Source organism: Lonchura striata, chromosome 9 (assembly GCF_046129695.1).
Source record: "Lonchura striata isolate bLonStr1 chromosome 9, bLonStr1.mat, whole genome shotgun sequence".
In the NCBI taxonomy this organism is placed as follows: Eukaryota; Metazoa; Chordata; class Aves; order Passeriformes; family Estrildidae; genus Lonchura; species Lonchura striata.
The window spans coordinates 1475947-1592080 of NC_134611.1; the positions used below are offsets into that span (position 1 = coordinate 1475947).

Below are 116134 nucleotides of genomic sequence, written 5' to 3' on the forward strand. Positions count from 1 at the left end.
AGTCTTTAGCTGCCTGGGCAGCAGATTGGGGTGCACTTCATCCTGCATCCCTGGACCGCCTCCAGCCTACGCAGTGGGGGTTGCATTTCTCCTTCCCTCTCTTCTCCACAAACACTTCATGCAAATCCAATCTCTCTGGGCTGGCTCCCGCTGCTGTGCTGCAGAGGGCTGGGGAAGGGGAGGAGAGGGGAAGGGCTGGGGAGGAGGGGGAAGAGGATGGAGCCTTGCTCGCTATCAGCTGCTCAGAGGAGCAGAGCAGAGACAAGATTGATGATGCTCTCTGGATATAAGATCTCCTCCTTGTGAAAGGCTGCTTATGAGGCCTGATAGACTTGTCATCTCTTAATAAACATCGCTGATATGTCGGTGAGGAGAAAGCGGAGGCGAGGGGAGGACACACAAGAAGGCTGCTGACAATTGACTCAGAACGCTGCTCCCCTCTCGCCTCGGCCTCCACGGGCAATTCCTCTTCCCGGGGGGAACATTCCCAGGCCGGCCTCACCAGCCCCTGCCATCCCAGCAGAGCCCAGGAGCAGGCTGGACCCAGCACCTGAGTCAAACAAGCCCTTTTGGGCACACACCTGGTCCTAAACCACAAAGGCATTTCAAACAAGTTCCAGAGCAGTGCCAGGAGCAGATCCCAGCGGGACGGAGTGCAAGGGAGGCATTTCATCAGCGCCCTGCAGAGTCCAAAGCTGTTTCACTGCTCTTGTGCCTCTTCCCCAAACTGCTCTCCCTAATGTTAAGTGGCTCTGCTCTTGCCCACACGGCTGTAAATCAGAGGGACTTGCTCAGGAAACACATCCCTTGCTTTTATTTAACTTGTGTAAAGCAGCAAGGAAAATTTTAGTGCCTCGAGTGGGCATTTGTCCTACCCTGTTCCCATCCCAGGCAGAAAGTGTGGTGTCATCACCAGGAGCCTGTTTGGATACAAAAACCCACACAAGGCACAGGGGGTTTTCGTGTCACTACAGCCACATTTCCCCTGCATATCTGCCTCCGTTGGTATTTAATCATGGTTAAAAATCCTCCAGAGCATTAGCAGGTGCTTAGTGGTGCTGTGCAAGTGCAGAGCTAAGGAATAACGTGCTGTAAGCACAGCTAACATAAGTGTTTATGGCTCCCTGTGGGGCTGAGGATGGCTGCAGACCAGTTATCCACCTCAGGCTTGCAGATGCCCAGAGAGGCTCCTACAGCCAGGCAGGGAATGCCTTTGGTGCCTCTGAGGTTTTTGCTCCTCCCTGTTCTCCCCAGAGCCTGCCCCAGCACACTGATGCTCCACAGAGTGCTTCAGCCCACTCTGTTTCTGTGTAAAGCAGCACCATGCAGCGATTTTTCCCCTCTCACACAAACTCAGCCATCACTTTATTAACATGGAATAGTTTGGGTTGGAAGGGACCTGCAAAAGGCCACCCAGTCCAACCTCCCTGCAATGAACAGGGACAGCCTTGAACTCTTTCAGGATCCACCACCTCTCTGTGCCAGGGTTTTATCACCCTCATTGTAAAGAAAAAAGTCTTCTGAAACAACTTCATGAACAAATTCTGAGACAAACTCATTGAGCTATGAGGAGTTGCCATATCTGCAGCACCAGTACTAATATTGTTAACAAAGTAAGTCCTTTCAGGGCTCGGATTAATTTTTGTTCAGAACTCAGCATATTTTTCACCATGGCACCTGTGCTTGAAGAAACCCCAAACTGGTTGCATCTCTTTCCAAAAAACTTAATATAGAAGCAGATTTTCCAGGGTTGGATTCATCACCTGTAAATAAACACCCGTGCCAAATGAGCACAGGAGTGAGTACCTGCCAGAGGAAATAAATCTATTTCTCCCTGTTTTGCACATGACCTTTCTACCACACCCCCAGGAGAGAGCTGTCAGGCCTCCCTCCTCCCCAGAATTAGTGCCCCACGAGGAATGAGTTTCTCAGGGCTGGAGCACAAAGCTCAGAGTAGACCAGGGCAGCCTCAAGTTGATTAAGAAGGAAAACAACCTCCACTGGAAAAGGTGAAAGTGCAGCCCTGGCATTTCCTGCCCTCAGCAGCCCATAACAAACCAATGTCCCCAGTGTCACCTTCTCAGTCAAAAGGGCACTTCAGCACTTGAAAACCTCCTCTGCCCCCCCCCAAAAAAAGCCCAGAGGGGTTATTTGCAGCATCCAGCTCCCAGGTCAGCATTCAGGCATTGGGGTGGGGTCACCCTCACAAGCTGGAGTGTCCCTGCCTGCCTGCAGAGCATCAAGTCTTGCTCAGTTCTTGGACAGCCAGCACATCATTCCCACCTCTGACATACCCTGTGACCCTCCAGCTCATATTTTTAGTAAAAAAACAGCTGGTTTTGCAGCTACTCTATGCACACCAACATCTTTTACTGGCCAGATCGGTGAAATAGCACCTTCAAACAGATAAAAATTCAGGTGCCTAATACAATATTCCTAACTTCTCATTATTTCATTGCCTTAAATTATTTCAGGAGATTTTTTTTTTTTACCCAGCTTCAGCTGCTGGTGGCAGGTGGACACATGAGAATCATCATAGATGTGCTAAAGGATAGTTATAAGTTTCTAACCTCTGTGGCTGCAAAGTCCTGGAAATCAGCAACAAATTAAAAGTCTCCAGCTGAATTTTCCCAAAATTTCACTCCCCCACGTAGCCCCCAGTGGCCCTTCTCCTCAGCTTAGGACTCAGCTCAGCTGGAGTTTCAGATCCATTTACACATTATTGCTTCATCAGGATTTTTCATTGCACTAGAAAAGCAATTTTTAATTCTAAATCCCTGCAAAATCACATGCACTTTGTAGTCTTTTAGTCTTTTCTGCTATTTCCTCTCAAAAAAAAAAAAAAAAAAAAAAAAAAAAGCCAAGAAAAACACCAAAAATAGAGGGTAAGAGGTTTTCACAAACACTAAAGGAAAAAAAAAAAAAGCTTTGCTGAGGCTATAGACAATAAAGAACCAATTAACTACCTCATCCAAGAAACTGAATTGCTGGCCATTAAAAAAAGATAGCACCAATCTAAACTCTGCCACAGTGATTAGAAACTTAAGGTACAGTATATACATTTTCTGCTCAGCACTTAACCTAATGGTTATAATGAGGATATCAAAGTGACTGAGGATATTATTGGTCAGAGGGTCACCACAGAGCCAGGCAGATAAAGCATAACTAGAAAATATGGGGGTATTTTCACACCATGTTGTCTTCCAATACAAATAGAGGCACAGAAGAAAAAAAAAATTGCTATACCATTTAGAAATTCTTCATGTTAATATACATTTAAATAAACAACAAAAATACAGTGGTAAAATACAGGATTCATGAGTGATGAGGAGTGGGAGTATAAAACTTGGTATTTGGGAAGACTACTTGAAAAGAGAAGAAAAAGTATATCTGAATGTGAGCTAGAAAAAGAACCCCCAAGGGGAGGAGGAATTATTCACACTGAGGCACTGTGTGCAATCTTCCATCTCTGCACTTGCAGTTTGGTGCCTGGAGGACACTCAGACCTTTGCTGCTGGGACATCACTGTGGATTCCAGGGGAGGGAGGGAGGCAGGAAGGCAGGAGAGAGAGAAAGAGAAAAAAAGAGAGAGAAAAAGAGAAAGAGAAAAAAAGAGAGAGAAAAAGAGAAAGGGAAAAAAAGAGAGGGAGAAAGAGAAAGGGGGAAAAAGATAAAGTGAGAGAGAAAAAGAGAGAGAAAAAGAGTGAGAAAAAGAGTGAGAAAAAGAGAGAAAAAGAGAGAGAAGGAGAAAGAGAAAGCAAGAGAGATAAAGAGTGAGAGAAAGAAAAAAGAGAGGAAAGAAAGGAGGAGAGAGAGTGAGAAAGAAAAAAGAGAGAGAAAGAGAGAAGAAAGAGGAGAGAGAAAAAAAGTGAGAAAATGAGAAAGAAAGAGAAAAAGAGAGAAAAGAGAGAAAAAGTGAGAGAAAGAGAGAAAAGAGAGAAAAGAGAGAAAGAAAGAGAGAGAGAAAGAGAAAGAGAGAAAAGAAAGAAAGAGAGAGAGAAAGAAAGAGAAAGAGAGAAAGAAAGAGAGAAAGAGAAAGAAAGAAATATAAGAAAGAGGAAGGAAGGAAGGAAGGAAGGAAGGAAGGAAGGAAGGAAGGAAGGAAGGAAGGAAGGAAGGAAGGAAGGAAGGAAGGAAGGAAGGAAGGAAGGAAGGAAGGAAGGAAGGAAGGAAGGAAGGAAGGAAGGAAGGAAGATTGAAGAAAAGGAGGTCTAAGGACAACTGGGGGGATGTATTTCTCCAGCAAACCCTCCTTGAACAGCAAAACTCTCAGAAATGCAGGATTGGAGCCCTTTGAAAGCTGCCTCCAGCTCGCAGCAGCAAAGATTAAAACCCCAGCAGTTCCCATCCATAACTCTCCCTGTTTGGCAGGGGCATCACAGCACTGCAAACACGGAGACAAACAGGAGGTGTCAGCTCAGTAATTTCCCAGCCCTGCAGTGAGCAGCATGGAAAATACGTGAACCTCTATTTCATCCTCCACATCACAGCCAAACTCGGATCCCCAGCAAGAGAGAATTCCAGTGTTCTCCCCTGGGAGGGTGGGCAGGCCCTGGCACAGGTGCCCAGGGAAGCTGTGGCTGCCCCTGGAAGTGTCCAAGGCCAGGCTGGATGGGGCTTGGAGCAGCTGGGATAGTGGAAGGTGGCCCTGCCCGTGGCAGAGGAGTGGAACAAGGTGATATTTAAGTTCCAGCCCAAACCATTCTATGATTCTATGAACTAAGCTGTTCCAGTTTTTGAAAGACAGGGATAGGAATGTAATGCAAGGAGTGTTTTAGAATATATATTAAAACACCAAGTGGAGGGTGGAACAAAGCTAATGAACTCAAAAGAAGACATCTGAACAAGTAGTTCATTACCCAGATTCCTGCATGCTCAGAAATCATAGATCATTTGCTTTCACCTAAATGTCCATTATCTCTGGTTTGTTTGGGTTGATTTTTGACGTAGAAAGACATTATCCCTGCTAAGATCTCCTGACAAAGATTTAATGCTGCCATTTGTCGTGGTTTAACTCAGCCCCACACAGCCTCTCCCTCACTCCCCCCGCCGTGGGGTGGGCGAGAGAACTGAAAGGATAAAAGTGAGAAAACTTGTGCATTGAGATAAAAACAATTTAATAAGGAAAGCAAAACCACACACGCAAAACAAGGAGTCCATCCTCCACTCCCCAGGGGCAGGCAGGTGTTCAGCCATCCCCAGGAAGGCAGGGTTTCATCACATGTGGTCACCAAAACTGATGCCTTAAGGAGCTGGAACAGAGGCTAGATGAAGTTAAGAGTAATAAAGTGGATATTTATTAAAATGCCTTCACTTTATATCTCTATATATAAATATTTATTAAAACATTTATCTATTTCTATATAAATACATTTATTATATAGGATATATTATATATATATATATTTAATATTTTATTTATTTATTTATTTATTTATATGTAGAGCCTTCAAAGGCCACACCTTGTCAGTACTGGAGCCACAGTCGTGGCTCTGCCTGGGTGGCTCCAAGATGGAAGCAAAAGAGAGCTTGCTCACGAGATCTCACATTTTTATAAGTTTTAGTCCATTTGCATACAGGAGTTAACTGTCCAGTTAATAGCTTCCAGTTACGAAGTTTCATCCTCCTTGCTTGCTTGCCCTTCATCTTCTTTTAACGTTGTTTATGCTTTGGGCCTGAAGTTTGAGGTGATTGTCCTTCAGCCTCCAGCTAGAATAGGATTGATTTGTCTTCACCACCCTGTGAAAAGATCCCAGTAACACTTAAGCTAAAAGCTGCACACCAAAGCAGAACAGAAAAACCTAAAACCTCAGGTATCGGGCAGACAAACAACTTCACTTTGAATGCCCCCCTCCTTCTTCTTCCCACAGCTTTATATCATCAAATATAGGGTATGGAACATCCCTGGGGTCACTTGGGTCAGCTGTGTCCCCTGCCAGCTCCCTGTGCACTCCTCACTGGTGGGGCAGTGCAAGGAGCAGCAAAGGCCTTGGATCTGCGTGAGCTCTGCTCAGCAGCAACAAAAACATCCCAGTGTCATCAAAACATCCAAAACACAGCCCCACACCAGCCACTGGGAAGAAAATTAACTCCATCTCAGCCAAAACCAGCACACCATTTTGTAGCCTTTCACAGATAAGGAAATATCTCCTTCATCTTCTTAGCAAAAATCTCTACCCCCCTCCCCTGCTGACAGAGTGTAATTCTCCAAATCTGCAGTTTCGAGTGAAAGCAAATCTGATTTTGACTCAGGCTCCAGATGGGTCGAGCTGTAAAGATATTGTCATGTGAAAGATTAGGCGCTAGCTTAGACAAAGAGGTGTTCAGCTGCAAGCTTAATAGCCTCTGAAACAGCAACTGCCACCAAAGAGCTTCCAGGTACTGATATTGCTATCCATAATAACCACGGGATTGCAACAGATGATGGAAAGGCTGGAAACTCCCCTTGGGATTCAGGACTCTGCACAGAAAGCTGCTAAGCCCAGCCAGAGCTCAGAGTCCTCGCAGGGTGCCTTTATCCACGAGTGACAGCCACAGTGGAGTTGCCAGAGGGGTGGGTGGCTGTGCAGGGACCCCCGTGCAGCCGACCTGCAGCTCCTCAGGGCTGGGGACCTGGGACTAAAGGCATGGAAAATGCAGGGGCAAGGTCAATCCCACCCATCCAAGCTACTGAGCACCCACTGCTCTCCTCACAACGCTGAGTCTCGCACAAGGCTCAGCACTTACCTGGCCAAAGCAAAATTAAGTGAAGGAGAGATGGAAAATCAGCAATTGCAGCACCAGGCCTGGGTTGGAATTGTCACCTCCTGCCCAGAAATCCCAGTTTGAGAGCTGGGAAGAATCCTACTGTGCACACTGAATTGGCCTCCTGGTCCCTGCAGCTCAGAGTTGTAGGTCTCAGACTCAAAGATTAAACGGAAAATTTCTAAGCAGGCAGAAGCCTGAGAAAGTACTGAGAAAGAATGTAAATAAGTTCTTTATCTTTCTTGTTGTTCACATTGTTTATAGTTAAATTCTACCACTGTGCATTGTCGCTGTCAAGGCAGGACAGGAATGAGGAGAACTCTGATTCAGAAGGCTGTGAGAGTAAAACTCTGATTTATTCAAAATACACTGCTCTTTTATACAGAGTTTTGTGAGGACCAGCTCCATTGGTCCTGAAGTGAAAACAACCCAACCCATTGGTGCACAGTGCTTGACACACAGTGATAGAACTTAACTATAAACAAGAGAGATAAAGAATTATTTACATTCTTCAGCTCTTTCCCAGGCTTCTGCCTGGCTAGAAACTCTCAGTTTCTTTCTTTGACTGAATCTGAGACCCACAGTGCATCATGCACTGTACACCAGTAGAGTGGGATGTTTTCACTTCAGGACCAATAGAGTTGGTCTGCACGAAGCTCTGTATAAAAGAGCGCTGCATTTTGAAATAAATCACAGTTCTATTCTCTCACCTTCTGACTCAGAGTTTCTTCATTCTCATCCTGCCTCAACAGCATCACAGAGTCATCACACGGCACATCCCTCCTGCAAACCCTCTTCATCCCGAGTTTGGGGAGGCCAGTTCCACCCCAGCCACTGCCCAGAGATCCCAACTCTGCCTCCACCTCAGCCAAAATTGAGGCAGCTTGGCCAGGGTGCAGCAGAGGAGCCACAGTGCCCACGTGCCCTGGACATGATGGTCACAGCTCTGAGAGCCACTCCCGGCTCCCACTCGGTGGTGACACAAACCCAAACCTTTTGCAGCACTGGTGAAGTGACCAAGTGGGTGCACCTGGGCAGTGCACCCACCACTAGTGTTTGTTAGTATAGGAAGTTTTAAATTTTTAGTAATTAGGGTTTTCATATTTTCCCCTCCTGTTTGAATTATGAGTATTTCTTTGATTGCTTTGTTAAACCTTTGTTGGCTATATTGAAGTAGATAAGGTATAAATATCATTATAGTTATGTTGATATATATATTTTTTTTTTAATTTAAATTATTTTTTATATTGGTGTGAGGCCTAGCTAATTAAATAGATAATTTAATTATGATTTTTTTTTAGTTTGATTATATTTTTTGTGATTGTTGTACCCAGCAGCTGGTGCAGCAAGCCAAGCTGAGCCCCCCTTCCAAAAATCCGAAACTACCACCATGACACCAATAGTTCTGTGTTAAAAAAAAAAAACAACTTCCTCCTAAAGAAATATTGCAAAAGGAGAAACTTCTCTGCTACTTGGCAGAGGTCCTGGAGAATGAGCATTCTCAGGGATGAAACGGGGGCTGTGGACAGCAGGAAAATCTCTGTGCACCTGTAAAATGCCATGAAAGAGAATCCAGTGGAACTACAGGTGAACAGAGACAGATCAAACTGGGAGATGCCTCAACATCCCTTCCACTGCATCCTAGAAAATCCTGCTGGCTGAAAAATCCTGCATCCCTGAATAGATGCCAAGCTGGGAGCAAAGAGCTGGGCTTCCAGGGTGTGGGAGTCCAGGGCTTCCCTCTGGCTGCCCTGGGACCCTGGCAGGGGTCAGGAACCCCCCTGGACAGAGCCCCCAGAGACACTGGCTGTGATCTCTGGCCATGGAAAAGAGTTTTCAATCTTACAGGATCAATTACCAGCTCTGAGTGTTTGATATAAGTAATAATTAAGTGTGGCACGGGTGCAAAAGTAAAGCTTTGGGATTCCAGATTAGGGGTCCAAAGGGGACAAGATGGAGGAAATTGGGTGTGCCTTGTCCTTTTTCTCCTTCTTCACACCCTCCATGTTTCACTGTGGTGTTGGCATTTTTCTGTTGGTTCAGGCTGGGGACACACTGTCCAACGTAGGTGACAGATATTGGCACGTTCTTGTAAATGCAGCCCAGGGAGTTTCTGGTATTTAATGTTTGTAACATCCCACTGAGGGCAGAGCCCCACACGCTGCCCTGCAGGACAGAGCTGGGCAGGGCAGCAGAACATGGTAGAGATCAACAGAATAAACAACCTTGGAACCAGCACAGACCAATTATGGCTTCTGCTTTGGCAGTGGGGCAGAAAGACAGAGACTTTCTACAATCTCGGGATCATCAATAGCTCAGACTCCAACACCAGAGCATCCCATCCATCGCTGGGGAGACACAATCCTTCAGGGCACAGTGGGGCACAGAGGTGACCTGTGAATCCCACATCACCATCACCCACCAACACCCCCTGCCCAGCCCATGTCCCCACTGAAGTGTCACTGCCCAGCCCCATGGAAAACAAATGTCCAGAGGGAGGGGGATGTTATTTTTTTTACCTCGGGTTAATGAATCTGTTCTGCTGGGTAAGGAGTCACGCGTTACACGTGGAATTGTGGAGTTCAGCAGTATTCCCTGGCACAGCCATGCAGGTAGAGCTGGGAATCACTAAATTAACCCTGGCAAAGCAAACACCATAGCTTTGGGAAACGACAACAATAAAAAGGCAATATTTATAGGAAATGCTGCAGCACAGCCAAAACATACAGAGCTTAAAATGAGGACTGCTTTCCCTGTTATCCAGCTTGCCTCATGTCCAAGAAGCCAAAAATGATCAGGCTAAAGGTACACTCCTATTTTTTTCCTGATGGATCATGCAAATATGTTGCTACTGGCCACGAAATGAGTACACAGAAGCATGGTGGTGAGTTCAAAAGGGAAAAAGACTAAATTTGATTTCTGACCTCGCAATATATAGAACTTTATAAGTGACAGTGGATTGGAGGATGAAACTGCCACCTCTCCAACCACACTGGTCAAACCAACAGTCCCTCAATTATCTCCTACAAATAAGAATGTAAAACAATCATTGTTTACATGAACAGTGCATAAGAACTTTAGTAGAAATATGTAAACATCATATAGAAAACGTTTAAAAGAACTTTAAAATGTTCAAAATAACTATAAAAGAAAACTTAACACTTTTAAAAATCAGGTCAACACAGATACAACAGTACTATGGGCTTACACCACACTGACAAGTACACAAGTGTAGTTGAGGGGTTTTTACAGACAGCAGGAAGAAAGTTTAGCTTCCCTAAGTTCACTTTAGGAAACCAGATCACAGATCTGATGAAGTGTGGGATAAACTTTCATGTGCAACTCTTTGTTGCAGTCGGTGATGAATAGATAATGGCGTTTAAGGGCTCTGAAAAGGTCACCTGCACCATCTCCTCGCCCTAAAACAGGAGCCATAAACCATCTCTGTGCCTCCCCCTGTGCACACTTTCATATTTGTGGAGCATCCAGCACAAAAGAGCTCCTTGCTGATGGACACTTTGATGATTTAAGTGTTAAATAACAGATAGGTGCTATTTATGTGGAAATTATGTGTGTTGGGACAGAGACAAGAAAGCAGCATTTTCTCCAGTGCCTCTGCCTGCCTCACCTGCACTCTCACTGCTCATCCATCTCCCAGGATTGCCTGGAACATTGCTCATGTAGGAGCATTTTCAAACAGCTCACATTTTCTTTAGAAAGTCAACCTGTTCAGTAATGGCTCATTCTGCTCCTCCCACCCCCTGCTGCAATACTCTCCTGGGACCAAGAGGGGAGAAGATTCAGCCTGCACTGGAAAACAGCTTTATGTACATTAAAATATCACCACTTGCAAGGCTGATGCCACTGCAACCTGTAAAGCCAGAAATAGCAGCTTTTTCCCCGGGGAACAGAGAAGGACAAATTTCCAGCCTCCCAGAAGGGCTCAAGGAATGCAGGTGCACTTGGTCCTGCAGTGCCACAATCTGCAACAGCAAAAATGTTACCAGAAGGATGGAAAAACATTGGCTGAGGTCATTCTATTTTATGTAATGTCCTTGTACACCTGTACAGTGGATCAGCAGCTCAAAGATTAAAATGAAGCATTTTACAGAGATCAAAGTGATAATCCCACGTCGATAATTTTCCAAAACACTGAAAGAACTCAGTGATGAAGCATTTGGTGTTGTCAGGGACCTCTACAGGGTGCTTGGGTAGGAAACAAAGAAATCACAGAATTATTTGGGTTGGAAGACACCTTGAAACTCATCTCATTCCAACCCAGGGACACATTCCCCTAGGACCTCGTTGCACAGAGCCTCATCCAAACTGGCTTTAAACACTTCCAGGCATGGGCAATACAGCCATCACCTCAAAATTACAAATAAAGACCTCAAAAATCTTTACACTACCTCCTTTCCCATGATAATCAAATCCCGTATTTCCTTTTTAAAACAAAACCAGTTTTTCCCAGCCACAGAGGTGCAGGATTCCTGGCTCTGCCACAACCATCTCTTAAAACTCACTTAAATCATTCCAGCCTGCATATGCAGAGGCTTAGACACTTCCAAAGTTATGCAAAGAATTGGGACAACCAGGCAAGCAGACATGTCCAAGAACACTCTGGTGTCTTGTAGGGTTAGAAGATGATGGCAGGAGTGCAGCCCATCCCTCCCAGAGGTTAGAGGGGACAGGGAGTTGTCACAAACTGGCTGTTGGCAGTGGGAAGGGTGATGAAAAAAACAAGGATGAGTCTTGCACAGGCTTTTCCTCCCCACACTGAAGGAATTGCATGGGGAACATGGGTGTGGATCCTCCTGTGCTTACAGAATCCTACCCCAAAAAGCTGGAGTGCAGCAAGGAGAGCCACAGCACCCAGGACACGGGGAGCAGCTGATTCTCTTCCCTCAGGGGCCAAAAAGGCAGCAAAAATTGCCTGTTCCTTAGGAGGAAGGACACTTCAGGAGGTCTCTGAGACACAAATGGAGGGCAAATCAAAGCCAGCCCTCAATTCACCCCTTCCCCTGTTGCTTTCCAGCTCTTGTGGCCCCCCAGGAAAGCACTGGCAGAGCAGCAGCTCTCTCCAGGAGACAGATCAGGACTGCCAAGGACTAACACCCAGCACAATTCTTCATGCACCAAGCTTTGGAGATTTTTTTGGAGATCCACATGGCAATAGGAGCAGCAGCCAGGCCCACAGAGGGATGTGCCATGTGACTGTATCACCTTTGGGGAAGAATTTACTGTTCTCTGCCCCAGGAAACCTGGAGGGGACAGGGCTCCTTCAACACCCCAGCAACTGAGCTCAAGCAAGCAGCCAGATTTTTAGGCAGGAAGCAGCCAAAAGAGCCCCAGGAGTTAAAACCAAGAGTGACTGACTCCAGCTATCATCTGCCTCTCAGTGCCATCACCGCAGCACAAGGTTTTGCCTTTTTGCTGGCAAGATGAGAGCCTCAGAGAAGCCAAGCAGAGATAAAAGTATTTCACCGAGCAGAAACCACTCTTGGGTGACTTTCAGTGACCTCCCCAGTCCTCCCAGAGACACTCAGGAGTGCACACACCCCCCCCACCCATCACTCTGCCACGGCTGGGGCTGGCGCCCTTTTGGCAGCCCCTAGATCCAAGCTGATGGAAAATGCACTGGATGCAAGAGCAGAGCACAGTGGCACTGCTGCAGAGCACGAGCTGGATGCAGCAGTGGCAGCAGCAGCAGCAGCAGGAAGCACCAAATTCCCATTTAAATAAAATGCCAAAAGGCAGTCAGCGAAAGTGACATTTATGGTGTTACTACAAATGCATTCAGTGGGAAGCTGAGTAGCAGAAGCAGGTTGGGGGGAAAAACAAGCTGTAGTGAAAACTGCCATCTGTATATTGTGCCCCATTTTTAATATTCTGTATTCTCATAAAAAGTGTTGTTTCTGTCACTATTCAATCTCCCAAACTCACATGGAACACTGTTAAAAGTCAGCAGTGTGTGAAATGGTATTTTAAAATAAATGAAACCCGCTCGCAAAGCTGCGGAGGAATATTGCAATGCCAGGGTGCTGACAGACAGGCATTGAAAAGTAACAACCGTTATCATCTTAAAGCAAAGCGGATTAAATAAAAACCCACAGCTAGTGGTGCATTACCAAGTCTGATATTGACACAGCTGCCGTGGTGGTTATTTTTCATTGTCTCATCAAGACAAAGCATCACGGGATATCAATCTTCCCTCTGTCAGGCCATGCCTGCTGTAAAGTTTTTCGTTTACATTTTCATTATATCCCTTTTATCTCAGCTGCCAGCAAAAAAATATATATATGTATTTTATATATATACACATGCATCTACACATATATATATGTGTGTGTGTGTGTGTGTGTGTGTGTGCATCTGTAAGTGTGCACGTGTGGATGTACTTTTGGGAATGCTGAGATTGGTTCACCTTCCACATTGCCAAGACAGTCTCCAGCCAGGAGGATGTTCCCAAGACACAGCAAACCCCAACTTGGTGAGTTGCAAGGACTGGGATACATCCCCTCCAGCTGGGGGTGGGGCAGAGGGGAGCTGGTAAAAATTTGACATTTTCAAGAGTGTGATCCCCTGTGTGCTTTCGAGCCAAGAAATCCAACCCACACAGCTGCCAGTGCTGGTGAAAACATCCCTTCCTGTAACCATGTTTTGCTGGGTGGACCAGCCACATCTGGTCTGCTACCAAGCTCAGTTTGGGGCATGGAGAAGAAGAAAAAAATGAAGCAGAAATTGTAATTCTCCTTGGAGGGCCCTGGCTGTCTCATCAATATTAGGAGCTGTTACATTTCTCCCTATCTGTGCAGGTTGGTCTCTATCTGATCATTCCATGCACTTCTATCCATGTTTAACTTTCCCAGCCTTGCAGCACCACCCAAGTGTTTCCAGGAGAGCCTTGCCAGGGCAGAGAACTCCCCCTGAGCATCCCAGAGCTCACCCGTCCTTTCACTCCCACTAACAACCCTGCTCTTTCAAGGGTTGCATGGGACAGAGCCAGCTGTTTGCAGCTGGCCACAGCATTCCTCAGAGCAACAGGGATTGCAGGGAAAAAAAAAAAAAAAAAAAAAAGTGTTTTCCCTTATTCATAAGAGAGCTCAATCTTCCAAACCTATCCCAAATAGCTGATGTGGCTGCTCCCTGCGCTTATGATTTAATTAAGTGCAGCCTACGACATTTCTGTTCCTCCTCAGAGGCGGCTCAGCGCGGCCCGGCACAGCCCTTCAGGAATAGGAACTCTGGGAAGCGTAGTTCGGACAGGGAGCACGGGGCTAAAGCAGCCGCAGGATGCTCCAGTGCCCTGGGAGAGCTACCAAACGGGCAGAAAAACCAGCCGAGCTCCTTGGGAAGGGGCTGCAAACAGGCAAGTGTGGAAGTGACCGCCAGCAAACCCCCCCCACACCTCGCTCCTGTGTGCAGAACAAGCCCCTGTTCCTTTCCTCAGCTCCCACATCCTCTGCAATGCTGGGCACACAGCTTTGCAGCAGCCCGCGGGTGTTCTCGCTCTGGTTACTGCTCCCTGTGCCGGGCAGCAGGAGGGGGAGGTCCATTCCACCGGCCTCAAGCCAGGAAGGGGCTCCCTGCACTGGCCTGGGTGGGTTTTCCCCATCAGAGATCCTCCAGAAGCTCATCAGCATCACTGGCACTTGGCCCGAGGTCAAGCCTTCACTGCTGGGGAGCACAGTGCAAGGCAAAGCAATCACAGAATTCACAGAGTCACTGGCTTGGAAGTGATCATCACCTTGAAGATCGAGTCCAACCCAGCCCCACCACCTCAACTCAGCCCTGGCACCCAGAGCCACATCCAGGCTTTGTTAAACACACCAGGGATGGTGACTCCACCACCTCCCTGGGCAGCCATTCCAGAACTTTATCACCCTTTGTGTAAAATCTTCTTCCTAACATCCAGCCTGTGTTTCCCTTGGTGCAGCTTGAGGCTGTGTGCTCTGGTTCTGTCAGCGCTGCCTGGAGACAGAGCCCAGCCCCAGCTGAGCACAGCCACCTTCCAGGAGCTGCAGAGAGTGACAAGGTCACCCCTGAGTCTCCTTTTCTCCAGGCTGAGCACCCCCAGCTCCCTCAGTCGTTCAATTCCTCCTCCCACCTTCCCTGCCTCAGTTTCCCCAGCGCTGAGCAGAGCATCCCTGGGCACTCCACAATCCCACTCTTCCCATTTCCCTGCTGAAAAGCCCCTGGCAGAAAGGCCCATCCCACCCAAGAGCTCCACAACCCTGGGATGTGTGTCCTTGATCCTGCTGCCAGGAGCATTCCCTCTCCATCCCCCCGAATTTTTCCTTCTTCCAAACAACAACCAGCCTTCCCAGGGTGTTTCCATTTCAAGAGAGGATCATTAACCCCTACAAAAGGAAAACTTCTGGCGGTCCAGCCATGCTCCAGCCCTCACCACCGCATCCCTCCGGGGTCAGATGTGTTCCTGTCCGCTCCCAGCCCAAATTGGAGCCCAGGTCCCGCCCCTGCAGCCCGGGGCCGCAGAGCAGCAGCATCTCCCCCTTCTGCCCAGCAAAGGGTTACACCCGCTCTTCCAGCAGCGTTCCCTCTCCCTCTCTCCCTCTCTGCGAGCAGCAGCAATTGCCATTCTGCATCCTTAATAGCAGCGTAATCAAAAGTTATGATGCATTTTTCAGTAATCACAAGAAATGATCCCCACTTAGCGTTAAGTAAAGCAAATTTGCCACTGGAAGGATGAAAAAAAAAAAAAAAAAAAAAAAGAAGAAAAAGGAGAAGTCAAAAGCATTTCAATTTTCATTTGAAACGAATGAGTCAGAGTCAATTTGGTAAAGCAGTTAACAGCAGCTGTGCTCCCCTTCCCAGCCCCTTAACAGGTACAATTTGCTTTTAACAAACAACCTCGCAGAGGTCTCTGGCACCATGTTAACACAGTGGCATTCAACCCCTCTTGCTGTTGTGTATTTAAATTGGGTAATAGAGTCAGGCAGAGGAGATCCACCATGAATCTTAAGAAGTGCAATTTGACAGCATCTTAAAACAACAACAAAAAAAAAAAGTGGGGGGAGCCTTTATAAAAAAAAAATAATAAATGAGTTTGAGAGCAGCTTTTGTTGGGTTATTGCAAAGCAGCATATTAAAAACAACAGAAGTCCCAGAAAGCCCCAGCACGGCAAGAAGATCCCAGCAAGTTTTGTCCCAAACCTGGGGTTCTGAGCACTCAGGGCACCTCCACGAAGAGCTCTGCAAAGCAGGGAAGGACATTTGGCAGCCAAAGCATCCCCAGCCTGGGTGTACTTGGGGTACTTTGCCCTATACCAAGCGATTCGGTGAAGGCTGTGTGTCAGAAGAGAAGAAAATCAACAAAACCAAAACACAACAGAGCTGCACAACCCATGCTAAGGTTGCCCCAACCCCTCAGGGCATGCCACAATCTCATGATCTGAGCACTTGCTTGCAGAGAGGGGAATCCCTGGGCTGGAAGGAAAAGCAGAGATATGTGATGAGCCTTCAGCACCCCCTGTTATCCCTCCTGACCCCAGAGCAGCCCTGTCCTTCCCTCACCTCAGAGTCAGGCCCTTGACAATGCCCTCATCTCACTTTTGGTCCAGACACTCATCATCTCTCATTCATTTGTTCTTTGAAGAAATCTCATTTCATTACTTTCCAGGCTCCTGAGCTTTGTGGGGTATTACAGGAGGTCAATGAAAAATTCATGTTCTCAGTCAGTAATTGGCATTTTTGTTTCCTTTTTATTTTTTTCTTTTTTTTAGAGGAAGGAAAGCAAAGAAAAGGATGTGAGTGGGGCAGACAGCAATGTGAGTGGGTATCTTCTGCTGGTTATTAAGATAAAGTCTCTCATATTGCTCCTGGCCACTGTGCTCTGGTGCTTGCTCCAAGCAAGCCCTATAATCCTGCATATTGAAATCTGAAAGCATTCCTGGTACTTTCATTAGAGGGACAAGTAATGAAAGCAGACTGGACACACACAATTATTACAGTGTAATCCTCTGGAAATGAAGTCAATGCAATCACCCAGCATTCTGCTTTCTTCTCATTTTTTCGACTTCAAGTAAGTGCTTCCCAAATTCCAGCTGAAGTTACTGTTACAATCAATAGCACAAGGGCTCTCAACATAAGACTCAATTAATATGATGCTTGCAAGTGCTCCCCTATTGATCCCAGGCTGGTCTGAAACCCCAGGCAGCACTGGCACCAACTGCAGCATTAGCAAGGAAGATAAATGCAAAACTGGGGGATGCCAGCAAACTAAAAGGAGCAGCAGACCTCTTTAAGGATGACCAAGGAAAAAGGAAACCCCTGAAAGCATGGGACACTCTCCAAAACCCAAAATCTGCCTGCCTGCAATCCACTCTGTTGGATTTGCCACCCACAGACTTGAGACCAGGATTTCACCCACCTAACCTGATGCCTTTTCAGGCTGACCTAAAAACCAAGGCAGACAAAATTAAGGGAATAAAAAGCTGTTATATTTATTGAAGGCCTTCAGGTACATTTAGGGCAGACAAAGCCCCTCCAAGGGCTACAACCAAAATGGATGATGGGTCACAAGTTTTCCCACTTTTATAAGTTTGGTCTATTTGTACACTGGGGGTAAATTTCCAATTACAGTTTAAGGTAATGAAGTCTTTACCCCAAGTTTTTTCCTCCCAAGTCACTTTTGTTCCCATCTCTCTGGCCTGAGGCAGTGAGGTGTCTTTGATTGCCAGGCCTGGAGAGGAATTATTGTGTCTGCGCAAAATGGGGAAGCAGCAGCTCACGCTGTGTGTGGAGTTTAGAGCTAAACACTAAAGAATAACAGGACTACAAACAGATGAAAAACATAAAATCCACAATGCTGAGGCATCAAACGGACAGGAAGAAGCCCAGTCCAGCCACCTCCAGGCCCTGTCCCTCTCCCCAGGCTGCCAGCAGCGAGCTCGCTGTCAGCCAGCAGACAGATTGCTGCAGGCAGCAGCAACAAGGCCTGCCATGATTGCAGCCATGATTGCAGCCATTAATGCATTAATGCAGCGCATCTGATGCACCTCAAGGCCCCGGCCTCGCTGGCAGATGGGGAAGGGCTTCCCCACCCCGCCGAGCCCCACGGGCAGCAGCAGCAGGGACAGGGACAGCAGCACCCCACAGGGACCCTGGGGATGTCCCCGGTGTGAAAAACGCCCATCGCTTGGGTTTTGAAATTTTAGAAGTTTAATAATAATAAAATGGTTATAAAAATAGTAATATAATTAGAGTAATAAAGTTTAGAGTTAGGACAGTTACAAGACAATAAAAAGCAAAGAATTACGGACGTCTGGATGCTCTCTGACACTAAGTCAAAGCATGACTTGTGAACAAAGGAGTCACCCTTAAACCAATACACTTGTTGCATATTCATACATCCTTCATGGTTATGCATACATTCTATTCTAAACAAGAAACTGTCTGTTGTATGTTTCCTTTAATCCCCCTGGCATCTTTGAGTCTGAGCAAGGCCTGAAGAAATTAGTTTCTTCTGATAAGAAGCCATAAATTCCTCTGCTTTGGAAGATTTAGCTGTTCCTCAAAGCGAGTATCTCATTCCTAAAAAAATCTCCCCCCACATACATAGTCTCTATTTTAACATTATGTTGTAACCTAAAGCTACACTTAACACAATAACTAAGAGAATTAATACAGCATAACTTTCTAACATTACACATATAATATTCATTGTAACATTTTTGAAAAGCCAATCACAAATATGCATTTATCACACCTGGCAGAGACAGAGATTGACAGCTGTCAATCACAGGGGTGGTCCCAGAGACTGCACCCCAGCAGGTTTTCTCAGTTGGGGGGTATAAATAGGTCCGTGTGTCCTGCCCTTGCTGCAATCTTCTCTCATCAGGCTTGTCTCCAGTCCCACCAGAGAGATCATTCTACTGGCCCTGCCTCTCCTGCCTGATGCCAGGTATGTCCTTGCAATTCCACGTGTTCCCATTTGCTGCTGCTTGGGATCCATGTTTCCCCAAGGCCAGAGGAGGATCTGCTCCTCCAGACTTGTCACCTCCTCCAGGATCACCTGTCCTAAACCACATCCTCGAGCAAGGACAGCCACCCACTGGCAATTCCCTGGGACACGGCTTCCCTTGAGCTTCTGTGACTCCAATCCCAGTTCCAGGTTCTCCTGGTACCACCTTTTCCTCAGGGTGGTAAGGCACTGGAGGAGGCTGCCCAGAAAAGTTGTGGATGCTCCATCCCTGGAAGTGTTCCAGGCCAGACTGGATGGGAGTTTGAACAACCTGGTCTAGTGGAACATGTCCCTGCTCATGGCAGGGAATTAGAACTGGGTGATCCTTAAGGTGCTCTCCAACCCAAACCATTCCAGCATTCCCTGGTACCACAGCCTGCTCCCTCCCTCCTGTACTTTTCTCTACTCACCATCCCTTTGTACTTCCTTCCAGCTGCCTTTTGTCCATCACCTCATGCACTAAAAACCAGAGAAATCACAATTTTAGCACCTCAGCCAAAGATACAAACCATTCCACGACAAAGCAAAACCCTCCCCATTCCCTACCCCAACCTGCTGCCTGACTTGCAGAGATCAGCCAAGCCCCACTGCAGCCTCCAGGCCTGATTTACCCGGGGTGAGGCTTTCCTGCTTGCCCTACAGAGCTCGTGGCTCCCCTGCCATACCCCTGGCAGGAGAGAAAAGCCAGACAGGCATTGCTCCAGCATCATCTGCTCCTCAGCCACAGTGACGTTTCCTTGCCAGCAGCTGCAACCCGGGCTTTGGGCAGGGGGGAGGCATTCAGGCAACCTGAAGGTGGACACTTAGCACATTTATTACCTGCTTATTAGATACCAGGCTCCCATTATGATGAATTGGCTGAGTGATGGCTCCCGCCAGCTCCTGGTGCTCAGCAAGGCTCTCTAATTCCATTTTGCACGAGCTGGGCCAAGGCGAAATCGTTTCCGAGAGGAAGGAATAAGCAGTTGTTTTTCTCCTGCATCCAAAACAATCTGACCCTCTGCACAATCTCAGCAGGACCTTTCCTGCATGCACTGTCTCTCCTCCTGGCCACGTGAGTGGTTTAGATTAGATATTAGAAAGATATTAGGTTTAGATTAGATATTAGAAGGAAATTCTTCCCTGTGAGGGTGGGGAAGCCCTGGCACAGGGTGACCAGAGAAGCTTTGCTACCCCATCCCTGGAAGGGTTCAAGGCCAGGTTGGATGGAACTTGGAGAAACCTGGGATAGTGGAAGGTGCCCTGCCCATGGCAGTTTCACCCTGAACAAAAGGACTCAAACCAAGCTCTGCAGTAAAAATACCACATCCATGAGCCTCCCAGTAGAAAAACTGCAGATGGGAACAGGTATCACGGGGTTAGAAAGTCATTAGATGGTGCAAAGGTTTTTCTGGGAATGGAGACAGCCTTGAAAGACATTCCAGAAAACTGAAACCCCAGAGAGATGATTTGCATAGCAAAATTATAAGAAGATAAGGAAATCCTTAATTGTCCCACAAAACCACTGCTCAGCTCTTTTTTGTCTTCCGGAAAACTGGAATCCAGGAAGGAGATGATTTTGCAAAGCAAAATTACAAGGAAATTCTTAATTGTTTCACAGAACCACTGCTCAGGTCTTCTAAAGGCTGTCGTGAAAGTCACAGCCCAACAGGAGGATGGCTTTGGGTGCCTCTCCCGAGGGCTGTCATTCCTCTTGAGATAATTTCTTTGTATTCCTCAGTTCTGTAGAAACCTGCCCCAATATCCTTTATCCCTCCCTCAGGCCAGATTAAAAACTACGTGCAGGGGCAGAAAGTTCAAAGAATAAGGAAGCTGCATTCTCACCCAGCCACTCCCAGACTGGGTGCTTTACACATTCTTGGGCTTTTTCTGCTAAATTTGATCAGTGAAAGCAATCCCTGCATGCCGAGTCCAGCAGAAATGCCCAAGCTTTGCTAAACAGAGATATTCCATCATCACTCAGCTGCGGTGGTGGGAAAGGCATTCCCATGCTGTGGTTTCACAAGTGGCACTGACTGAGGGCAGGCGGCAGCATCACTTGTCCTGAACGACACAGGGCAACTCCTTGGTCGAGGGACACTGGCTGTGAGGTGTGGGAATCCAGAGCTTCCCTCTGGCTGCCCTGGCAGGTCTGGGACCCTGGCAGGGGTCAGGAACCCCCCTGGACAGAGCCCCCAGAGACACTGGCTGTGATCTCTGTCCATGGAAAAGAGTTTGCAATCTTACAGGATGAATTACCAGCTCTGAGTGTTTGATATCAGTAATAATTAAGTGTGGCACGGGTGCAAAAGTAAAATTTTAGGATTCTAGATGAGGGGTCCAAAGGGGACAAGATGGAGGAAATTGGGTGTGTCTTTCCTTTTTCTCCTTCTTCATGCCCTCCATGTTTCACTGTGGTGTTGGCATTTTTCTGTTGGTTCAGGCTGGGGACACACTGTCCAACGTAGGTGACAGATATTGGCACCTTATTGTAAATCCAGCCCAGGGAGTTTCTGGTATTTAATGTTTGTAACATCCCACTGAGGGCAGAGCCCCACACGCTGCCCTGCAGGACAGAGCTGGGCAGGGCAGCAGAACATGTGAGAGATAAACAGAATAAACAACCTTGGAACCAGCACAGACCAATTATGGCTTCTTCTTTGGCAGGGGGCAGAAAGACAGAGACTTTCTACAATCTCAGAATCATCAATACCTCAGATTCTGACAGTGAGGTGGCTTGTGACCCTTGGAGGCTGGCACGTGTCAGCTGTTGGTGGCCAAGCTGCCTGCAAACCAAGCAGAGTCACTGGTGTCAACAGTCCAGAGAGAACTGCTCGGGGGCTTTTACCTCCCTCCAGCTTTACCCAAACTCTTTTCCACCAGGCCCCCACTTCAGCATTCCAAAGGAATATTCACACAGAGACAGACGGGGTGAGGAACCTGATTCCCAGAGAGCTGAGCACAGAGAGGTTGCTGTGAGAGAGATGAACACCTGCCCCCCTTAGGGATGGGCTCCGTGCTCCAAGTTTCAAGTTTCCCTCCCATCGCTGGAGGGCCCCGAGCCCCAGCCCGGGGGAGGACCACACGTTCTACATGTCCCTGCTGAGCTGTTACACATTTCTGCTGTGTTCCTCAGGCAGAGGACTCTGCTAGCAGCAAGGAGGAGAGGAGCTGCCATCTGGGACTGCATGTGCTTCCCAGACAGATGGCTGCCTATTCTGGTCGTGTTTTATTTCGAGCAATGGTTCATACAGCAACAGCGCTAGTGTGAAAATGGGATGTGACAAGATGCGTATTGCTTGCACCTTCTGGAAAGTTCAGATAAAACCAAGATGTACAGGATGTAAGAATCAATATAATTAGGTAATTAAGAGAAGCGAAAGCCCCCTGGTTTAATGCTGCATTGTGCTGGTGTGTGTTGCAGGCTGTGTATGTGTGTGTGATATGGGACATACATATGTATGGTTCCACATTTGTGCATGTCCACACTGCAAAACCAGTGAGAAATAATGAATGTATACATCCAGCCATTAAAATAAACACAGCTACCTGCTCCAGCAGGCATTTCAGACAGAAGTGCTGACAACCACACACTCTTTCACCATTTTCACAGGGCAGGAAATTCCCTCTGTCGTGCTGGAGCAGGACACAGGGCAAGGTCCTGGTTCTGCCCCCTATTCCTCAAACATTTTTTTCCTGCATCCTGCATTGCAGAACACCAATATCTAGAAATGTCAGCAGAAAGAAGAGCAGCATCACATGCACAAGCTCTTACTAGTTAAGTTGGGGTCATTGCCTTGCTCTCTACAGAGTCAGGAATTCAGCTCTGGGCAGTACAGGGACACACATCCACAGAGAGCCTGACATATTCCCAAGTACACAGAAGTGGTGAAACACAGCTATAAAACCTGTTTCCAAGTTGTTTTGCAGCTCAGGTTGCAATGAAGGTTTGAACTGAATGTGTTAAAGGCCACTGGTCACACATATGGAGCCTGCTGGAAGCTGACTTCCCTCCCCCATGGGAGCCCTGAGCAGCTCACAGCCCAACAGCTCCCATCTCCCACACACAGGAACTCACACAGACTCAGACAGGAAGAAAAAAGATGGCAAGAATAGAATTCAGGACAAAAGTACCTGTCACCTGGCTGCCCAAAAGCACAGGTTCAGGTGTAATGAGCTTCTGGAAGAGGCTGCTGCTGTGCTCAGGTACATCTGAGGCTGCACTTTCTTCACGTTCTGCTTCTTCAGCCCCAAGGGCAGCGAGGGTCCATCTCATTTTGCACCGTGTGGGACTTAGGCAGAAGAGCAAGTGAAAGAAAAGTATTAGTTGAGCCACATCTCAACATGCAAATCCCCAACAGTGAGGTCCTGTGCTCGTGGCCCCAAAACCCAGCTCCCAGGAAGCTCAAGAAAAGCAGAGATGTCCTCTAAAATAGCAATGAGGAGCTGTGTCTATAATCAAAGTTCATTAAAATGGGCTAATGCAGAGCAGCTGGTGGTGAAAGACCCAAATGGAGTGTAGCATGCTGAGGTTATCAGCATATAAAGTCTCTGCAAAGTTATTATCAGGCAGGCAAGAGAAAATTATGCAGCTCTCCTAAGATTAAAGTGCAGGACTGGGACTCAGGAAGGGGTGGGTGGCAGCCAACGCAGGATGCTGTGTCCTGTGCAGGGACACCAAATCACACCCTGAGAGAAGCTCAGGGATGCACGAGAGGGAAAATTCAGCCGAGGAGCAAGAGATGAGCCAAGCAGGTCAGAGCACCCTGCAGGCTGGGATCCAAGGGTCAGCAAGTGACAAAGCTGCCACCTCCGCGCCCCCCCAGCCAGCTCTGAGTCAGCAAATGGGGGTTTGTGCTTTCAGCTCCCAAAGCGCAGCCAAAAGGACGCTGCGTAGAAACCGGAGCGCGTTCGGGGAGTTTGGGCAACTCTGCCTTTTTATGGCTTTGCAGCTCGCCGGGTGTCACTCAGAGTTTGGAAAGCTTCGGTCCGGCTGGCGTTAGGTGTGGCTGTGATTTCACACTCTGCCGGGGCAGGGGTTTTCTGCGCTGCTGCTGCTGAATTACTGAGGCTGAACCGCAGCGCTGGCAGGGAGGTGGGGCAGGCAGAGTTGGCTGAGCAGGGCTGTAGTGGGGAGGAAAGCATCTCCACACACGTGCGGGATTCGGGAGGAATAAATTCGGAGAGGAGCCGCAATAAATCTCCCAGCTCGGCCACTGCGGTGGGAGTTGCTTTTCCCCCTCCCCGCAACAGGGAAATTCTGCTCTTTCCACGGGGGGTGGGAAGTGGCACAGGGCTGCATTGAAATGTAAATTCACTCAAATTATTAAGCACAAGAGAGCAGCTCCTGCCAGCCCTTTGTTCCGCAGTCAGAATGTGTAATCTAGAAGAATAAATATAGTCAGATATCAGCAAAACAAAGAGACCCGGGGCCATGCATATTCAGCGACCCTCTCCCCCAGGACATCCCTTCCCCCTTTATCAGTGAGGCTCTTTCTGCAGTCAACAATTGTAGATCAAAATGCCCTCATTAACCAGGGCTGAGCTGCAAAGCTCTGCTGCTCCGTCCTGAGGGTGGGTTCCTTTATTTCTCTCCAGGAGCAGAGATGTTCCCAGCCCCTGGCTACCTCCGCTGTCCCTTCTCCCTCCGGGGGACAGGGCAGGGCTGGCCCTGGAGCCCATGGGTGCTGCACTCCCATCAGAGGGATGGGGTGGCTGCGGGACAAAGTCCCGGAATCCGGCAGCTGTTGTGGCTCCAGAAACTGTCCTACACTTTGCTGCCATGTCCACCACTGTTCCAGCCAGAACCCCCCCAGGAGAGGCCAGAAATCACCGAATATACCCAATTCTGCCACTTCAGAACGTGCTGCCTGGACAGACTGATGACCTGGAGATTCACAGAGATGCTTTTTTTAAAAAACACCACTCAGAGAAACCATTTCAAATGTTTTTTTTTTTTTTTCCTCACAAGCTCCTGACTCCCTGCAGCCACCACAGCAGGTCCAGGTCCAACAGAGACCTGCACTGCAAGTTCACCCTGTGCTGTGGTGACCAGGGATGTCCTGCTGTGTCCACTCTCTGGTCACAGGCACCAAGCCAAGCTGGGAACAGTGGGAGGGACAGCCTCAGGTTCCCAGAGCCCTTCCAGCAGCACTGGGGAGCTGCAAACCAAGGATTGCCTCTGCACCAAGCACAGGGAGAGGTGGCTGGAGGGGAATAAAGCACCAGGGGAGGAAAAGAGGGTGTTCTCCCCAGCACCTAAACACAGCTCCTCATCTCCAGTGGTGTCAGTCTCACACCTGTCACTACTACTGAGCCTGCTGCAAGGTTTAAAAATGAGGTGGAGGAGGAGGGGGAAAGAAAAAAAAAAAGAAAAAAAAATCAATTTGGCTGGTTTTGAGTTATATGAATATAATAAACCCTGAGTGTCCTGCTTTTGGATGCAGTTTGTGCTTCCAATAACTCAGCAATATATTCATTAAACAAAGAGAGGTAAAAGCAGCAAGCCATTAAAAATAAAGCACCAGGAGAGGGAAGGCCATGCAGGCTGTAAATATCTTTGACTCTTTTTCAACCTCCATTTTCTTAGCCCTGCTCATTCACTAATTGACCTCTGGATCCTGCATCTCAGAACAGTTTCCATCACTGCACTTTGTCCTTCAACCACAGATGCAGCAAAGGATCTCAGGCACTCTCTAAATGCAGAATAACTCACAGACATCCAAAGCAGGAGGCAGAGTACATTTCCCTCATTGCCCTGGTGCTGTGCTGCAGCACCCCCTGTCCAAGGATACAAAACCATCAAAGATCAGGTGTCCCACGTGAAAAAATATGTCCAGTTTTAATCTGTTTATGCACTGGGCACAGCCCTTCTGTACAAACACACGAAATCCTACCTTCTGCTGTTTCAGCTTCGTTGCACAAAGTCCACCCAGAGGTATGGAGACAGACTCTTCTTTCTGATCCATATGGAGGCGTTCTGGCCATGAGGCACTGCTCCCTTTCCTGGCCCAGGCAGGGCTGAGCTCCACGTGGCAGCCACCAGAGCCTGACGTGCTGATCCAGTCTGAGGGACAGCACACGCACCCTGCCACCAAACCACCTGGAAAAGGAGGCTTTCAGCACCACCCTGCAAGTCCTGAAGAGGTTGATGCTGCCACACGTAGACCCTCCAAGCCTAATTCTAGGATCAGCAGCTTGTCAGAAGGGTGTCTCTGACCCAGCATCTGAAGTTTTTCTTGCCTTGCCCAATCTAAGGGCTTTAACTCCCCAGTTAAACACTAACTCCAGTCACATGCCACAGCAGGGATTCAGAAGACAGCACCTGGCTGGCTCAGCACCTTCCAAAAAGCCGCCCAAACAGCTGTGAGAGATCTCCCACTGGCAGGGAGGGAAGTGGTTACTCAGCAGGAGGCTCAGCTCCATCTCTGCAGCATCTGGTTCTTCTCTGGAGCTCATCACCCTCTGCATGGTCTCATTTCTTCACAAGTTCCAGCAGCATCTCAGATCATCACCCAACGTGACAGCAAAACAGCAAGTGAGGTTTCCCTCACATTTTCTGTGATTAGCAAAACTGCTTGCTGGGGAGGGCAGGATTCAGTTTGGTGAGGGCACAGGGGTTTTCCTGCCCCAAAACCCATATGAGACCTCTCTATTCCTTGCCTGCAGGCACTCAGAATCCACTTTTCCTCCTTTCTGTGGGATTTCAAAGAGCAGCCTTCTCATGTTCTCAATCCCTCCCAAAGCTCACAGCATATGTCAGTTTGGAAGGAAATTGGGTTAAGAGCATAAAAGCTCTTACAGGAGTTTTGCTAAGTACTGGCTCTGCAAGGGAAACCACGGGCAAGGGACAGCCTGGGGATGTCACAGACCCTGCTGGGCACTGGAGAGCAGAAAGCAGAGCCAGGAACTCTGTATCTTACACCTCTTTCATGAGTTCTTTGCATCCAGTCCTTACCAGCGCTGAGCAGCAGGAAAAAAATGCTCCAACAAGCTCGTGTCCCTGTGTTCTCTGAGAAAGAGCTGCAAGGAGGGACAAGGGATGGTGCTTCAGCAAGCCCTGCAGTGCTGCAGCCAGGGTGGCTGGAAAGGACCTGAGGGTGCTGCTTTTGGCAAAGCCCAGGTGGGCAAGAAGACCAATGGCACCTGGGCTGGAACAGCCACGGTGTGAGCAGCACGGCCAGGGCAGTGACTGTCCCCTGTGCTGGGGCCACACCTCAGATCCTGGCTCCAGCTCTGGGCCCCTCACTGCAAGGAGGAATTGAGGGGCTGGAGAGTGTCCAGAGAGGGGAGCAGAGCTGGGGAAGGTCTGGAGCACCAGGAGAGGCTGAGGGAGCTGGGAGGGCTCAGCCTGGAGAGAAGGAGGCTCGGGGGGACCTTCTCACTCTGTGCAACTCCCTGACTGGAGGATGGAGCCAGGTGGGGATTGGTCTCTTCTCCCAAGAACAAGTCATAGGAAGAGAGGAGATCTTAAGTCACCCAGAGGAGGTTTGGGTTGGATATTAGGAAAAGCTTTTTTACCCAAAGGTTGGTCAGGTACTGGAACTGGCTGCCCAGGGAAGTGATGGAATTGTCAGCCATGAATATATTTAAAAAACATGTGGGTGCAACACTTGTGCTCATTGTTTAGTGCTGGGTGAGATCTTAGAGGCCCCTTCCAATCATAACGATGCTCTGATGCCACAGCTCCTGGAAGTCCTTATTCTGCACATGGGAAACTGTCTGTCAGAATCTGAGCTATTGATGATTCTGGGATTGTAGAAAGTCTCTGTCTTTCTGCCCCACTGCCAAAGAAGAAGCCATAATTGGTCTGTGCTGGTTTCCAGGTTGTTTATTCTGTTTATCTCTCACATGTTCTGCTGCCCTGCCCAGCTCTGTCCTGCAGGGCAGCGTGTGGGGCTCTGCCCTCAGTGGGATGTTACAAACATTAAATACCAGAAACTCCCTGGGCTGGATGTACAAGAACGTGCCAATATCTGTCACCTACGTTGGACAGTGTGTCCCCAGCCTGAACCAACAGAAAAATGCCAACACCACAGTGAAACATGGAGGGCATGAAGAAGGAGAAAAAGGACAAGGCACACCCAATTTCCTCCACCTTGTCCCCTTTGTAGCCCTCATCTAGAATTCTAAAATTTTACTTTTGCACCCATGCCACACTTAATTATTACTTATATTAAACACTCAGAGCTGGTAATTGATCCTGTAAGATTGAAAACTCTTTTCCATGGCCAGAGATCACAGCCAGTGTCTCTGGGGGCTCTGTCCAGGGGGGTTCCTGACCCCTGCCAGGGTCCCAGACCTGCCAGGGCAGCCAGAGGGAAGCCCTGGATTCCCACACTGTCCATGCAACCTCTCCCCTCAGGCACCCCACAGCATATTGGACATCTCTGCTTGTATGGATTTTTCTCCTTCCTTGGGCTGGGCTGATTAAAGTCATCCAGGTGCCAAGGACATGCCACAGCCAGCAGCTTCCACTGAACAGCCAATGTTTTAACTACAGATCAGCTAATTTAAAGAAAAGTGCCACTGTCTTCCCCTAATAACCACAGCTTTTCTCTCACTGTGATTTTACAGTGGTTCAAGTTTAGCTGAATATAAATCAGAAGAAAAAGAGAGCAGAATCTGGCCTCAGCTATTTGTATTTTGCCTCCTAAACAAAGCCACATTTGATCAGGGATCTCCTTTTCCACCTACTCATCACAGGCACTAGAAAACATTTTCAGAACAGCACAGAACTTGGACATGAGATTTCTTACAGTGTATTTTTCAGGAGAGTCCAAAAGTTCATCAAACACTCCTTTATCCCCAGACACCCTCTGATCCATGCACAGGTGTGTGAACTCCCACACAGATCTGACATGGAACCATTAGAGAGGAAAAAAAAATAATTCAGAGTCTCTCCGTTTGACTCATCAGCGAATATTAATTTCTATTGTCATGCAGTTGCCTTGTAAATCAACTGGATCATTAACTCAGACCTTTTGTGCAGTAACATTACAAGTTATTTAGACACCACGGTGTTTCCTGCACTCCCACTGATTTGAACACAGAGTTCTGCTTCCAAGGAAAGAGAGGCTAAATGTGTCCACACAAATCCTGATAATTCTCCATGACGTTGTCCTGGCTGTCCACATTTGCCAAAATACCCACACCACGCCAAGCTTGCCAGCCAAAGAGTGCCTTCTGCTGGAATTGCAGGATTTTGGGAATGATGGCAGTCCTGTTTCTGCCAAGACAAAGGTTTCCACGTGAAGTTTACAGGTACAGGCAAAAGGCTGAAATTTTAACCAAGGATTTGTGCCCTGCAGGTTCGGGGAGTGAACAAATCGGTATCGATTTATGACATCAAAAAGCTCAGATCTTGTCTCTTTCATATCTATAAATAATAAGTATTGACTATAATAAACCAATTGAGAACACACTGCTGGAGCTCAGGCTGCTGGGAATGCTGAATTAGTGGAGTGATGTGAGGCACAGCCTGTTTACTTCCCAGGTTCTTGCTGCCACAGATGTCCCACCTTGCCAAAGGGTTCTGGTTGTCCTCATGAAGAAAGGCACAAGCATCCATAGTCTCTGCTGGAAGCTCTAATTTGCTTTTTCTCCAGGGAGAAGTTAAAAATCCAAGGTGTTTCCCCCAAAATCCAAGGTGTTTCCCCAAAATCCAAGGTGTTTCCCAGCAATAAGGAATGCTGGCAATAAGATGTGAATTCACCTGGGTAACTTGCAGCAAGTTCAGAGCTCCGGGATTTTCTGGGGCTTCCTAAAAAGGGCTGAGGATTTTTATCCAGCAGGCTGAGGAGTCACAGGGCTGGACACAGTGGAGAGGGAAGGTGGCCCTGGAGAGGCTCAGGGGCTCCATTCCCAGTTCAACAGCGACCTCTGCTCCCGGCAGCCTGCAGCACCGGAGCCACCGAGCCGCTGGGGCTGGGGACATCTTCCGACACATCACCTGGCTCTGTTTTATCTATGGGGAATCAGGACACATCCTTCACACGTGGGCAGCCACCGTGACCTTCAAATCCCATCAGATGGAGCCCAGGGCTCCGCGGCCCCGGCAGTTGTTAAAGCATCCCAGGATTTACCTTTTCCTACTTGGCTGATATTTAACCAGATGCCAAGAGAGACAAGGACACCTGGTTTCTAAATGGATTGTTTTCAGCGTGCCCCAAGAGGGAATATAGATGTATGTGCACTCTCTCACACACACGAGACTTGCATGGAATCTCTGGAACTGAGCTGTGTAACCCAGGCAAACCAACAGGCAGGTTCAGCTTCTAAACCTACCCCTAAACACCTTAGGGGCTGGGGGCATTGAGGGGCGTGGTGGGACAGCTGAAATTCCATTATATTCGCTGGGATACCACATACAACAGGTCAGTTTGAGCTCTCCAGCCTGCAGAACCACTCCAAATATAGCAAAGGTAAAAGATCTGCCTCAGCTCCTCAAAACAGAGCATCCATCCTTAGCTCTCAGCTCTCCCTCCCCTGCTGGTCTCAACTCCCACATCTCAAGATCTGGGATATCCAGGACTCTTCTAATTCTTCACAAAACATCAAGCCAGATCCCAGGTCACAGCTGTGAGAGCTCCCCACCCACAGCAGCAGAGGATCCCACAGAAAATCCCACAGAAAATCCCACCTGTGCCACGCCAGGGGTCCAGCACTGCAGATCCTGTCAGGCTGCAGAAATCAGTGGCACTCCTCACTCCAGCAATTCAATCAAAGACCCCCTGCCCGGTGTGTAGTGATCCACAGGAGCTGGGATTCAAGCAGAATGTGGTTTCCAGACCCTCTGAGGGTCAGCAGAATAAATGGATCCCTTGCCCTGGGAACTGAAGGATGCTTATGCCCATGGAGCACTTCCAGCTGTGTCTCCCCACCCCAATAACCCACACAGCAGCCTCTTCTCCACTCCTCCAAATAGCCCCAAGCACTGAAAAAATATATATTGGGCTAAACTAAGGCAGCAAAGTGAGAATCCTGCACCTTGCAGGCTGCAGAGGTATTTTATGAGCTCCCCAAAATATGAAAAACAAGCTGAATATCCTAATGCTCTAAGGTAAAGCAGCTTTTAGGACTGCATTGTCCTCTGTGGGGGAAAAGTTCCACTCTGCTCTCCCCCTTTCTCCATGCCCACTCACACTACTGCAAGCCATTGGGATACTTCTTAGAAAAAGCAGCACAGAAAATGAAGGTCAGTTTAAAATACCCTCTCAGCTGTAGATTAAAAAAAAGAAAAATCAAGCTAAAAATAGCTGTTTTGAGCAAGACAGAAAAGACAGAAGAGCTATTAAGCGACTTTAAATTGCCCAGCCAAGAGTGTCCAAAGCTTGGACAGAAGTTGGCAGAAAACAGAGAATAGATCTCTGTAGCTCCTGAGGACTTTGTGTGCTCACCCTACACATAGATATAGATATTAAAAAAACCCCAAAACATTTATAAACATCACCTTACTATAAATAAATGTCACCCCCCCCACATATATATATTATAAAACCCCCAAAATATTTATAAAAAACACCTTAACTATAAATAAATGTCACCCTATATGTATATATATGTATATATTAAAAACCCCAAAACATTTATAAACATCACCTTAACTATAAATGAATGTATTGGTGTTTGTAGGAAGTATTCACATTACTTTAACAATAATGCATAATTTTAACAAATAATTAGCACAAAGTCTGTCCCTTTTCCACAGGTTTGTGTGTCTTTACTCCTGCTCAGTACAATCCCATTTGTGCTCTCAGGACTGCACCTGCATTCACACAGAGCTCCAGAACTCAAAGGCAGGGAGCTCCAACAGATAAAGCTGCAGTTCACCCAAAAAATATTTATGCACAGACTTCTGTTTGGTTTTAGATACCTTTCTATCCAAAGATCCTACATCAGCAAAGTCCTTACAGGGGGATATATCAGTAAAAACAGATATTAACCCTTCTCTCTGGTTTTGTCCAAGAGATGGTTTGCCAGCTATTCCTAGGTCAAATATTTCTAACACAAAGAGCACTCAGCATCAGTAAATGCACAAATTTCTTCTTGGGTAAAACCTGCAAAACACAAGTGACATGGTCCTGCTGGGTGCCTGCCCTCCAAGGCAGCCTTGAACTCCAACCAAAGGCCAAAAACCAAAAATCTCAGCATCACTTCAGCCCTTCAGAGCTCCCCAGGCAAGGTAAGAATGTTCTGCTTCAGCACAAGCAGAGGTGGCCTTGCCCTTGTCCCCAGAGCCCTCCAGCTCTCTGATGGGCACAGGGATGGGTGCATCAGCATCAATTCCATTTTCAGCACTTAGAAAAAGTGCTTCATAACTCTCAACTTCATAACTCTTCCCATTTTGTCACTCTTAATATTTATAAGACATCCAGGAAATGATTGATTTTCCTTCGGACCCCTTGTCATTCACAGTTGCTTATCTCCTGCATGTAGGGGGCAATCAACAGATTTATAACAGCCCATAAAAGTTGTTACCAAAAGTACAGCTTCTTTGTGTGTGATCATTTCTAATAACTCTCAGGCACGATAGCAATTACTGACAAAAGTCAGCCTCTGTTAATAGAGTTTATCTCAGTTCATCATATATCCTTTGTCAGTGGAAGCATTTTGACAAGCCTGGGGTTAATTAAAACCAAGAAGACAATAAAATACACCTAATCAAACATTACAGGTACAGAAATCAATTAGCAGATTTATGGCACTTTGGAGCCCTCTATAACGTGCAAAATTCAAAGAAACTGTCAGTTCCATCCCCCCCAAGACAGTGTAATTGAATTTCTAATTGAAACTATTTTTCAATAGGTAACACAATCCGCAAAGTTTGATTTGCATTAAAGTGGCATCTGCAAAGGACAGAGGAATCTAAAAAAATAAAGAATTCCCAGGCTGCTCCTGTTATTACCAGCAATAATTATTATTATTATTTGCATATTTAACATTTTGCTGAAGCCCTTTAGAGTGGCCAAGTCTTTTGCCAAGACAGCTCCAGAGACGGAGATTTCTGTAGGAATTTATTTGGGTGAAAAGGGGGAAGAAGATGATTCAGGGTGGGCAGAAATGGGAAATCAGGTGGGCAGAAAACAGTTTGGGCATGGTGATCAGCAGAACAGAGCCCAAGTGATGATGGTCCCACCTGAAGGGATGGGCCTGGCACCCGTGTGTGGCACAGAGCATCCCAGCAGGGAGGGGACAGAGGGACAAGCTGTGTGCTGGAGGGTGCTGATGAGAATCTGGGGACATTCAAATACCTCCACTGGGATGTTTGGCTTTTGCCTGCGAGTGCAAATCTTCACACAGAGCAGTTATTGCCCATTTGGGGGCAGTGGCCACACCCATCTTCACAGATCAACACAGTTCAGGTGGGACTTTTCAGGAGATCACCCAGCTCCAAATTAGATCTCGACAAGAATAACAAAATAGGTTCTAAAGGCCAGAGAAACAGGGTTTTTCCCCAGAATTTCCCTCTGAAGTGCAACGAGACAGAAAGCATAGCTCTACTGCCTAATTGCAATCTATATTATCTATACTTTAAGCTGCTTCATTTCTTCTGCTGCTTGTAAGCCACAGCTAGGAGCTATCTCAGTAATTTACTGGGAAATGGGAAAGACTAGAAATGAAAAGTCAGGAGAAATGAAGATACAAGGTCAACAGAAAGCTCTCCAGCACTTGCATCTCTTTCAGTTCAGTGAACCAGATTAACCTCTGATTTCAGCACTCTGATATCCAGAATCCAATACAAACAAAAGGATGTTATTCAAAATGAAATATTTGCTGAACTTGTAGTAAAATGTTCATTAAATTTTTTATGTTACACAATGAAACAAAAGGAAAAAAATTTAAATTGGTTTTGTTGAAATATTGCAAGTCCAAACTCCATTGTGCTGGGTTCTGCTTTGCAAGACCCTCAGCAGGAATATCAGATTTTAAGAACAACACTGTGGACAAAACAAAACAGTAAAGAGAAAAGAATTAATCAACAGCAAAATGGGGCTTTCTGGTGATTTTCTTCTATTTTAATGAAACTGGGCAAATGCAGAAGGCTCTCAAAATCCAGCCAGTTTTGTTTTCCTGCTGTCTCAGCAGCATCTCCTCTGGAAGAAAAGCACCTGCAGAAAACACATGCAGAGGAGCTTCACAAGGCACCAAACCTTATCCCAGAGAGGAAGGGCATTCCCAGGCAGCTGCCTTGGCAGGATAAATCAGCAAGCAAGGCACAGGGATCTTCTCACAGGGAGAGCAGCCACCTGCAATGGTGATGGACTCTGCAGAGGAGAGATCCCCCACGTTACCAAAGGCAGCTTTACATCTGGATAGCACTCGCTGTGAAATTAAATCCTGGCACATTTGGGAAATGGTCCATGGAGAGGTGATTAATTCTATTAGAGGATGTGGAGGGAACTCATTCTTATTTCCTTTGTTAAGGAGTCCAGAATTCAGATTGTAAGAGGGCAGATCCATGAAACTGTCACTGCCAACTGCACTGCCCAGCATTTAAACTGTTCTAGAAGTGCCAGTATGCCCTTTGGAAGGGAACTGATCCCAGAGGGCAAGGAAGCATCACCTTATCATCAATTCTATGAAGGGAGACATTTTCTGGTTCCATTGGAGCTTGTTTTTTTTTTTTTTTTTCCCTGTTGTGGTTGTTTGTTGTTGGAGTTTTTTCTTATTTTAGTTTCTTTTCCCTCCTCATTTTTCATTCCCTTCCACTATGAGTACATCTTTTTGCTTACCCTGCTCCTCACACACATTGCTTGTTCCAAAAGAATTGGAGGGTTTCTGGCACTGAGAAATCAAACCTTTCTCCTGGCCATCACCAGAGACAGCTCTCAGTGCCAGCCCCCCCCGGGATTTGCTGCTAAACCAGAATGAAAAAGGTAGCAGGAGTTAAGAGTAAAAGCAGGTGGAGCTGGGGGACCAAAGGGCACATCCAGAGGGTTCCAGGTGGGCTGATAGGTGAGAATTGAAGGCTGTGGTTGAGGTTTTCCTGGTATCAGTTTAATTCTCTCCTGCTGCAAGTGAAGTTTAATTTTCTCCCTCTGTAAGGCTTGTCATTACTTATCCCCCAGATCATGATTTCCCAGTTCTTTCCCCATTCTTGGCTTTTGAAATGCAGGCTGCAAGGCTGGATACATCCTGCCAGCCTTCAGCAAGCAGCACAGAGCAGTCATATCTCTCCCCCGACCCCACAACTTGTTCCTGACACTCCTATTAATGCTTCCAGGAACAAGATTTCTGTTTAAAGGCACATCACTGACTCACTTGTCTGTGATTCACTCTGAAGCCAAGCCCTTCCCTGCAGTACTGCTTGCCTAGGCAGCTGTTTCTCATTTTTTTAATCAGATGTTTCCTCCCTAAAGGTAGCATTTGTCATGAATTTCATCTTATTGATTTCTAACCATTCCTGCTGTATAGATAATATTGAACTCAAAGCCTTCTCTGCAGACTGCTGGTAAACTCACACCTCACAGCATCTTCCCGAGGCATTGCAAAGGATTATTTCCTGTATGAGCCAAGGTATTCATGCAGGAGAGCTGAAGTCAGTGCAGGGAATTTGCAGGACTAGGGGAAATTTTTTTTTAATAATTAAAAAAAATTAAAAATCGCTTCTTGACAGTAAGCCAAGGGCAACTCTCTTTGAGAAATGTTCTTCCAATAAATAAGTGTGATCCCACTTGCTAAGCAAATTCAGTTTATGCTGATTTTACAGTGGTGTCCTCAAGGAGAGCAACTGCAGTCAATAAAGGTTTTGCACCAACTGCCCCTTCCCTCACCCACCCAGCAGCCATGCAGCCCAGAGGAAAGATCCCCTCTGGATGATCCCCAGTCCAAGGAGAGAGGCCCAAAATGCTTCCTTGTCCCACCCAAATGATAATAACTCAATCCTTCCAATCTGGAATTTCACAAGCCTTCAGAATCCCAATGGTGCAGACCTTTCCACACCCAAACCACCACATTCCAACCCAGACAAAAACTCTGGTTCTTAACTTGATCTCACAGATCACAGCCTGGTTTGGGTTGGGAGGGACCTGAAAGATCATCCATGGCAAGGACACCTTGCACTATCCCAGGCTGCTCCAAGCCCTGCCCAGCCTGGCCAGGGATGGAGCAGCCACAGCTTCCCTGGGCACCCTGTGCCAGAGCCTCCCCACCCTCACAGGGAAGAATTTCTTCCTAACATCCAATCTAAACCTCCTTTCTCTCAGTTTAAAGCCATCTGACAGCAGCACAGAGTGCCAGCACAGCAAACCCTGACCAGCTGACACATCTCCACTGATACAGGGCAGGACAGCTCAGACAGAGCCAACACGTGCTCTGCAATATGTTCACTGCTGGTTTAGAGCAGCAGATTACACCAATGCCCCATTCAGAAGATGTCAGGCTGTGTTGGCACATGGTCACAATGTGTTGTTACATGGTAATTTTCCCCTCAGCCCAAATATCCCTAGCTTGCATTCTGGCCAGCCACTGCAAGGTAATCCCAGGCAGAAAGAAAAAAAAAAAAATCCCAAATTTGCTCCCTATTGAGTCTGTGTACAACATAAATCTGTCTCGTTTTTTTCCCCTTGTAGTTCAGCTTTTTGCCTGGCTGCAAGGAGACAGAGGTATAAGAGGAATACATTAAAAAATGCTTTCTTAACACCAACTGCAAATTCACCTGTCTCCTCAGTGCTGATACAGTTTCCTTCAAAAGTTTGCATCCTTTGACATCTTTGCAGTCCCTCCATGTTCCTGCTGCTGTTCCTCAGCAATAGATAAGAAAACTTCAAAACCTTGCTCTGCAATAATGAGATGCAAAAGAAAAGATTTTTTTCTCCCAATCTTTCTACATAAAAAAGGCCTGAATCAGAGCCCAGCAGTGCACAAATATTACTCATGTCATTGACACTAAGAAAAGGGGAGCTGTGAATAAAAAATGTTAAAAATGAACACAAGGAGCATTGTTTGCATATCAGAAAAATTAATCTACATAGAGAAGTGTAAGAGCCTGCAATTCAGAAAGCAAAGAATTAGGACAGCCCAGCTGAGAATAATTTTCTAGCCAGTTAATTTAATTGCATAAATCATTCCTTTGTTAGCAATAAAGAGATATAATTAAAATGAGATTGCTTCTCATTTCTATTCTCTGGAAACTAAAAGAATTGATTTTGGGGAAAGCATTCTTCCAAATACCAGATCGGCAAATTACATTTACCTTTTTAGAAAGGCGAAATTATTTTGCAGTAATATCATGGAGGGTTTAATTAATTATAGATCTGCCATATGATCTTAAAGAAATAATTTACTCAATGCCCACAGAACAGAAGTTTGTAAGTGCGTGCATCCCTCTGATAGATGGTGTGCAGATTTTTACAAACAGGTTACAAGTTGAACAGGTGGCTGTCAGGAGAAATAAGAGGAAATATAATAAGTGTTTAAAGATAGGAGATAGCTTGTGAAGAGATAATAAAGCACTGCTTCCTATTTATTGGCACATACCTGGATTACTGGTCTTTGAACCCCTCTGAATTGGTTTTCTTTTAAATATTGTAATGATGGTTGCTTTCTATTCACAAATCTTCAGGGCTCGATAATCAGTAACACGTTAATAACAGAACAATAGTCAGAGAGAAAAAAAAAAAAAACACACCATAAAGTCCACCAATTAAACAGAATATTGCTTTTGTTGAATATTGCAGGGGTTAGTCACTGTCAGGCTCCTAACAGGGCTGTAACAAACACATGAGAAAGAAATTCTTCCCTGTGAGGTTGGGGTGGCCCTGGCACAGGGTGCCCAGAGAAGCTGTGGCTGACCCAACCCTGGCAGTGCCCAAGGCCAGGTTGGACAGGGCTTGGAGCAACCTGGGACAGTGGAAGGTGTCCCTGCTATGGCAGAGGGTTGGAACAAGATGAGTTTTTAGGTGCCTTCCAAGCTAAACCATGCCTGAGTCTATGACAATATACTCAGCAGCCTCTGGGATCCCTGCCTTCTCTTACCACCCTCTCTTTCTAACTACTTACCACACAGGGGACCCCAGAAAGTGAGAGAACTCTGCCTCTTCCATCCCATTTCCCCTCTCCAAGGGCAGCCCCTCTTGCAAAGCCTGCTCAGAAGGCAGGGAACAGAATCCATTCCCTCTCTGCTGTAGCAGGATGAGGTCTCACATCCTCTCTCTACTTCTCTCCCCAAAACAGACATTCCTTTCTGCATATTTGAGACCAGTAGCCATCTCATGAACATCTGTGGTGCTGCCCACGCTCTCGGTGGTCCTTTTTGTCAGGAAAAAGCTGCCATCCTTCCACCTTCCTCCACAAGAGGATTCCCACTGCCCACAGCTGGGGCTCTTCAGCAGGCAGAACACCAGGTACAAATTAGAGTCAGGCTGCTTTGGTGAACTTTCCAAACAGTCACAGAGAGTCTTCCACAGATCTCAGGCAGAGGCTGCCCAGGATCAGCACTCCTGGTAAGCCTCCCTACACACAAAAGGTGCCTCTGCCTCATAAGCTCTTCCTTTTCTGTGTGCTTTGGAACAGAACAGGAGCAGCCTTGGCTCAGGAATATCATTCCCCATGGAGACCACGGGGGTGGAGTGGCAGCACACCCATCAGCAGGGACTGTGCTGTGCAGGAGACGGGCAAGGCATGAAAGAGGCTCTGCATGCAAGAGTTAAACAGCAGATAGATTAGATCTCATCATCTGAGTTTTCCAGGAAAAGCATTGTGTTGCTATGGAAACTCCAACATAACCTGGGTTTTCCCTCCTTTTGTTTGTTCATTTTCTACAAACACTGGCCTCTCCCAGTCCTCCCCAGGTGGACTTGCAGCTTGCAAAAACAGTGAATTATTTTTTCCCTCTAATGCCCATTTCTCTTTGCAAGTGCATTTTTCAGTGATTGCCTTTCTCAATATTACTGTCCCAGCCTGCAGACTCTCCCTTTGCAGTAAGGATTGTTCAATGTGCTACCCATTAGAAACTCAGCTCCTGAACACCTCGCTGTCTTTTCTTCCTGGGGAAAAAGGGACAAAAGCCTCATGGTAATAAAACTTTCCAGTGAAAAATCACACGGGAACTCCTGCAACTGCAGCTTTACCTTGTCACATAGTTTCTCCACTTGCAGCATTTCAAAAAACAGCATTTCCTTCAGAAAAAGGAATTTTGCAGGCAACAAGGATTTGGATGTTCAGCTCCAAGTTTTCTTTGGTCTTATTCCCAGGTATCTCCAGCCATTTATTTTACTGTATGGTAATAAGGATTGCTTTTAACGAGCCTGATGGAAACATCAAGAGAATCTTTCAAAATGTGCCCTAGATGCAAGAGACCTCAACACACAGCTGCATTTATCTGACAGATTTCTTTGCCCTGCACCTCAAAACCTTGTGGTTTACACACACTTGAGCCTTTCACACTCCCTAATTCCCCTGCACAAATGACAGGGAATAGACTCCCAAGTGCAGGCTCCTACTTTGGCAGCATCAGGGGTCATATCCTTAGATGGAAATATATGGCAGTAAGTTTGAACTTGTAGCTTACCAGGTCCTGGCTAGTCCTAGAATATATGAGTGCTGAAAAGCTGTTATCCTGAAGCTGAAGATTCAGCAGGTTTTCCTTTGGCTTCTCAGCAGAGCTGTGGCAGCAATGGAACATGAATCCAGGGCCACTCTCCATGCCAACATCCCCACCAAGTGGCCAGCACACCAAGGGAAGGGCTTCTTCCAGCTCATTCCACTGCCCCAGCAGCTGAAAATATGAACATGCAAACCTGGCTCACCTACTCTCACCTAAAACCTACAAAATCTGACTTTGGAGAAAGCTCTGAAGATCTTTACAGCCATACTCTGGAGTTAAAGCAAGAGAGGAGTGATAGAGATTTCCTTCTATCCCTTAAAAGGTGTCCTATTAACCCATTTCCCCACCTTAGCCACTATTTTTTCTGCTTGCAGAATTTAGGAACTTGTATACAGATAATTCTTAATAACTCTACACGTTTCAAACAAAGGTGGCCAGCCCAAGCAGTATGATGCAAACTTGCTACAAGCTTTATGTTGTATATGAAATACTAAAGTACATGCAAAAAACCCAAAATTAAGCTACACATTTAAACAGTAGCTAAGGCAGAAAGATTAGGAAAAAAAAAAAGAAAAAAACAAACAAAATTTTGACTAACACTGCCCTCTTGAGGGAAAGAGAGCTGTATTGCCTCAGCAAAATCACTCTCCCTTCCCTGCTCTCCAGGCCACACTAAGCTCCCCACTCACTGCCTTGCCATATGGTTCAAGGTGGGTAGAAGTTTTTGACAAGCAGCAGTAGGAATCAATTCACACCTAGGAATCAATTATCTCTATATAAATCATTATGTTTCATTTGTAAGTATTCCAGGTACAAATAAGCAACAGTGAAAGCACAAGAACCTACTGGAAATATAAAAACCTGGAAATCAAGAGTTTTTCTTTCTTCATGAATTGCAGCCTTTTATTTTACCCAACAGCTGGTGTGGCAAAATTTCTGAGAGCAGGAACCAGACTCCAGCTTTTTCTTTGTCCTGCAAATTCCTCATCAGTGGGATACACAAGCATCATCTCTCTAGCCTAAGAATCTATACCTGCTGATTGGAATAATCCTCTGCAGCATCTATTGGAAGTTTTTGGGAATCTCTGTCCCCAGGGCTGTATCCAGGCTGTGGAGTGCAGCCTCCAACCACTCTTTATAAGGAAGGAGATGCTACTGCAATATTTCAAAGTGCACTGGTGGCATCAGGGACAGGGTTTAGTGGTGGAGGGGCAGTGCTGGGTTAATGGCTGCACTTCACCTTAGAGGGGTTTTCCAGCCTAAACAATTCTGTTACACTGTAAAAAATAAAAAGCTTAAAGAAAAATGTTAGAAGGGTTTGATGTTTCCATAAGAGCTCTAGAAGGAACAAGCACCTGCCCTTCCTAACTGACTTGCTAGCACCTCTGGCTGGTAAGAGATGAAGAATTAAAATTTTAAAGATGGCTTGAATCCTCCTCCTTTCATCATAAAAGACTGCTCATAGCACACATTCTTACAAATGTACAAAGCAACATTTTTCAACTGAAACTTTATGCCAAGTCAGTTCAGGGAGTGGAAAGACCCAAGAGAAAAAGGGTTCAATACCTTTATATCAACTAGAGTAAAAATTAACATTTTATTTTTTCCAAAAAATGAAAACCACTGTGGCTATCACAAGGTACAAAACATCAATCTATATTTAAGAGCATCCTAACGCAGACTGATGAACAGATGAGGGTTCAGTACCCCACAAAGCAGACACAATGAGTTCAAGCATTGAGAGGAAGTGTACTTTTAACTAAAATGATATTAAAGTGATACTTCTGAGTGTTTACAATTCCAAATATTTAAGATGAGAGTAACTTGGCATTTAGATAGATGCTACTGCTCTGTCAGGATTTCAGCATAATTGAATAATGGCAGTGGAGCATCACCTGTTACTGACTTATCTTGAACATTCAAGCCAGACCAAGGCACCAGGTGTTCCCTGATCAAAATCTCCAGAACAGTTTCTACAAATGCAGGGTTCTCTCTAAAACGTTGAGCAGTTTGGTGATAGCAAGAATTGCAATATTACCACTAAACACCAAGAACTGAGTGTTTTCTTATCCATATCATCAAGCTCATGACATCAGGATCAGCCTGGAAAGTTAAATGCCTTCTGACATGGATTTTGGGAAAGCTGGATTGACCTGGAATTATTATCTTTCCCATGCAAAGCAGAAGCTCTTGAGTTCAGGAATGAGCACAAACACAATGAAAGCAGAAAACAAGTCTAGACAGGCTTAAGAAGTGTCTCCAGAAGACTGAATGCTTAACAGCCCTTCCCTTATTTCATCAATTTTTTCTGCTCTTGAGGCTTCAGAAGTCTTTACTGCCTTAAGGAGAGATTCATGACACTTGTCCAATACAGCCTTCAAAATTAGTTGTATTTCCTGGAAAGAGGAAATAAAGAAGGAAAAAGAAATCCATCAGCAAAGTGAAATCTTTATCAAGCACCAATGTCAAGTGAATGGTCTGGTGGATTCAAATGATTTCAAGGGTATCTCATCCATGGCTTAAGAAGCACCATTCACAGAACACAGGGAAGGCTGCTTAGAGGATCATTGCACTGTCCACACTACAACAGGAAGGTAAAAAGATTTCTTTTGAGGGGAAGGGGTGGGCAGAAATAAAACCCTCACCTTGGCTTTGGTTGCTTTTTCTTCAGCATCATTCTTCAGCTGCTCAATTTTGTCCTTTGTTTGTTTGATTTCCTTGCGAATGGCCATAACTTTGTCATACACAGCACCCCTCTTCTCCTGGACTTCATTAAAATGTCTAAAGGTGACAGAAAAAAGTTAGTACTGAGCCTTTTGACTCATTCCAGATTAAACTGAAGCCCACCATGAGCAAACCTTGCATTTTATGAGCATAAAACCAGAAGCAATGATGTAAAGAATTTACTTTCTCAGAAGTTAATGTGACTTTTAAACTAGAACTTAGGTACAAGAAGTGAAACTCATACTTAGCAGGAGCCCATATGCACCTTCCCACCTCCAAGGAACAGTCAGGACATATTCTTTTATTCACCAGCAAAAGCTCTTTTCTTTAGCCAAGGTTACCTCCCTTCCCATCTTGCTTATCAAGGCATCTAATTTTATCACTCAAGGGAAATACCTGACACATTAAAAACAGAAATAGGCAGCAACGTTTGACAAAAAGGAACATAATATCATGTTGGTTTCATTCCTAAATTAAAAGCTACTTCTCACAGAATCATTTAAGTTGGAAAAGACCTCTGAGCTCAACCTATGAACACCCCCTTGTCACTTTGCCCATTGTACTTGGTCTTTCCTTGAGCACCTCCAGAGGAGGCAGTGACTCCACACTGCCCTGAGCAGCCCATTCCAAGGCCTAGACACCTTTCTGTCCAGAAATTCCTCCCAAAGCCCAACCCATTTTCCTCCCAAATACTCTCTTGTAGCTGGTACAATACACTAAGTGCCATTCTGCACACCACACAAACCTCAAGTATGACTAAATCTCACTTGACTCTCCCAGCCATGTGCAAGAAGCTCCCTTCCATCACAGCCAATAATGTTCCATATTCCCTTTCCTCTCTATCTGCGTAGATGAAAATTGTTTAAAAATCAATTTTCTCCCTAACAGTTCAGCACAAAGCTCACAGTGAAGCCAGGACCTTCCAGGGCTGCAGTTTGGTGCTGCCTTCAGCATATGGGAGGAAGGAAGAGGGGCTGGGAGGCTTTGATCAAATGACACTTTTCCTTTTGTTTTAGAAGCATCATGTCAGGATAATGCTCCTCTGAGATGCGAGCCCCATTTCCCCATGGGTCTTGAACATCTTTGATAATGAGCAAAAGTGGCAAGGGAAATTATGAAAAATTCATGAAAGGCAAATGGGGCTTTGTTGAAGTCTGATAAGTTGGAAAATTATCCCAATGTGACATTCTCTTTAAGAAGATAAAAGAATCAAGAATAAGCATTATAAATTAAATTAGTGCTCCAATAAAAGAATTGCTGTCAAGTCACATTGCAATTATTGATTTGAGACCCCAAATCCCTGCCTGCAGCATTGCTGGTCTTCACATAGAGCTGTCCCACACTGCTCATTTTCCCCTCACTGCTAAGCTGTGTGTTTGTAGCAGAGATGAACTTTGGCAGCACATAACAAAGACATAAAGCAGTATCAGGCAGAAACATCAACTCCTCCATACTCGAGCACAGTGCACTTGTGCTGCTCAATGTCTTCCTGCATCTTTTTAAGCTGGGCTCCAGCTGTAGCAAGCTTCTCATGTTTTGCAGTGACCACTCTCTTTAGGCACGTTTCATCTGTATTGGCCTTTTTCAGCTCTAACTGAGCATTGTCAAGTTGGTCTTCCAGATTTCTGGCCTAGAGTACAGAAGTATAGAAATAAATTAAATAGAAATAAATTAAATGGGGGTGGGAAATTATCAAGACAGCATACCCTGTAAATGTGCTAAGATTACAACCAGCTGGCTGGTTTTTGAAGATCTGATTGCCAGCTCCTTATCCCAGTTCCCTGGTCTTTTTCTGATTATAAATACATCCAAATGGACAAGACTCCATCCGTTAGGATGACTTTCAGAAGCGAATGTGACTTCTGCTATAGCTTTTTGCCAAGGGTAATTTCAACACATGCTATACAAATACCCAAAAAGACCCCACACCATTTTTCAATTGCTCCTAACAACTGCATTCTCCCAAAACCTAGTGGCAAATAGCAAGGGTCTGTATTGTGACACATTCCATCAGAGAATGTCTAGCTTAGTAATATTAATAAATTTAAAGCCATTTAAGACATGACTCCTCCTGAAGTAACAATTTTTTATTCTTAGTTTCCACTCTCAAGGCAGAAGAAACTCATTTTCACTTTTCTTTTCCCATCATTTCCTACCAACAACCCCAAGACAGCTCCAACTATTTTAGGTCAGGTTTCTATGGCAACAAAGGCTTTTGACTATTCAAAGTGGTCAATAGCTAGTGCATAGTACATTAGCTAGTGCCACCCAGCAAAGCAGCAGCAATGTTTTACTGACATTTTTAAGAAAGAATTTGGAAACTTCAAAATGTCATTCTTTACACTGAAAAGGAAAGAGAGGAACATTGCTTAGACATCAAATTCTCCCTAACAGGATATAATTTGGATAATACAAACCTCTGATGACACAATGGCCAGTCTCTCCACATTTTCTCCCTGTATTTCCATCTTCTTTTGGCATAACTGCAGTTCCATTTGGCACGATGGCAGAACCTCAACTACATCTCTATAACGTTCATACTTCGCAGTAACTTCTTGCTTTAAAGAGAGAAGACTATCAATAAACAGTTTTAGAGTTCTTTTATATGGAATTAAAGCATGTTGAGCTTTGAACCCTTCCCTCATTGTTTAAAGACACTAGAAGCAATATTTAAGAGTTAGTGAAATGAGCTCTTCACTTTGTAAAAAAATAATAAAAGAAAGGCATTCATTTGAAAGCACAGAAATAAAGGTGACATAGAAGTGTTTTACACTGAATTAATCAGTAATCAGCTTTTTCCAAGAGCTTTCAGAAAAAATAAGCTGTACAGTGAAGAAATTATACACTGGTAAAACAAGAGTTATGTAAAGCTTTGTACCTGAAATTACAGCAATCAAGTTTACACCTTTGGAACAAAAATAACCTTCAGAGGCAAAGTGCAAACTTCACTGAAGTGTGAGCGATCTCAAACCACAAAAATGAGTTTAAACAAAAATAATTTAAAAAAAACAAAACAGAAAGCTAGGAGGGAACTCAGTGTTCAGCATATTACCAAAGACATCCATTGATTCCAGAAACAGTGAAGGACAACAGAAGCGCTATGAAACACATTTTCTAAATTCAAAAATATTTGGGAGCTGACAAAATATTGTCTCCTCTGGACAGCAAACAGCCAAACAGATTCAAGAGTTCAACACATGATTTTACAAGTGACTGCAATCTTGCTTTTCAAAAGGAAAAAACAGCCCATCAAAAATAAACCACCACCTCTACCACAAACCTTCAATTTCCTCTGAGGCTGTGATTTCATTTCAGACTAACCACTGTCCTGCTGGTGTTTTAGATCATTCAAAAAGCAGTTCTAGATGATGACAGTCCAGTAAAACATGCCTTTTCTAACAGAATACCTCCTTGTGTGGACAGAAGAAAACCTCACCTTGGATCTCTTCAATTTCTCAATAGTCTCTTTCATCTGCTTGTTGTACTTTTTTCCTTCTTCTGGACTCTCCACAATTTGGGATTTCAGCTGTGCTTGTTCTTCTTTCAAAGCAGCCAAAGACACTTTACACTCATTCTAGTTAATGACACAAACACTTTCAATATTAGTGACTAGGTGAGCAAAAAGGAATTGTGCAGCAAAGTTTGACGTGATCTTATAGCTAGATAGGTTCTTTGGTGTGTAGTCATTCTCATTAGGAAGTTCTGAAAATAAATTCCTCTGAACAGCATTAACATTCCAAATCAAAGCAATTAACACCCTATTTTGCTTCCCAGATTTGCTTTCAAGGCTGCAGGAGAGCAGCAGTTAACTGGTATTTTCCACCAAGAGCCTGCCAGCTAATCCTAGAATGGTTTGGGTTGGAAAAGACCTCAAACATCATCTCGTTCCAACCCCCTGCCCTGGGCAGGGACACCTCCCACCAGACCAGGCTGCCCCATGCCCCATCCAGCCTGGCATATTGCCAGCAGAGCTCCTGACCTAGGGATACTGAGGCAGTGACTGCAGCATTCCAGAGCCAGCTCTATCAGCCTGGGAGAAGAGCAACAAGTTCAAAACCTCCTGTTTTGCCTCATTAACCCGCTCTGTGCATGCAAGGTAAACCCACAGCACCTCAGAGGTCCAGATTTCCAGTGACTTAATTCCAAGAATAATGTCATCCTAGAAAGAGAGATGATCATGATCTCTCAGTTATCTGCAGCCAGCACCCACACAGAGGTGTACTCACCAGTTTTTGTGTTCTCTCAGCAATATATGTCTTCTTTTGAGAAGTCACTTCTTGCAAAGCTGTCTGGAAAAAAAAGAAGGGCACCAAGCTTTCCACAAGCATCTCTACAGCTGCTACCTGCCTAATCCTTCTATCATAGATCTGTCCACAGGAGAAATCCCATTTATAGGCCCTATGTGTCCCACAGCAGACAAAACTGTAGTCTGTAAGATTTCAAAGACAGGAGAGGAGAACACTGTCACCAAAACCAGTGGAAGTACTAGGGATGCAGCCAGCGGTCGGTAACTAGGAATAGGGATAAGAGATTGGCCATCCCTGTTCTCACTGACCCTAGCAGTTATTATACCCTCACAGCTTTCTTTGCCAGGGGCCCTGTTCTTCAGGGAAAAATATGATTTAATATAAAGTCCCAAATAATAGAAAAACACAAGGTTAATAATGCTAATAAATAATGACTTGACAAAACAAAAGAATCCTGACCATAGATTATTAATTTCTTTCTCCCAAAGGAGCTAAAAAGGTTATCTGTGAGACCTGAGAGGCAAGTTTCCACTGCTGAAAAGTTACCCCTGCAATTAGCCCCATTCTTTTTGCCAGGCATTCCCTTGGGTGACCCTTCTTAAGCCTCATTTCTTGCCATGGCTCACCTCCAGCTCCAATTCTTTGAATTCAAATGGAAAAGAAAGAGGAACATCCCTGTGTTCCTGTTTGGAAGTGTCATGTGCATCTCCCAAGTCACTGAAGAAATGCATTTCAAAAAAAGACTCAACTATACTTTTGTATTCCCCAAGTCTGATTAAGAGCATATTTCATATTCCTTACAGTGAAACAAAGAGGGGTCCAACAGCATTTTGCTAAAATGGCCATTGTTTTAAATCAGAGAAGTCCCTTTTATCCACTGAGTTTGAGGGAAGGGACTAAAATCAAGAGAAGTGAGGAGCCCACAGCAGGTTTTCAGAGAAATACAGAACAAGATCCTACTTGTTTCCGACGATACTCCTGCCTTAGCAGCTGCTCCAGCTCCCGAATGTTCTCTGTGAGCTGCCTGATCTCTTCCTCATGTTCAACTGGGACTGTGCTGAGGGAAAAATAAAGATATTGGGCAGTTTCAGCATCATTATAGTCCAGTCAGAATACAGTAGATAAAACAATCACTGTCTCCACAGAGTTTACAGCCAGTAACTTCAGTAATCAGAGAGCAAGACAGTCTGAAATGAATATATCTTATTTTGCTTTGCTTGTAAGATTTTGAAGTTGAAGCATAATCTAAACAGCTATTTCAGTAAGAAGTGGCACAAACACAGAGGACTAAGTTTAAAGATCATGTTAAGCAAAGCATGAAAGTACAACACTCCTACCAGTTTTGGTGGTGACTTTCATTTACAAAATTTGCATATTACCTGTCATACAAACAGCTTATATTAGTGTAGACCTAGCCCAGCTAGAGAACCCCCTGTGTAGCACACACCAAGAGCTGCTGTCAGAAGAAAAAACACTTTGTTTTGAAAGCTGTCTTGGAAACCAGCCATTTCTTCATCCTATTATCCATGAGCAAAAACAAGACTTAATGGTGCAAAGACACAGGCAGCAGGGCTAAATGGCCTGAAAAACAGAGATTGTGGCAAATATGTCAAATAACTAAGGAAGACAACTTTACTCATCTATTAAGTTAAAGATGAGCTTCCTCCAGCTGTTGAAGGGATAAAGATACATCACTAAAAGCTAAATAAGAACAAAAAGTTTCGACCTAGTTCCCTACATACAAATACAGGATTCTTTCAATGCAACCATAAACTGTAAAAGTTGGGTTTTTTTTTTCTTCTGCCAGCAGAGAGTAAACCCCCCCAGCTCCTTCTGCTGCCCTTCATCAGACTTGTGCTCCAGACCCTTCCCAGCTTCATTGTCCTTTTCTGGACACACTCAATGTCCCTCTTGAAGTCAGGGGGACAAACATGGGGATGGCCAGTGCCCTGGTCCTGCTGGCCACACTTGCTGATACAGGCCAGGTGCCATTGGCCTCCCTGGCCACCTGGGCCCACTGTTGGCTCTTGTTCAGCCACTATCAACCAGCACCCCCAGGTCCTTTTCTGCTGAGCCACATTGCAGCCCCTCTTCCCCAAGCCTGTAGCACTGAACCAAGTTATTATGACCCAAGAATAGGGCTCTGCACTCAGACTTGTTGAGTCTCACACAACTGGCCCCCTGATCAGCCTGACCAGGAAAAGCAAGCAGTGCATCTCGCAGTGCTTACTCCTCACACTCACTTCAGTTTCTCCAGCTTCAGTGTTGCCTCCCGATTCACAGCCTCCAGGTGTTGAAGTTTCTCCATGGCTGATTTCTGGAAGTTAAATATTTAATTTTAAAGAAGTGTGGTTTCTCTCTGGGCTTTTATTAGAGCCTTGCTCAACGTTATTTCACATGAAATGCACCATCTCTGAACTATGAGACATTCAGAACAGAAGCTACCTACAACTGTTGCATCCAGCTTTTCTCAAAATGATACAAGGCGTCAATCCTTCACTCACCAATAAGTTATTGGGAAAAAAAACCCTTCAGTAGTATCCTAAATAATAACCAGTACCTTCCTGAATTACTTGGCTACATTTAACATCCCAATATGTTACATAAACCTGAAGTTGAACCTCAATCTTCATGCTCCTAGTTCTAGGTTAATCTCAATCATACTTTTACAAGCATCTGGAATAAAATGGCACCTAATCTTACATAGCTCATTTGTAGCTCCAAGTAGGCCTCACGCCGAAATTCCCTGAAGTTCACAAAGTTGAGGATGCCACTCAAGAAGCGAACAGTCCTTTTCGTCTCTGAAACAGGAATTGCAAGAACTCACTGAGCTGGTTTCCAAAAGCATTGCAATTGCTTAAAAAAAGTTGGGTCAAGTGTAACTCAAGGAGACAGAAATTACAAAACACAATCCAAATTCGTTCTTCCCCCACTCAGCTTGCAAAGATTTCAGACTACACAAAAACCAGCATCAAGCTGGTTACCAACACTTAGCAATTCTGTGTCATTTAACAAATTAATAATGGCACTTGGGAGAAAAGGCTGTTAACACACAGCCTTCCCATTCAAACAGAAGCCAGGGAGAAAGAGTGTCAATCTTGAACTACAGCTCTGAAGAGAGAGCCTCTCTCTGTAGCTATCAGCTGAACTGAAGGCAGCAATTTGAACTGAAGGGACTTTCCATCTTTATTCCAAGCAAACTTTCTGAAAGATGATTACAAAAGCTTTGAATGTCTTAGACAAGACAGATCTAGAAGTGAAAAATTTCTTCAGAGTAGCATTTTCCAAGTTGTCTGTGTTGTGGCAGAATCACAATTGGGTATTGAAAGGAGTGGAGCACAAGCATCAGTTTAAGAAATCCCAAAGTACTCCAGAGCTGTCAGGGTAATTTTCATCCCCATCTATTATTACACTGTTATAAGTATGTCACAGCCCACCTCCAGACCAGCAGCCCATCAGATTCATAGCATTCAAAGCTGCCCTCAGTTACTGACCTGCACCAGACCACATAAGGAATAAAACTGTCCCCTAGAACCAGCTTGTTTAAGAGTCAGAGTCAAAAGAGCAGCAGAAATTCAAGGACACTTCTCCACACTAGATGCCCATCTGGCTATGCCCAAGGAGAAAAACCACCTGGAATACCACGCAGCACCCAGCAAACACAAGGATTACAAGGCACTTGCTTACTTGGGTTCAAAACATCAGCGATTTGGAAGTCACTAATCCGGCACATGGGCAGCAAGCTTTCCCTGCAAGGAGAGCAAAGCACAACCTCAGCTGCAGTGACTGAGACTTGGGTCTGTTAACCATGGCTCAGTTCATGCCCAAAATCACATTTGCTACAAAATAGATCCCAGATTCTCATCCCAGAACATTTGCCCAGCAAAACAAAACATTTGCCCACAAGACAAGCATCTTCTACTTACATGTGAATATACAAATTACAGACAGGTAGAAAGCCTTCATAGATCTGTGGGTACATAATGTCAACGTTGAGTGGCATCTAAAGAGTAAAAAAGAGTGTCAGGAAAGAATATTTAAAACAAAAAGTATGCAGCATTTTCCACAGCATAAAATAATTCCGATAGATTAAAAACAGGGATGATAATCTTCCCATCCACATGGGACACATATTAAAGGCTAAAAGTGTCGTCAAGTTAATCAGCACACTATTTTAAGGATCAAATTTGGCTAGAAAAGACATAAAAATACAATAACTAAAGCAGCAATGTTACACACTCTGGCACTGAATCTAAACTGTTTTATTTTGTTAATAACTTGTGCAGCACATTATACAGCTACCAGCAAGAAGCTCCTTCTTGAAACACCCCAAAATTTATACACTCAACTGCTTCATGAAGAAGTCAGGAGGAGAATGAATTGGTACACTGTCCCCTTTCTCTGACATTTTAAACCTCACAGCACAGCAGCTGATGGCACTGCCTGGGAAGAACAGAGTTACCTTGTGCACATTTCCATTTATCCAGGAAAGCCATGAGACAAAACCATTTACTCTCTTTTTAAAGGATCAGTTCTTGCCTAACAGAGGCAGTGGATAAATTAACTGTTAATCAATTTAGGTATCAGTCCCTCCTCACTTTCCCCTCAGCTAATGGAGGAGTAGAGATGATCAAATATCCAAAGCAATATTCACATTCCTTCCATATTAGTCCAACCTCCTCCAGCCATGGCCAAAGGCAGGAACCCAGAATGGATTTTCAAGGCATGGTGTCCTGTCCCTCCTGGACCGTAGACATTTCTGGCACTCTTAGCATCCCAAAGAACAGGTAAGTCCAATATTCTTTTCCTTTCACTTCCCATCACCCCTGCCACAGGCAGCCCTACCATGTAGGCGTGCTCCAGTCGGATCCCACACACTTTCTGCAGGATTCTCAGGTAAATCATGTGTAAAACATCAAGCTGCAGGAAGAGAGAACATGACTCAGTATATGTTTGATTACTCCAGGCTCTCACACCAGGCCATGAAAGCATTCCGTTTTTAACATATGAAAGCTGATTTTACATGACAACAAAGTTTCGCTTTCCAGCATCTCTCAGTTCAAGCATTATTTGCTGATAATTCAGTTTCAAGAGGCAGTAGTCAGCTCGAGCAGTTACAGCCTTGGCATTGGTTTTCATTACACTGCAGCTTGCTGAGCAGTTTCCAAACCAAGCAGTGCCACAAGCCTAAAAACGGTCACAGAAATTATAATCCTGTAGCAATGAGTGCCCTTAATTAGATTATTAAAATGAAGGGGGGGAAAAAAATCACAAGCCAAACAATTTTTAATTTATAGCACTAATCTGTGATCGACTTTGCTTCTTAAAAACCATCCAAACAAGGCAGACTCTTCTCACCGCAGGCTGAAACACAAATAATAACAGCAGCAAGAACCACTCGGAGGCATCAACTCCTCTTTAAAGCCGCTCTTCTTCACTGGCTAACACTAAATGCATAGAGTGATGGAAAGAGTTTAAAAGCACTAAACGGACCCGGCAGGATGTCGGAACGAGAGGCCGTGGCCGTTTTACCGAGTCCCCACAGAGCTGGGGAAGACAGGCCGTGCTGCCGGTGACACCACCGCGCCTCCCGGCAGGCCCCGAGCCGGGCCCAGCCCCGCCGCCAGCCGGGCCGCCCCGCGCCCCCCTCACGCACCCTGGGGCTGCCGAACACGTCGCCCTTGACGAGGTTGCGGGCCTCGTTGCCCTGCAGGATGTGCGAGCGGAGGTAGCTGATGATGTCGTCGGGGCTGTAGCGGGGGAAGGTCATGGTCTCCATGGCGGCGGCGGGACACGGCGGCGGCTCCGCTGCGCGCCCGCTGTTTAAATCCGCCTTTCCCCGCCCCGCCGCCTCGCTGACCTATCAGAGATCGTATCGTCATCAGGGGGCGGGGCTTAACGCGTTCCCGCCCTCTCCTGGCCTATCCGCGGCCGCGCTGCCGCGGGTGGGCGTGGCCCGGCGGGCCGTTGGCCGTGAGGGGCGGGGCGGCGTGAGGCGGCCGCGTCCCCGCGGTGCTGCCGGGCGGGGCTGTCTCTGCACGAGTCATAAAATCCCTGGAAGGAGCATTAAAGCTCACCTAGTTTTCCTCCTGACATGAGCAGCGTCACTTTTCACAACCCCAGGTTGCCCCAAGCCCTATCCGACCTGGCCTTGGGCACTTCCAGCGATGGGGTAGCCACAGCGTCTCTGGACACCCTGTGCCTCATCACCTTCCCAGGGGAGAGTTTCTCCCTAATATCCACTGTAAAAAATGCATATTATATGGCTCTACGCAGATAGTTACTATATGTATTATGTTCTATTGATTAGTTGTGCTTTTGTAGTTAAAATTAAGATTTTAGTAGTTCAAATAAAGACTATGTATGTGGGAGGGAGGTTTTTTTTTTTTTTAGGAATGAGATACTCGCTTCGAGGAACACCTAAATCTTCCAAAGGAGAGGAATTTATGGCTTTTTATCAGAAGAAGCTAATTAATGGGCATTAATAGAAATAGTTGACTTACAACAGAGTTTCTTGTTTTGAATAGAATCAATGCATAACCATGAAGGATATATGAATATGCAGGAGTGTATTGGTTTAAGGGTGATTCCTTTGTTCATAAGAGATGCTTTTCGTGACTTAGTGTCAGAGAGCATCCTGACATCGTAATTCTTTGTTTTTTATTGTCTTGTACTTGTCCTAACTCTAGACTTTACTCTAATTGCAGTACTATTTTTATAACCATTTCATTATTATTAATCTTTTAAAATTTTAAAAACCAAGTGACTTGGCGTTTTTCACGTCCACTCTAAACCTGCCCTCTATCAGTTTGAAGCCATTCCCCCTGGTTCTTTCATTTCCTGTCCGTGTAATGAGTCTTTCTATCTCCTTTCCAAAATCCCTTTAGGTGAGGCGTCCCCAGAATCCTCTCCAGGCTGCACAGCCCCAGCTCAGCCTGTCCCTACTCCAGAGTTGCTCCAGCCCTCTGAGCATCTCCATGGCCTCTCTGGACTCTCCAACATCGCCACATCTTGTGCCACGATCCCCAGACCTGGACACATTACTCCTACTACATGGGATAAAACCTCCTGGCTCCTGAAAGGAGACAAAGCCAGCCCAGCATTGCACAGGACTCTTGCCTAACCAGTACCACCCCTTGCAGTGTGGCACCATTTCTGACAAAATTTGGGCTGTTCACACTCTGCCCACAAAGTTTTGATGCTCCCACACCACGCGCAGCTTCCCGCACATCCTCTCAGCTGGAAGTAGTTCAGCAAGGTCACAGCAGTGTCCCCGAAAACAGGCAGCTTCTGCAAGCCACTGACACCACGCAGGTGTCACCTGGCACCGGGTGTGAGACACAGACACTCCAGCCACTGTTCTGCACTTGCCCATGTAAAAGCCAGGCTCGGTTTCCAGCTGGGCACTCTGCCAAGGGCTCAGGTGAGCCACAAAGTGCTTCCCGACAGCCTTGCAGCCAGACACCTCCTCGGCATGGCTGGGAGGGCAGTGCAGCTGCCGTAGGGCTGCTTGCAGAACACCAAAGGCTAAGTGGCCTGGAAGGTCTCAAACCATGTCTCCTTCAGGTAGACCGTGGTCCCTGAGCTTCGTGTTTCTTCTGGGGATGGCATCACAGGGGATCAGCTGCCCCAGCAGGTGTAGCTGCCAGTACCTGGAGGTGAACTGCACCGGGCAGCAGTTGCAGGAGTTCCCTGTGGACATCCCTCTGGACACCAGGCAGCTGATTCTGGCAGCAAACAACGTCTCGTACCTGCCAGCACTGGAATTGAGCTTCCTGGCTGATTTGGTCTATCTGGACTGCAGAAAGAACCTCTTGGGGGATGACCTGGATTTCACTTTCATTGGTGTGGCCAAGCTTGTCTATCTGGACCTCAGCTTCAACAACCTCACACAGGTCACCTTCAGCACCTTCTCCCACCTCCTCAGCCTGGTGGTGCTGAAGATCTCGGACAATCCCAACCTTGTGGCCATCGAGAAGGATGCTTTTGCCAACAACACCTGGCTAAGGCACCTGGATGTGAGCCAGACGGGCTTAACCTTCCTGGACACCAGCACTGTCCAGGACTTGCCCAACCTGAGGCTTCTGGGGCTCAGTGACAACCTGTGGCACTGCAACTGTTCCTTTTTGGACTTCATCACCTGGATGATGGAGAGTGACGTGCATTTTCCAGGTGAGGGCTGTGCGAGCACAGATCTGCGTGGAACAGAAAGAGCCCTCTGCTCTATTTCCTAAAAGTTCAGTTCACGGGGCTGTGCCATTGCATGCCATTTTCTGCTGCCACACAAACCAGGCTTGGGAGCAGCTGGTTACACCCATGAAGAGTCCCACTTGTTCACATCCCCAGAGCAGCCAGGGAGGTGTGGTGTGCAGCTGGGACACTGCTGCTTCCCTAAAACACCTGGATCCAGCCTCAGGTGTTTCTGTGCCTGCACAGTACCCCATGGCTGCAGCGCCAAGAACGAGGAGCCCAACACAGCTCCAGGGAGATGTGCAATGGGAAAATCATTGCTCTGAATTTCCTGCCTTGTCTCCACCCCAAAGTCAGCTGCTGCCCATCATACTGAGAAATTCTATAACCAAGCCTTGGAAAGGCCGAGGCAGAGCAATCACCAGTTCCCTTTCCCATAAAAACACTGGTCCCAAGGGTGATGTTTTGCTTTGCAGCTGCAGCACATGGACTTAGTTTTTCCAGAAAGAGACACAGCACAGCACCCGTGAACAAGAAAAGCTTTGGTTTTAGTAATGCAGGGCACAATGGTGAGAGAGAGCTGCAAGAGAGAAATTGTTTGAGAAAGTCTGAATAAGAAAGGGCCACAAAAGAGCCCCAGGGGGGAAAAAGGGAAGGGCAGCTGGAAGCTGGTGTTAGGACAGAATTGAAGACATCTCAGTGTCTTTATTAGATGTAGTAAGCTCCTTATAGACAATAAAGGGTTTTTTTTCCCACATGCAGTTATGGAACAGTGGAATAAAGTACAGCTCTCAGCAGTGAGATTGAAGATAACCCACTGAACCCTGCAACAGGAGAATAAAGCTCAAAGCCCAAAGCAGGCTGTTGGGGAGGGGAGGAGTAGGAAAGGCAGCTTTAAACTGAGGGTTGTTCCAGGCCAGAGAGATACTGGGACAGAGCCCTGGAATCTGCTGCAAGCAGACCCCAGCCTGGCCTTTAGAAAGGCTCCTGACCTTCAGAAATACCTGTGCATCAGAGTTTTGAGCTCAGCCTGGGGGCTGACACAAAGCTGCCCAAGTTTGGATGGATCTGGGTAACAGAGAGATAAAAGCTCTTCAGTTTTACTCAAGACCAGTGGAGAGATCAGCATGAACAACATCACTCAGCCATATACAATACAGTGTAATGCAATAAAAATCCCCCAAGCCTTGTTCCCCTCCACCACTCCTGTTCCATCCCTTGCATGGAGCAGTGCTCCCCTTCCCTCAGGCTCTTCCATCCTGTCCATCCAGCGGTGCCCAGCCTGTGCCCACCACAGTGACCATGGGGCTCAAAACCTGCAGAGGATGGCTGAGGGGCCACCCTGTACCACACTGATCCTTCACTAACTTGAAAAGGAGCAGGCAGCATCTGTTTATCACTGCAGATATTGCAATATGACAGGGTATGGTTGTTATTTCAGTGGAACTGAATCATTGATGAGTTGCCTCTGCTTGTCTCACAGAGCAGGTAAGGCTGTGCCTGACTGCAAACCACCCTTGTTGTCAAACACACAGCAGCCTCATTATTCCAGCATAATTTAGGCTCTACCACTTCAGAAGGTGTTTGAGATTAAACAAAAAACAAAACAAAAACCAACAAACAGGTGCTCTTATATGAAGATGAAAGTGCTCAATCAGCAGAGATAAGGAGGCCAGGGATAGCAGTTTGCCGACAGTGGCATAATTCAGTGGGCAATATTATCCTGTGGAGCCAACACTGCAAAAACTATTCTGGCAACCTAGGAATTGTGGTTTGGCAAGGGTTTAGCACAGGTTTAGCATGAGTTTGGCTGTCAGATTTTACCCAAGCCAGGGGGAGTGGGGGAGGGCATGACGTCTGCAGTTATTTTTCAAGCTTTTAGCAAGCACTCCCATAATTTTTCTACCAGGACTCCTATTCATTAAATTATGATCCAGGCTAGAGAGTCGTACTTCTGCTCATCTCTCTGCAGATGCTGACAACATCACCTGCTACACCCCAGCAGGCCTGCGTGCCCTAAGGATGCCAGCAGCAGAGGCACAGCTCCACTTCAGCTGCCTGACCCAGCTGTACAAGCAGGATTATGTCTTTCTGTGCCTCGTGGGCTTCTGCATATTCCTTGTTGGCACCATGGCAGCCTGGCTGGCTGGCGTCTGTGCTGTCATCTACAAGGCCCATGCCTCAAAGGGAGAGGGAGAAGAAGAGGAGGAGGAGTAGGAGGAAGACACAGCCACTTAGAATCAGCCCTTCTGAACTCCCATTCTGGGAACCAAGGGCAGGTCCTTCCTGCCTGAATTCCCATGCTGTTCCACCTTAGATTTTTTTTTTTTTTTTGGTAAGTGAAATAAAACTACAAGAGAAGGAAGTATCTGTGCTCCAGTTTCACTTGCTGTGCTCCTAGTTTCACTTGCTGTTCTTTACCCAGTCTTCTGCCATTCTGGTTCAGGATTTTGGCAAAATATTCATTTTGGGTAGGTGTGAGAGGCACAGTGCCAGGCATTTCCACTTCTACCCTATCTTGGGACCACAGAACAGTAGGGACATAAGGACTGGCTTGAAAAGGTACTGAAATACGGGAGAGGTCCTGCCACTGTGCTGTGGCCAAGGAGGTCACAAGGCCCTTCCTGGCTAGAAAACCCACCAGGGCTTAAAGGGATCAGCCTCCACAGCTGGAGCCCCAGGGAATTACCGGATTGCTGGAGCCCCAGGGAATCTAAGAACTTCCTGCTTTGGAAGGACAAAGAGATTGAAACCAGGACTTTAGGAACCCAGGATCTCACTGGTTCTTCTTTTCTTTCCCATTACACTGATTACAGAAAGGAACCCTTTGTGCTCCTGCAGTGCAGCCAGACCACCTGTGCCTCTCCACTGTTCTGTGAACATTTACAGAACTGCAAAGTCCAGCTCTGCTTTTGTGTCACACTCTGATATTTCCTAAAACTGGAATGTTTTATAAAGTAAAAATATTGCTTACACGCTCTCCAAATATTCTTGGAAATGGGTTGTGTGTCCATACCAAAGTGTCAGAGTTACATCTACAGGGAGATTTAATATCCTTGTTACCACCAGCGCTGGGAATTGCCAAGGGAAGTGTCTGCTTACACGACCCAGCACAGCAACTCCACTTGTGAAACACGCTGTAGGATCTGGTGAGGTAAGAGGGGAAACCAGGAGATTTCAGCAAGCACGGTGTCAATCACCAAACTCGGAGCCATTAAAGTGTAGACTGCGAATGAGGCTGAGAGCTCTTTTACCCTTTCACAACGGGTAAAATGGCAGAAAGGGAGTGGGGGAAAGGCTGAGCATAACGATGTGTGTGCGCTGGGGGACAGCGTCACGGCAAATCCCTCGGCAGCGGTTCATCAATCCGTGTCCCACTCTTCTGTCGCGGCAGGGAGACTGATCGCGCCTGGCCGAGCGCCGGCCCCGCCTGCGGGCGGTGCTGCGGCCGGCACGGCCCCCGGCTCCGTCCCGGCTCCGTCCCGCAGCGCCTGGGCTGCTCCGCGCCGCGCCGAGGGTGAGTGCGGGGCCGGGGGCAGGGGGATGCTCCAGGGTCAGCCTGTCCCGATGGTAAACGGAGCAAGCGCTGTGGACATCTCCCAGCCGGGGGAGGCTCCGGGGGAAGGGGGCTCGGCTCCCTTTTGTCGCTCTGCTGGCTCGAAGGGCTGAGCTTACATCGGGTAATCCAGTGCGGATCCACGCGTGGGTCTGTTCAAGGAGCCTTAATGCGCTTTGCTGACTCACAGCAGCTGCGGTGTCGTGGCAGAGTTGGGAAGGTCCCTTCTTGTGCGGCCGCTCTGTGCCGTGTCATGCTCCAAAATCTCGTGTCTGTGGCTCCAGCCGGAAACATCGCAGGGTAAAAAGGTAGGAATTGAGTCTTGTGCACCGTGACAGCCAAGCCCTTGCAGCTGCGGGCAAAGGTTGCTGAAACGCTCCGGGCAGCACAATCCGGAAACGACCGTGGGAGTCCTGCTGACTTTGGAGTGCTTTATATGGCACGGAATTACGAGAGCAAAGGCTTTGATACCAGTAGTGTAAGAGTAGCAGTTTTATGACACACCCGGTTTAATGCTTTGCCGTACTCTTTGCTCCCAAAATAAATCCCCAGATTATAACTTAGTGCTGGAAGATAAAATGCCTGATTCTCCAACAACCTTGTGATTTGAAGGGAGAAGTGTGACCACCAACCTGCTCTACATGTTCTATTTTCAGTGTGTCACCTGTCAGGTTCTAACCTCAATTACAGGTGCATGCAGCTGGGTTTTCTTCATTACTTCATGGTTTTAATATTCTTACTGATAATTGTTTACCTCACTTCCTTTGGACAAAACTAGCTGTTGTCTTCACCTTGCTCCATCGATGATAATCCTCTGCAAATGAGAAATAAAACACTCTGGTCCCCAAAGATCCCTTGTGAGGGGTGCAAGAGGAAGACTTTGCAGCAGTTCCCTGAGATGGTCTGTTTTTCCCCACACTGACAGATTGTGCTGGTGGGTCAGTGCAGGGAGACACCAACACCTCACTACATCATGGAGGCACCGTCTGGAGACAGGCACCAACTGGGGTTTGATTGGAGAATTCTCTCGGTGCTGGAGGGAGGTCTCTGCTGGGCTGTGTCATGCAGCACCCTCCAAGGTCACCCAGGCAGGCATCTGACGTTTGGGGTTGTGCAAGATGGTTGTGGGGAAGGGCCCTTGTGCTGCCTGGCAGCAGGGAGGGAGCCAGAGTGCTCTGTGTGGAGCAGGGCAAGCTTATGGGGGCTGCTGAGCAGGAAAAATGAGAATGTGGAATGTAGAGGCTGCAGGATGCACCTTCTGCCCCATGCTTCTGTCTCAGGCCTGCATGAGGGAGCACAGAACCATTAAACAAAAGCCAGGCAGGCCCTGGTGTCCCCTGGCCACTGGTGCAGATGTTTGTAAATGCCAGTAGCTGTGTGTTGTTGGAGCTGTTCACCAGTTTGTGACTCTGAGAGGCTTCCTGGGAGCTGTAGGGCAGAACATTGGTCATCTGGCCAATGGCTCTTTACCCAAAAGTCCAGTTATCATTGCTGTGGTGGTGGGTTTTATTAGTATTTTATGTAAGGGTGACCTTAGCAGTACAAATTAATCATTGATGATGCTCCTTCCAGCTCAGGGGATTTCTGAGCCAGTTTATAATTCCCAGTTTACCCTTTATTCCCAGTTTCCTGTTGAATTTATGAGAAGTGCCTGCGTTCACAATGTCCCTTGGCAAGGAGTTCCATAGGTGTGGTTCCCAGTGCATGAAGAAACATCTCTCTTGGGGAACAGGCTGGAAATCAACTGACTTCATTTGATGGCCCCTAGCTCTGGGGCTGGAAAGGCCCAGGCTGCACTAAGGTTCTCCAGACACCACTTCCCACCAATGCTTAGATGATTTTAAGTCTTGCTTAACAGGAACTATGCAGAGAACTCCTGGTTTGTGCAGGCTCCAAAAGGTACAAATTCCTTCAGCCAGTCCCTGTGCCAGGAGCTCTTGGGGTCCAAGCTCAGCGACTCTTCCATGCACCTATATCACGTGTTGCCACTTCCCCAGAACATTCACGGGCTCCCTTTCTCTGGCAGCACCACCATGGCTGTTCTCTCCAAGGAATATGGCTACGTCATGCTGACCGGGGCCGCCAGCTTTGTCCTGGTCATGCACCTCGCCATAAACGTGGGCAAGGCCCGCAAGAAGTACCGTGTGGAGGTGAGTGCTCAGAGAGGGCACGGCAAGGTTGGAGCCAGTCTGCTGACACCTCAATCAGTTTGGGGTGATTTGCTGACATTCCCTGCCCCACCACACAGGTGTAGAAGGGATGGAGCTGCCATGGCTCTCCAGAAAGCAGCTCCAGGGATTTGGATAACACAGCTTGGGATTTGGGACATCAAGCTGAAAGCATGTGGCTTTGAGCTTGGCAGCACTGATGGGCAAGAAACTGTTTGGCCCTTTTTCCTTTGAAATGGGAAAGGGGTCATGGCTCAGAAGTGATAGAAGGGTTTCTCAAACTCAGGGGGAAGCATGTGTGCCCTGTCACAAGTCTTTCAAAGTGACCTTCCCTCAGCATCTATTGGGGAGCTTTTATGGCAGGCAGAGCTGTGGGCTGGGTGGGGACACTGTGAGTCAGGGCCATGGCATGCAGTGGCTGCTGTGCCACTTGGCTTCAGCACAAATCACTTCTCCTTTGTTCTTTCACCACTTCACTCATGGAAGTGATGAGCAGGGGTGGGCACCAGGACAGCTCCAGCTGCCTGTTGAGGTGATCCCATTCCTGGACTGGAGCAGATGTAGCCAGTGTGTGTGATGCACAGAGGGCTGGATTTGAGGCCTGGGGAAGCCTCTGCAGCCAGGCAGCAGCTCCAGGAAGGCGGTGACCTTGAACAGAGCTTTTGTGGGCCGCAGGGCAGGCACAGCCTCTAACATGCCACTGCAGGTTGTTCTTGCAAGCATGCGGGCAGTATGGGGAGAGGAGCTGCAGGCCTCACTTGCTGATGCTTTGCTGCTGGTTTATTTTTTGGCAGTACCCAGCCATGTACAGCACAGACCCTGAACACGGGCAGATATTCAACTGCATCCAGCGCGCGCACCAGAACACGTGAGTGACATCTTTGAACGGGGGCCTTGGAGCACACGGGGCTGAGGGGCAGGGCCCAGAGCCCCAGAGGTGCTGCTGCCTCTGCTTTGATCCAGGCTCAGCCCTGCAGAGCCTAGCAGAAAGGCTGTGCTGGCTCCTTCCCATGCCTTAAACTGTGGGATGGTGCTGTGAAGCCATCTCCTCTTCCCCAGTTCCCAATTTGCTTTCAGGGGTAGATCTTAAGACGTGAGGAATTTTGTTTCCAGAAGGTGCTGACCTGTTGTGCTGCCCAGGTCTCCCTGAGGAGAGGCCAAAGTCCACCCAGCTCCTGCAGACATGTTGCAACAGCACATCAGAGGGGTGCTTGGGGAATGTTTAGAGTGGCTTAGGGAATAAAATGGAAAGAGTGGGTGGGTGTCCTGGGAGAGAGCCACAGGCTGGGAGGAAGCCCCTAAAACCATGAGTGCTTCCTTTTGCAGCCACAGCACTGGGCACAGAGACTTGTAATGAGCCCAAAATGCCCTTGGCAGGGAATGTTTGCAGTTTCTGTCCTTCTGGAGTTTTGTCTTTGTAAGCAACCTGAGCACAAACACAATCTCCTCACTTTTACTTTCAGATTGGAAGTCTACCCTGCCTTCCTGTTCTTTTTAGGCACTGGTGGACTCCACCACCCGGTAAGTGATGCAGAACTCTGCTCTGGCTCCCTGACCTGGGCAAGGTGTGTGGCAGGAGGCCAAGACAGCCCCTTCAGTAGCCACATCAGACATTAAGAGCAGTGCCCCTTCTTAAAACTTAGTTGTAGAAGGTCTTCTGCAGGAGAATCACAAGTAATAAACTCATTCCTGCTGTTTCAGCTATTATAGTCCCTGCCCTAAAGGTGCCTTGCTAGACAAAGTAAAGCATTTGCAGCCTCCAGCCGCTGAGTGGGAAGAAACCCTTCAGCCCAGTTTTTCCAAGCTCTGCCAAAGGAAGCCAGCAAAAGCCTGGATTACGTTTAACTGAAATATGCAGACAACTTGGGAGGAGGCAGGCACATGGGAGAGGCCATACCCAGTATCTCTGTCTTTGTCATCAAAAGACAAATTACATCTTTCCTGAAGACAGACTCCTTTTCAAGAGGGAAGGAAGCAGCATAGGCACATCTGGCAGATGGGAGCCATGTTGGAGCAAGCTCTAAATGAAGAGTCAAGGTGGAAGTTTAGAACACCTGCTGGAGGCACTGGGGCAGCAGCTGTCTCCACAATCCTTGTTCTGGCTAACTGGCCAGGGGTGAAATGAGATTGAGCACCTGCTCAAGCCTCCAAAGCCTTTAATGCTTCTCCTTTCTCTGCAGCGAGTGGCCACAGGGCTTGGCATTGCCTGGATCGTTGGGAGGCTCCTCTATGCCTATGGCTACTACACAGGAGGTAGGACTGTACCCTGCAGCACACACTCAGGTCTCCTACAGTGACCTCAGGACTCCTTGCTCCCAGCCAGGGGTGGAGGAAAGGGTACAGGGTCTGCCAACACTGCAGCACACTCTTCCTGCTCTTGGAAAGAGCTCTCATCCAGCAGGGATGCCTACCCTAAGAGGCCCGAGCTGCTTTGCCCTGGGGATTTCCCTTTAGTTTTTGCTCCCTTCTTCAATCTCCAGGCTGGGCTTGTCTATCAGTGAACTGACAAATCCTGGGTTTTTTTCCAGATCCCAAAAACCGAAGGAGAGGGGCCCTTGGTTCCGTGGCACTCCTTGGGCTGGTGGGCACAGGCATCTATTCAGCCTGCCAGCACCTGGGCTGGGTCTGCCAGCAAGGCTGCAGAAGCTAAAGGGACTTTTCTTCTGTTTTCTTTTAGAACACTTGGCTTCCTGTGTTTTTTTTCCTTTTCTTTCTCAATAAAAGGAAGTTGTCCATTCTGTATTTTCATTCTAATGTTACAGAGGGTTTTCTTAAAAAGCTCTGCAGAACACTAGAACAACTCTGTTTTTGTAGGATTACAGAAATCTGTCTGCCAGGCAGATGTTCCTTCTAGCTTTTATGATTTTACTGATCAAAAAGCCACCTTGCAGCTCATTTAACCCATATAGCAACAGGCCCATTTCTGGACCCCTCAGTTCATGTCACGCTGAGAAGATGTTCCAGAATAATTATTTATTTGATTGCTAAAAAAAGATATAAGAAAACAATTGAAGTTGTTGCTTTATCATGTGTATAAAGAACAGTAAGTTTACAGGGAGGAAGTGAGATAACTTTCACTATTCTGTGCTGGAGCTCACCACCACTCTGGCATAGAGGTGATTCTCAGGGCCAGGCAGCAATCACCCAACCCTCCCCACAATGTTTTGCCCCACTTGTAAATAAGGTACAGATAGAAAAAATCCAAACCTTGAGGTTACCAAGGGTCTAGAGGGAATAAACAATGCTACACTTAAGGCTTTTATGTGGTTACAGAATAGGCAGGGTCAGGATAGTTACAGGATATCATTGTTTCCAAGAGCTTATACCTGCATTGAGTAGGGCCTACCTTTTAAGAGGCCAGAAATGAAGCTGATGGAGGGTGGAAGGCAATGGGGATCAAGGTACACAGCCTGGGAAGCCTGGGCCTGGCCTTGGCCACTGACAAGCCTCTGATAACACCTCTGTGGCTGCAGGAGCTGCTGCCAAAAGCCAGATTGGTGCCTCCTGCTCCGAGCTTCCCATTGTCCACCAGCCAGGTCAGAGAAGCCCTGTGTGTCCAACCCCGCTTGCAGGAGCAGGGTGGCTAAATGCTGCTCCAGCTCAGCTTCCCCCCAGGCACTGACAACTGTAGGGTACTTTATTGCTGTGTACATGATCCACATCTCCAGCTGGCAGGAAAGAGCTGCCTGATGCTGCCCTGAGCAGGCCCCAGAGGCGCTAAAACACAGACTCCACATCCCCCATCTCCACACAGACAGTCTTCAGCTGTGAGTAGTACTCAATGGCTGCCCGGCCGTTCTCCCTGCCAAATCCTGCAGGGAAGAGCTGCAGTGAGGACACAGCTCCAGGCAGTGCCAGTGGCCCCTCGCAGCCCCTGGAGCTGGCATCTACCAGGGGAGGTCACACAGAGCTCACCTGAGAACTTGTATCCCCCAAAAGGCAGCTCCACAGGGCTGACGTTGTAGTTGTTGATGAAGCACATCCCAGCCTTGAGAGCAGCCACTACCCTGTGAGCCTTCTGGATATCCCTGCAGGAAAAGAGCAATTCAGCTGGATCCCCTCCTTCCCTGCCAGGCAGCATCCACCAGCAGGCCACGCTGCTTTCTGGAGTCCAACCTGCCCCACTCTGTCTTTGCCTGCTCAAAGGAGGCAGCACCAATTCCCAAGGATGCTCCAAGTGCATTTGATTCAAGAGGGCATGACAAGGACCCCAGCAACACAGAGTGGGACAAGCAGCCAACAGCAGCACAGCAGGCTCCTGATCATCCTGGAGGAGCAGGAAGGCAGCCAGCAGGCCAAGCCAGGCTGGGAGGAATCCAAGGGACAGCTGGGCCCACCCAACACTTCAGGAAAAAAAGGGAGATGTGCAGTCATTTACAGATTTCCCTTCTGCAATCCCTTCCTTCAGCTTGTCTGGAAGAGGATACCCATGCCCAGGCACTGCAAGAGGAGCAGTAAATAACTGTAAATTTCTCCTCCCCAGAATGGTTCCACAACACTGCCCAGTCATACCTGGTGAAGACACCACCTGCCAGGCCAAATTTAGTGGCGTTGGCTCTCTCCACAACCTCCTCCTCCGTGTCAAAGGGCAGGATGGCCATGACAGGCCCAAAGATTTCTTCCTTCACACACGTCATGTCATCCTTGCAGTTCCCTGCAAGGGAAGCGTGGCAGAGCACAAGTGCTTCAGGAGGCAGAGCAGCAGCACAGCCTGTGCACTCAGCAACCCACACAGTCTTGGAGACAGCTCCCAGCATGGCAGAGCAGCCAGGCACACCCTGCAGCTCAGAAGCACCAACAGCACCATTCCTGTCAGGCCCTCCAACAGCACAGATTTCCCTGGATGCAGGGAAGCCTCAGCTCTGTCTAGGACCCCCATCCAAGTGTCCATCCACGCTGGGGACATCACAGAGCCAGATTATAAAGCTGAACTCATTTCTCAGGAGAAATCCCACAACATCCATGGTACCACGACTGAGATGGATCCTACCTAACACACAGGGCCGCATGTAGTAGCCATTCTTCAGCTTTGGGTCATCTGGCACATACAGGTCCCCACCACACAGCACCTCTGCCCCCTGGAAAAGAGACAAGAGAGGAAGGGATGCAGGCACATCCAGGAGCATCCTGCCCAGCTCTGGCTGGCCCTCAGCCTACCCCAGCAGGCTCTGCTAAAACATTTGCCCCCATCTTTCTTATAAGCCCCTGTTATGAACCGAAACCCTTCAATCAGGTGTCCCCTGAGCCTTCTCTTCTCCAGGCTACACCACCCCAACTCTCAGCCTTTCCTCACGTGTTTTTCCTGTGCTGAGGATTCCAGAGCTTGGAGTCTCACCAGAGCAGGTCAGAGGGGCAGAATTCCCCCCTCACCTGCTGCCCACACTGCTTTGGATGCAGCCCAGGGCATTGGAGGTTTCTGGGTGCCAGCACACATGCTGGGGCATGTCCAGCCTCTCATCCACCAGCACTCCCAAGTACTTCCCTGCAAGGCTGCTCCATCTGCTCATCCCCCAGCCTGGATTGATAGCAGAGCTTGCTGTGACCCAGGTGCAGCACCCTGTACTTGGCTCAAATCACCTCCCTGTCCTCTACGTGCCTTAACACAACTTTCAGAAGGATCTGTTCCGTGATCTTTCCACAGTCAGAGTGGTGAGGCTGACAGGTCTGCAATTCCCAGGGTCTTGTCCTCCACCCTTTTTGAAAATGAGTGTTTTTCCTTTTCCAGTACTTCAGACTTCACCTGACTGCCATGACTTTTCAAGTATCATGGAAAACAGCTCAGCAACTACATCGGCCAATTCTCTGAGGACCCTGGGATGCATCCCATCAGATCCCACAGACTTCTGTATCTAGTGGTCCAACACACCCACCAAGTAAACCAAAAACAAAAAAAAACAGCTTAACTGGGAAGGCACAGAGCAGGAAGGCAGCTGGTAGTGTGTTTGTCTAGCAGGAGAGACATTTCAGGGCAGTCCCAAGGCAGCATCACAATCTCACCTGCTCCTTTGCCTGCTTGATAAAGCCCTGCACACGATTCAGGTGGGGCCGGTTGATGAGGGCTCCCATCCGTGTGTCTTCCAGAAGAGGGTCTCCAATTTTGATTTTCTGTGTGCGTTTCACCACCTCCTTTGTGAAGGTATCCAGGATCTTCCTCTCCACAAACACCCGTGTGCCGTTGCAGCACACCTGGGACACAGGACAGGCAGCTCAGAACACACAGCACTCCACAGTCCTGCCCTGCTTGGGTCCTGCTCCAGAGGCTCTTGGAAAAGCCCCTCCAAAGCAGCTAACTTGTCCCTGGGGACAAGGAACACAAGGAGATTGCCCTGGGGTTGGACTGCACTGAACAGTCCTTGCTGGACACCATGGTTCTGATGCCACCAGGTGGCAAAAACGCAGCAGGTCACCAGCAGCAGAGACCTTGAGCTGACTCCCGACTTCCAGAAATGACCCCGCTGAGCAAATTTGCCAACAGGATTACACAAAACCTGCAGCACAGGTGGATATCCTGAACTTGGGAAGGACAGAAGCCTGTCCTCGGGCTCAGCACACCAGGCTGGAACCTGTTGCCCTCCAAGGGACACCAGCACAGCTTCTCTGACTTGTGAGTGCCACACTGGTGCCCAGGGCATGGAAGCAGCTGTGCTGAGCTGGGTGCTTGGTGCCAGGGAGGCTCCACGTCTGGGAAGGACAGGACACTGGCTAAGTGTGTCCTGTGGCTAAGGCACACTCTACTGGGACACCGTGCCCGGGCTCCTGCAAGGGCATCCCTTCTGACACTGCACGGGGAAAGGTGTGGCAGGATGGGAGCTTCAGGGCATCCCTCACTTCCAGGAGGACACAGGCTGGCCCCACTGCCCGACCCTGACCCTACCCTGCCTCTCTGGGAAGGAGCACTCCTGCCCCACAGACACACACCTCGCCCTGAGTCAGGAAGTTGGCCATGAGGGCTCCCTTCACAGCGTTCTCCAGATCAGCATCTGAGAAGATGATAAGGGGGGATTTGCCCCCCAGCTCCAGGGTGACTGGCTTTATCCCTTTAGCTGCCATCTCCATGATCTGAGGGGAACAAGGACACAAAAGATAAATGATCCACTGGCCTAGGGGAGGCTGGTGGGGGGAGGCAAGAAAGACCCAAAGGACCATTCACCAATAAGAGAAGCAGCACAAAGGCCAAGCTGGGCTCCCTAGATGTGGTAAGTTCAGAGTGAGGACAGCCCCAGAAGGTTTGGGGGTTGTTTTTTTATAGATAAAATCAACAAAACCTGGAGAGGCATTTGCAGAAGTCTTGTGCTCAGTGTAAGCTGCAGGCAGCTCTAGCTGCCATCTGTCACTGCAACTCACAGGTACACACATGTAGGGAGCGTTCACAGGACAACATTTCCCTTCCTTCAACTGAGAATTTATTCCCAAAAGTTTTTCTTTAATTTTGGAATAATAAATTGAGCGTGAGAAACTCAAAACAACTACCCCCTTGCTTAAAAACAGTAGGTTGCATGCAGCTTTAGTGCTTTATAGCAGCCAGAACATTTTTCTAGTGCTGCTGTTTCGTGTTTCATGTACTCTCCTCTCGACATCAGCACCCACCTGAGCAGCTCAGAGATTTCACTGCAAGCAGGGGCTAAGCAAGTGAAGCTGACCAAGGGGTTTCTCTCCCAAGCCCGTGCCCAGCAGGTTAACTGGATCCCCAGCATGTCCCTGCCCATGCTGTGAGCTCCTTGCTCGGCCCCAAAAATGCTGACCCACACCCCGCCTCTACAAGCCCCGTGCAGAAAAGCTCCAGGAAGTATCACCTACAGACCTCTCAAGGTGCCTTTACCTTCATGCCAGTTGGCACACTGCCAGTGAAAGAGATTTTGGCCACATCTGGGTGCTGGCAGAGGAACTGGCCCGTGGCAGCCCCACCCTGCACCACGTTGAAGAGCCCCTTGGGCACTCCGGCCTCTGTGAAGATCTCTGCCAACCTCACCACAGAAATAGGGGTGAAGGGTGAAGGCTTGAAGACCATGGCATTGCCTAAGGGAACCCAGACATAGGCAAGATGGGGTTAACACCCAAGCTGCTTCAGGGAAGAAACAAAAACAATCCCCACCCCACACTGTGAGTTTGTCTCAACAGATCCCAGAAGTTTCCCTCAAGAGAGGAGGAAACACTTTCAGCTGATCACTGCAACTAAGGGTGCCCCTTCCTGCTGGGGAGAGGGCTGGGGGAGATGAGGCTGCTGGTCTTGCTCTGCAGACATTTCCAGAGACCTTCCCCATCTGGTACAAAGCCAAGCCATCAGTGTTTTTCTGGTGCACTCCCAACCTATTGACATCTGACATGTTCCTCCTTCCATTTCCTTTCCCTTTCTGCCAGAGTAACAGCCTGAACATTCTGCTAATCCTTCAGCACTTTAAGGTAATCGCAGAGTTCATCCCAGAAATCACTCTGCCCCACAGGATCACTTGGCTTTGAAGAGACACTGGTGTGGGCAGAAAGGCTCCATTACCACAAGCCAAGGCCGGGCCAGACTTCCAGCAGGCAATCTGGAAAGGGTAATTCCAGGCTCCAATCCCAACACACACCCCAAGTGGTTCTCGCCGAGTGTACCCAAAGGATCCCCCGGGAAGCTGGATGTGTTCACCTGCAAAGAAACAGCCAGAAGGTAGAAAACAGCAAAGTCCCTTCTTGTTTGATCAGAGCCCCCAGGGGTCAGGTCTGGCTTTGCCTGGGAGCAGAGACACAGTTTCACCCCAGCAAGCTCATAGAAGGCATGTGAGTGCCCACAGAGCATGGCAGCATTGGGCAGAGACCTCTCAGAACCCTTCCAAGGTCTTCAGGAATGGCCCATCTCAGAGAAATCAGCAGCAAAGATGGCTTTGTGCCATTGGAGCTACCAGGGAAGGTGGGACAGAGAGCAAAGAGCAAACTGCAGTAACATCCTCACCCGCCAGAGATCCTGCCAGCCCTGCGTAATACTCCAGGCACTGCCAGGATATGTCGATGTCCACTCTGGCCTCAAAGATGGATTTCCCATTGTTGATGGTCTCCATAGTGGCAATTTCCTCCCTCTGCTCCTGTGAGCGGCACAGGACACAGACAACATGTTAGAGAAGCCTGGAGCAGAACCCCACAAGGAGACAGGTGCTTCACAAGCACACAAATCCCAAACAAGGTCCTGCCATGAGAAACTGTCATCTCCAAAAGGGACATTCCCAACTGCTATTTATCAATGTCCCCATGGTGACTGAGTGCAGGGCAATGTCAAAGGGAAAGCTGCTGGGGTTCACTGCTGGTCCAGTCTTGTTTAACATCCCTGTTTATCTAAAAGATGAACAAACATGAACTTAGAAGCCAGGTGGCAAACAATTATTAGAATTCACAGAACTGAACTGGGAAGAGCAAACAGCAAGATCAGGATGGAACCAGAGGCCAGTGAAGAGAGAAAAAGCAATGCAGCTGGGAAGCATCCTTTAATAGTCTATCTCCCAGACAGAAGTATTACCCTGCTCTGGAGGTCTGGCAAAAGCAAAAGTTTGGCATTAAGGAAAGTTTTCTCATGACTTGCACACACTGCAGAAAGTCTGGGTTCTTATGGATGTGTACCTTGACGGAGATTAACTCTGATGCCCAAGATCTTGTTATCTTAGAAAGGAGGCTGTGTTAAACTTATGTGCATCCTCCCCATGTGTATGATCTGATAGATAAAAACCAGTACTCCTACTTTCTCTTATTGCCAGGACACATTCCAGTCATGTAACAACAGCCTCCGACAAGCCAAAAGTTCAGCAATGCCAGTTATGCAATTCTAGCTTTGAAACTGTGCAGTGAAATTTAATCTTTGGAGCAGTTAAAAGAACCACAAACCCTGCAAGATGCCAAATGGGTCACTTCAGTTTAATGTCTTCTAACAGAATTGAGCTGAGAAAGCATACACTGGCCTTGAATCCAGTGATAAAAAAAAAGCTGCAGGCACGGGATGCTGACTCCAGTGATAAGAGCAAAGCCCTGCCTAAGGCAGCCTCCTGTCTCTTCTGGCCAAAGGTGGCTTTTAACTCCTGAGCAACTCCTGGAGCTCTGCAAGTCCTGTTGAAGCCTCCAAGAGCCACAATAACAAGGAAGCTCAGAGGCAGAACCACCCCTCTCCCCCTGCAACATACCCGAATAATTCTGGCAGCCTCCAGCATCACTCGGCACCGCTCCATGCCCGACATCTGACTCCATATTTTAAAGGCAGCTTTCGCACTCTGCACAGCCAGATCGACTTCCTTCTCCCCAGAGCAGGGCAGCTTGCACAGCACACGACCTGGGCACGTTTCAAACGGGGAATAAACGAGATGGAAATCTCAAAAAAGGGGCCCAGAACGTGGTTTATCTTGCACCAGACCTCACATACTTGAGACAAGCCACCTATACGAGGCACAGATTTCCCACTGATTTGTAATCAGCCACAGAAGAGGTGCTGCAATTCAGCTGCGCCGAACTAAAAGAGCTGACATTCCCTACAGTCGTGCTCTGATTACTCATTACCTCCAGTTCCTACGAAATTCCTGGCTTTTCCAGCTGAGTTTGTTACACTTCTACCACCCTCTTCAGGGCCTCTCGTTACACATTCCCCAGGAGGGTGAAACACTTAGAAGCGATTCTGCTGAACGCTACAAACCGGTAACTCCAACGACAAAATCACAGAGCTATTTAAGTTTAAATTGCAGCAGTGACAGCGCAAGAGCCGATTCCTGCAGACAGCGGCGAGGGCCAAGCGCTGAGGCGGCGCCCGGCCACTCCAGCGGCGGCGGCTCCGGGCAGCCGCACAGGCGGCACCCGGGCGCGCTGAGGGGAAGCCGAGCCCGCCGGGCCCGGCGGCACCGACCGCTCCCTGCCCCGCAGCCCCGCGGTACCTGTGGCCGGCTCCAACACCTCCTCCAGCTGCCCGCCGTCGGCGGGCTGGACGCGGGCGCCCGCGCGGTAGTTGAGCGGCTGCTGCACGGTGTTGGTGCCGGTGGCGGAGCTCATGGCGGCGGCTGAGCGCAGCCGGGGCAGGAGCAGCGGGCTCGGCAGCCGCGCCCGGGCCAGCATCGGCGGGATCCCGGCAGGCGCCGCGGGCGAGGCGCCGCCTCTCCCTCCGCCGCCGTTCACCGCCAGGGCCCGCCCCGCTCCCGTCGCCCAGTTAAGAGACGGCGTTAGCATAAATTCACGTGCCCATGGCGTTTATTACTCAGAAACAAAGGTCGCGTTTTCTTCCGAGAGAAGTTTCTGGGTTGGATGAACGAACAACTGCTGGTGGAATACTCCAGATGGATGGTGATGTCGAGAGTGCATAGCCGGGTTTCAGAGAGGCGGTGATGCTTGGTGCAGAATCCCGCGTTGCCAGCTCCAAGGCAGCCCTGGTGCACTGGTCAGGCTTCCCGTGAGGGCCGTGCTTCAGGAGAACTTCCCGGCCTGAGGCGGGGGGCCAAGGAAGCCTCCTGCCTGCTTGGTGGCAGCCCGGGAAGGAGCAAGGCCGAGCATCTTCTGGATGTTCTGCAAGAACAACAGCATAGAGCACCGTATTGTCAGAGTGTGACAAAGGGGAAGAAACCCCAACTCTGCTCACAGAATAGCTGGGGCTGGAAAAAACCTCTTGACATCAGTCCTACCCCCCCAGCCAAGGCAGGGTCACCTGGAGCAGGTGATAGAGGAATATATCCAGGTGGGTTTGGAATGTCTCCAGAGAGGGAGACCCCACTCCCTCCCTGGCAGCCTTTCCCTGTGCTCTGCCACCTTCACTGTAAAGAATTCCTCATGTTGAGGTGGAACTTCTTGTTGTTTAGTTCATGGCCACTGCTCCTCATCCTGTTGCTGGGCACTGCTGAAGAATTTTGGCATCATCCTCCTGAAACCCACCTTTGAGATATTCATGTAAGATTCCCTCTCAGTCTTCTCTTCAGACTAAACAGGCCCAGCTCCTATAGTCTCTCCTCTTTAGAGATGTTCCAGACCCCAAATCATCTTTGTGGCCTCTGCTGGACTCTCCAGCAGCACAAGTAAAACCTCCCCACTTGTTTCAACAGACTCAGGTTCTCGCCCAGAGAGTCTTAACCCATCTGGCTACTGTATATTGAACCTCTCCTTATATGTTCAAACAGCTCAGCATGGAGCCAGACAAGAATGGCTGGGCCATTCTTCCCCACCTCAACAAAAGCCTCTGAACACCAAATCCATATTTTCAATTAGGATTCTTTCCCATTTCCAGCTACACATCCCACAGTCAGCTGTCTTTACACATGCTATTTACATAAAATACCACTGCAATTTAACTGCAGTGCAGGTTTCCCAGTGCCTACTCACGGGCAGACCCTGCAGCCCTCAGTTTTCCCAAATTCCAGAAATCACTGCTGGTGGTGGCCATGAGAGCTGGAGTCTCTTAATGCAGCTGGAATGTGGGACAGCAGCATGGCAACCAGAGCGTGTGCCAAGTGCAAGTCAGGAGCTTAGTCCCAGAATTAACATGAATGCCAGTGCTGCATACAGAACAATGGGGCGCTGGAGACATGCAGGATAACAGGACATATGGAGCAAACCCCAAAACCTGACTATTGGGATGACCTCATCTGCATCCAAGCAGGGTGTTTCAGTGGAAAACAACAAACAGGGGAAGAGCTAATTAGCAGAGCTAGGTGTAAGCCAAAAAAAAAAAAAGAAAAATCACAGTAAAATATTTCAATTTGAATGTTTTTCTTGATTTTTGTGAAATTTCTTTTAAATTTCACAACAGTGTAAGTACAAAGAGCCCTCAGTTCTTTCGGATTCATCCTTCACTGTAAGGAACTCCAGCTCAAGATGCTTCTCCTGCAGTGCTGGCAAAACAGGGACATCTGAGATGCAGGGGAAAGAAGAAAACAGCTGTGGCCTCCTCGTGTCACCATGAGTGCTGGCTATCAAGACAACAAAAGGAGGAAGGATCTTCTTCAAATTTGAGTGTCCTCTCCAAAATAACTGTCAGGATAGGTCAGGCAGCAAGGTCGCAGAGCTCTTGAACTTTTTTTATCATGGAAAGAGAATAAACTGAGAAAAAGGGGGAAAAATGGGGGGGGGGGGAGGGGGGAAATGGGGCTGATAGTTTTGCAATTCCACAGGAGCTAAAATAAAATAAAATCGAGATTCATTTCAGCTAGAGATTATGAAAAGCAAGGCTGCAGCCCACACACAAGGAACATCACGTTTAGTGAATTAGTGAATCACGTCACGTTTAGTGCGTGGCATACATAAACCAGCCACTGGTTGATGTTCAGCAACCGAGTATGTATGAGAGCATTAACTCCTTGCTGTGGTTCCTCCTAGTGTTTCTTGGATCAAGGCACGGGAGAAAGGAGCAGTCAAGGGACAGAGCAAGCACACCAGAGGGTGCTGCAGAGCCAGCAGCCAGCAGGACGGGTGTCCCGTCAGCTTCCTAGCAGCTCACCCATGGAGCAGAGACGTAGCAGGGATCCATGGAACCAAGGAAGCATGCACTGCCTCCTCCCCATTCCTTCTATAGGGAGAAAAAGATGCTAAAGTGTATTCCAACTGCTTGAAGAGGAAGGGAGATGACAGTCTGTCTGTCTGAATTCCAGACTACAGACACCACCCAGCATTACTCTTCCATGCAGACTCCCCCTGCTCTGGAAGGCAGAAAGCATCGCACACTAGTTCCAAAGCATGTTTTGCTGGACAGCAATCCTGAAATCTACACCTGGACACACCAAAGATGGGGCAAGGTCCAGCAGAAACCTTGTCCCATCTGCTGTTGGACAAGGAAATCTGTAGAGTCTACTTCAACACAAGCACAACCATCACCCTCAGGAGCAGGGAGGGAAGAGTAGTATTTAGGGATCCAAATCCCTCATGTCAGCTCTCCTCTTTCCTCAAATGACTGCAGGAAGCACAGGAGCTGCTCCTGCTGTGGTCTTCAAACCCAGAAGGGACCTCAGACAAGGCAGCAAGTGGCTCCCTGCCCTAAGACCCCGCTCTGTGGGAAACTACAGTGCTGGCAGCAGAGATAATTGCTGGCTCCCCTTCCCACTGGGAATACATTTCGGTGAGAAGCAGCCTAATGTACAGTTCAGATGCGTGTGAAAAGGAAGTGAGGAGCAGCAAACACCCCAGGAACAGCAGCATATCCCTCTTCCAGCACAGGTGAAGGCTGGGAGCTCAGAACCATGAGCAGCGACAGAGGATGTAACCCTGACACTGCACCTCCCACCCAGCCCAGCAGCAGACTTTCCCAGCTGAAAACCCAACAGCTCAAGGACCCTTGGAAGGCCTCTCCCAGCAACCCTCCTCTCTCCAAACAGGAAGGCAGGAGGAACTAGGGGACAGGATTTACGTGCCAGGGAGAGCTGGGAACAGCGCAAAGGAAGTTACTCACTGTGAGGTGACTATTTTGGGAGATGCTGGCCAGGTCACAGGCAGCAAAGCTTCCCAGTCAGTGTTTGAAGAGTTTATCACCCCCACATGAAGAGAGTCCCTGATGCTGCTCCTGCCTGTCCCACTAATGTCACTTTAATCACCGCCCAGGCAGCCTCCCACCCCTGCAGACTCCCCTGCATTTCCCACCAGGTTGCTGTTTTTTCCCACATACCCGAGTTCCTGCTCTACCACTGAGCTCCACAGGAACATCTCTCTTCCCTGTCTTCAACGGTTTCACAGGCAGCTCCGGGATTTAAGGAAAGACTGAGGGACTATGGTCTCCTTGGTTTGTTCACAACCTTTTCCCTGATTTTTGGTACATCTCCACTCCTCCTCTTGTGTCAGCAGCATCAGGGCAGACACCAACTCCCACAGCACTTGTCCTCCCCTGGGCCAGCACCTGTTTGAAGCCAACCTGGCAAGATTTCCCCTTCTGCACATAGTGAAATACAAAGTCTCACAAAGCCTTCACCTCCAAGGTCACCGAAAGCACGAAGTGCAAGTCTCTGGCACCATTTTAAGCCCTTAATTACTTTCTTGTCCTCTCCCCCAGCTTGTCACAGCTCTGAAGTCCTCTTCCCAATGCTGTTATCACCTAGGTTCTTTCAAATAGCAATAAAGCCAAGAGCAGGATGCCAGCAGCAATCACAGCTTCAGTTCTGACCTCTTGTGCAAACTAAGGTGTCCCTGCCCTTCCCTTGAGCAGCAAGGAGGAAGAAGCTGAGCTGCCTGACAGCTGGAGAAGTGCAGGAATTGTTAACCATGATCACGTAGAAAAGGCAGCACTATGAAGATTGCAGTCTCACACCCTTCTCCAAAGCAATAAACTCACTCTCCTCCTCCAGAGGGACATCATAAGGAACTCTGAAGCACTAGGGCAATTTTTTCCCAGAAGTTTTATGGAAAGCTCAACCCACTGCAAAGAGTTTGGTATTTCTGACCCTCAGTTCATGGTGCCCACCAATTTCACCATATAAAACATCAGGAAATACCCAGCGTTAGAATTAACCACAGGAATTATATTTTTAGACAAAACAAATGAGGGATTTTTCAGCAAGAGTTCCCAAATCAACCCAACGGGTGCAGAAGAATCTTGGTGGTGGTGTTATTTAGTTTCCTGTCATAATCTGCAACACTGAAAAGAAAGGACTTTCCATGTAACAGGTAACACAGAGCAGCACCAGCCAAGATTGCCTGAAGGAACAGCATCAGACCACAGCATCCCAGAATTCTGGAAGTTGATCTTAAGAGCTCAGTATGTCTCAGTGCTTTCAAAGCAGCAAACCCTTCTCTAGCCACTGGGAAGTGAAAGTTTGTCTTGCAGCAAAAGGAGTGAGGAAGACCCTGCCTGACCTTTGGTGAAGCTGGGCCTGCTTGGAGTGAGTGGTGCCCAGATGAACCCCAGATGTTCTTTTCAGCATAAATGATTCTACAATTCATTATCTGCTTTTGTACAGGACCAGATTGGGATCCATTTCAGCACAAACACCCAGTAGAAAGGGCTCAGGGGAATTCCATCCACCAGCATGCACTTTGTGCCTAAAGGAACTCTCTTATGGAGCTGCTCCACCAAGCTCAGCCCAGCTCCTGGCATTACACACCACCTCCCTTTGCTGATCTGCTTTAAGCCTAAGTCCCTTAGTCTAAGTTTCCTTGGCACCTCTGAGGAAAAGCAACAAGGGGGTTAAGGAGAAAAGCAGCAAGAATTCAGGAAGTGAATCAAAGAAAAGGGAAATATGAATACAGAAGAGAAGGTAATTTGCAGTTAGTTGCACCAACATTTATCCAGAGTATATTAACCTATCCCCAGCACCCTGTGGGGAAAGTGGAAAACCAAACAGACTTCTTGTTGCACTGAGAAGGCCCTCTTGTCCTCACCAGCCATTCTGCCACTTGAGCTGCCAGTGAACTGTCCTGAACAGATCCTTTATCCTCATCCTCTTCCAAAAGGTGGGACTATGGAGCTGTGTGGAGCCTACTCTTAGCTTACCATACCAGACCCCCTCTGTGCCACATCCCTAACACTGTGAGACACTTGACACCAAAGGTACAGTTCTTAAGACTCTGAAAAAAAATCAGACAGCCAGCAAAAACAGGAAGGACAAACCCAAAAAAGCAGCTTTAATTCTTTCATCACTTTTCTGACAACTTTATGGACTGATGAAACTTTTACAGAGCTGCAAGCCACTTAGAAAGTTTCCCCTAAAGAAGCTGCTGTTTGTAAAGATGCCCATGTTGCTGTTAAAGTCATCATTACTAACGAGTAGGATTTAGATCAGCTTCTGATGGAGACAATCCCTTGGTATGGCAATCCACAAAGTTATCACACAAGTGAGGAATCCACTTCTGCCAGCTCTGTCCCAGAGCCCTGGTGCAAGTCTCCAGCCAAGTGTTCCAGGCCCATCCAGGACAGTGACTGTTTTAATGATCCCAACCTAGAATTGCTTTGAACATGAGGCACAGGAATGAAGCCAAACACAGAAACCACAAACAGATCCAAGATTACATGGGCACTACTCCTCTTCCTGGATGGAGATATGCTTTCCCTGCTCCAGGGAAAGTGTACTCACCTGTCTGATTGACATGGTGCAGAGAATGTAAAGGAAGATGAAGGAGCAGTCAGTGTAATCCTCACCCAGGAGGTTGCGGTGGGACAGACCTTGGATGTATGAGAGGGGGATAAATGGAAGCTTTGCCACCACTCGGCCATCAAATCTGGAAAAGAGAGCACTGCATCACCACTGGAGACAGCAGAAGAGCTTTTGGATATGGAAAGAACAATTGAGCATCTTCAACAGGCCACCAGAGCAGGCAAGGCTGAAAGGTCTTGCTGCCTTCTCCAGCCCCTCTCCACACACTACACCAAGGAGGATAAAGACATCTCTCTGTCTAAGCCCTTCACAGGGTAGGATTCCCTCAGGAACAGTTTTACCACAATGAAAGTGTTTCCTAGGGATTTAAGTGATCAACTGGACAAACTGCTGGTTCATGAAATCTTGGTGTTTTGCAGTTGTCTGGTGCATTTTATTTCCAAGTCAGATTTAGCAGATCACTTCCCAGAACACAGTCAGCACTTCAATATAAGATGAATGACTATCACCCTGCTACACTGCAGTAACTGCAACAAGACAGACCCTTTGCTTCAAGCAAAACAGCATTTTTTAAACCAGAGCATAAATCAAAGACACCTTTTCCTCCTCTGCAGCAGCTGTGCTCCTCAGGTTGCACAAGAGAGCCATCAAGGAACACTTCACAGCCCCAGTTTGTCTGCATTAGCTGTGGAGATGAAGGCAGTGCAGAGGCAGGATGATACCGCATATCCCGAGCGGCATGTCCTGCTCCTGGAATCCCTCCAGGCCCACATTCCAGGGCATCAGGCAGAGTGTGAATTTTGGCCACTTAGCAAAGATTTCTCCCAAGCCAGACCAGTCGACCCAATCTTTTGATGTAGATGTGTATGATGCCTCATCAGCATGTGCATATTTGGATGTTATTTTCTCTGCATGTGCTGATTTTCGAACAGGTGTTTCTTGTTTCAAGAGATCCTAAACGAGCTTTCTTTCCTGTGGAGATGCATTCACACAGCCACGGCTCAAACACACGCCAACTTTGTTTACATCTCACAGGCAGCTTGGCAAAAGAGCTCGGAACGGATGTTTATCTCCCTGGAACATCCCCCAGTGGCTTAAAATTCTGCGTTATTCCTGCTGTGAGAATGACAAGTACTTCAGCAGTAGCACCCTGAGGTACCTGCTTTTAATTCCAGCAGGTTTTCACAGTCATTAAGAGGTACTGAAATACACAACTCTTAGAGTAAGGCAGGGGAGTGATTGCATGAAAAAGTTCCTGGCAAGAGAAAATTGAGACACACAGAAGGTAATTTCTGCCCCATGTGAAATCCCTGCTGGCTTGGAGGCCACTGCTGCTGCAGATCTCACTGCCAAAATGAACCTTTTAAGCCACTACAGTCACTCAGCTGTTTGTCTTGGGCACAGCATTCTGCTCTTTGGGTTTAAACCAGCCTTGCTGACACTTCCACATCCTTCCAGGTCCAACCTGCTGCCCCAGTACTGCTGAAACTCCAGGAATGACAGCAGGAAATCATCCTGGTGATTTCCAGTTTGGCTAAGGGGGCACTTGGCAATGGTGAGATGCACAGAGTAGCAGCATCTGCAAAGTACCTGTCCAAAGGGTGCTGCTTCCACACAATTCCTGCTCCTTTTTTCCCACAAGCTATGAACTCATTGAAGAACAGGAAAAGCAGTAAACGTGGTCACAGCCATTGCAGGTGTCAGCCACCCTTCTCCTCCCACGCCCACAAGTGCCTCCATGGATACTCCTGCTGCTCAGATTGCCTCTAAAGAAAGAGGCAGTTAAATAAAAGATATGCCCAAAGGCTGACATCAATTCTCTGCTCAGTAGCATGGTCTCTGTGGACAGGAGTCCTCAAAAGAGGAACAAGACAAACTTGGTAGAAGTTTATTGGTTTCTTCTACCTTTTTCTAATATCTATGGAAGAAATAACCATATAGAATTTAACCCAAATCAACCCCTTCCTAAAGTTTTTAACAAACTTACAGCTCTGTAGTACTTGTTAGTCACAGAATACTCAGAGCAACTGCCTCTTCCCCCTCTAGGAAAGTGGGCACAGTGGGGTAAAGCATTTTTAGTTTGTTTTTCAGTCTGCTTTAGGGGCAGGTGCTGGTGTTTGTACTGTACCCAAAGAGCAAGGCAAGCACTTGGAGGTCTCAAGGGCAACCCTACAAATGCTCCCTCAGACCCCTCACTGCACCTCCAGCCCTGCTCAGGGCTGCAGTGAAATGAGACATCACTGACTCAAGATTGCACCCGAATTTTAAAATCCTCCAGTGCTGGGCTGCTTTGCTCTGCTCAGAATGCTGAAGTCTGACTAAGCTGAATAAATAAAGGATCCACACAGTGGCACTTCTGTTATTATGTTACCCCATGTTTGCAATTTATCCACCCACAGATCTCCAGTAAAATAACATTTGACTGTATCCTGGGGAATGCCAGCACAGAAGCCAAAGGCTTTGGTGCCCAAGAATATAAATTCCTGTTTGCAGGGCAAAGATATTGCCCAGATATCAAGCAGCCTCCTAAAATATTCATGTCATCTTCAGATTTAAGAGCCAACAGTTCATATTTCAAGTGAATCAAGTTTTAAAAGCCAAGCACAGCCTTTCAGATTTGCGTATCTGAAACAAAGCTGTCTGTAACTGTGCAAACCAGTTTGGGGTTTCTTGTCTGTTTTTTTTTTTTTTAACTACACCCATCTCAGGTCACTTTTAAAACAAGTGAGATGTGGAGCCCATGCCTGGACCTGCTTATATCTGGACTCTGATTACCTCAAGTAGGGCAACAACAAACTCTGCAATTACAGCTCATTTCTAAGGGCAAGAGAGCTGACCCAGTTTTGTTTGCAAGAGCATTCTTTGGTCACACCATTACAGCAAAGCCAAAGCAGCTGAAGACTGAAGATGTTTGCCTGACATACACCAAACTTGCCTTAATCAGGATGTTCCCATGCAGAAAAGATATTAAGGCTGTGTCTAGACTGAATGCAATTTGTTCAGTTTGGCTGTGCTCAGTACTCAATGTTCCCTCTTGAGCAGAAAGTGCATGTGATGACCAAACCACCACATCTTCAGATGAAACATGGATCCATTTATTAATCTGTGTTTCTTGGCTGGACAGTGTCACTCTTGACACTTCAAGTGATGAAGGGAAGGTGGAAAATATGTTCACCATAAATATTTCAGAAAAAAAAACTGCAGGAAGCTGATACTTACATGGAGTTGAACATTCCCATCAAGGCAGTGAAGCAGAAGCCAATGGCAAACATGGATTTCATTCGAACCTGCAAGCAGAAAGGTCAGAGAGATTTCAAACAGGCCCACACCCTTAAAAAGAGCCTTCGTACAGATCACTGAAATCAACAGGGAAAAAGGAGACAGAGGGGTTGTTAAAGTGACTGCAGAAGTCTCCAAGAGATTGGGCACAAAGGCAGCCACTGATGGGAAGTGCTGCTTCAGGGAGACAAAACCAGAAAGTGCTCAAGAATTTTCCTGTCACCTTGCACAGGCTGGTTTTATTTTTTCCTTAAGCCTATAAAACCCCCCAGGGGGATTCCCAGGGGACTCCCAGCAAGGCATCATTACAATGACCAAAGTTATAGGAAGCCACAAAAATTAATTCTACATTGAAAAAGCATCATGGAGACTGATAAAGATGAAAATAGCTAAGGTTTGGCATGAGATGAGGCAGTAACTCTGTGGCTCAAACTAAAATCTCTAGTTATTAGAGAAAATCCAGAAGGACCTTTCCAGAGTAAAAGCAGCTTTGTCTGCCAATTGAACAAGTCTTTTTGTTGGAAAACTGACTGAAATCTCCAGCAGTTGGGAACTGGCTTTAAATTTTCATACCATTGACAAGTCCCTGTTGTTATTCTTCAGTTTCTCTTCTTGTCTCTCTGGAAAGACAAAACCAACAATTATAATCAGTTATGTCAACCTAGAAACCAGAGTGTTTTCATTTCCAGGAAAACTTAACCTCTTTGGCTCTCCAAACAAATAACGCTTCCAAAATCAACTCCAGCTCTTTTTGCCAGACAGTAGAAAGTGAAAAACTGTACCTAGCCAACTGCTTCTCCCTACAGCAACATGCAGCAAGTCAGGCACAAAGAGAGGAGGCGCCTGGAATCACACATTCAGCACTTTTGAAAGAAATGCACCCAAATGTCAGATTTGCTAACTCAACCAACTACACAGGAGCATGAGCACTGCTGCCAGGAAACAAAAACAGTGCCCCTCTACCACAGTTCCCAAAGGGAGCAGTGATCAATTTGCTGCACACCATCATAAATACGTTGAATAAGTAAGGATTTCCTTACTTATTTTCCAAAGGGAAAACCACGCACAGAGCTGGGAGCTGCACCTCAGCAATGCCAAAATCCTGCTGGTCTTAGTAATGAATTTTGCACTCTTCTCACACCTAGGAGATTCTCCAAAGAGGAAGAATTTCCTACCTGAAATTCAGTAATGAGTGTATTACTGTGCTTTGCAGGAAATATTATGGAAATTTAGTCTGTCCTTAAATCACCACAGATTTCAAAGATAATGAGATTTTCAAGAGGGCATTTTCCATGTCCCTCACTGGAGGGCTGCTCTGGCCTTCAGCATTATCCACTGTCACCTTTCCTATCCCATGTCCCCATCATGTCTTGTGCTCCTCTCAGACCAAGGATCCAGAGGAGCAGCCAGGCTGGGAAGCAACAGCCAGCTGAAGTAAGGATGTGGATAATGAAGGAATATCCAAAGAACAGCGTGAGTGAAGAGGGGAGGATGCAGAAGGTCTGCCAAGGGCTATCCAGCATGGCAACTTTGAGGGATCCCCACTGAAATTTCAGTGCTATTGGCCCACAGCTCAGAAACTCCAAAATTCTCTCCTAAGCCCCTGCTAAGCACAGGGGCTCACAGTCAGTGTTGTGAAAATTAACAGCAGCACCCCTACCCAACTCCTTAGAACCTTCTTTGCTATTTCCACTTGCTCCTAACCACAAACCATCCCCTTTGGCAGGAACCTTTCAGACACCTGTTTCCTGAGCAAGGTAGAAAGTTGTGTCCTGGGACATTTCAGCAACCACAAGCCAGCTCTTCAGGAATCACATTTGGCACAAATACTTGTTTTTTCCCCTCTGCTGCATAACTAACCATCTATTCAGGTGGGCTAAAGGTTACGTGGAGGAAAGAACACAGCTCTGATTGCCCAATATACCTGACCTGTCTCTCACCTATTTCTACAGATTCAAAATGAAGACGCTCTGGGTGATCTACCAACTTATATAAATGGTCTATTCCTCCCCAGATCACAATAAACAGCCTATTAAACACTTTGCTGAGTAGTTTACAGATAGGTAAAAGCACAGAGAAAGAGGACCAGGTTAACAAGCAACTCCCTGGAGTCCAAACTCATCTTACTCTGCTCCTTGGAACACAAACCATGAGGATTCAGGGACAGAGATTCGCCAGGACTAGGGATTTTTATTTTCTTTTAGTTTTGCTGTCCATCCAGCCCTCGTGTGGACTCCAGGGAATGTCACTGTCTTTTCTTCCAGAAGCACATGGACACTGAAAGCAGTAGCAAGGTTTAAGCTAACGAATCATCCCTTTACACTGAAATGACAGAAGGCTACACCAATGCTAAAGGTGTCCTGTTCCAACAGTGCCCAAGGTGATTCAGACACAATGTGACAATTGGTTCTTTTTACAGTTAAAAAGAAAGGTTTTTAAGTAGGAAACACCAAATAAAGCCTTCCCAAGCTACTTTCCCCCTACCTCCTTGTGCATGATTCATCCCTTATGAAACCAAGTAGTATCATCCACACTCCTCCTGTCATATTCTGTGTGCAGAACAGATGGCAACTGAGGCAGGTCTGTACCACAGCTGTTACTTATCCAGAAAGCCTCAGCTCAATATTTACTTTTTGTTAACTAAAATGATAGAACTTGGAAAAACTCCAGCACAAGTAGATTTGCTGTGACAACAATGCCCCATCTTGCAGAATGATTTGACATCCAGTGAGTTACAGAGATCAGAGATTTCAACTTAACAGCTGTGAATCATTTTCTGGAAGTCCAGTGTGACATTTGGGGTCTGATTTTTCAGGAACACCAAGAATTCATCTTTGCCTGAACAGAAATGAAATACCCATGTTATGCAGCACTTGTTAAAAAAAAGAAAAAAAGAAAAAAAAAAAAATCAGTGTCAGAATCTTAGGCTTGGCCAGCAAGCATCACAGCAAACAAAATCAGTAGTCGTTTCCTAAGTTCTGATCTTTGTCCCTTTGTGCTTTGTTTTCCATCTGCAAAACAAGATTATTTCAGTGTATAAAAATTGGTGGAGCATCTGAAGTCCTCAGATTCTACTGTTTATTGGTTTAGTCCAAGCACAAGTCAAATATTGCCTGCTAGGAACACAGCTTGGATGGTGCCCTGCAAAAAAGTCATTGTCACACTTTCTTTATTTAATATAATCTACTGTTGTTGCATATGGTCATTTTCAAAGTTGCCTTATCCACCAAGGAATGTTCATCCCATGCAGGGGTTAGTCAAGATTAAGAACTGAAATGCACAAGAGGAAGCATTTTGGCTCCTGTCCCTTCAGGAATCTAAGGACAACAGGTTTTCTACCTAGGAAGAGCTGTTTGAAGATGTGTTTATAATTCCCAAGCTTTGTACAGATCAAATGACTAATCCAGCTACCTGGTGTTACAGAGGAATGAGGAAACCAACTCCCAGGAGCTCTCAAAAGTGTTCCTGCCACGATCTCTGTAATAACTTAACTGAGCTCTGCTGCACGTTGCAAGTCCTGCAGACAGCAGATCCTCCTAAAACCTTTAAACATCTCTTTACCTTGGTCTTGCTTACTTCAGTACTAAAAAGTTACCCTAACCCTGAAAGAATTCAGCTTACTGACAATGAAAAAGATTGGAAAAGTTAACCACTGCCTAAAATTGAGCTAAACTGATTTATCAAGATTGAAATTAATCTAAGCATGGTTACAGTTAACATGAACATCTTCAGCTCTAAAGTGCACAAATGAAGGGGGGAAAAATCACAATTTGAGTTCTACAGCTACAGCAAGGTGCCATGCACTGCAACAAAGAGCTTTGACAGCTGAAGTTGGTAACAGCCATAGATATCAAGGCTAAAATGAGAGAAAAAGGCAGGGAACTCAGCAAGAGGTGCTGCTCCTCTCAGTGATCCACCCACTGGATCAAAACCATCAGGAGGCTGGGTACCCCCTGCCTTGGAAGAGTAAGGCAGATGAATAAATAGCCTTGAAAGGAAGGAAAGAATAATCACTTCCATCACTCAACTTTCCACCATTCTTGAGGTGCCAGTCTTACCTATCTTCTTTTTCTGCTGTCGGCCTGCTGATTCAGTTATGGTTTCCTTCTTCTTTTCCACTGCAAAATGAAAAGTACTCCATCATTTCTGCACAGTGATACCACCACATCTTTTCCAAACACCAAGCAAAACATTTTATTTCTCTGCAGAACAAGGGCACAAAAAGCAGCTAAGTTGGACTAAGAACATGTTCAGAATCATTAAGTTATCAACTACCTACACTAAACACTTAAAAACTGTAATTTAAAAAATTCAAAACTCTGGATAAGATACAAACATATTTAAAGGGTTAATTTTGAACTCTGTCAAGAGCCCATGGCACTGTGGACTGAGCAGTCTGGGGACAATTTTGGCTCAATCTCCCCTTGCTGGTTTGTCATTAGTATCAGACAGTACTTTTGATTCAGCAAGTGGAATGAAAAGAGCTTTGTGGCAAGTTCTGCTCCTGATTATCTGCAGTGGGAAGCAGAATACAGGAAAGTCTGTGTTCTCCTGCATCCCTTCTTCACAGGCAGGCATTCTCAGGGGAAATGCTGTCCAAGCAGGCAGCCACAGCCTCTCCATTCTTCAATTAATTAGCACTGAAGCATTTCCAATATTTTAAAGCAAAAGCCTAAGGCCAAAGGTACTAAAACCCCACATCAGACGTTCCCTGAGCACCAACCACCACTGCAGCAAAGCAGGCCAGCAGAGCCAGCACAGGCAAATGGGAACAGAGCAAATGTGCTGCTCAGCTGCAAAGGAGGTTCTGGGACAGCAAAAAGGGCTTTTCCAGGAAGCAAGAGATATTTTCATTCAAGACCTATAACAAGAGTACTCCAGGAAGCAAGGATGAGGAAGCATGACCATGGTCTCACAACCTTTTTTACTTTAAACTCTCTGTATTTATGCAAACTGCATGTACCATATCCACTCTACCAACAAAGAGCCTGGGCTCACTGTCAGCTCACAGATACCTGAGTGCTGGGGCTGCTCTCCCTCGTGGAGTACCAGCTCAGCACAGCCCTGATTTCACAGCCCAGGGGAAATGAAGCCAGCCAACCTCCTAAGCCACACCAGGATTTGTAGAGCTGCCTTACAATATGCCTGTGAGTCACCAACAACTGCTCAGAAAATCACATCAGCCCAGACAAGTCACCTCAACATCATCCCTCCATGGCAACCGAGTGAGAAACAATTGCTTTTCCCAAGGAACAAGAGGATCTCTGGTGGGCAGGGAGGAAAACAGGGAGCTCGTGTCCCTAGGGAATACTGGAGAGAGGTGTCAGATGACACAGTGCACCCAGGGCTCACAGAGTGCTGTCTCCATAACCTTCCCAATGCCAAATCCAGCTGGGAAACCCCAGCAGCCCATCCCTGCCCTGGTGCACATAACCCCAGAGCCCCAGCTCAAAACCCTAGACAGTGCTGTTAAGACTTATGCCAAGCCCCAGGAACTCCCAAGAAACATCCATGTGAACAAATCAGAAATTCCTGGGGCAGCCTTCAGCCCCACATTCCCCCAGAACAACCCCTGCAGCAGCCTCAGCCAACGCTGAGCCTCTCCCGAGGAAGGAGAGGACAGGAAGAGATGAAATTAAGGAGTAACAATGTCTGCTCAAGCACACTACCCAGCCCCTTTGTTTTTGCAAATCCTAAGGATCTGCTAGGGCTCTCACGGGAGAGCTTAAAGGTCTCAAATGTGTTTTTTCCTGTTTCAGATGTGTTAGATAACAGCTGAAAGGTGTGGCTCAAGTGGTCCACTTGGCAAGTTGTAAGGCCTCAGGTCAGCCAGCTGTCTTCAGCACAAGAGAAGGAAAAAAAGCAAAGCTGAATTTTTACTGACTCCTTATTCTGCTTTACCTTTTTTTATAGTTGTTGGGGGTGGAAAATCAAACAAGGAAATCAGAAACTACTCGAGACACATGAACCCCTCATCACTCCCTTCACAGATGAAAACCTAGACACCAGGAGAGCTATAAAAGCAAACAGCATTCAACTCTTTCAGCAGTCATTAAGCCCTAGAGATTAAGCCCTGCTAACTGCTTTTGGAATTGAACAGCACAAGCACAAGAGCACACTAAGTTTGCAGCTGGGTTTCAACTCCTCAAAGTTGCTCTTCTGGGACTAATTCCATCCCACACACAGGACCAGTGGGATTCAAGAGAGGCAGGCAGAGATGCAATCCCCATCTGCTCCTGCTGTGGTGACAAAAGCCCAAGAAGAAGGTGGGAGCTGTGACACAAACATGACTACACTTCAACTCCTCGGTTTAAACTGCCCAGGGGAAGGCTGCAATGAGCAATACGTGATAATATTGTTCTCTCATGCATTACAGAGCACTGCCACCATAATGAGATATTTGTAAGGTAAAACCTGCTCTGTTTTGGCCCCAGCTGTCAAGTGTTGTCTCTCACTGCTGTACCTTGGGTAAGGTGTACACAGCTGAGGTCAAAAGGTCAGAATTTCTCATCTGCAGCTTGGCTTCTGATAAAGACAGGTCCATTTAAACACTGCGGGCTCCCTCCTGTTTACCATTTCTCTCAAAATTTGATGCAGGTCTTCTGACTGCTCACCCTCAGCTCCCTTCCCTTCTCCCCTCCCAGACCTCCTCTCTGTGAAATGAACTTATTTCCTAATATTTCCTAACCTATTTGCTTCCAGTTCACATCAGGATAATTTGGTTTTCCATCAGCCGATTGCTTAGACCTTTCTATGATGGCTTTGTCTTTACTCACCCCCCACCATCAATCACCACTTTTAATCTTTACATAAAATGCTTTTTCCTCATGGTACTCATCATTCAACCCTCTTTCTTTCTCCAGACCTCAAATTCTCCTCTGCACCCCTGCAAGGCAAAAACTGCATCTTTGAACGTATTTCAGACATTTATTTCAGACAGTGGCTGCTGATGGGCAGAAAAAATAGATGCCAGCACCAATCTCTTACTCCCTGCTGTCCTCCACTGACAGGAGGGGCAATTTACACAAGGCAGAAGGTCTTTGGCTGAGCTTCTTCCAGCAGGAGACCAAAATTAAGGACAGAACTAAGCCCCTAGTGAGTACTTACATTTCTTGCTCTGCTTTTCCACTTCAGCCTTTAACCTCTTGTATTTGTCTGTCCGATAGACCAGCACCCACGTTATACCTGAAACAAACACTCAGCCAGCAAGGAGGGGAGGAGAAACCCCCTGCAGGAATGCTGCTAGCAGGGAGCAGATCCACGTGCAGGAATTAAACTTTGTGTCTACAAAACCCTCTCGTGACCCAGGCAAGGGAGCACAAAGCACCAGCAAAGTGCAGCACCCCTTCCCCTCAGATCTCCATGTAAACTGGAACAGGAAAATAAACCATGAAACGAGCTATAGGTGTAAAGCTGAAACAAGTTTTTAATTCTTACTTGTACTGATAAACCTTTTTGCAGGTGTGGGATGAAGATTTGCGGACAGGGGTTATAAGGGGGATTTAAGGATACAGCACAACACCAGAAACGGGACCTGTGGCTCGTGACTACCCCAAAAGGCACCCCAAAGCATTTCCTTAAAAAGCTGCTCCTATTTCAACAGCTGAAATACAAAAACCCTTTTCCAGCAGCTTCAACCACCACCACTGCAAAGCCAAGCGATTCCTTCGCATCCTTCCCACAACAGCTACGGGGAAAACCACTCCCTCCCTCCCTCCTGCAGGGAACAACCCAGCTCCCAGCACTCCGCACCACACTCAGCGCCGGCCGGGGCCGATTCCCCGCTGTGCTCTCCGTGAGGAGCCCCAGCTGACCCCGAGCCGCGTTCCACGGCCTCCCTCGCCAGCGCCGCCCCTGCCGCGCTGCCGGGAGCGCCCCGCCCGGCTCACCCTCGGCTAGCAGCGCGGTGCAGACGGAGATGAAGACGATGAGGAGGGTGTCGGCGAACATGGTGCTCATGGTGCCGCCGCCGCCCCCGGGAACACCGCCGCGCACCCGGAAGTGCGCTCGCCACCCGGAAGTGCCCGGCTGCGTTGCCTAGCAACGCCCGGAAGCAACCATCTGCACTTCCGGCCGGCGCCGCCGACCGCGCGAGACGGGCGAGGGGCGGGGAAAGCGCGGCGGGCGCTGCTGTGATTGGTCGATGCGGCTGTCAATCAGCGCGCGGCCCCGCCCCCGGGCTGAGGGAGCCGCGGTGTCATGGCGGAGTCCGCGCTGTGCCCTGCTGCGGCCCCCACTGCGGAAAATGCATGTTTATGATTGGCTTTTCGCAAATGTTACAATGACTATTATATGTGTAATGTTAATAAGTTATGCTGTATTAATTCTCTTACGTATTGTGGTAAGTGTAGTTTTAGGTTACAACATAATGTTAAAATAGAGACTATGTATGTGGGGTTTTTTTTATGCATGAGATACTCGCTTGGAGGAACACCTAAATCTTCCAAAGGAGAGGAATTTATGGTTTTCTTATCAGAAGAAACTAATTTCTTCAGGCCTTGCTCAGACCCAGGGGATTAGAGGAAACAATTGACATACAACAGACAGAGTTTCTTGTTTAGAATAGAATGTATGCATAACCATGAAGGATATATGAATATGCAACAAGTGTATTGTTTTAAGGGTGATTCCTTTGTTCACAAGTCATGCTTTGACTTAGTGTCAGAGAGCATCCAGACGTCTGTAATTCTTTGCTTTTTATTGTCTTGTAATTGTCCTAACTCTAAACATTATTACTCTAATTGTATTATTATTTTTATAACCACTTTATTATTATTAAACTTTTAAAAATTTAAAAACCAAGTGATTGGCATTTTTCACACCCACCCAGCACTCCTGGAGGGCTCACACATTCCGGGAGGCTGGAAAACACCTCCGCCACCATCCCCAGTCCGACCCACCACGGCATTCCCAGTCTTTCCTTAAACATCTTCAGGGATGGGGGCTCCACGGGTACCTCCCCGTTCCAATGTCTGATCACCCTTTCTGTGAGGAAGTTGATCCTAATGTCCGAGTGTGAAAAACGCCAATCGCTTGGTCTTTAAATTTTTAAAAGTTTAATAATAATAAAGTGGTTATAAAAATAATAATACAATTAGAGGAATAAAGTCTAGAGTTAGGACAATTACAAGACAGTAAAAAGCAAAGAATTATGGACATCCAGATGCTCTCGGACACTAAGTCCCGAAAAGCATGACTTGTGAACAAAGGAATCACCCTTAAACCAATACACTTGTTGCATATTCATACATCCTTCATGGTTATGCATACATTCTACTCTAAAGAAACTCTGTCTGTTGTATGTCAGCTGTTTCCTTTAATCCCCATGGCACTGAGTCTGAGCAAGGCCTGAAGAAATTAGCTTCTTCTGATAAGAAAACCATAAATTCCTCTCCTTTGGAAGATTTAGGTGTTCCTCAAAGCGAGTATCTCATCCCTAAAAAAAAAACTTCCCCACATACATAGTCTCTATTTTAACATTATGCTGTAACCTAAAACTACACTTAACACAATAAGTAAGAGAATTAATACAGCATAACTTTCTAACATTACACATATAATATTCATTGTAACATTTGTGAAAAGCCAATCATAAATATGCATTTTTCACACCGAGCTAAGACTCCCCTGCTGCAGTTTGACACTGGGTGGGTGTCTGCCCTCCCTGCCAGTGAAGATGCACCAAGGTGTTTGCTCTAAAAAGGTTGGTTTGGAGAAACCTTCCTGGTTTCTAGAACTCTGCCCTGGGTTAGTTTGCCAGTGGTGAATAGAAGTGTTCAAGACCAACTTACACATGTTTTGGAGCAACTGGTTTAGTGGAAGGTGTCCCTGTCTATGGCAGGGAGGTGGAATGAGATGATCTTTAATGTCCCTTTAACCCAAACCGTTCTAGGATTCTGTGAATACCCCGTTAGTGCATCTCACCAGGAGGCACTTTCTGGGATCAAATATTTAGGAATGTTGCTGCCTGCCCTTTCCCTGTTGCTGTCCCACACGCCTCTTGTACAGGCAGCAGTGGATTCTGTGATTCACAGGGAATCACATCTCCCTTGCTCGTGTGTGTAAAATATTCACAGATGGGATGGGACTACGAAGTGCATTAATGAGGACAGTGCAATAACAGCAAGGATTTGGCAAATTGACTTTTACTGAGGCTCCAGCTATTACACCTAAGCAGCAGAACTAGACCAGATTCATGGGTTATAATGGGGTGAGGAGACCTAGAAAGCAGAAATCCAGAAAAGGAAACAGGACAGGCAGGGAAGGGCAGCTTTGTGCCTGTCCTTACGTAACAGAGGAATTTGCTGCTGGTGACAGCGGTGCACTGTGCGATTGCACGGGCAGAGCTGAGTGAAAAACAAGGAAAGGAAAAAAACCTACCGTCCTTAAATTAAACACACCAGTCAGAAAGAGCTGTAGCTCGGAGAAGACAGCGAGTGAGGCGTGAGGTCAGACAGCAAACAACCTCCCCGAGCCTGGGGACAGGCACACAAGGACAGCAGAGAGCCACGTGCGTGCAGGTGGCTGAGTCACACGTCACTGGGAGGTGGGAAAAGTCCCAGCACCGTGTCCAGGGAATTTCAAGGCAAAACTGAGAACTGGATGTCAGCAAAACAGGACTCAGAGCCATCAGGGAGACAGGGATGAAACTGAGGGTGGTTATTTCTGTTTGGGGTGAGCAGCAGGAAGATGTTGGCAGCTGGTGATTTGGAAGGATTTGTGATACATGGAAAAAATTCTTCCCTGTGATGGTGGGGTGGCCCTGGCACAGGGTGTCCAGAGAAGCTGTGGCTGCCCCATCCCTGGAAGTGTGCAAGGCTAGGTTGGACGGGGCTTGGAGCAACCTGGGCTAGTGGGAGGTGTCCCTGCCCATGGCAGGGGGCTTGGAACGAGATGAGCTGTAAGGCCCCTTCCAACCCAGTGCATTCTGTGCTTCTGTATTATTTTGTGCCACCTCATGCTGTGCTGTATGCCATCCTCCACCCTCTCTCCCTCTCTTTAGAGATCGCTGACTTTTCTGGCTGTGAGATGTATCAGCATCTATCAAAGCAGTGTTTTGAAATAGTTTCTCATATGCTGCTGTGGGAAATTATTCACTTATTGATACCGAATGGGGCATTTTTGGCAGATGCAGGCCAGTTGGAGATGGTCAGTGAACCATCAACCTCTTTCCTCTGCAGGGTCCGTGCTTTGAACTGGAGGTAGAGGTGACAACAGGCTCTTTGTAATTTCATCCTGTCACTTTGAATCACACGGGGATTCTTATCAGCAGATCCTTTTTACAGACAACACACGGCATATTATCCTCAATGGCATTTCCTTTTCAAAACAGCATTCTTGTGCTTTGATCAACGTGTAAAGGACAGATGAGAGTTGGGTGCAGTCTGATTTGATCTACCAGCCTGGGATATGAGAAAAAGGAAGGCATTTGCATAATACATCGCTCTGGTTTCATGAGTCAGGGGCTGGTGTAGTCCACAAACATTCTAGATATAGAAGTGGTAATATTTATGGAGGCAACCTTGAAACCAGATTAGAGAGACACATAATCCCAGTAGGTTTCACATACTGAAGTCTCCAAGCTTAAACTGAACAAAAGGTTCAGTTGCTTTGCACAGGGTGTTAGTGACCAGCTGCCAGTAAAAGGGTGTGCAAAATTCTCAGTTTTGAGGAAAGGTGCCATCTGAAACTAACTGGGACTTGCATTTGGTTCACTTCTAGTTCACAGCCCTGGCCTGGTTTTGGAAGAGCTGTTAACCTGACCTTTGCAAGTTATCCTTGAATTCTGTGTAAATAAGCCTTGGGTATCCTTAGCTCAACCCGCTCCAGGGCCCATCAAGAGACATTTACTTCTCCTTCCCCTGCAGGTGTGTCAGCTCCTGCCACATGTCCAGCAACAAGGGGACCTGGAGGTGAAATGCCATGATGGGCATCCTCCAGAGGATAGGCAGCACAGCCTGAAACAGGTGCAGCACAGCAGAGGGTTTGGAGTGTCCCCAAGCAGGGCAGCGGTGATGGCAGGCAGGAGGAGAACCCAAGAACCCGGAGTTCTCGCTGTCCTGAGGGGTTTTGCCATCCTATACAGCTGTGTCAGCATTGGAGTAAGAAAAAAGAGCTGTGAATAACTCCCGGGTCCCAGTGGGGTGCGCAGGAGCTGTGCCCATGGTCAGTGCTTGGAAACTGGCATGAGGCCATGGGACTCCACGGGAACTCATCCCTGCAGGAAGTTCTCATCCATATATAGCACTTCCTTCCCTGGCAGGGGCTGCATGCAGTGCCAATCTCCCGTGGCGCTGCTGGAGAGGAATTGGGAGCAGTGGGCAGAGGGGTCAGGGCTGCCGAGGAGATCCTCTCACATCCTGTGTGACGAGGGCTGGGCCATGGCACCTGTCTGGCAAACACCCCCACACCTGCTTTGCTGTGTTGAAGTAGGAAGTTAGAAACCTAAGTGAGAGTTCTGATCCTCTCTGAACAGGGCTGGGAGGAACCTTGGGGCATTCCTTGGGCTGGCTCCTGCCCCAAAACAGGATCAGCGGTATTAAACACTTTCCATACAGGAGATTTAAAAGTGGAGAGTCCTTGCTCTCCTTAAACAACCTTTCCTAGGATTTAACTACTTTCAACCCTAGAAAATGTTCCTGAATTGTCCTTGTTATAGTGTTGAGCTGGCAACATTTTGTTTTAGTCCTTAACAGCAGAAGAAATGTATTCCCTTTCTGTTTGTGGCAGCCTCTTCTGTATTTGGATATGGTTATCATGTCCACACAGCCTTACAGCCCAGCAGAGACTTTCCCCAGACTAAACACGGATGTGTCTTTCAGTCCTACAAAGCCAACCCTGGGATGCTCCTGAGTCCTCGCTGAAGTCTCTCCACCAGGCCTCACCTTTCTCAAAGCACGGCACCTGTGGGTGTTTGCATGCCCCAATGGGATGTTTGCCTTTTTCACAGCGGCATCACCAGCTGATTCTTTGATCCACTCTACACCAGATCTTTATCTGTAAAAGGCCTGCCTAGCCAGCAGGTTCCTATCTCGCATTGTCATGGATCATGATCACATTTCTCTGCGTGGACTTGCACCCTACATATTGCCAGTCCTTTTTCCATTTTGTTGAGGTCATTTTGACTTTGAATCTTGGCCTCCAGAGTGCTCATGGTTCTTCCCAGACAGGTCCCATTTGCTAAAGATACAAGCATAACTTTTATTCCTGGATTTGGGTTGTTAATAATAACAATTTATGAGTGCTTGCAGGACCAGGGCCTAGGTGGAGTGGGAGAATCACAAAGTTATTACAGTTGGGAAAGACCTCGAAGATCACCAAGTCCAACCACTGACCCAGTACTATTCACCATGAAATATTGTCCCCAGGTGCCACATCTGCATGGTTGTTGAACATTTCCAGGAACAGTGATTCCACCCTTTTTCCGGGTAGTCTGTTCCAACGCCTGACCACCCTTTGGGTTAAGAAATTTTTCCTAATATCTGATCTATCCAATCCAATATCCACCCAAACCTTGAAATAAGTTGAGGGTATTTCCTCTTGTCCTATCACTTGTTACATGGGGGAAAAAGTCTGACCCTTACTTAGGCACAACCTCCTTTCAGGTGCAGAGTAATAAAGCTCCTTTTGTTCAGGCTGAGCCCCCCCCAGCCTTGTGCTCCAGCTCTGTTCCCTCCTCTCCACATGTCCCCAGTCCCTCAATGCCTTTCTTGGGGGGTGCCCAAAACTGAATCTAGGGAACGGTCACTGCCCTGGTCCTGCTGGCCGCAGTACTGCTGATCTAAGCCAGGATGCCCTTGGCCTTCTTGGCCAGCGTGGGCGACAATAGATGTTCTGCCGGGGCCACCGTGGTGTGGTCCCAGCGCTGTTTGGGATGAAGCGGAGTGGCCGGAGAGACGAAGGGAAGCGGCGCGGGTCCGGCGCGGCCGCAGCGCCTTTGTCCGCGGGCGGAGGGCGGCGGCGCGGTGCGGGCCCATGTGGCCGCAGTGCCGCCCGCCGGCGGGCTGGGCCGGAGCATGTGCAGCTGCGGCAGCACCTGGCAAGGAGCCGCAGCGCCGGGGATGTGAACCAGGCGGGGAGGAAGGCCCTTGACTCATCAGATAAATCCAGCCCCGCACGGCTGAGCGAAGGCGGAGGAGGCGCGGCGGTGAGCCGGGGAGGATGGCGGGGGACAGCGAGCAGCGGCTGGAGGAGCAGGGGCAGCCCAGCGGCGGGGAGCCCTTCCTCATCGGGGTCAGCGGCGGCACGGCCAGCGGCAAGGTGCGGGGGTCGGCGGCGGAGCTGCGCGGGGCGGCCGCATGGCAGCGGCGGCTCCGAGCGGCCGCCCCGCCACGTGCGCGGCTCCGGGCCGCGCCGGGAGCCGGCCGCGCTCCCGGCTCCCGGGGAAGGATGGGCCGGCGGGGCAGCGCGGCCGCCCAGGCCTCTGCCCGGAGCCCCGCGGACACGTGGAGGGGGGTGCGGGATGGGTGCGGGATGGGTGCGGGGTTTACTCGCTCCTTCTTTCCGGCCGGGACCTTGTGTCCCTCTGTGTCACCGGGGAGAGGGGGCAGCGGGCAGAGCTGGGGGCTGCGCGGAGCAAGGGTGGCCCCAGCTCGGCCGGGCAGAGGCGGCATCTCCCTCCCCTCCAAAACCCTTCCTGTGGCTGTAGGCAGCGCTTCCCCCGTTCACCTGCACCGACCCCAGGGGCTGCCCGCCCCGCAAGGCACCTCGAGGGCGATGCAGTTTTTAAAATTTCCACCCCCGCCGCCCGCAATGGTGTCGGTCGTGCACGGGGGTGCCCTTCTCTGGCCAAGTTTAGGGTACGGGAGCGGGGATTGTGCAGCAGATGCTGACTCACGGCGGCAGAACGACCTCCTGGCTGCCGTGCCGGGAGGGGCTGGCCCTTGGCAGCGGCAGGTGGGAGCGGGGCGAGGGCTGCGGGCACGGGGCATCGCCCGCCGGGGCAATGCGGGTGTTCCCGGCAGGCTGCTACACCCAAACTGCAGCGCAGGGCAGCCTTACGGCTCCTCAGCCTTTTATTTTCGGTGTTTCATGCAGCGTGTTTGTCTCAGTATGTTTAATTTCACTAGCCTGCTTTCTTAATAGGAAAAGAAAATAGCTTTTTTTTTTTTTTTAACTTATTTAAGAGCAGTAAAAGCAGCTCCACATCTCATCAGTACTAGTATGCAGGGCAGCACATTCTACCTGTATTTTGGAAAGGATGAATAGATTTGGAAGTAGCTATACCTGTGAAGTATTTCTTGCTGAGGAAACTGTAGGCTGGCACAGGAGAGGGATGAGCCTGATCTCTCCGGGTGGATCCCTGTTTGGAGAGGGATCCCTTCTTTTGAAGGTATAACCCAACTGCTGTACCTCAGCCTAGCGTTTTAAGCATGTGTCTCTGAGTACCCTATTGATTTTTGTACTGCTGTTGCTGCTGCAAGGGGGAAAAACCCAGCTGTAACAGGGGAGGGATGGTGAGAGAGGATGTAATCTCCTCCGGTGGGATCCAAAGCTGGATTGTTCTTGCAGTACAGCTCCTGGTGACTCAAACACGCTGGGTTTGTCTGTTCTCTGATGCGTGGGTCTGCCTCTCTGTAGTTGTCCCAATAACATCGTGTCTGGCGCTGCTGAACTGTTATGTCTCTGAACACTGTGTCTCAGGCCCACAAGGTAAAAGCAGTGATTGCAGTACAATGCACCACAGTGGTGCTCAACTTCAAAGTGAAAATGCTCAAGAGCAGCAGGCTGCCTTAGGAAAAAAATAGGGAAATGGTCCTTTCTAGCATGGGAGATGTACTAACTGGCTTTTCCTGTCTCTTAGCTTTGATTTCCCCCCCTCCAGTGACTGCTGAAAACCTGTGTGCAGTATTGCCTGTTGAAGGGAGTCCAGCAGATCACTAGAAAGTTGGTGGGAAAAGGCTGCAAGAAATATGCTGGCAAAAAACCCCATACAACAGGAAAAAAAGCCCCAGGACTTGTGCCCACAGCCCCTTAGATTCGTATTTGCTGCGGCTGCAAGGCAGGGATGTGGGGGCTGTCCCTCACCTGTGGCCTGTGCTGGGACAGCTCTGGGGCTGATGTGGTTTGCTTAGCTAAGGGCTTGCCTGCGGCCAAAATCCAGCCCAGGGGCTGCCCTGCTGATGCGCTGGCTGTGGGGGGAAAGTGAGTGCTAGCAGGGGAGTGAAGCAGACACCTTTCCCAGTGGGAAAGTGACAAATCCATTCGACTCCCTCGACACCAATTGGGGGTTGCTGTTGCAGCACACCCCTTTGGCAGCACACCAGCCCAAAGATAAGGGAGCGAATTTGCCTTCCAAGGCCCCCTGCAGCTCCTCCCACCTCTGCTTTTGGGTCTGACATGGGGACAATAGGCTCCACAGTCCCCTCCATCCCTCTTGGTGCAGCAGCAGGGTCAGGCAGTGGAAGGATGGGATTGTGTTTTGTAGCTGGCTGTGACTTGTGTGCTGTGGTGCCCTGGGGACGCTGGTGTTGGAAGCGGCCGGCCTTTCCAAAGAGCTGGGATTGTTTGGCTGGTTTTCCTTAAAGCTGTGAGAACTCAAGTTCAAAGGCTGAGTGCTCTTTTCCCTAGTGAGCAAAAGAGGCTTGGGCAACTTTGGCCACTTGAATAGGGGTAGGACCCTGAGTGCTTTCCTGGTTTTTGGCTCTGGAAAGAAAACTGGACTGTGCTAGGAGCAAAACTGGGGAGCCACAGAGGTCCTGAGCAGTCTGGGATGCTGCAGCCCCTGTGAGGGCAGTGCAAGCTGCCCGGTGGCTGTTTTGAGTCAGCTCAGCTGGGACAGGCTCTTCACAAAAAAAGAGCTGTCCCCTGAAATGCGAGCGCTGTGCAGTCTGGACAAAGCGTGCTGTGCTTTCCTGGGGTGGAGATGACTTGGCGTTAAGACCCCCATCCTGTGTCCAACATGAAGAGGACTGCAACTGCCTCATTCCCCCAGAGCAGTTCCCAAGGCTTGTTGTCACATTTTCTTTCACCCTATCTCTTCTCAAGCGTTCTGCTAGAGTTCTCATTTCCCTCTTACACCCATGGCCTTTGTGCTAACAGCTCCTTCCCTTGCTCCTGCAAGACATTCCTGACTACCAAGGACTCTGCAGCGCACAAGGCAGGCAGCCAGGCTGCGGGCTGGAGGAAAGTTCAGCAAACTGACTGCTGAGAACTGTTGGGAGGCCTCCTTAAGCTCTTTGTGTCCTCACTTCAGCTTAGCTGCTGGGACCTCGCAGCTCTGCCAGCAGTGCCTGGAGCAGCTTGCTCCCAGCAGCAGCATCTGGTGCTGGGGTGGCTGCAGGGGTGGGGAGAGCTCTTGGAGCTCAGGCTGAAGCATTAATTGTCCCCACATAAAGTGAGATGCTGATTGCTGCCTTCCAACAGGAGCTTGTGGGAAAAGACAGACTGCTTTGGTTGGCTGCTCATCACTCAAATTGGAGTGAGGGCTGAGCTGGGTGCCACTGCAGCCCTGTAGTTACATCATTTGGGTCTTGAGTTAGCACATCAAGATCCCAATGTCTGTTTGAACATGCAGCCTCAGAGTTTCCAGCCTGCAGAGCACCAAGATTACAGCCTGTGTTCAGCCAGGTGTGCCCTTACTGACTGCACCAGGCACTTTGAACACTGGCAAGGCTGGCTGAGGCTGGAAGAGTGAGCCAGCCAGGAGGCTGGAATTGCCCAGCCAGGGTGGGACAGTGGCGTTGGCCCCCAGGGAAGGAGTGCTCAGGGCTGCATGGGGCAGTTCTATGTCTCATGGAACCTCTTTTGTGACAGCTCAGTCCTCTACCCCAGCAAGGGCTGAGGTCCCTCACAGCAGCCCAGGGGTCACTGCTGCAGTGTCACCACCCGGATAACTGGCAGAGGAGCCCAGGGGAGATGTGGGAATGACTCCTCCATGGGAGGGGGACTAACAGGAATTGCAGCAGCCCTGTGCCGGTTCAGCACCATTTCCTGGTGACGTTCGTTTGTGGCTGGCAGGAGCCCTGCATCACAAGGTCTGACTAGTTAAACACTGGTGTCAACGTGTGCTAGAGACTCATCAAACTTTCTAGTAGAACGTTTTTCTGTGCCAGCCCTGATCAGACTGATCCACAGGGCGTTTTGATGGGTCAGCCCTTTCCTGTTACTGATGGAATATGTGCTCATTATGGAGCTTGCTTACCATAGTCCTGTGGGCTCAGCCAGCTCTGGGCTATGGTGTTTGCAGCAGGGGCTCGAGAAAAATATCCTGTGCCTAAAACCAGAGGATTGGGAGGGATTGTGTTAGAGGGTTTGTTTTCCTCCCTGCATGTAATCTGTGTTTAGAGCCTCTGTGTGTGCCTGTTTATGCTCCAGCCCGGGATTGCTGATCACATGCACAGTGTCCCAGGGTGAGAGAGCAGAAACCTGGCTATCCCACTCCTGCTCTGGTTGGCCTGTGGCTCACAAAGGGAAAGGCAGCATGGTGAACCTGCCTGGGAATGCTCTGGGTGAAGGCCCAGGCTTTTGGTTCAAGAATGCTAAGTTTCCAGTCCTGGTGTTGCCACATGTGTGTGCTCCCATTAGGACTGGAAAGGATGATGTGGGTCATGAACTGGCTGCCTGCAGTCACAGGCATTTGATAGATGCTCTGGGACCCTTCCCAATTTGCTGTCTGTTCTGTGTGTCATCCCAGTCCAAGCGCTTCCTGGTACTTTATAATTACCATAACCTTCAGGAAGAGACCAACATCTGTAACTCGTGTGCTGCAGGAGATAAGGGCAGCATGCTATAGAGGACAGCAGAGAAATTAAACAAATAATTACAATGGTTCCTTATGTTTGATCTTAGGGAAAATCCTGCCAGAGCACAAAACTGGAGACTGTGTTATCCACAGAGGTGTGATGAGGACAGCCCAGCCAGGCTGCTGCAGCTGCAGGGCCTTTGCTAGCTCCTGCCAAGCCAGCTCACAATCAGATCCTGCAGGAAGGGCGTTATGGCAGTGATGTCCCTGGAGATAACCTCTGGGCTCCTCTCCCTGGTGGGATGGGACTGCTGCAGTGTGTCCTTGCTCCTGGTTGTGCTGTGGGCCAAGGGCATTGCTCTCTTGGGGAGGACTGTCCTCATGAGCAGCAGCTTGGCTCAGGATTAGCAGCCTGCAGTGGTGGCAGGAGGCTGTGCCTCTCTATCCACGCTTTTGGCACAACCCTTTTCCTCCTCCTGAGGGATCTGGCAGCTTCTGTGTTCCTTTAGGGCTGGGATCACTTGATCTGGCTAAATCACTTTTGCTGGGTGTCTCATCTAGAGTCCCTGGGAAAATGGGAGGTCCTCCCTGCAGCTGGAATGGGACCTTGAACATCCCTATGCAGTGCCAGGTTCCGTGGGGATGGACAGACTGCTTTCAGCATGTGGCTTTTAGCATATCCACCTGCACAAGGCTTAGGAAGTCCTGCAAGCCCAGGACAGGCCTTGCCCTGCTGGGGCTGGAGGCATCAGCTGTGTCCTGCTCCTTCTCACGGTTCCTGGTGGGTGACAGTGGCACCGTCCATCAGCTTTCTCCTTAATTCCTGTCGGAAGTTGTGCTAATTTACTGAGCAGAGCTACCCAGGAGGGATTGTGGGATAATCTGCATAATAATGTCAGGGAATTAGTCAACTCCTCAAGAATATCTGAGCAGCTGGCTATAGGCCACGAGTGAATGTGAATTAAATATGTAATTAATATATTCCAAATGAATGTTAGAGGCAGGCCTCCAAACACCCATCTGTCGAGTTTCTTCCCCTGCCTACCACCTCTCTCCTTTTGGGAAGATATGCTGGATTTCTTCTCCAGGTGCCCTCTGCATCTTCCCTTCCCAGCAGAATAATGCTGTACTTCTTCTTTGAACACTGGCTGTTTGTGTGCTTGGTTCAGGGGAGGAGTCCTGCAAGGGGAGCTGCAGCTTCTCCTGCTCAGGAATAACCTCTTGGAGCTCTTGCTGGCGTGGTGCTGTGCTGATACCTTCTTTCCACAAGCTGTGAGCTGTGGGCTGGTTTGCACAGATTTCCCAGGGAGCAGCTTGAGCACAAAGCTTGGGGGAGTGCAGCTCCAGGGGTTTGCTCCAACCTGGAGCCGAGTTCCCCTCACTGCAGTGTGGGCAGTCATGACCCATGGCAGGAACCAGGATCCCTCCCTCCTTCCCTGCCTGCCTGCTTGGAAAGCCCTGCTTCAGTTGCATGTGGCTACCATGGGAAAGGTCTGCTTGGCAACCACAGAGGCTCAGAGGCTGCTGGAGCTTGGCTATATTTAGTTTTAACCAAGTTCTGGAGGAGGGGAAGCTCTCTCCTTTTGCTTGAGAAAGCATCTTGTTGCTGGGAGTTGGCTGTGGCTGAATCACTGGCAGTGTTGGCTTTGGCTCGTGGCAAGGTGTGCATGGATGAGGTGGGTATGGAAAGGGGCTGAGCAGAGACAAGAAGCTCTGGCATAGCTCTGGTATTCCTGCAGGTGAGTTGTGTCACGTCAGGCGTAGCTAGTGATGGGCTCCAAATCCTCCAGTTTGTGTACTGGGATTAAGTCACCATTCTCAAGGCATCCTCCGCACTCCTGGGCTTCTTGGAGAAGGAACCATCATCTTCTTCCCTGGGAGAAGCAGTTAGGAATCAGCAAAAGAAGGAATCTGAGCCCAGCCTGCCCCTTCAAGTGGGTGCTAAGTGCCTGTTGTCAGTATGAGTCCCCTGCATCCAGACTGGTGCACACTGGCACAGGACTTTGGAGTCATGCTCTGTTCTTGCTCTAACTAGGCATCTGTGGGTGTCCCCAAAAGCTGGCTGTGCTCATTTCCAGTTCTGAATGGATCTTTTCACAGTCACACGTGTGCTTTGGGAGAAAATAGTTTAATAGGGAATATGTCATTTATTTGGGGGGACATTTCCCAAGGGTGGGAGTTTCTGTTCCTGTTGTGTAGGGGAGTTTCCAAGCTGTGTGTTTCTGGTTTTTCTTCCTCCTTAACAGTGGGTGTTTATCAACCAAGGGGAAAAACTGCATGTCCAGCTGTAGGAGTTGTTGAGATTGGCATAAGGGACTGTCCCTCATGAGACATTGTTGTTCCTACCACAAATGATAGTGAAAAAAGGAAAAACCCTCTCTTGGACCTCGCTGAGGTTCATGGCCCTACTAAGGAAAGCTGAACACAGCCCTGGAGTGGACTAAGGCAAGCTGAACATGCCCTGTCCCCCACTGTCCCTATGTCCTGCTGCTCTTAATGCAGGTGTAATATGTGAGCAGCGACCTGCAGGACCAAGGTGACAAGTGTGCCTCTTCCCAGAGCCAGGAGGTGACATCCCTGCTCACCCAGGCACTCGGCATGCTGGAACTGAGCTCGGTCCTGAGAGCAGGATGTCCTTATGCTTGTCTTTTTCCACCACTTCTGCCAGCTCTCCAGAGCCCACCAGGGAAAAGGGAAGGGTCCACTGTGTCTGCCAGGTTGCTTTTTCCATGAGGCACCATCTGCCCCCGAGCCCTGGATGGCAAATGCAGCTGGGATGCAATCTGTTCCTCGTCTGGAAAGCTGGAGGGGGGATGTGTTCCTGTCTCCAGCTGCTTTGGGGTACTTTCTCCTTTGGGCTTTTCTCATTATCAGGTGTCTCAAATTGTGAGTATGGAGCTACAGGGTGATTTTCAGAGCTGGTGGGGGCTCTTCCGCACCTTCCAGAATCCATAGACCAGAGACTAGTGTGCATAAGGCAGAAGGAAGACTGGCACCATTTGTCTGATGCTCTTAAATGATTTAATTGCCAATACACATGCTGAGGTCCAAGGGGAGAAAGTGAATGCAAATCCATGTGCTGCTTTCACTGATTCAAAGGAAAGGAGTCCTGCTCCTTCCCCTGGGCTGACAAAAGCAGTTTCTGGTGCAGATCCACATGCAGCCTGTGGCTCTAGGGATCTGTCTGGGTGGCTTTGCTGAAAGGTAGTTTATTCCTGATGGCAGTGGGCCTGGGAAGTTCGGTGTCCTGGGCAGCTATAGTCAAGGCTGAGCCCTGCTGTGCTGTGTCCTGCTGCTGCATGGGCAGGCAGTGGTGTCTGGGGGAGTGAGCAGCCAGGAAAGGTGGAAGAGAGGCACTGAACACACCCCAGTTTTGCAGAACCTGTGGGATACAGCTGGGTAAGCAAGTAGGGCTGAGGCAGGCCAGAGATGGATTTGGGGAGTGGGAAAACAGAGGAAAAGGAGAGCAGGCTCTGGCTTTGTCTGTGTGTGTGCAAGGGCAGGGGACTGGCACGGACTTGCAGGGCTTTGTTCTGGGTGGGAGCAGCTTGCTGCAGGGCAGGGCTGCCAGGATGGCTTGGGAAGCATGACCTGCCTTCTGGGAGAGGCAGGAGAAGAAGGTGAGATGCTCAGGAGACCCCGTCCCTGACCCCAAACCCACACTGGTGCCCTGGACTGCCCAGACTGCTGTGGGTCAGCTGGAGCTGGTTCTCTCTGCAGCAGAGCTGTGAGTGAGCCTCTCCAGCCAGGCTGGGGATGACTCACAGCCCGTGGTCACAGCCAAGGCAGGTCAGCCTGGCCTGGTGGGAAGAGGCAGTCTCTGGAGATGGGAATGCTGTCAAGTCTTCCAGCTTCTCAGGCAAACAGCCTTGCCCTCTGCCTGCCAGGGTGACCTCCTCTGCCAGGCATGCGTTCCCCTCCCTGCTCCCTCTCACCAGTGATTCTTCAGCTCTGCAGCTGCAGGTTGCCAGCCAGGTATGGAGCAGATGGTTGAGCCATCCAGGAGGTGGGAGTGTGGAAAGAGCCATTGGCAAGCTGGGATAGGCAGGTTGGGGCAAGCACGCTGCTCTTTGCAAGGCACAGGGCTCAGCAGAACACTTGTGGTGACCAGGGCCAGGAGCAGCTTGGTTGAGCACCTGCAGCCAGTGTGGTTCCTTGAGTGAGAACAGCTCCCTCTGGCACCCAGGAGCAGCTGTTTTGCCCTGGGCAGTGGATGCCATGGGGCAGGAGCAGAGCGCTGCCCAGCCTTGGCTCTCGGTGGCCGGGGCAGTGCTGGCTGCCAGGCAGCGATGCTGGCACCACCAGTGCCTTGCACAGGGGCCAAGGACTCCCATGACTAAGGAGAAGGGACTGCAGCAGGCTTTGGGATTTGTCCCCCGAGCTGTGCTCTGGGTCGTGTCGCAGTGGTGGCCACTGCCCTGGTGCCAGCAGAGCCGGTGCCAGCCACCCTGTGCCAGCCTGCTCCACGTGGAGTGCGAGGTGCCCGCTCCCTGGGCCAGCAGCCAGGGCCACGTGGCTCCTCAGCCACGCAGTGCCCTGAGCCTCCCGTGCCAACAGGCACCAGGATGTGCTGGCTCCTCCCAGCCCTGGCAGCTGTGGCACAGATCCCTGATAAAGTCCCATGGGCTCTCTTCCTCCTGCCTTCCCATCCTGGGCTTTGTTTGCCCTACCTGTGAGGACTCTCTCGTGCTGTGGTGGGGTTTCTGGGCTGGAGCAGAGCTGGGGGAGCCAAGACTGCTTTGTCAAGGGGAAAGTGCCCCACGGGGAGCTGCCTGGCAGGCTGGAGTGCCTGGGCCCCATGGCATGCGGCTGAACCCAGGCAGGAGCCAACTATTTTTCTGCTGCTGCTTGTGCCCAGAATAGGAGCTGTGGGCAGGCTCTAGGGGTGGAGGAGAGGGTGGCAGGCAGCAAACTTGGTGCTGCTGTCACACTAAAGAACACCATGGTGATGTCTCTGGAGCACTTTTCCCTCAGTGGCTTTGGAAAAACCACAGACTCTTGGCTGGAGGTGCAGCAAACAGTCAGGGATGTTACCTGGGGACATCCTCCCTGTACTGCTAAGATGTAACTTGCTGCTGATGTGCTTCCTTTGCTATTCTTTTCCCAGTCCTCCGTGTGCTCCAAGATTGTCCAGCTGCTGGGCCAGAACGAGGTGGACTATCGCCAGAAGCAGGTGGTGATCGTGAGCCAAGACAGCTTCTACCGGGTCCTCACCTCAGAGCAGAAATCCAAAGCGCTCAAAGGCCAGTTCAATTTTGACCACCCAGGTGAGTGGAGAGCAGCACTGAGGCTCTGCCATGCACTGTGGGGACAGGGCTGGAGTGGGACCCCCAGCTGCAGCAGCCGAGAGCCTGCATGGACACTGGGGCTCTGCATCCTCGTGGGACAGGAGTGGGTGGCTTAGTTAAGCTCTTGTGGAACAGGGTGCCTAGAACCACCTGTGTGTCATCCCCCCCATCTCTCTTGGGGAAGAAAAGGGGGGTGGGGTGTTTGGGGTGAGAAAGAGCAGGTTATAAATCCTCAAAATCCTAAAGACCTTTCTCTTCCTGCAAAAACATCCCCCAGTTTGAACAAGGTTTTCATAGAATCGTAGTATCATTGAGTAGTTTGGCTTAGAGGGGACCTCCTTAGAGGTCATCTTGTTCCAATACCCTTCACCTAGAGCAGGCAGCAAAGGAACAGATTGGGTTTTGTTGCAGCTGAGTCAGGCCCAGAGAGATCTGGCCTGGCAGAGTCCCTGGAGCCAGCAGCTCCATGTCCCTTCTTCAAGGAGGGAACCAGCTGTGCAGCTGCTCTGCAAACCTTTCCACCGAGGGGCCCTGCCCTGTTACTACAACAGGGGCTCTTTGAACCATCTCCAGGCTCGACGGGGAAATTCCACAGCTGCTGTCCCTTCGTCCCCATGAGGACAATGGCCAGAGGCAGCGAGCTCTGAGCAAACAGAGCCCTGTCTGTGTGGCAGCTCAGTGCTGGAACACTGCTGCAGTCTCTCTCCGAGGGCTGGAGCCCTGGAGGAGATGCCTTCTGTGCCTGGGCTGTCAGCACTGCTGGACAAGGACGGTATTGATCTCTGCAGGCCACATCCCAGGCTGGTGCAGAGCCACAGAGCCTCGTGGCTCTGGCAGAGCTGGGCCTCCTCCCTGAGGAGGTGCAGGGCTTTCCTCCCGAGTCTGTGGGTCTGTCTGTCCCCAGCACGAGGTGCCAACGACTCTGGCTTGGGTGAATTTTAGCATCTGGTGGGTGGGAGAGGTTGCAAAGCTGCCTTGGGGTAATGTTTCTTCTCTCTTCAGATGCCTTTGACAACGAGCTGATCGTGAAAACGCTCAAAGAGATCACAGAAGGGAAGACGGTCCAGATTCCTGTCTATGACTTTGTCTCCCACTCCAGGTCTAACAGCTGCTCCTGCCTTGCTGTGCCTCTGCTAACGTCCCGTGGCAGCCCTGCCTTCCCCAAACTCCTGCCCTCTGCTTGGGTGCTAACCTGCCAGCACAAAGTTTCCATCCTACCTCCTCCAGCCCCGGGTTAGAGCACCCCAGGCAGATGGAGGCACAGGTTGAGGGTCTGGAAAGCTGTGTAGCCATCCAGGAACATCCAGGCATCAGGGCCGGGGGGTTACGACCTCCCTTCTCTTTCCCCATCCACGCCTCCTCTCCCCATAAATTCAGTGTTTGCAGCTTTAACAAGCACTCCAGCCTCAAACAGCCTGGCAGTGCCAGGAAAGGAGGAGGACAACAAATCTTGCTCTTGTAACACTCCCCTTGCCCGTGTTCAGCTTGTTTTTGCATGCCTGCGTTGGTCATGGACAGTGTGGCTCTGCTGTGTTTCCCACAAAAGCACCGTGCAGTCAGGGAAGTGCTGCCTGCTCCCCAGGGAAGCAGAGCTGGCCGTGCAGGTTCCCGTGCTTTCCTGGGCTTTCTGGCTTGGCACATAACCCTGTGAGCAGCAGCTGGCTGAGCTAGGGGGAAGAAGGGTTAGTGTGCTTCCTGCTTTGCTGTTTATCCTTCCAGGAAGCGTACGTATGCCTTGGATTCCCTCCACGGTGGTGGGGTAGGTCTGCCCTCTCCTCGGTGCCCCCCTGGTGCAGCAGTGGTGTCCCAGGGTTGGAGCAGTGCTTAGGAGCACCGCTGTTCCCCCCACCTCTCTTTGTGTAGCCCAGCCTCCCCCAGCAGGCTTTGACTGTGCTTGCCCCTGGCAGGAAAGAGGAGACGGTGACGGTGTACCCTGCCGACGTGGTGCTCTTCGAGGGCATCCTGGCCTTCTACAGCCAGGAGGTGCGGGACCTCTTCCGCATGAAGCTCTTCGTGGACACGGACGCCGACACCCGGCTGTCTCGCAGAGGTGAGCAGGGACAGAGCCCCCCTGACTGCCTGGGCAGCTGGTCACACAGGCAGGTGCCAGTGACCAGAGCTGGAGCTGGCACAAAGCTGTCAAGAGCTGGGGAGCTTTTCCTGCGCAGTGCAGAGTTGTCACTAGGGCAGCTCGTGGTTTGCTTTGTGTCTCTTGGGATTCAGCGGGATTTTTGCTGCCTTGGCTGGGATTCCTCCTTTGATGAGTGCTGAGTGTGCCGTGTCCTCGCATGGCCCCGTGGCACCAGCCCAGTGCCAGCAGCTGAGCAGCAGCTGCTGCCAGCCAGCCAGATGCAAGGCAGAACCTCTGGACAGTTCAATCAGAAGGCAGAGCCTGATGGATCCACTCAGGACCTGGGCTGTGGGTGTGCTCTGAGGATGGCATTTGGGCCATGGTGTTTACTGTGGTGGTGCAGATGAGGAGTCTGGTTGTACATTTGTGCAACCCAGTGTGGAGCCTCTGTGTGGGACCTGGCACTGGGCTGTGGTTTGGGGGCAAAGAGCGCTAGAAACCACTGTCCCCCTCCAGGGCTCCCACCACTGTCCCCCTCCAGGACTCCCTGTGTCCTGCTGGCTTGGCTATGGGTTGCCAGCTGATACTGGGGGGGACACCCACGCTGCAGGGCCTGCATGACTGGAGATGTCCTTTGTTTCTAAGCAGCCTTGAGGAGTGGGGTCACTCATGCAGCACCTCCTGGGTGACTAAAAAACCATTTGGGGGCTCTCGGGGCAGAATTCACTTCTGTCTGAACTATTCCTACCCCTGCCTGGCTCTGACAGGCTCCACAGGGTGCCTGGGGATGCAGAAGATGAATTAAGAGGAGCAGTCCCTTCCAGAGCTCTGCGCTGTGACGAGGGGAGCGCGTCTCAGTGCGTCAGTCTGGGACTGTTGTGTGCATGGGACTGTTCCACTCCGCAGTGGAGCTGGTCTTGCCTGCCCTTCTGCTGTCAGACACATGCAGAGCCTCCTCAGCTGCTGGGATGTCATCAGCACTGATGAGCATCTCCTTTTTACCAACCCCTCTTGACCCTGCCCAGTGTTCTTGCATGACTCATCCAGGGAGGTGACAGCACAGTCAGTTGCAGGGAGATGTATTAGCAGGTCACAGATGGGCAGGGTCCCAAAATGTGAGCCCTAATCCCTTAAAATGCTGTGCAAGAGCTCAGGGTAGGACACTGGTGGTGACAGTGACCTCAGCCAGCAGCTCAGCCTCACACAGCTCCCTGTCAACCTCCCCTGGTGGGAGAGAATCAGAAGAGTGACAAAATTTGTGGGCTGAGACAAAGGCAGTTTAACAAGTAAAGCAAAAGCCACAAGGCAAGCAAAAGGAGGAATTTGTCACCATTTCCCCGTGGGCAGGCAGGTGTTCAGCCATCCCCAGGAAAGCAGGGCACCATCGTGTGTGATAGTTATGTGGGAAGACAAATGCCATCACTTTGAATGTCTCCTCTTGCCTTCCTCCTTCTTCTCCCAGCTTTATATCATCGTGGGTATGGTGTGGGACATCCTTTGGGTCAGTCAGGGTCAGCTGTCCCAGCTGTGTCCCCTCCCCGCACTGATGGGGTGGGGTGGGGAGCAGCAAAGGCCTTGGATCTGTGTAAGCAGTGCTCAGCAATAACAAAAACATCCCTGTGTTATCTACTCTGTTTTCAGCACAAATCCAAAACACAGCCCCACACTGGCCACCGTGAAGAAAATTAACTCTATCCCAACCAAAACCACCACATTCTCCATCCCTTATTCCAAACCACTTAAGTTGTGCTCAGGTCCCACACGCTCCAGTCCATTCTCATTCTCCAGCTTTGGTGGATCACACATACATCAATCCCCTGTTTAATGAAATAAAATCTCCTGAGTGCCCACTGAGTTAATTTAGTGCCTGACTTTGGGGTCCATCTGTCCTAGTGGTCCTTCAGGACAGGAGGAGGTGGTGTGTAATGTGGAGTTAGGGGGTCACTGCTGTGCTCACACTGCTTGTAAGGCTTGTACTTCTCCCACCCATCGTCAATCACTTGCAAAAGGGCAGCTTTGCTGATGGAGGTGCTGCTGTCTCCTAGTTACTGCAGCTCATTGTTCTCCTGGTAGGAATCTGGCCATTTCCCTGCCATCAGCAGTTGGTAGGACCATTGCAGCATCAAATCTGTTTACTGTATGTCTGCCTGTCATTTCTGGGAAGAGAGCCTGTGTGAGAGGTGCCAAAGGTATAATCATGTTCCTGGAACGTAGCTGGAGGCAACTCATAGCAAAAGTTAGGATCTTGTGTTGTGATGTGGCCCTGAGTCATCCTTCTGTCCCAGAAGCTGTAAAGGGTTGCAGCAATTGGGTTTTCAGCTGGGCAGCAGCAGCAGATGAGGTTGCTGGAAGTGCAGCTGACAGCTCAGTTAATCAGTAGTGCTGGGGTTCAGTACGTGCAACTCACACTGTGCCCATCTCAGCACCTGTCCCCAGAAGTTCTGCCAGCAGAGTGCAAGGGGCAAGGCCTGCCAGGTACCTCAAACAGGGATCTGTGGGGCTCAGGGACCTCATTCTGGCTAAGCTCCCTCACTGCCCTGTCCTTGGCCAGTTTCCCTAAAAAAGAAACCAGGTCCAGTTTGAGTTTGGACCTGCTGGCTTCAGAGGGGTGCAGTCTGTCCTTGGGATATTTGCCTGCCCTGCCAGCAATCCATCAGGACAGGGTGTGTGGTTTTACCTGGGCTGTTGGGACCTGCTGCTTTGGGGCCAGGTACAAGCAGCAGGTGTCTGACTTGTGTTTGTATATGGGGTTGTTGTCCTGCTCTGGTGTGCCCTGGGAAGAGGCAAGAGAGCTTTGCCCTGTCAGGACCAGCCCCTGCACAGCTTATAGGCTTCCTGCACCCCAATAAATAAGGTGTGGGACCTGGGAAATAAAAGTGTTGTATTTTCCCTGCCTCTTTTTCTGTATTCAAGCTGGGGTTTGCTCCTGCTCTCTGGAGAAGCTGCTTCTGATTCCTGGAGCAGGCCTGGAGCTGGCACCCATCCTGCTGCCAGCCCTTTTCCCCATCACTTCCCCCATGCAGGGCTGTGAAAGGCCATGCTGTGAAGCTGCTGGGCGAGGGCAAACAGAGCCACGGGGCCAGTGCCAGAGCAGCAGTGTCCTGGCCCCGAGAGCACACAGGCAGTGGCTGCCCAGCAGGTCAGGCAGGCTGGCAGGGCAGTGCTGTGCCTTGGCTCTGCCTGGGACATGAGGGAAGGCTCATTCCAAAGCCAGTGCCAGGCACTCACATGCTGGGGAAAAGCCAGCAGCCCCCTGAGGACAGCCAAGTCTGTTCAGCCACAGGGCTGCTTTGGCTCTTCCCTGAGGATTGAGTTCCTGCTGAACTGGGCCACTTGTGCATGCTGAAGTGGCTTCAGACTGGAGATGGCACTGGCCCAAACAGCTCATGCAAACAGGGTGGAAGGCCTGGGTGGCAGAACAAGCAGGAGGCCAGTTTGCTCTCCTGCCTTTGGGCTTCCCCCTGAGCTGACCCCCTCACCTCTGGTTCTCCTGCACAGCTGGGGACAGCACAAAGAGCCTGGCAGAGCTGTGCAGGTGGGTGAGTTTTACTGTCCTCACCTCTGCAGATTTGAGTTTAACTGTGCCTTAATATGCGTGTGTGTGACTGCTTTTCTATTCTTTGGGCACCTCTGCACTGGGATGACAGAGGATGCCCAATCAGGCAGAATGGAGTGACAGGAGGGAGGCAAAGCCTGAGGCTGGGCTGGGCTGGCATTAGTTACAGCTGGGAAGTGTATGCAGAGCTGAGAAGGCGGGGAGGCCAAGAAAAGCCCTTGGCCAGGTCAGCTAGCCCTTGGCTCTCAGGAAAACTTGGAAGCAGGTTAAAAGCATGGAGCTGGGCTGGGATGTGCTCAGACACATGGACAGCAGCTTGCAGGAACACAGATCTCGGGCAAAATATCCAAAGGCTGTACTTACTGAAGGAAAAGGGGGTGGAGAGATTTGTGCCTCAGCTCCTGAGTGTGCCTTACACCTTCCCCTCAGTGCTACGAGACATCAGTGAGCGGGGCAGGGACCTGGAGCAGATCCTGTCTCAGTACATCACCTTCGTCAAGCCTGCCTTCGAGGAGTTCTGCCTGCCGGTGAGTCAGGGGAGTGGCACCCGTGAGAGGGCTGAAACAGGAGCACTTTGTGCCCAGAGCTCAGAGCAGCTCCCTGGGCCTTCCTCCCTCTCTGCAGGCTCTGGCCGAGGCGGGGGTGCCAGGGCAGGGTGTGATGAGGACTATTTATACAGCCACTGCCTTCCTGGTGAGATCACCCTTCCCTTTGGGAAGGCAGCATGGCCAGAGGAATCCCTCTCTGTGCAGGGCTGACAAACCACTGGGCAGCTCAGCCTGGCAGGGAAGGTCCTTGGCTGTTTTTAGCTGGAGAATGGGAGGTCGCTGCCCCCAGGCAGTGTTTGCTGTGTCTGCCTCCTCTTTTGGGCTGTCCTGCTGGCCCTTTTCACCCTGCAGTGCGCTGGCTTCGTGCTTGGGAGAGCAGGGGAGCTTCTTCCTTCTGTCTGTTCAGTGGGATGTGGCCTTGCAGGTTGCATTTCCTGGCTGCTGAGTGGCCAGGGGACAAGCCTGCCTGGAGAAAGGAAGCTCCTTTGGGAGCTGATAGCAGAGGCAAGGCTCCCTGGCAGACAGGGACTGTATTGGGGAATTGACTGCAGTCCTGCAGACTTGCATGGAAATAGCACATTTGCAGGAGCAGCTATTGTACACCTTTCCTGGCTCTCATGGAAAGCAGCCTGTGCCTTGCTTCTCAAGGCTTTTCAAGCAGATGTAGTAGTATATGAGGATTTTTTTTTTATTCTGGAGGAAGTGAGCTAGCAGAGTCCTGAAACCTGGGAACTGCTGCCAGCACCACAGGCAGGAATCAAACTGTGCCTCCCACCTTAGGAACATCCCTATGACTCTAGGTGGTCAGCTCTGCCCCTTACATTACGAGGAGCTGATTCTGTGCTGCAAGATCTTTTCCTGGCTCTTGCAAAGTTCCCTTTTTTCAGTCTCACTCAGCTGTGGCTCTGGGGACCAATTCCAAAGCCCAGAAAGGCTTTTCCTGAGAGGCAGGTCCAGCTTGCAAGGCTCCTATTCTTGCAAGTCCCCAGCAAGATAAATCCACAGTTTTTCAAAGCAGCAGATGCTGCATCAGGCTCTTCTGATGAAGAGTCTGTAGGAGAATGAAGTGTGAAACAAGGAGGACACAGAACTGCCTTGTTTCTACCCACAGCTTTGCAGTGGTCTGCTCCCACTTCCAACCTGGTGTTGGCTCAACTGCAGGCTCAGCATCCACTGTTGCTGTTATATGACTCCTAAAGCAGCTCTGAGCCAAGTGGTCCAGTACTGAAACGGTCCAGCATATCCTGGTGGTTTTTGATATGTCTGGAAGCACTTGGAGGTGTCAGGTGGCACCTGTCACCCCAGCTAGCTTGGTGAGGCTTGGCTGTCAGCTGTAAAACAGGCAGGAAACTGAGACTGGCACCTGCAGGGGAAACTAGGTCAGGACTGGTGTCCTAAATCACACCTTTGCAAGTGATGTGGTAGAGAATTCTCCCCCCTTCCCAGGCAGATCTCGTGGCTGTGCCCAGGCATGCCAGCTTATGCTCCTGGAGCAAGTCTGGATTGGATTCAGGAGGAGCCATGTTCCCAAGAGCATCAACTGCTGGAGTTCTGTGATTATGAGGCTCCTTAATTGCAGGTTTTGTTCAGGGTGCCTCTTACTGGCTTCTCGTGAAAATGGAATCAGGGCACAAAGCATGGCCCTTGAAACGCGGAGTAGAACACAAGAGCATCCAAAATGTATTATCAGCAACGACATACCCCCCAGAGGTTCTGGGGAGGGCAGGGAGCTGCCCCAGGGAGCAGGGACAATGCCCCAGCCCAGGGTGTCTCCACTTGTTCCCTGTAACAAAGTGCTCTCTCTCTCCTCCAGACCAAGAAATACGCTGATGTGATCATTCCCAGAGGAGCAGATAATGAAGGTAAGCACCCAGGCCCTGCTGCTCTGCCCTGGCAGCCAGCTTTGGGCTGTTGCTGTTGCAGTGGAGTTAGCAGAACCTGCCCCAGAAGGGACTCAGAGCACTGCCACCCAAGAGAGTGCTGCTATCACAGGTGTGCCAGGATGAGCCTGTTCCCTTTGCTCCTGCTTGGAGCATTAGTGACTGGGACTTTGTGTTACTGTAGCACCTCCAGGCCAACTCATTGTTCATCCCACATAAAAGGCAATGTGCAGCTGGGTCAGGCAGGCTGGGGTCAGCCTGAGCGTCGTGGCTGGGGTCAGCCTGAGCATTGTGGCTGGATTCAGCCTGAGCATTGTGGCTGGGGTCAGCCTGAGCATCGTGGCTGGATTCAGCCTGAGCATCGTGGCTGGATTCAGCCTGAGCATTGTGGCTGGATTCAGCCTGAGCATTGTGGCTGGGGTCAGCCTGAGCATTGTGGCTGGATTCAGCCTGAGCATCGAGGCTGGATTCAGCCTGAGCATTCTGGCTTGAGAGGCAGAGCAATCAATCCTGGGTGGATATAGGAGGGGACAGCAGCAGGAGGGATGGCAGGAGCACAGCCCTGCCTTGTCTCTGCTTGATTTGCAGCCATCCTAATGCAGTCTCTCCCCCTTTTTGCTCGCAGTGGCCATAAACCTGATAGTGCAGCACATCCAGGACATTCTTAACGGAGGACTCAGCAAACGCCAGAGCAACGGGTACCTGAATGGCTACACTCCCCCACGCCAGCGGCAGCCCTCAGAGTCCAGCAGCCGGCCCCACTGACCCGGGCAGAGGCGTGAGGCCACCACGGCCCCTCTGTACATACTGTCCACTCGTTCCCCCCTTATCTATTTAAGAAACCAGACGGAGACGAATGCCTTTAATTTTGTATGTTGGAGTTGCCGAATGAGAAGCAGCCGGTTGCTCGGGAGCCCGGACCACCCTCAGCTCCTGGCCCTGCTCAATAACTCCTCCAGCACGGAACCGGCTATAAATCTCTATAAATATAGAATTGCTCTATTTTTGCGTAAATGCAGAATAACGTAAAATTACTTGCCGTAAGGTATTTGCCAGGCTCGGTGTTGCTGGGTGGGACTGGGAAAAAAGGGGGTCCTAGGAGGTGTTGGTGTCAGGATCTTCACCTCAGACTCGGTAAGGAAGGAAGAACGGTGCTGGTGTCCATCCTGGGCCTGAGTGTTACACCTGGGTTGGGTTTGTCTCTTCCTACCACTGCTGTTCAGGTCCAGGCAGCCTGGTTTTGGCTGGCAGGTGCTGCACAGCGCTTCTGGCAGCTGGGAGAATGATGTGGAGTGTCTCCCTCTGTGTCTCTGCAGCTCCAAGTCTCAGCCTTTCAACAGCATCCTATTCTGTGCCTGACACCCCTTCCCACCACAGGTGTAGGGCTGCTGCCACACCTCCAGTGAGCACCTGGAAGGTGATGCTGGGTATGTGGCCATATAAACACGGCCTTTCTAGCAGTGCCAGTGCCTGACTTGTGTGGGGACAGCATGTGGATACCATCAGCCCCTCTGAAGCTTGGTGGCTGTGTCTGGTGGCACTGTTAGTTGACCCTGGGCTGACCTGCCTGGAGGTTGGCTGGCAGGTCAGAGGTGTGTCTCATTCCTCACTTGGATGGGTTTTGCTCTTGTGTGGGGAATTCTGGGGTTTATGAGGAATGCTTAAGGGACAGGCAGCCTCTTCTAAAAGAAAGGGGCAGTGGCTGATCAAAGGCAGCTGCTGAGCTGCCTTTCTGAAGGGCTCAGCAGTGTAGTGGTCCCTGGGCTGCTTTGCACCCGCATGTGGATCATCCACAGGTCCCATCTGGGTAGTGTGAAACTGGGTGCCCAGCATCCTCTGCTCGCTGTTTGCAGAGCATGCTCTTGCCTGTCCTGTGTCCCTTTCACTGACCTGGGGGAGGACACTGTCCTTGCAGTCTGTTGTCCCAAGGGCTGCCCAGGCAGTGCCCTCCCTTGCCTGTGGTGAGAGTTAGTCTCACCTAACCTGGTGGTGCTACAAGAGCCATGTCCAGAGGGGCCTGGTGGGGTTGTACTGCAGATTTAAGGATGCCTGGAGAGGCCCTCTGCAAGATGGGGCAGTTTGGCTGGGGCAGGGGCTTGGTGGGAGCCAATGGATGGGGGCTGGTGGGATGGTAGCCAGCAAGATCCTTTGGCCAGTGCTGCTAAGACTTGACTTGCCCTACAAAACCCAGAATTTCACAGGCATCCCACAAAGGTTGGAGCAGACACCCTTAGCCTTGCTCCCTCGTGGTTCTTTCACTCTTTCCAGAGCATTGGTTTTGCTCTGTGGTTAAGAGTTCAGTGGACCATGCTCCACTGCTCTCCAGCCTGATGTGAGCTGGGACAAGCTTTGGTCTTGGAGAGAACAAGAAAGGAAACACCATCCCCCAGTGCCTGCTGCTGGGGCAGACTCATTCCTTCTTGCTCTGTGATGAGGCAGCCTTTTATCCCTTTCCCTGTGTGCCAGAACTCCTCCAGGCACTTCAGCTTTGCCATGACCAAGGGCTGATTCTGTGTAGGTGAGAGGGACCAAAGCTCTGCAGAACTAGTGAGGCTTCTCAGGACTCATGCAGAAGACAAGATAAAATACTGGCCTCCTTTCCCTGGTGAATAAAGACAGAATAAATGGATGCTAGTGTTGTCTCCTATTTGATGCTGCACGGTGCTGACTGCAGTCCCAGTTGGCAAATTTGGCCAACCTTGTCTTAGTTCTGCAAGTCTAAGCCAGACCTGGAGCAAAGCTGCTGGCACAGATCAGTCCCTTGGTGAAGAAGGAGGCAGCAGCTCTGGCTTTTGACTGGTCCCCTGCACTGTAAGGCCCCAAAAAACTCACCTGACAAGGCTTTTAAAAGGGCTGGTGGTTGTTGATGTGCTCTGCGTTAGATGCACAGCAGAAATACTGACAAGGTACTCTTGAGAAGTCAAAACAACCAAAAAGACCTTGCTGGCAAATTTAGAAATTCATAACTTTGCCTAAAGGTTTAGAGTAGCACACACTAGACATAAAACACTTATCTCAGAGCATTAAATTGGCCCATTCAACTTGGCAAACTTCTAAGCCCATTCCATTTTAAATTGTTCATGACTTTCAAGAGGAGGGAATTAAAGAAGAAAGCAAGAAAAGATAGAGAAAAGGACACTTACAGCTACCCCCTCCTGCGTTCCAGAGGTGTTTCATCTGGTGAAAACTCCAAGAGGATAAAGGGTCAAGACCTGTGCTCACCTCAAGTTCAGCTTTAGCTACTCCTTAGCCTTCCTGGGCCCTTGCCCCAGGTGGGTTTTCCAGTCCTTTGCCCACTGGGGACCTTGGCTGGGTCTCCAGGGGCAGGTGAGCATTGCCTCTGTGTGCCAGGGATTGGCAGCCACTGCAGGGCTGGGATACAGGCTCTGGGGATTGGGGATGTGCAGAGCAGGGCATTACCTCCCAGGGCAAGGCCTGACCTGCCCCTTCCCCCACATGCATGCACCCCAAAATGTCTCAAGATATCAATCTCACACTCACTCAGCAAGTCCTGGTGCACACGTGGCTTGGGGCTTGGAACCCCTCTGCTCTCAGAACAGCAGAGGTGGACAAGTTCAGCCCTTCCCAATGTCTTGAATAAATGACAGTTGTCAAAAGACCTCCCAGGCAGGGTGGCATTAGCACCAGTGGGGTGTCAGGCAAGGGGGGACTGCTTTTGGGAAAGGGATAA

At 48.8% G+C, this 116134-nt stretch overlaps 6 protein-coding genes across 6 annotated transcripts; 3 read left to right on the top strand and 3 right to left on the bottom strand.

Moving 5' to 3' along the window:
• Window positions 1–41298: 41298 nt before the first annotated feature.
• NUF2 (NUF2 component of NDC80 kinetochore complex) lies at window positions 41299–52053 on the bottom strand. The gene is made up of 13 exons (XM_021545847.3): window positions 51882–52053; window positions 51071–51145; window positions 50152–50228; window positions 49913–49974; window positions 48929–49026; window positions 48469–48542; window positions 47186–47282; window positions 46205–46267; window positions 45415–45552; window positions 44396–44536; window positions 43433–43608; window positions 41900–42035; window positions 41299–41650 (listed from the first exon to the last, which is right to left on the bottom strand). Exons 1-13 carry the CDS (start codon window positions 52002–52004, stop codon window positions 41501–41503), a joined length of 1410 nt encoding a protein of 469 aa, XP_021401522.1. The 5' UTR covers window positions 52005–52053; the 3' UTR covers window positions 41299–41500.
• A 1725-nt stretch (window positions 52054–53778) lies between these two features.
• Window positions 53779–56632, top strand: LRRC52 (leucine rich repeat containing 52). Its single transcript, XM_031505597.2, has 2 exons — window positions 53779–54397; window positions 56388–56632. The coding sequence occupies exons 1-2, from the start codon at window positions 53779–53781 to the stop codon at window positions 56630–56632; spliced, it is 864 nt and encodes a 287-aa protein (XP_031361457.2).
• A 1219-nt stretch (window positions 56633–57851) lies between these two features.
• On the top strand, window positions 57852–62887 carry MGST3 (microsomal glutathione S-transferase 3). Its single transcript, XM_021545855.2, has 6 exons — window positions 57852–57932; window positions 59998–60121; window positions 60934–61007; window positions 61603–61660; window positions 62320–62392; window positions 62668–62887. Exons 2-6 carry the CDS (start codon window positions 60005–60007, stop codon window positions 62787–62789), a joined length of 444 nt encoding a protein of 147 aa, XP_021401530.1. The 5' UTR covers window positions 57852–57932; window positions 59998–60004; the 3' UTR covers window positions 62790–62887.
• A 210-nt stretch (window positions 62888–63097) lies between these two features.
• ALDH9A1 (aldehyde dehydrogenase 9 family member A1) lies at window positions 63098–71211 on the bottom strand. The gene is made up of 11 exons (XM_021545854.2): window positions 71020–71211; window positions 70282–70427; window positions 69069–69198; window positions 68631–68765; window positions 67959–68155; window positions 67058–67198; window positions 66137–66325; window positions 65130–65217; window positions 64652–64793; window positions 64055–64167; window positions 63098–63951 (listed from the first exon to the last, which is right to left on the bottom strand). The coding sequence occupies exons 1-11, from the start codon at window positions 71195–71197 to the stop codon at window positions 63857–63859; spliced, it is 1554 nt and encodes a 517-aa protein (XP_021401529.1). The 5' UTR covers window positions 71198–71211; the 3' UTR covers window positions 63098–63856.
• Window positions 71212–71311: 100 nt separating this feature from the next.
• Window positions 71312–88444, bottom strand: TMCO1 (transmembrane and coiled-coil domains 1). Its single transcript, XM_021545869.3, has 7 exons — window positions 88308–88444; window positions 87526–87603; window positions 84477–84536; window positions 80992–81038; window positions 80359–80426; window positions 77119–77263; window positions 71312–71641 (listed from the first exon to the last, which is right to left on the bottom strand). Exons 1-7 carry the CDS (start codon window positions 88375–88377, stop codon window positions 71543–71545), a joined length of 567 nt encoding a protein of 188 aa, XP_021401544.1. The 5' UTR covers window positions 88378–88444; the 3' UTR covers window positions 71312–71542.
• Window positions 88445–94453: 6009 nt separating this feature from the next.
• On the top strand, window positions 94454–113457 carry UCK2 (uridine-cytidine kinase 2). The gene is made up of 7 exons (XM_021545840.2): window positions 94454–94677; window positions 104208–104367; window positions 105391–105487; window positions 106296–106438; window positions 110445–110542; window positions 112377–112425; window positions 113069–113457. The coding sequence occupies exons 1-7, from the start codon at window positions 94579–94581 to the stop codon at window positions 113206–113208; spliced, it is 786 nt and encodes a 261-aa protein (XP_021401515.1). The 5' UTR covers window positions 94454–94578; the 3' UTR covers window positions 113209–113457.
• Window positions 113458–116134: the final 2677 nt, after the last annotated feature.

Excerpts from the sequence above, each read along its gene's own strand:
- TMCO1 (XM_021545869.3), bottom strand. The coding sequence starts at position 88,377 with ATGAGCACCATGTTCGCCGACACCCTCCTCATCGTCTTCATCTCCGTC. Across the intron at positions 87,604-88,307 it reads CACCGCGCTGCTAGCCGAGG|GTATAACGTGGGTGCTGGTC; the intron begins GTGAGCCGGGCG and ends TGTTTGTTTCAG. Across the intron at positions 71,642-77,118 it reads GCACCATGTCAATCAGACAG|AACATCCAGAAGATGCTCGG; the intron begins GTGAGTACACTT and ends TTGTTCTTGCAG.
- NUF2 (XM_021545847.3), bottom strand. The coding sequence starts at position 52,004 with ATGGAGACCATGACCTTCCCCCGCTACAGCCCCGACGACATCATCAGC. Across the intron at positions 50,229-51,070 it reads GACTGGAGCACGCCTACATG|ATGCCACTCAACGTTGACAT; the intron begins GTAGGGCTGCCT and ends TTTACTCTTTAG. Across the intron at positions 49,027-49,912 it reads CGCTGATGTTTTGAACCCAA|AGACGAAAAGGACTGTTCGC; the intron begins GTAAGCAAGTGC and ends TTCCTGTTTCAG.
- MGST3 (XM_021545855.2), top strand. The coding sequence starts at position 60,005 with ATGGCTGTTCTCTCCAAGGAATATGGCTACGTCATGCTGACCGGGGCC. Across the intron at positions 61,661-62,319 it reads CTGGTGGACTCCACCACCCG|CGAGTGGCCACAGGGCTTGG; the intron begins GTAAGTGATGCA and ends CTTTCTCTGCAG. Across the intron at positions 62,393-62,667 it reads CTATGGCTACTACACAGGAG|ATCCCAAAAACCGAAGGAGA; the intron begins GTAGGACTGTAC and ends GTTTTTTTCCAG.
- ALDH9A1 (XM_021545854.2), bottom strand. The coding sequence starts at position 71,197 with ATGCTGGCCCGGGCGCGGCTGCCGAGCCCGCTGCTCCTGCCCCGGCTG. Across the intron at positions 69,199-70,281 it reads AGGCTGCCAGAATTATTCGG|GAGCAGAGGGAGGAAATTGC; the intron begins GTATGTTGCAGG and ends TGCCGCTCACAG. Across the intron at positions 68,156-68,630 it reads TGGCCCGGCCTTGGCTTGTG|GCAATGCCATGGTCTTCAAG; the intron begins GTAATGGAGCCT and ends GGGTTCCCTTAG.
- LRRC52 (XM_031505597.2), top strand. The coding sequence starts at position 53,779 with ATGTCTCCTTCAGGTAGACCGTGGTCCCTGAGCTTCGTGTTTCTTCTG. Across the intron at positions 54,398-56,387 it reads GAGTGACGTGCATTTTCCAG|ATGCTGACAACATCACCTGC; the intron begins GTGAGGGCTGTG and ends ATCTCTCTGCAG.
- UCK2 (XM_021545840.2), top strand. The coding sequence starts at position 94,579 with ATGGCGGGGGACAGCGAGCAGCGGCTGGAGGAGCAGGGGCAGCCCAGC. Across the intron at positions 94,678-104,207 it reads GCGGCACGGCCAGCGGCAAG|TCCTCCGTGTGCTCCAAGAT; the intron begins GTGCGGGGGTCG and ends TTCTTTTCCCAG. Across the intron at positions 106,439-110,444 it reads CACCCGGCTGTCTCGCAGAG|TGCTACGAGACATCAGTGAG; the intron begins GTGAGCAGGGAC and ends CCTTCCCCTCAG.